This window comes from Nomascus leucogenys, chromosome 11 (genome assembly GCF_006542625.1).
Source record: "Nomascus leucogenys isolate Asia chromosome 11, Asia_NLE_v1, whole genome shotgun sequence".
In the NCBI taxonomy this organism is placed as follows: domain Eukaryota; kingdom Metazoa; phylum Chordata; class Mammalia; order Primates; family Hylobatidae; genus Nomascus; species Nomascus leucogenys.
In genome coordinates, this window is record NC_044391.1 from 20,127,400 (window position 1) to 20,271,578 (window position 144,179).

A 144,179-nucleotide genomic window follows, 5' to 3' on the forward strand; every position below is an offset into this window, starting at 1 on the left:
TGTACTTTTAAATTTAGTAATCATTGTTTTAATTTCCCCAAAATCTGGTTTTCTTAATATTTGGAACATTCTGATCTTATTTTACATTATTTAAATACTATTCTCATTATTTAATAGAATATTTGTAAGCCTTCTTCTTTAAAGTTATTTGATTTGAGTCCTCTAATGACCACACTATTGAATTTCAGGGTAAATTCCAATCCATTGTAACTCATTTAATAGTGGTAATCTCTGGGTCTGTCAGTAGTTGTTTTCACATGTCAATTTTGTCAGTCTCAAAAAAAAAATAGACAATAAAATATGAAAGCAACACAAAAAGTAAAAACAAAATATAAATATAAAAAGATTCAAACTTATTTTCTTATGATGTTTTGACATTTCAATATCTAGTGTGAATGCCATAGTAGATAGATAGGGGTTTAGGCAAAGAAATACATGTGCAATTTCAGAGAAATTTATCTTTGTGAGTCAAAAGCCAACATTGCAATGTGTCTTAGTTATTTTCAGCAATTTTCACAGTCTCCTGGATGCCTCTGTGCAAAGTCTATATGACCTCTATGGGATTCTTTACTTTGAAGGTTCTGGCACTTAGCTAAAACCCTGCCATTCATCTCCCCAAACCCCTGCCACTGCTCCGAAGTCCATCCTTTTATTCACAGTTCACTCTGAATTAGCAGATGTTATAGGGATCCTACAGAAGTTGAGATGGGAAAAATTGAGGAATTTCTTTACCCGTTCTGCTGGGGCTCCCTTTCATAGTATGTATTCTCTCGTCTGTAACATTTATTGACAATAAGCTTGAAAGTGTCATGTAAATGAATGGAATACCTCTCTATTTATTGGTGTTATAGAATGGCTTCACCCTTAGTAAATGCATTAATGCCTTTAGTGGGAAATAAAGAGACTTTTAAAATATTTATGGCTTCAGGATATCAGCTCGTTCTGTGTATTCAAATTCCAGGCTATATTTTCTAAACTGAAAACGTACCATACAATTTTTGGTATAAAATTCTTCCATGCCACCCAACATAAAGAGAAAACTCCTTGATAACATGGTTTCTATCTTTTCAGAGTCATCTCTCAGAATACAACAAATGCTCACTAAGCTCTATTTTTGTATTTATTTATTTTTATTTTATTTTATATTTTCGAGACCGAGTCTCACTCTGTCACCCAGGCTGGAGTGCGGTGGCACAATCTTGGCTCACTACAACTTCCATCTCCTGGGCTCAAGCAATTCTCCTGCCTCAGCCTCCCAAGTAGCTGGGACTACAATCGTGCACCACCACACCTGGCTAATTTTTGTATGTTTAGTAGAGAGGAGGTTTCACGATGTTGGCCAGGCTGGTCTCGAACTCCTGACCTCAAGTGATCCAGCTTCCTTGGCCTCCCAAAGTGCTGAGATTAAAGGCATGAGCCACTGTTCCAGACCTAAATTCTACTTTTAACAGTTTATTGTAGTTGAACCTACTGTGATGAACTAGATCTACTATGATCTTTCATACTCCTATATTTGGCTTATTCAGCGTGAAATCTATTTCTCCATTTTTTGCCTAAGAAGTATATTTCTGTTCATCTTTCTAGATTCAGCTCAAATATCATTTACTCTGTGACATCTCTTCTGGCCCTTCTACCAGATTTGGACTCCCATACGCCTTTTCTTATAAAACTCCTTTAATAGTCCTCTAATATTTTTGTATGTATATTTGTTCCACATGTTTCAATTTTCACCCTGCATAAAACGTCATACGGTGGTCAAACAGGGGGGTCAGAAATCCTAATATTTCCTTCATCGTAATCTTTCCAGCCTATTTTATGAACTACATAGAACCCTAGAAGTATTCTGAGTTCTGCTTATGGCACTCCTCAGAGCTCTATTTTTGTCATTATACAATTAACTAATACAAATACTGGATGTTAAAAACAAAAGGTGCACATTTTAAATAAGAATAAATGAATAAATAAAACATTTTGAACGCAGAGCTTATCCAAAACAGTGTTTTCCAACTTGAGAGTTATCATCAAAATATTTATTTGACCACCTCATTTCACCTCTTCTAGAGTCTTCTTCCCATTTCTGTGTACATCCTTTTCCCAAATTCCAAATCAATTACTTAGAGCTCTTAGTTCATTATTTAGTTACTTTATTACTGTTATTCCTAACTCTACTATGTGCCTCACACCTTCTAAGTATTTTATGTACATTAATCTATTTAATTGGATCTGAAAACAGTCTTTCAATGTTGGTGCTACTATTATTCACAGTATAAAAATAAGGAAACAGAGGACAAAAGGGGAGATATTTTGCCCTTATAAGTCTTTCCAGATTCCCTCAAATCATATTATTATAATATTACTCTAGTATTTACCATTATTATTACAGTAAAATATTATCAATGTTTTATTATTATATAATTCTAGAATTTATTCTAATGTTGTCTTATATTACATAGTGCTTTATCACTTAGAAAACACTTTTACACACTTGCTTATCTAATTCTCACAATGACATGGTAATACAAGGAACATCATATCCACGTGAAGGATGAAGGATGAATAAACTGAGGCCTGGAGAGGTTAAGATAGAGCAAATTTGCAAATTTATATCAAAGCCTTTTTTTAATTTTTATTTTTTGAGGTGGAGTCTCGCTCTGTCACTCAAGCTGGAGTGCAGTTGCCTGATCTCGGCTCACTGCAATCTCCGCCTCCTGGGTTCAAGCGATTCTCCTCATCCTCCCCAATAGCTGGGACTACAGGTGCCTGCCACAATACCTGGCTAATTTTTCATTTTTAGTAGAGATGGAGTTTCACTATGTTGGCCAGGCTGGTCCCAAACTCCTGATCTCAGGTGATCCACCCACCTCGGCCTCCCAAAGTGCTGGAATTACAGGCGTGAGCCACCTTGCCTGACCCAAAGTCTTTATTTTATGCCAGGACACCATCTTATGCTTAAATCTGGCACTGTAGTAAGCTAGATAATGGCTCCCAATTATTACCACTCTCTTGTACCTGGAAAAGTAAAGTTTACCTTATTTGGAAAAAGGGACTTTGCAGGTATGATTAAATTAAAGATCTTGAGATAAGGAGATTATCCTTGATTTACCTGGTATGTTCTAACTACTGTTGCATATATCCTTATAAGAGGGAGACAGGGATTTTTATATACACAATGAAAAGGTGATGTGAAGATAAAGAAGGCAGACATTTAAATATTCTGGCTTTGAGGATTGGAGTTATACACAGCCACAAGCCAAAAACTGCTGGCAGCCCCAGAAGCTGAAAGAAGCAAGGAACAAATTCTCCTACAGAGCCTTCAGAGGGAGTGTGGCCCAACCAACACTTTGATTTCAGCCAATGAAATGGATTCAAACATCAGACCTCCAGAAGCTTAAGAAAATAATTTATGTTATTTAAAGCCTCTAAATGTGTGGTAATTTTTCACAGTGCCATAAGAAATCAATACAGGCATTTACTGAAATTAGTACAGATCTAAACTGATTAGCCTCATGATGCTAATTTAATCAGCAGAGTTTTCTCTTAGTTTGGGCTAAAGTCAAAAGAGTTAAAATAAATATAACAGACTAAAATTTATATGAATTTAAAATAAATCTCTTATTTTTCCCTTGATTTCACAAGAAACAACGTTAACAACAGGCAACTTGTTGCTATTATTCTGACCCAATTTCCTGCTGTACCAATATTCACCCAGTCATAATGTACATGAGATGCATATATAATTGGCACCTCTCTTTTACAGTGTCTTGCTGGCTTTTTTTTTTTAGCTTTCTCCTTCTCTATATAATTTCTATGTCATTCTACCATTCACCTCTCTTGTAATTTAGTCCTCAAGCTTCCTAAGACATTAACCTCTGCTTCCAAACTTGCATACTATGTGATTCCCATCTTTTCCATACTTTTATATCACATGATACTTTAAATACTTCCATTCCCATTGCCTTATTTCTTGTTTGCTGGAATTTGCATGGGGTCTTAGATTTTACAGTTTACTTTCTTCGCTGAGTTTTACTTATCAAGGTTTCATAGCTATTGCTACGAACTCTTTCAAATAGCTTATCATTATAAAAAATTCCATCATATTTCCAACAGAGTTGTACAGCATAATTTTTCTAATACTGTTTACATTTCTGAAAATGTGAGAGAGATACAGTGCTTTTATTTGTAACAATCATCACTCTGCTGATGTACCACATTCTGTGAGTCTGTACCAGCATACTTGTATCTAAATTGAGCTGACACAGCTTCTGAAGTAATTTTTGAAGGAACTTAATTTCTCACAACTCTCTTTTTACATCCTTTGCATTCAATTACTTCCTAAGTTAAAGAAAGGAGACATGAGAGTGGAATCTGTATTAGCAGGACCAAATCATACTCTTTATAATGCAGTGTCTGGGCCTGCCCATTGGGATCTGTTGGCAGTAGTGTAACAGTCAAGCCAATGATTTAGTGTTCCAGTTCACTTCAGTTTAGGGGATTGATAGCTAAGCAGCAGGAAATCATATTTTGGAGCTCCCTGCATATCTGCAAATTCAGAAGTGGCTCCTGTAAAGCACCTGCCTACATTTTAGTCATATATTTGTTTATTTATATCCCGACTAGTTTTAAAAAGAATTTAAGACAGCTTGTAGATATAAAATACATCAAAAGATGATGAAACCTAAAAAAAAAAAAAAGAAAAAACAGATTGATCATTAAGTTAGGCACATTATGGGTGCACCACAAGTTTGGCACTAAGATGTCTAAGCAGGTCAAAGGGAAGATAAACGTAGCTCAGTTCAGTGAGCTCAGCTCTTTTTCATCTGAAAACTAGAAAGAAATCTCTCCCAAAGGTCTTCAAGAAAAAAGATTCTGTGTAAGAAATGGACAAGCTCCTTACATGAAACACCAAAATCTTCTAGAGCGCCATTTACTGAGTTTGTAAATAAGTCCTTGATATCAAAATAAAGTATCAACCAACAAAATGCTATTCCAAGGGAAGTTGAAAATTGGGTTGGTATAATTCAGCTATACCACCAAGAATATTACAGTTCAAACAACATATCTGACTCTTCACCAACCCTTTGCCTATGTTTTTCCTGCTGTTTTTGTTAGTTGCAGGTAATTTTTTTTTTATATAACTACCTATAGGTTCAAGCTGTGTACTTAATATTAGTATATTTTATAGATTTTCTGTGTTTAACTTATACTGTAATTTTTATAAATGCTCTTGAGGTAACAGATTGATGGTAATCACAGTATTATTTTAATGGAAAATACAATTTCTATTATGCTTGATTTGCAATAAACTCAAACAAATTTGACAGAAAATGAAATGGGTATGTACCAAGTTTTCCAGAGTGAAAGTGACAGTAGCAGTTGCACTATACTTTCAAAAATAGCAAGATAACTCATTTTAAAATGACATGATAATATGAGACTCCTGGGAGAGGGTTTCAGGACTTAAGCTTTTCAGGTGACACTTTTCAGGTAAATGGCTTCAGAATAGACCTTTCTAAAACAAAGAACATTTTTTTAAAAAAGTAAAACCAAAATTATAAAAGTAATTCATTTGGTCCTATTTCATGACCTACATGTTCCTATATTGAAAGCATTTGAATTTTACCAGCATTTAAAAAAATGAAACCACATATTTAAATGGTCTTCATGAATTGTTTAACTCTGATAAGAAAAATGAAAGACATGATATTCTTGGAACATCAGAGCAAATGGTAAAAATAGCAAAGGGGCATGTGCTTACGAGACTCTTTCTTGAAACCACATTGAACTCTCATTGGCAGTGTCAGTAGGTTAATTAAGAAATCTCTTACGCATGGCACAAGTTCAATACAGATTGACATTACTTGGGACATGGCTATAGCAAATGCTTGTTCATCAATACTCACCCAACTGATTGACCTGAGTTAAAATTAGAAAAGTGCCACTTGCTTCAAGGATTAAATGCCTGCAAAATCATTGCATGGAAGAATGAGAGGCAACAATTTGAGGAATACAGGAAGATAAACAGCATTCAGTGTCAGACTATTGAAATGGTCTATTCACTTCAGTGAGTCTAAAGGATGTTTTAGAAAGCAGCAGAGTAGGTATTTTCATGACTTCAGTCTCAGGAAATAAGGAAAGCCCTTCTTTTATCCTTAACTTTCAGACTTACTCTCAGAGCTTCGAGGGATTTAAGACATCACCAAATCCAAGCTCCTCTATTTGTAGGGGGAAAAAAAAACAGCACAGATATATTAAACTGCAGGAAGAAGAGAGGATTAATAAGAGGCTTGTATTATATTAAAATAAAAATAATGGTTGTATTAAGGAAAATATAACAGCATGATAATTAATTTTCAGAATTATAAAATAATACTATTGTATGGAAAATCTTATTAAAATTTTTAAAAAACTATTTTCAGTTCTCCTTTGAGGTAATAAAATATGTTCTGGTCACTGAGAAATCTCTGGTTTAATAAAATACAGAAGACAAAGAGTAAATGCATTGTCACTGCATAATTTGTGACCAAAAGAGAGACAGCAGCAAAGAACATATGTAGAGTCTGAGCAGGTTTAACCATACATTTAACTGCTCCTGTCCTATCCTCTGGCTCCCTGAAAACAGACATTACTTCTTGTGTCAATAAGAAAGTCACTCTACATAAATGAAGTTAGTGATAGTAGGAGACTGAGAACCTGCAATTAAGAAGCCATCTTTGGAAAGACCTGCAGAGAAATTTAAGTGTTCATGCTGCAAAGTACTAGATCATGAAAGGAAAAAAAATCAGACATAAAAGGCATTAAACTGATTCTAAGTGATTGGTCACTCCTTACTGCTGCATGTATCTATTGTTTCTTCCTCTAGGTTGGACATAGTCAATGTCAACATCTTGATTGTTCACAAATCTACGAGGCCTGCATAAATCCACCTGTTGGCATGGTTACCAGAAGGTAATTTAATCTGCAGTGCCACTGATTTTAATAAGAAAGTTAACTACATAGATTGGCTGAAAATTGGAACAATTTAGCCACTTACTACTTAGATTGCTCTCTCTACTGCTTGGATAGGCCAAGGAGTGTCAAGTTTTCCTAGAGGATAGTTGGCACAGAAGCAGATGTCACCATAAGTGTCTTTCCTGACACCGTGGCACAAGCTAGTAGAAAAGCTAGGATCCAAGCAAGGCCTTGGGATCCCTTACCCAGGGCTCCTTCTACCTTGTCAGTTATTTACTCACTCTGTCAAATTCACTGCCACAGTGTATAATTTCAGAATATATGTATCTAACAGTATAAATGCATGCCAGAGGCAGATCAAGTATAATCATTTGCTTCTTCCAGAGCCCAGCTCCTGCTCTATTTCATAGCAGCTCAGTCTAAGCAACATTGTCTTTTATTTTCCATCACACCACCAATTCCCAGTTAGAGACTAATTTACATGAGGATACAATTCCCTTATTTTCAATATTACCCCAAATCTGAGAATCCTGAAGAAAAGTCTCTAGTTGCTACCATCCAGTCTGATACAAGCATCTACATTCGATGTCCCAAACCTTATTGCCCTTGACTTGTCAGCAATTTGCCTGCCCTTTGTCATGTTAACACCCATGAAACATGCTCCTTGATAAACAGTAGCTAATAAATGATCTCAAGCAATTGTGTTCTCATGATTTTGCCTTACTGAGAGCCAGAGAAACCAAGGCAGTCTAGCTCAAGCTTTTTATTATATAAATAAGGAAATTTTAGCCCAAGAATTTTACTCTTCATCTAACATCCTAAAAACAGTAGAATTAGGAACTACAACTTAAGATTCTGGACACCTAACAGAATGGGTATTTTTTCTACCTCGAATCATGTTAATTAAGCTGTCATTATGAAGAACTGGCCAAAAACACACAAATTCTGACATGATGTCAGCTAATATGATTCTTTGAATCTTCAAGGGGAAATAAAATTAATCCACAGGACTATAGCACATTAATGTGTAAATTATGCACTGTTGTGAAGTGTGTAACATAATAAAGAACTAAAACAATGTTTGACTCCCTAAGCACTGCACATATTTCAAAAAAAGAATATTTGATTTCACACAAAGTTGAAAACCATTTCAATTTGCCACAAAATTGAACTACAATGTTCAGAGTGTACTTGGGAAAACTAGAATGTTCACATAATAAGTTAAACCTGGGTTATTTCTTTGCAACCCCTTTTTCAGGAAAATTATTTTCTAGCTAAAAAGGAAATAATTGTGTTGACAATTTCCACCAGATTCACTGACAGATAAAATTTCTTTGGTCTTTGTTTTGATCTTTAATATTTAATAATTATTGGGAAAGTGTTTAATTTCTTCATTAAAAGTGGTTATCTAAGAAATCAGTAGACAGTGAAATAACAAGATAAAACTGTTATAAAAATACTGAAGAAAATTTCTGGATGAATGTAAAAGCTATTGGCTTAATACAATGTTATGGCAAACTCATCTTTTTTTTCTTAATCTGATAAGCTACTGCTATTCTTATTTATCACTTGTAATGGCATTAACTTTGTCCCAGTCATTCACTAAAAAATTTAGTCTTATTCAAGTTTTCTGTTTCTGACCATCTCCTATCCAAAGAGCAACCAGTTTCTATTGCGTCTACATTTTCAATGTTTTATAAATGCACATTGTACTTTCCCTTCCCTTTATTACAGTCTCAGTGCAAGTATAGCTGATATTTGCTTCCCTCTAGAATAAGTCAGTAGGAATCATCTGGTACCTGGCTGGAAGAGTGATGTTCTGTGAACAAAGTCTAGCCTTTATCATTGTTCTTTCCTTAAAAAATATTTATCATTCTCCCATGATACTAGGGTATGGCTCAAGTTCCTTACTATTGCATTTAAGAGTTTCTAGGATCTGAGCTAAAGCTTTCTTTCTGTCCTTGATAGTATCTCATTGAGGTCTCCATGCTCTAAAGTAATGATATCTAATGATGTAAATGTTTATATCTACTCTATCCAATATGGTGGCTACTAGCTCCATATGTCTCCTGAGCACTCAGTAGACATACTGAACATATGTGGCTAATGTAACTGAGGAATTGAAATCTTGATTTAATATAAATTGTATAGCAATATGTAGCTAGTGGCTATTATATTGGATAGTTCAGCTCTAAAGTAGTGGTTCTCAAACTTTAGAGTGCATTAGAATCACATAAAGGGCTTGTGAAAACACAGATTGATTGCCAGACTCCATTCCAGATTCTTTGAGCTTACAGATAAAACCTATGAATTTGAATTTCTAAAAAAGTTCTCAAATTGTGCGGCTGGTTGGTCTGGAATGCAAATTGAAGAATCACTTTCCTAGACAAGTTTAAATCCTTGTTGTCTCTTGAACAAATCCAATACACGGATTTATATCTGCATAGGTTTCTGTCTGTAAAGCTGCATTATTCCTTGCTTTAAATTTACTTACATGCCTGCTTCATAAAATAATAAATTACTTGAAAACAAAGATTATGTCTTTGTCATATTTGCAAGACCTAAAATGTCTTGCACAGTTATACTAACGTAAACATAGAAAAGGGATTTTTTGATTGAAATATAAACCAGTTGGTTTTCAAAATACTAAACAGTAAAACTGACTTTTTTCATTCTAAATTTAAATTGTGATTAAGTAAAGAAATTAGTTATAAAACCATATAAAACACTCTAAAGTTAACTTTAAAATTTGGATTACATAAATTTGAGAAGACATTTATTTCCATTAAGACACCTATATAATAATACTTCAATTGCATAAGTAATTATATTTCTGAAGTAAAAATGTCAAATATCACAGAGATATTAGAAAAAGTAGTTAATTTTAAAAAGTATGAAAAGCTGTTTAAAAATAAGGCAAATCTACCTCTCTTAATGGATATTTCAAACATATGAGAAATACTTCTTAGCAATTTTCAACTTTGTCTACATAACTCAGTTCTTTAAAAAGTAAAACTAGCTCACATTTTCTGTTGAAATGAGACTCAATACCAAAGAGAGCGAGGTATCATTAAAATGAAGCTCAAGGTGATACAAGCATCAGGAGAAGAAATGTTTCCAAGATCTTGCAGCAGTGTGCCTAGTTAAGGCCAGACAATTAGTTCCTTGCTGTGATAAGCCACCTTCAAACCTGCAATTCGAAAGAAGCCACCTATAGAGAAGTAACTTTTACTTCTTTTTAAATTATAGTAAGTCACCAACAAATTATTTTTCTTCAAGCCATCAAAGAAGTTTGCTCAGCACATTTTTCAAACAAATTCACTCTATAGTATTAGAAACTCAAAAATGAGTGACTGTTTTATTAACCAAATCACAGTTTTCCCATTTTCACACTAATAGAGGCCATTACATAGACACTAAGGAATGTGGTTAATGAATAAACACTCAAAATCATAGCACAGGGAAGAGCCTTGATGGCATCATCTGGCCTAAACTGAACATTATCTGTTGCTAGGTAACCAAAGATAATAAAAGGTGTCTGAAGCAAGCCAGCAAATGAAAACCAGCCTCAGCCAATCTTTAATATCAGTCCTGCTGCCACCAGTACCATTAAGTTTGTAGGAGGTCCAAAATCAAAATGCAGCAGCAAACTTGAAGAGGCAAAGTTTCTCTTACCCCATGATCTAATGTCCACCTTTCTATACCAATGAAAGGTAAGGCTGACAATAAATTCTCTAAGAAAAAAAAATCCATGCTCCTTGGACTCTGAGAAAGTAATTTCTAATATTTTATGACAGCCATTCTAATGTTCATTCAGCAAATATCTAAAAGCTTTAAATTCGGTAAGTTTTCTAGACAGATGGCTTGTTTTGATTGATAGTATTTTTGTTTTGTTTTGTTTTCTGTTGTTTTTGTTACTTTGATTTTTGTTAATGTAATTTATGTTCCCTTTTTCACACCATAATCCCAGCACTTTGGGAGGCCAACACAGGATGATTGTTTGGACCCAGGAGTTCAGGACCAGCCTGGGTGACCAGCCCACCTCTACAAATAATAATAATAAATTAGCTGGGTATGGTGCTGTGCAGGTGTGGTACTAGCTACTCAGGAGTCTGAGGTGAAAGGATGGCTTGACCCCAGGAGGTGGAGGCTGCACTGAGCCATGATCATGCCACTGCACTCCAGCCTGGGTGACAGAGCGAGACCCTGTCTTAATAAAATAAAATAAAATAAAATAAAATAAAATAAAATAAAATAAAATCTCTTTAGGAATAAAATATCTACCTATGCAAATCAACAACCTAAACAGGTTGCTAATTTTAATGTTGAAGTTTCTGGGATCTTAAATATGTGTGACATGCAAGCCTTATGAGGCTTTTATTTTATTTATTCCACTTGTTCATGCCTTTAATCAATTGGTACTTCATTAGAGGCTATATAGGAATTCAACTGGTAGAAAATGTTAAGTACCTTGCTTTACTATTTCAGAACTATTTCCAGTCCTCCATGGCTCCCTGGGTAAAAACTAGGAGTTCTGTTAATTCTAGTTTTTACTTCCTTTCTACTTATGTTCTACTGCCTGTAGTTTCCACAGCATAAGCCTCTTGCAGAATTGCTAATAGAAAGACCGACACATACTTCCGATTGCCAGTTCAGTTTGCTCAGGCAGAGTCTTCTCATCACCAAGAAACATCAGGTTTTATAGTGGGCAGCATTGGTGGGAGGCAATTCAATATTTCAGGAATAGGGGTGTGTAACATTTTTCATGCTCATCAAAGAAGTAATAAGTTAAAAGCAATTCAGAAACAGTTCTATCAATATTAAACATTTGTGTGTCTACCTTAGCTGGTTTGGCAATTACTTTTTTTCTGTTTGCAACCTCCTTCCCTATTTTCTCATGACTAATGTCTGTATGTCTTTTAAGACCAAACTTAGGTAACATTTTCTCCAAAAGCCTACCTATGAACATTAGACTGGATTTATGTGACCAGTCTCTCACTTAGATTGTAAAGTCCTTCAGTAGAAATTGCTCATTATTCCTCTTGGGATCATAGATATCTAGGAATATTCTCATCAAATAAGAGATGTTCAAATAATGTCAGATGAACTGCAATGAACTGGACTTTCAATCTAAGTAAGTGATCCTACCTCTTATCTTACTGAGAAGCATGAAAAAGAAAAATGTCCCCCCCTTCAATGATACATATCTATTGCATCACACTCTGTTCTTTTGCAAAGCCTTGTTCTACAGCCTATACTTACTCTGTCCTTTTCTTCTCTCAGAGAGAAACAAGTCTGTCCTCTTTTCCAAAAATAATACCTATGCTCCTTGCGAACTCATTCTATAAATGAACTGCATAGCTTTTTTCTAAAAAAGCCTCACTCTTCTCCTGAACCGTTTCATTGGCCTACAAACACATTCAGTTTACTTAGTCTAAAATCTTCTTGAGAGACCTTATTATATCCTTAAATTATAATTCTCTTTTTTCATTTCACTCACACATTTTCCCAAATAAATCTCCTGATCAGTAAATAATCAAAATTATTTGTCAATAAATGAGGATAGAAAGAGGGGAGATACAGAGAAGCTGATTTGTAACTATAAAAGAATAGATTTGCTGGTAGAAGGCAATAAGATATACTATTTATATAAAGACTAGCATGGCACTTAAGCTCTACTTTCTCATCAAACCATCGCTCATTGAATACTTGATTTGTTGCAGCTCAATAGGCACTAACTCTACATGAGAATTTACCAAAAATACCTAAATTCTGACTTTTTGTGGGAATCTTAATTTCATGTTAGAAATCTTAATTCTGAACACATATGGTATATGTAAACTTCCTCTGAAAATACTTTTCTGCTATGTTAAAAAGTTTTGATAATTTTAATTTGTTGTTGTTATTGTTTGGTTTGGTTTGATTTGGTTTAGTTTGTTGTGTGGAGTTCATTTTATGTTAAAATAGGCATGATTTAATTGTTTGAAGGGTTAGTGAAGATGGATGGTGGATGGTAGGGATGGAGAAAAGGAAGAAGATTCAAACTTTCTCTGTACAAACAATAGTGAGCCATATCTGTCACTAGGAAATGCTTATTGCTACAGAAGCAGTTACCAAACAAATAAATTCTTGTGTCATCAAGCAATTAAATTCAAGTTGAAAGAAATTATATTTATATTTGACATTTTAACTGTCTTTTTGTGAAGTGAGAGATTACTTAAATTACCTCCTAAGACCTCACTGTGTTAGATTATTCAATCCAAACTTACGTATGACACGCTGTGTCCTCACCTTTGGTTAACATTTTACCGCACAGACTAATAGGCTTGGTCATGTGACTTGCTTTGGCTAATAGAATATAACAAACAAATATAATGCAGAGATTTTTTAAAATGCTCTACCTTGGTGGTTGTGTTCTTGCTGTTCTTGGAATGAATTTCCATGTGAACAAGACTGGGCTAGCCGGAAGGAGTGAGCAGTTGAGTTAAAGCCTTAGATCAACCAGCTCCCACATGATTATAAATATATGAAGGCACCCAGGCAAAACCAGAACTCTTCAGCTAAGTGCAGCCCAAATCACTAGCCAATAACTGAGTACTTTCGTCTGAAATTTTTATCTTATAATAATTGTCACTTTGGGGTAATCACAGGATTCTGTCAGAGACAAATTAATTGTGCTAATGCACTGGTAGTAAACACAATGTTTAGTAGTAATATATTAGCTGTGCATACTTAAGCAAAGCAATGAAGGATTAAATTTCATAAAGTGCAAGTACTCATAATATACTCATTTATCCTGGAAGTTCTTCAATAACATTGAATTTATAAATAAGACAAATTCTAGAATATAAATATGATCCTCTATAGTAACCATTCTTTATTTTTAAGTGTGGATATCATATATTCCATTACCTCTACCCTGTTGCATAAGTATTTAATATATAAAAATACAGCATTATTGAATTTGCCATATTTTTCTCATTGTCAGATTTTAAATGCATACTGTGTTTAAATGCCCAATATTCTTGACTATTTGAGGCTGTATGCAATATTTGCAGTAAGTAAATGCAAACTAATAGTTGACAAAAATCACAATTTCTTAATCCAGATAATCCTTGGATATGCATGAAACAATGAAAACCTAGAATGATTTATGAGCTATAAAGTACTGTAAGCTACAACATTCTGTAAAGATTCTTACAGTACTTTATAAATCCCATCTGCCTTAAAGAACATCTATTTAATATTCAGGTTTCTTCATCTAGTAGTTTACTGTATATATTACATATTTATTCATTTATAAAATATAATATTTATCTAAAATAGAGTTCATGTCTAAAGATTTTAGTTTACACAATGACTACAAAGCTGCATGAACTAGGACATGTATTTGTACTAAATTTAAAGTTCTAAATACTGTCAAGCTCTACCTGGCTAAGTCATTATTGCTCTTCTACCAAAAATAAAGGTGAGATATGCCAACATAAACGCGAAGATACTGCAACATATTCAGTTAGTATCATCTCTTGAACAGCAAATAATTTTTGCAAAAAAAAAAAAAAAACCCAGAAACTTTTACGAAGCTGGCATAAGGGTTGTTAAAATACTATTTATATATACAGAAGGCAGATTTCATCAGATCTTCAAGTTATTAAAACATCTTCATGCAGAATAATTTGATCTTGTTTGTTTTTCTTAAGTTTGTGTTAATGTTTTTTATGTTTTCTCTGCTCTTCGGACGATTGTATAAGATGAAGTTGTGACAACTGGATAGCCATGGAGCTGAGTGCTAAAAGACAAAACAAAACAAATAGAGCCAAGACAAGAAGTGCAGATGAATTCCAGGAGTTGGAATATGGCCAAGAATCAAAATGTATGTTAGTATTAGGGTTTATATAATCAGCAATATCATGGGAAACAATGAGCCACGGTCAAATAACATCCTAGAATCAGTTACGAAGAAAATAAAGAACTTTGAGGGTTTTTGAATTTTTTGCTGAGTGATTTATAGGTTCTGAATAGTACGTTCATACTTAGCCTAGATTATGTCATTTAATCCTCACCACACTCTTGTGAAGTAGGTATTGTTGTTTTCATTTTATCAATGAGGAAACAGGCACAGATAAATTATGTGACTTGCCTAAAGATCACTAAATTTAAATGGTTGAAACATAATAAAATCCCAGTCATGTAAGAGTTGAAAGCCTGTCCTTTAAATTTGGTGTTGTGGCGAGACAAGAGAAGCCTAATTGCTGAGCTAAACTTTTGCCTCTGCCCCAGAATTATTTTATTAGCATTCCCCATATGTTAATGTGTTTTTGCATTTTTATAAAGGAATACCTGAGACTGGGTAATTTTTAAAGAAAGATATTTTATTGGCTCATGATTCCACAGGTACAAACATAGCATTGGCATTTGCTCAGCTTCTGGCGAGGCCTCAGGGCAAAAGGTGAAGCAGGAGCAGACATATCATATGGCAAAACAAAAAGCAAGAGAGCAAGAAAGAGAGGGGGGAGGTTCTAAACTCTTTTTAACAATAAGAACTTACTGCAACTCCCATGGGGAGGGCACCAAACCATTCATGAGAAGTCCACCTCCATGACCCAAACATCTCCCGTTAGGCCCACCTCAAATGTTGAGTGTCACATTTCAAAATGAGATTTGAAGGGGACAAACATCCAAACCATATCACCCAGTCTCACTAGCACTTTATTAATGAATCAGTCTTTAAAATGGCCACTGCCACTATCCCTGGCACTGGTTTGTAAATTACAAATAGAGTGGTGGCTTCTCTGTGTAATGTAACTCTCTAGGAAGCTTGAATTATTTTAATCTGTCTATCTATCTATCCATCTATCTATCTATCTATCTATCATCTATCTATCATCCATCTATCTATCTATCTGCCATCACAAAATGAACAAATCATGAAATAAATGTTTATTTATTTGCAATGCTTTGGCCACCACCACCCATCAGAGTGTAGTGACCAGCAGTCCAGGAATACATTGGTCCTTCCAGCGCAGTGGACTCTAAACCTTGGAGAGCCAGAGAACAAAGTTGGGGCTACATACAAGTTTACCATTGCTAAAGCTTGCAGTCCAGGAGTTGGGAACTGAGAACTGGCCCCCTAAAATCCAGAAATGAAGCCAGTCTACTGAATCTACCTTAGACTGCAATCAAACCCTCAAGGTCATCAAATAGGATAAAAGAAAAATAATCCAAAGAATAGGAACCTCAAAGATCGAAGAAACATCAGCCCACAAAGCTGGGAAAGAACCAGCACAAGAATTGTGAAAACTCAAAAGCCAGAGTGCCTTCTTTTCTCCAAACAACCACACCACCTCCCCAGCAAGAGTTCAAAAATGGGCTGAGATAGCTAAAGTGCCAGAAATAGAATTTAGAATATGAAATAAAGGCCATTGAGATGAAGGAGTACATTGAACTCAATGCAAGAAAGCTAAGAATCACAATAAAACAATACAGGAGCTTATAGACAAAATAGCCAGTATAGAAAAAAAAATTGTAACTTACCTGATACAGCTGAAAAAACACACTACAAGAATTTCATAAGGAAATCACAAGTAGTAATAGCAGAATAGATGAAGCAGAGGAAAGAATCTCAAAGCTGGAACACTGGGTTTCTGAAATAAGACAGGCAAGAATAACAAAAAAAGAATGAAAAGGAATGAACGAAACGTCGAAGAAATAGGAGATTACATAAAGTGACCAAATAATATGACTCATTGGTGTCCTTGAAAAACACAAAGAGGGTATAAGCAACTTGGAAAACATAGTTCACAATATTATCCATGAGACCTTCCCCAACCTAGCTAGAGAGGCCAAGATTCAAATCCAGAAAATGCAGAGAACCCCAGTAAGTTACTTCACAAAAAGAACATCCTCAAGAGAAATAATTTTCAGATTCTCCAAGGTCTAAATGAAAGAAAAATGTTAAATGAAGCTGGAAGAAGAATCAAGTCACCTACAAAGGAAAGCCCATCAGACTAACAGCCAACTTCTCAGCAGAAATCCTACAAGCTAGAAGAGATTCAGGGCCAATATTCAACATTCTTAAAGAAAAGAAATTCCAACCCAGAATTTCATATCTGGCCAAACTAAACTTCAAAAATGAAGGAGAAATAAGACTCTTTTAAGCCAAGCAAATGCTAAGGGAATTTGTTACCACCAGACCTGCCTTACAAGCACTTATAAAGAAAGCAACAATATGGAAAGAAGAGACTATTAACAGCACTACAAAAACACTCTTGTTGTTGTTGTTTTTGTTTTATCATACTTTAAGTTCTAGGATACATGTGCAGAACACGCAGTTTTGTTACATAGGTATACACGTGCCATGGTGGTTTGCTGCACCCATCAACTCGTCATCTACATTAGGTATTTCTCCTAATGCTGTCCCTTGCCTAGCCCCCCAACCTCTGTCAGACCCTGGTGTGTGATGTTCCCCTCCCTGTGTCCACGTGTTCTCAAGGTTCAACTCCCGTTTATGAGTGAGAACATGTGGTATTTGGATTTCTGTTCCTGTGTTAGTTTGCTAAGAATTATGGTTTCCAGCTTCACTGATGCACCTGCAAAGCATATGAACTCATTCTTTCTTATGGCTGCATACTATTCCATGGTGTATACGTGCCACCTTTTCTTTAGCCAGTCTAACACTGATGGCCATTTGAGTTGGTTCCAACTCTTTGCTATTGTGCTGCAATAAACATACATGTACATGAATCTTTATAGTAGCATGATTTATAATCCTTTAGGTATATACCCAGTAATGGGATTGCTGGGTCAAATGATAATTCTAGTTCCAGATCCTTGAGGAATTGCCACACTGTCTTCCACAATGGTTGAACTAATTTACATTCCCACCAACAGTGTAAAAGTGTTCCTAATTCTCCACATCCTCTCCATTATCTGTTGTTTCCTGACTTTTTAATAATCACCATTCTAACTGGCTTGAGATAGTATCTCACTGTAGTTTCGATTTGCGTTTCTCTAATGACCCATGAAAATGAGCTTTTTTTCTTATGTTTGTTAGTCACATCCATGTCTTCTTTGGAAAAGTGTTCATATCCTTCACCCACTTTTTGATGGGTTTTTTTTTTCTTGTAAATGTGTTTAAGTTCCTTGCGGATTCTGGATATTAGCTCTTTGTCAGATGGATAGATTGCAAAAATTTTCTCCCATTCTGTAGATTGCCTATTCACTCTGATGATAGTTTCTATTGCTGTGCAGAAGCTCCTTAGTTTAAATAGATCCCATTTGTCAATTTTGGCTTTTGTTGCCATTGCTTTTGGTGTTTTAGTCATGAAGTCTTTGCCATGCCTATGTCCTGAATGGTATTGCCTAGGTTTTCTTTTAGGGTTTTTATGGTTTTAGGTCTTACATTTAAGTCTTTCATCCATCTTGAGTTTATTTTTGTATAAGATGTAAGCAAGGGGTCCAGTTTCAGTTTTCTGCATATGGCCAGCCAGTTTTCCCAACACCATTTATTAAATAGGGAATCCTTTCCCAACTGCTTGTTTTTGTCAGGTTTGTCAAAAATCAGATGGTTGTAGGATGTGTGGTGTTATTTATGAGGCCTCTGTTCTGTTCCATTGGTCTATATGTCTGTTTTGGTACCAGTACAATGCTGTTTTGGTTACTGTAGCTTTGTAGTATAGTTTGAAGTCAGGTAGCATGATGCCTCCAGCTTTATTCCTTTTGCTTAGGATTGTCTTGGCTCTACAGGCTCTTTTTTGGTTCCATATGAAATTTAAAGTACTTTTTTCCAGTTCCATGAAGAAAGTCAATGGTAGCTTGATAGGGATAGCATTGAATCTATAAATTATTTTGGGCAATATGGCCATTTTCATAATATTCTTTCTTCCTATCCATGAGCATGGAATATTTTTCCATTTTTTTGTGTCCTCTCTTATTACCTTGAGCAGTGGTTTGTGATTCTCCTTGAAGAGGTCCTTCACATCCCTTGTAAGTTGGATTCCTAGGTATTTTATTCTCTTTGTAGTAATTGTGAATGGGAGTTCACTCATTATTTGGCTCTCTGTTTGTCTATTATTAGTGTATAGGAATGCTTGTGATTTTTTGAACATTGATTTTGTATCCTGAGACTTTGCTGAAGTTGCTTATCAGCTTAAGGAGATTTTGGGCTGAGATGATGGGGTTTTCTAAATATACAATCATGTCATCTGAAAACACACACAATTTGACTTTTCTTTGAATACCCTTTATTTCTTTCTCTTGCCTGATTGCCCTGGCCAAAACTTACAATACTATATTGAATAGGAGTGGTGAAAGAGGGCATCCTTGTCTTGTGCTGGTTTTCAAAGGCAATGCTTCCATCTTTTGCCCATTCAGTGTGATATTGGCTGTGGGTTTGTCATAAATAGCTCTTATTATTTTGAGATATGTTCCATCAATGCCTAGTTTATTGAGTTTTTAGCAGGAAGGGCTGTGGAATTTTGTTGAAGGCCTTTTCTGCATCTATTGAGATAATCATGTGTTTTTTGTCATTGGTTCTGTTTATATGATGGATTACGTTTATTGATTTGCATGTGTTGAAACAGGCTTGCATCCCAGGGATGAAGCTGACTTGATTGTGGTGGGTAAGCTTTTTGATGTGCTGCTGAATTCAGTTTGCCAGTACTTTATTGAGGACTTTGCATTGATGTTCATCAGGGATATTGGCCTGAAATTTTCTTTTTTTGTTTTGTCTCTGCCAGGTTTTTGTATCAGGAAGAGGCTGGCCTCATAAAATGAGTTAGGGAGGAGACCCTCTTTTTCTACTGTTTGGAATAGTTTCAGAAGGAATGGTACCAGCTCCTCTTTGTACCTCTGGTAGAATTCAGCTGTGACTCTGCCTGGTCCTGGACTTTTTTGGTTGGTAGGCTATTCATTACTGCCTCAGTTTTAGAACTTGTTATTGGTCTATTCAGGGATTTGACTTCTTCTTGGTTTAGTCTTGGGAGGGCGTATGTGTCCAGGAATTTATCAGTTTCTTCCAGATTTTCTAGTTTATTTGCATAGAGGTGTTTATAGTATTTTCTGATAGTTGTTCATATTTCTGTGGGATGAGGGGTGCTATCCCCTTTATCATTTTTTATTGTGTCTATTTGATTCTTCTCTCTCTTGTCTTCTTTATTAGTCTGGCTAGCAGTCTATCTATTTTGTTAATATTTTCAAAAAACCAGCTCCTGGACTCATTGATTTTTTTGAAGGGTATATTGTTCTGGTCTTTGTTGGTTTAAACTCTGTTTTATTAGAGACTAGGATTGCAACCCCTGCTTTTTTTGCTTTCCTTTTGCTTGGTAAATATTCCTCCATCCCTTTATTTTGAGCCTATGTGTGTCTTTGTACATGAGATGGGTCTCCTGAATATAGCCCACTGATGGGTCTTGACTCTTTATCCAATTTGCCAGTCTGTGTCTTTTAATTGGCAGCATTTAGCCCATTTACATTTAAGGTTAATATTGTTATGTGTGAATTTGATCCTGTCATTATGATGCTAGCTGGTTATTTTGCCCATTAGTTGATGCAGTTTCTTCAGAGTTTTGACGGTCTTTACAATTTGGTATGTTTTTGCAGTGACTGGTACCAGTTTTTAATTTCCATATTTAGTGCTTCCTTCAGGAGCTCTTGTAGAGCAGGCCTGGTGTTGACAAAATCTCTCAGCATTTGCTTGTCTGTGAAGGATTTTATTTTTCCCTCACTTATGAAGCTTAGTTTGGCTGGATATGAAATTCTGGGTTGAAAATTCTTTCCCTTAAGAATGTTGAGGCCGGGCATAGTGGCTCACGCCTGTAATCCTACCATGTTGGGAATTCGAGACAGGCAGATCACGAGGTCAGGAGATCAAGACCATCCCGGCTAACACGGTGAAAACCCATCCCTACTAAAAATATAAAAATTAGCTGGGCATGGTGGCATGTGCCTGTAGTCCCAGCTACTCAAGAGGCAGAGGCAGAAGAATCACTTGAACCAGGGAGGCAGAGGTTGTGGCGAGTCGAGATCACGCCACTGCACTCCAGCCTGGGCGACAGAATGAGATTCCACCTCAATAATTAAAAAAAAAAAGGTTGAATATTGACCGCCACTCTTTTCTGGCTTGTAGGGTTTCTTCAGAGAGATCCACTGTTAGTCTGACGGACTTCCTTTTGTGGGTAACCCGACCTTTCTCTCTGGCTGCCCTTAACATTTTTTCCTTCATTTCATCCTTGGTGAATCTGAAGATTATATGTCTTGGGTTACTCTTCTTGAGGAGTATCTTTGTGATGTTCTCTGTATTTCCCAAATTTGAATGTTGGCCTGTCTTGCTAGATTGGGGAAGTTCTTCTGGATAATATCCTGAAAACACTTCAAACTTGGTTCCATTCTCCCCATCACTTCCAGGTAAACCAATCAAAGGTAGGTTTGGTCATTTCACATAGTCCCATATTTCTTGGAGGCTTTGTTCATTCCTTTTCATTCTTTTTTCTCCAATCTTGACTTCATACTTTATTTCATTAAGTTTGTCTTCAATCTCTGATATCCTTTCTTTAGCTTGATTGATTCAGCAGGGGCTTATAGATAAAACTCCCATCTCCCTGGGACAGAGCACCTGGGGGAAGGAAGGGGTGGCTGTGGGCACAGCTTCAGCAAACTTAAACATTTCTGACTCCTGGCTCTGAAAAAGCAGGGAATCTCCCAGCACAACACTCGAGCTCTGGTAAGGGACAGACTGCCTCCTCAAGTGGGTCCCTGACCCCTGTGCCTCCTGACTGGGAGACACCTCCCAGCAGGGGTCCACAGATACCTCATACAGGAGAGCTCTGGCTGGCATCTGTCGAGTGCCCCTATGGGATGAAGCTTCCAGAGGAAGGAACAGGCAGCAATCTTTGCTGTTCTGCAGCCTCCACTGGTGATACCCAGGCAAACAGGGTCTGGATGGACCTCTAGAAAACTCCAGCAGACCTACAGCAGAGAGGCCTGTTAGAAGGAAAACTAACAAACAGAAAGGAATATCATCAACATCAACAAAAAGGACGTCCACACAGAAACCCTATCCGGAGGTCGCCAACATCAAAAACCAAAGGTAGATAAATCCACAAAGATGAGGAAAACCCAGCACAACACGGCTGAAAATTCCAAAAACCAGAACGCTTCTTCGCCTTCAAAGGATCACAGCTCCTCGCCAACAAGGAAACAAAACTGGACAGATAATTAATTTGACAAATTGACAGAAGTAGGCTTCAGAAGGTGGGTAATAACAAACTCCTCCAAGCTAAAGGAGCATGTTCTAACACAATGCAATGAAGCTAAGAACCTTGAGAAAAGGTTAGAGGAATTGCTAACTAGAATAACCAGTTTCGAGAAGAACATAAATACCTGATGGAGCTGAAAAACACAGCATGAGAACTTCATGAAGCATACACAAGTATCAAAAACACTCTTAAGTACAGACCGGTGATACTATGAAGCAACCACATTACCAATTTTGCATAATAACCAGCTAACATCATGATGACAGCATCAAAAACACACATATAAACACTCACCTTGAATGTAAATGGGCTAAATGCCCCAATTAAAAGGAACAGAATGACAAGCTGGATAAAGAACCAAACCCATGGGTATGCTATCTTCAAGAGAACTGTCTCGCATGCAATGACACCCATAGGTTCAAAATAAAGGGATGGAGAAAAATCTACCACGCAAAAGAATAAACAAACAAAAAATGACCGAAAACAAACAAACAGAAAACAGAAAAATGCAGGGATTGCCATCCTAAGTTCAGATAAAACAGACTTTAAACAAAGATTTTAAAAAGACAAAGAAGAACATTATATAATGGTAAAGAGTGCAATTGCAAAAAAAGACCTAGTCATTCTAAATACATATGCACTCAACATGGGAGCACCCAGATTCATAAAGCAAGTTCCTAGAAATCTTCCGAGACTTAGACTCACACACAATAATGGTGGGAGACAGCAACACCCCACTGACAGTATTAGATAGACCACTGAGGCACAAAATTAACAAAGATATTTAGGACCTGAATTCAACACTAGATCAAATGGACCTGATAGACCTCTAAAGAACTCTCCACTCAAAAACAACAGAATATACATCCTTCTCATCACCACATGCCACTTAGTCTAAAATTGATCATATAATCAGAAGTAAAACACTTCTCAGCAAATGCAAAAGAACTGAAATGAAAACAACTGCTCTCTCAGACCACAACACAATCAAATTAGAAATCAAGACTAAAAAATTCACTTAAAACCATACAATTACATGGAAATGGGATAACCTGCTCCTGAACAACATTTGGGAAAATAATGAAATTAAGGCAGAAATCAAGAAGTTCTTTGAAACCATAGAGAATAAAGGTATAATGTATCAGAATATCTGGGACACAGCTAAGGCAATGTTAAGAGGGAAATTTATAGCACTAAATGCCCACATCAAAAAGTTAGAAAGATCTCAATTTAACAACTTAACATCACAACTAAAAGAACTAGAGAAACAAGAGCAAAACAACCTGAAAGCTACAAGAAGATGATAAATAACCAAAATCGGAGCTGAGCTGAAGGAGATTGAGACACGAAAAACCAATGAAAAGATCAGCAAGCTCAGGAACTTCTTTGGAAAAAAATTAATAAAATATACTGCTAGCTAGACTACGAAAGAAGAAAAGAGAGAAGACCCAAATAAACACAATTAGAAATGACAAAGGGGATATACCACTGACCCCACAGAAATACAAACAACCAGCCAAGAATATTATGAACATCTCTAAGCACATAAACTAGAAAATCTAGAAGAAATGTATAAATTCCTGGACTCATACATCCTTGCAAGGCTGAGCCAAGAAGAAATTGAATGCCTGAACAGACCAGTAATGAGCTTTGAAGTTGAATCAATAATAAATAGCCTACCAACAAGAAAAGCCCAGGACCAGAGAGATTCACAGCCAAATTCCACCAGAGGTACAAAGAAGAGCTAGTCCCGTTGCTATTAGAACTATTCAGAAAAATTGAGGAGGAGGGGTTCTGCCCTAATGTATTCTATGAGGCCAACATTATTCTGATACCAAAACCTGGCAGAGACACAACAATACAGGAAAACTTCAGGCCAATATGCCTGACGAACAGTGATGCAAAAATCCTCAGTAAAATACTGACAAACTGAATCCAGTAGCACATCAAAAACTTATCCACCATGATTAGGTAGGCTTCATCTCTGGGAGGCAAGGTTAGTTCAGTGTATGCAAATCAATAAATGTGATTCACTGCATGTAAAGAACTAAAGACAAAAACCACATTATGATCTCAATAGATTCAAAAAATGCTGTTGATAAAATTCAAACCCCTTTGTGTTAAAAACCGTCAATAAACTAGGTAATGAAGGAATATACCTCAAAATAACAAGAGCCATGTATGACAAACCCACAGACAACATCATATTTAATGGGCAAAAGCTGGAAGCACTCCCCTTAAAAATTGGCACAAAGACAAGAATGCCCTTTTCAACATTCTTATTCAACATAGTATTGGAAGTCCTGGACAGAGCAATCAGGTAAAAGAATGAAATACGTGCATTGAAATAGGAAGAGAGAAAGTCAAACTATCCCTGTTTGCAGATGACATCATCCTATATCTAGAAAATCTCACAGTCTTGACAAAAAAGCTCCTTAGGCTGATGAATAACTTCCACAAAGTCTCAGGATGGAGAATCAATATACAAGAATCACTAGCATTCCTATACACCAACAAGAGACAAGCTGAGAGCCAAATCAGAAAGGCAATCCCATTCACAATTGCCACACAAAGGAAAACATACCTAGGATAGAGCTAACCAGGGAGGTGAAAGATCTCTACAAGGAGAACAACAGAGCACTGCTCAAAAAGAATCAGAGATGATATGAACAAATGAAAAAACATGCCATGCTTATGAATAGGAAAAATCAATGTCATTAAAATGGCCCTACTATCCAAAGCAATTTATAGATTCAATGACATTTCTATTAAACTACGAATGACACTCTTCATAGAACTAGAAAAAAAACTATTTTAAAATTCATATGGAACCTAAAAGAGCTTGAATAGCCAAAGCAATCCTAAGCAAAAAGAACAAAGCAGGAGGCATCATACTACCAAACCTTAAACTATATTATGGGACTAAAGAAACCAAAACAGCAGGGTACTTGTAGAAAAACAACACACAGACCAATGGAACAGAATAGAGCAGAAACAAGACCACACACCTACAACCATCTGATCCTCAACAAACCTGACAAAATAAGCAATGGGGGAACAATTCCCTATTCAATAAATACTGCTTGGATAATTGGCTAGCCATAGGCAGAAGATTAAAACTGGACCTCTTCCTTACGCCATGTATAAAAATTAACTCAAGATGGATGAAAGACTTAAATGTGAAACCAAAATCTATAAAAAACCTGGAAGACAACCTAGTCAATACCATCTGGACATAGGAACAGGCAAAGATTTCATGACAAAGATGCCTAAAGCAATTGCAACAAATGCAAAAAATTCAACAAATTGGGTCTAGTTAAACAAAAGAGCTTCTTCATGGCAAAAGAAATTATCAACAAAGTGGACAACCTACAGAATGGAAAACAATTTGCAAACTATTCATCTAACAAAGGTCTAATATTTAGCATTATAAGGAATTTAAATTCAGAAGAAAAAAACATTAAAAATTAAACAAAGGACATGAACAGACTTTTTTCAGTAGAAACATACATGTGGCCAACAAGCATATCAAAAAACCTCAATAGCACTGATCATTAGAAAAATGCAAATCAAAACCACAATGAGATACCATCTCACACCAGTCAGAATGACTACTATGAAAATATCAAAAAAATAACAGATGTTGGCAAGGTTGCCAAGAAAAGACAATGCTTATACACTGCTGGGGGGTGTGTAAATTCGTTCATCCATTGTAGAAAACGGTGCAGCGATTCCTCAAAGACGTAAAAACAGAAATACCATTCAACCCAGCAACCTCATTACTGGGATATACCCACAGAAATATAAATTGTTCTATCATAAAGCTACACACACATGTAGGTTCATTGTAACACTATTCAAAATAGCAAAGACATGGAATCAACCTAAATGTCCATCAGTGGTAGATGAGATAAAGAAAATGTGGTACATATATACCATGGAATACTATGCAGCTGTAAAAAAGAATGAGATCATCTCCTTTGCTGGAACATGGTTGGAGCTGGAGGCAATTATCCTAAACTAATATACAAACAGAAAGCCAAATACCGCAGGTTCTCAATTATAAGTGGTAGCTAAATGATGAGAACACATGGACACATAAAGGGGAACAACACACACTGGGGGCTATTACAGGGTGAAGGATGGGAGGAGGGAGAGGATCAGGAAAAGTAACTGATGGGTACTAGGCTTAATACCTGGGTGACAAAATACTCTGTTAAACAAACACCCATGACATAAGTTTACCAATATAACAACCCGCATATGTACCCTTGAACTTAAAGTTAAAAAAAAGATATGACACAATCTATTACTTGTAAGAAGTTAATGATATATACAAATGGCTTAAGAATATGTAGTTCTCTAAGACGAATCAAATATTCTAAAATCCATATCCCAGTATATATGAACCAAATATATTTTCATATTAGTAATAGCAGGACCACTTAATAACCAGGTTTACACATGTTAGAAGCAGAGCTAAGCCATGACTGAGAAAATATGGTGAAATACAATTTTTGGGTTTAGCATAAAGCCTCAATACAGCAATGGTTCAATAAACATTCACTATTTTAGTGTTTTATTTGGCCACTAATTAGTAAAGATCCCAAGGAAAGAAGTATTTCCCAATGGAGGGTGTATTAGTCTATTCTCATGCTGCTAATAAAAACATACCCAAGGCTGGGTAATTTATAAATAAAAGAGGTTTAACAGACTCACAGTTCCACATGGCTGGGGAAGCCTCACAATCATGGCAGAAGGCAAAGGAGAAGCAAAGGCATGTCTTACATGGCGGCAGTCAAGAGGGCTTCAGCAGGGGAACTCCCATTTATAAAACCATCAGATCTCATAAGACTTATTCACTACCTTGAGAGCAGTATGAGGGAAACTGCCCCCATGATTCAATTATCTCCACCTGGCCTCACCCATGACACATGGGGATTATTACAATTCAAGGTGAGATTTGGGTGGGGACATACCCAAACCATATCAGAGGGGAACTTTACACCTCTTATGTGAAAGAAAAATAATTAGGCATGCCTTTTTTGTTTTCAGAAGAGATCAAGAAAAGAGCAATCTAACTAAGCCATGGCAAGTATTTATTATAAAAGAGTGATGAATATAATGTGATGCAGAAAATAAAGATAAAGTGCTTCTATGAGAATCCAAAAAAGAAGCAGTTATTTCAGGATGTGAAATATTAATTTATTTTATCTTAGTTATATCTATGGCTGCCAAATTCACTGTTCATTTCTGAATATATTTTAAGATCAGCCCAATAAGACTGATCCATTTAATTAGAAAGGTCCTTAAGTTACATGGACTGCAGTACTGTTGGTTTCAGATCCTACTGAATGGAAGCAACTCCCCAAGACTCTTGACATTAGTTCCAAAGAAGGCTATCACCTACAAAGTCCTATATGATTTAGTGCCCTATAGGTTATCTTGGTCTGCTTGAATACTTGGACCCTTACATTCCAGTTATTCCTTTGCAGAATACTACTTCACAGAACCCAGATGCTGTACTGTGAGAAGCCCAAGCCATATAGAGAAGCTGTGTGTAGGCACTCCAGTAGGTAGTCTTAGCTGAACCCATCCTTTGAGTAATCACAGGGCAGCTGCCAGACATGAGTGAAGAAGACTACAGATTACGATAGCCCAGAACTATTTTAATCTTCCCAGCAGAAGCCCCAAATATTACTCTATATTCACAGTGTCCTGTCTAAATTCCCAGCCATCAAATTCATAAGCATAATAAATTGCTGTGGCTTTATGCCACAAAGTGTAAGTGGTTTGCAACACAGAAATAGACAGCCAGCATACCAAGGATGTCAAAGTGGCTTGTAAAGGGACATCCTATTACTATATGAAAACTAAAATACTGCAAATGCCCTAGGCAGGCATACATTTTCATTGTGGCATTATCGATAACAAGGAATAGATACATTTGTAAGATTAAATGAGGCAGAAATGATGTATACATTAATAAAAGAGAAAACTATACAGCCATTAAAATAGCATAAAATGAAGATAGCAATCAAGAACATGTGTATGTTCTTAGGTTAAGCTAAAATAGAAACATCAAATAATGTACAATTAGGTGTGCATTTGTTAAAACATATATAATATTTATGAAGAGTACTAAAAGTCTTTGTGCAAAAGAGAAAATTTCTGCTGACATTACATATTAAAAGTTTGAATGATGTTGTATGAGATTTTTAAAACATTTTATACAGTTATGTTTTCTATAAAAGTGTATATAATATACACGTAGTTCCACATTTCATAAAGAGTTTGGTAATTAATTCTTCCAAACTGGGTGTAGCCACAGCAGAAAAAAATTGAAGAAATGTTTGCTCTTTTGGACTCTGAAGGGCAGTATTGCCTCTACTAGATATGAAAGAGAGAGAGGGTTATTTCAGCATAGTTCTACAACACACACAGATTCCTTCAGTGGTTGGATTTGGGTCATTGACAGAATCTTGAGTAAAGGTCAGAAACTGACTGTCATATCATGCAAACACAGAAACATCTATGTACTCTTCCATTTTAGATCCCTCCAGTGTCTTGCGTTTTCTATGATAGTAGGCACATCCTTTATTGAAGGAAGTCTACATTCTGCGGGAAAATTTATGAGTTCTGTGATTTAATGAGTTTGTCTTTTCTAGTAATGTTTACAAAGCTGAAGTTCCTGCTTTGCTTCCTGCTGGGAGACAACAGCTTTTCATTTTTACCACTGTCTGCAAGTTCTGCTTGTATCTGTCAGTTTAAACCTATTTAATAATCATTTTCAGAATTTATATTGAACTAAATTTAAATATCAGAATTTATGAGGCTGAGACCATATAGTCCATTTCTCAGAGGCTAGAAGCTGCTGACAGTAACAGAGTTTTGCAAGTAAATACCAGCAGTCTGATTCAACCTCAAATTTGCCAGGAAAACATTTCAGATAGAGTCTTCTGTTAGCTCTTTGAATATCATCATCTGGCAAGACCTGGAGATAAACCCTTGAGACACAAACATGGGATAGGATAGTCCCTGAAGTAGGTCCAGATTATGTCTGATCCTAATCTGTGCCAAAACAAAACAACTGCTCCTGCCTTCTTAACCCCTTAAGGTCTGACCTAACGATGCCAGGTGGAAAAGAATGCCAGTCTTGAGAGAGGGTAGCAGGTTCAAACAGGGGCATGGCATCCTACACATGTATAACAGAGCAGCCATGAGAAACTGCACATGACTGGTTGTTCCTTTCCCATGGTGCCCTGAGAGTTTATGAGCTAAAACAGGCACTTAGAATTGAATTATTAGGTAATAAATTCTATCTAAGATTTCATAGTGTCATGTGCCACACTTAACTTTATAAAAATTAGGGATTTTATTTTCATTACCACCTCTTTGTTCATATTCGAGAGTGAATTTCTTCATTTTGTTACAGTACCAAAGCCTTGAAGGTCATCAAAAAGAAGTTAAGATGAAAAGTGAAAACAAATTAAGGAACAGAAATATTAAAAAGAATTGTTATAAACCAAAAACAATATTATTTTATGCCAATTGCATTGCCAATCAAATAACATCTCTAGGGCGGCATCATATTCTCTTCATTTTGTCTATTAAATTTCATATATAAAGTCCACTTAATTTGCTGCATCTTATCCAAAATATTTAATGTATAAATATAAGTAGGAAAATCTCATATGTGTGTTAAGTGTAAGTAGTTGTGATTAAGCTTTACAATTAAACTTTACACACTTGAATAATATTCACCTTTTTCTTTCAATTCCAGAATTTCTATATGAAATTCAAAGAGTCTTAAAGGAAAAAAGGAGAAATACATGACTTTTTTTCTTATTTCCCCCTTACAGCATTTACAAGCAATGCTGTTTCCTTATCATTACTCTATAATCAGTAAATTTTAAAAATTAAATTGTTTCTATGATAACTTCAGTAACCTAATTAGTTATAAAACCAATAGCAATGTAAAGGATTTGTTACATAAAAGTCTCATAATTCTATGGGTGCAAATTATATTGAAAACACGTAATCATTTGGCACCTTTTCCTCATCAATTTTTGGCAGTTGGGAGGGAAAATCATGTACCATACTGTTAGCCTGCTCTGACTGATCTGAGCAGTGATGACCTATTATGGTGCTAATCTTTCTCCTTATTTCTCAATCTGATAGTTTAGGAACACATCTCGAACTGAGTCCTGCTCTAGTTATGTCAAAGAAATAAAAACACCAGATTCAAGTTAAATTAGCTTGTAATTGTTTCTGGTTTGTAAATGACAATAGACTGTGGCCTTTGATTAGCTTTAGATAATTTAGAAAACTCTTTTATATGAATTACTCTATTTTCTCCTTATATCCTTTGAGTGATAGGTTTTCCATAACAGCCAAAAGCTCAGGAGAGTTAATTTCTCAGAATCAAATAATTTAAAAGCAGTTGAGCTGATGGAATAGATTTTATAGAATGCAATTGCCCTTTGTATGTTAAACACCATGGTTATTGTGGTGACCTCTGCCTCTAACGCTGCAACAGTGAATCCTAAAAACAAGGTTTTCCAATTCCATGGATGACATAATTCTCATCTTACCCTAACAGCTGACACTTAAGTTAAAAAACAGTAACAAAGTATTTAAAAAGGATTAACATTAGTGACTGTCAAGAAATCTAACAATATTATAATACAAATTTCACCAAAGTTAAAAAAAAAATCTAAAACTCAGACTAAGAGTTAATATAGCTTTATTTGCTTTATTTTCATGGACAGAGGAAAATCCATAAAAAGTTATGATAAAATGCTGACTTTGGCTTACTTGTAAAAATCAATAAAAACATTTAATTTTCAAGAGTAGGGGATATTTTGATGATATAAGCTTCCTTACTTCCACAGATTTAAATGTGCAAGACTTTTAGGACAAAATGACATTTCATTATGACATAGTTCCCTTACTCTCCAACAGTATGCTGAATGCCATGCTATATAAACATTGAATGCTAATGAAGGTTACAAACAACGCCTTTAAAGGAAAATCTCATTTCCAGTAAAGGGAGACATTACTTATTTAAATAAAGGCTTTCTATATGAGGCTTGTTAGTCCTGTTTTAATCTACACTATTCTGGTTAAAATATCCAATTTACTCTTTTTGTGTGTGATTATCATCCCTTCTACAGTGTCATTCAGCTGTGGTAATAGCAGTTAGGGGCAGCACTTGAAAACTCACAGCAATTTCAGTTTTAACCATCTAGGCTTCATGCTTAATGGCTAAACATAACAGGGAAGATGTAAAACAGAAAACGTGAAACATAATAAAGATATTTGACTACTCATAAATATAGACACACAAACACAAACACATAAAAAGTCAGGAATCGTTGGAACAGGTTAGTTTGAAATTTGTTAGTCATTTAACTCCAAGTGTTCTGATGCAGATTGCTATAGCATATTCTTCAAGAGCCTGATTTAAATAGTAATTAGCTGTTTGCAATTAGTTCACTGATGAGCTTACAAACCTGAGTATTTTCCTTATTTTCATTTAGTAATAATGTCATAATAGCACATGCATGCAAAAGGAGTAAAAGAAGATATTGCTTACATTATTAAACAATTCAAATGAAGAGTAGTGGTTCAGTCTTGACAGTTGAGAACTGCTCTGGGTCAGGAAAAAGATACAGGTGCAAGTTATATTGAAAAAACATAATCATTTGGCACCTTTTCCTCAATCATTTTTTGGCAGTTGGGAGGGAAAATCATGTACCATACTGTTTGCCTGCTCCGACTGATCTGAGCAGTGATGACCTATTACGGTGCTAATCTTTCTCTTTATTTCTCAATCTGATACCACCAATAGTTGACCATTAAAGAAAGTTATTCCTTTGTTTCATGAACTACCAGATGTTTTACAAGTTTTCCTGTATTTGAGATATGGCATGTTCCAGACACGTAGTATGAAAAACTGGAAGTACTGGAGCAAGAATCAATAACAGAGTCAGACTCAAATTTTCTATCAGTGGGCTTGGCTTGAGACAACATCCACAGGCAATTTCTGTGATAATAGCAAGAGCAAAAGAGCTCCTTGAAGCTGCATAAAGTTAGGTTTATTTCTTACCCCAGCTGGTTTCTATGGCCAGAGGCAGAGACAACTATTTGATATTTAGATTCAAACCTTTTCTGATACCCCCATTTCTGTGATAGGCCAGAAGGAAGTTAAACAACTGCATTAATTATTTAAAGACAGGCCCCAGATATTCTCACTTGTATCAATGCCACTGCTTCCAAGGAGCTCTGCAGCCATTATTGAGAAACTTAGCCGGGGTATTTTTTTTTTTTCTTAATGACACATCTGGAAGATGTTGAAGGCATAGTTAAATAGCTTAGATAAATCTCAAGTTCATTCCTGATATTAATTGCTCAATGAGCAGCTGATTCCCAATAGGTATGCACATCCTATATAACATAATCAAGTGCTGTGTAGAGAACAAAACTCTTTCTCTTATCACAATGACTGCTTATTTCCTCAACTGGGAGCTACATGAGTTTAAAACCTTTAAAGGTTTTGTAGTGTGCTCATCAATAGCTAATAATTAGTGTTTTATTAGGTCTGTGCAGATTTCAATTTGCAAAAATCAACTAAATTAGCTTGTAGTAAAAGAAAGAAAATATTTTTTAGAATGCAAAATTGTCTTATAAATCCGAAGAATCCAGAAGCCGAAGAATCCAGATTTAGTCAGGCCTGGAAAAGAAACTGTAACCAAGAACACAAATCCCAACAGCACCTTCCTGTCTCTCATGTCTGCCTTTCCTTAAGACTGCATCAAAATTCTAGCTCACAGAATACCACTTTTCCTTATTACACGTCCATGTGATAGACAGAACAAAGCTGACTATATCTTTGGGGTTTATAGCTCCTCTGTTGAAAAGACCAGCTATACTTCATTCTGATTCCATGTGCCTGCAAGGAAATTCTGACTGCCCATATTTAGTTTAGTCTTACTCAACCCTAAGTAAACCAAGAATGGGGTGAGGTTATTTAATTACAGCTACTTGTGGGGTATGGTTCCTAACATGGTAGTAGAGCAACTGGGAAAATTATTATAATGGCAACTGTTACTTGACAAATGCTCTTAGCCTTTAAAAGAAAAAATATAGACCATGATTTCTAATTACAAATTCATCAGTTGAGTCATATAGTACAGCACTGAAGAAGTGGTTGAAGCTCTGTGTTACGTGACTTTTAATACTTTCTTTAGAAATGGTTGAGTTACCTTATTTTAAAAAATTACACAGTTAATAAAATCAAAATGATAAGGAGACTATGCTTCACTGTTCATTTATTCAAACATTGATATGTCCTGGAGGTCACAAAATAACTAAGTATTATTAAAAAGAATAAGAGGAAAACCTGAATTTAGCTAGAGATGGAGATTGTAGTTACCAGGAAAGGCCTTTTTGAGAAAATAACATTCAAGCTAAGATCTGAGAATAAGGTGGAATTAATTGAATGAAGAGTAGAGGAAAGAGAAATGCAAGCAAAGGGAATATTAAATGTAAAATTCAACAAACTAGAACAAACAATAGCAAAAGCTGTTAACATTAAATCTAAGTTAAAACAGTCAACAAGAGAGCATATTGAAGTACATAACTGAGGAGGAAATATGATATATCACCCTGTGCCAAATGGTTGTTTAATTTTTAATTACATTAAATTACCACAAATATTTAATTAGACACAGGTGGTAACATAGCATCCTTTTTTGTTCTCACTTCTGAAATATTATACCGTGAGTTTTTTGTCTGCCATCTATATAGATATATACATATTCATGGAGCGCTAGTGAGTGTAGATGGAACAGCCTGAAAGAAAGCTTTCCAAGAATAAAAACATTCCAATATTGATAAACAACTGCCTGATTCACAGTTTCCAGTCCTGTGCGCAGACCAGCTGTGCTGTTAGTTATAACTTCTGGCATGAGTATAAATCTTAGCTTTATTTCATCCCCAGAGATTCACTACTTGTCCAGGCAAGTTCAACAATACATGTTTTGAATTACAGGAAGATGACAATGGTGGCAGAGTTTTTGAGTCTCCCTGAATCCCCTCCAAAAGAGAAAAAGCAACTAGAATTTTAAAACCAAAGCCCACAGACAATATTAACAAGAGAAAAGGGTGAAAGTGTAGCCATAACCCCACAACCCCAAATATGAGCAGGTGTAGACAAACCGTGATGATTAAAGGACCTGTGTGATATCTGTATTAATGCGGGAGAAACCAAAGGCCAAAGGACCCCAACTAACGGGTGGTGCTGGGAAAAGAATACAGTGAGTCAGGCTGAGAACCTCTGTGCATATTCCAGCTCAAGAGTAATTGCAAGGTGAAGACGCTTAAGATTTACTCTATTAGCAAATTTCAAGCATATATACAGGATTATTAAGTATAGTCAGCTTGTGGTAACCACTTCTTCACTGTGTGTATGTATATCAAACGGTCATGCTGTATAAATATATACAACTTTTATTTGTCAATTATATTTCAATAAAACTGGAGTAAAACTTAAATGTTTTCAGAAATAAAAGAACAATTGCAAGGGGTCCCTTTGAATGTCTAAAGGGGCTGGATCCATCACAATGCCTTGAGTATTCAAAACTGACCACCTGAAAATTCCCTTTGGATGGTACCCTCACATTAAAGAGAGTCACCTTGAAACAGAATTCAAATTAAGCATGACTTTAAAAGTGTGCATGAAGAGAAGAGAAAGTTCAGAAAAAGTAGCGAAGGGACATACAGTCTGGAGATCTTACAAAGTAAGAGGTTATATTTTTAAGTATATATTTTCTGAACTTGTGGCTCCAACACCTAGCATAATTCCCAACAGATATTGAAATTGCTATAAAAACAAAAATACTTTATAAGAATGACAATTATGATGCCTTTTTTTTCTTATTGAATGCATTTTAGGTCAGTCCCTTAATTTCTGCCCATAAAAGAAATTATCTATTCAAATAGCTGAACATTTTTAAACTTATAAAATATCTTTTTTATAAGGTAGAATTATGATTCTAAAATAATTGAGTATAGCATAGAAAACACCACAGCTTTATTATTTCCTTTGTATTCAGAACTGAACCTGTGTTTGTGGGAAGTTTTAACTAATTAACTAGCTGAACATAATAAAAATATTACTCTAAAACTGATAAAGAACACAGTCTACCAAAAAATATGCATTAATACCCCATGTCTGTGCATGCGACCTAAAGGATATTCCAAACAAAGTATTCTAAAATAACATTTCATACAAAATTCATACCGGAAATGGCTCATTTAACTCATTCTAAAAACAGCCTAATTTGGAGAGGCCCAGTATCCTCTAGATCTTCAGGCAGGTTTCAACAATCCCTCATACATGGTTTAAACTAATAAGTGCAAAGTTGCAGACACCCTTCTGACATACAATTATCTTATCCTGCACTTAGTATTTAAAGAAGTAGAGGCTGAATTGGGAGCAGAAAATTTAATTTCTTGAGTTGCTGTGGCTCTATTGGACTAAAGATAGCAGTGATTGTACTAAATAGATTTTTTAAAAAAGCTCTTTTCTGAGTACCATTCTCATAGTGGCCATGCTATTACATTCATACAATTTTAGTGCAATGCTTGGATTGTAATAGCCTTTGGACACCTGTGAATTGTAGTGCAAGATGTAACACATTATTATTTGTGACACTCCCTCAAATGCCAATTTACTAAACTACAGATTGCTTTCTAGGCCCCATAAATCTTTACAAACCTATCTAAAGTGGATGTACTATACTCTTTTCTCCCTTCCTCCATTCGTTTTGTGCAGTAAATTACATGAAGTGGTTATTATATCATGGTTTTTATTAATCTGAAATTATTGTTCACATTTAATGACATTTGAGGAAAAGTAAGGATATATTCGTTAATCCAGTTGTCATAGTAATTATATTCTCAGAAATGTATTATTATTGTAATCATTATCACTTCTTATTTGGGCAGCAGTTCACACATTTCACATATAACAGTGTGGTTTTGTATTTGTTTAATCCTCTCAAAATCTCTGTGAGATACAGAGAGCAAACGGTATCTATATTTCATAAAAGAACAGTGACTAAAAATTTTCATGATTTACTCACAGTCATGCTGACAGTAAATAGCAGAATCTGAATTTGAATTTATTCCTGCTGATTGCAAGATCAGTGCTTTTTTTACTGTTCCTAACTGCCTCAAAAAAAAAAGCCATACAGATTATTAGATAAGTTCTTTAGTGTGCATATTTCAATTTAGCTCTGGTTTACTTTGCCTCTGGGGAAAGCATAAGATGGAAGAATGGTTAAGAGGTTATTTGCAATAATCCAGGAGAGAAACAATGGTGAGTTGAATGAGAGTAACAGAGTTGGAGGCCATGTCTACAAATGTTTTCAAAATAAAACTAACAAGATTTGCTGATATGGGAATAAAAAACAGAATGACATCATGATTTTGCATCTAAGAAGTTAGAAGAATGCAATTACTATTTGTTTAGATGGGGGACCGTGGGAGATATATGTTTTAGATATCAAGTTTCAGGAGCTTAGGTTTTGAGCTTGTTAAATTTGAGAGGTCTGTTAGACATCCGAGTGGGTACACTGAGTAGATGGATAAGTGGGTAAGTTTGAAGTTTGAATGATATGTTGGGCTGGAGATATGCCTAGCGATTCATAAATGTATAGATACTGTTTATATTTATACATAAATGTATAGATATTGTTTTTAAAAAACTGGATGAAGATTGTGAAGACAACATGGGTTTCTTAAAATCCAAATGAAGAGTATATTTCAAAAACGTAAAAGTTTTTAAATTTTTTTTAATTTTAAAATGAAAACATTAATTTTTTTAAGTTGTAGTGATCATCTGTGTTAAAGAACGCTTATACATGGAGTAAAATTAAGGCCAAGAATTGATTATTGTCTCTTGCAGTAGAGTTCTTTATGTGTTTAACAAGAGCTACTGTTGTGTGTCTGTGTGTGTGTGTGTGTGTGTGTGTGTGACAGAGTTTCACTCTTTTGCCTAGGCTGGAGTGCAAAGGTGTGAGCTCATTGCAACCTCCACTTTCCAGTTTCAAGCGATTTTCCTGCCTCAGCCTCCGAAGTAGCTGGGCCTGCCACTACACCTGGCTATTTTTTTTATTATTATTATTTTTAGTAGAGATGGGGTTTCACCATGTTGGCCAGGCTGGTCTTGAACTCCTGACCTCGTGATCCTCCTGCCTCGGCCTCCCAAAGAACAATAGCTATTTTGATTGAGTGGTAGGTGCCAAAAACTGGAGTGATTCCCAGAGAGAAAAAGAAATGGAATCAGTGATTACAGAATTTTTTAAAAGAATTAAAGTATTTCTTTAAAATTTTCTGTAATTCTTTTTTGTTTTGCTGTAAAGAGGAAGGAGAAACAGGGTAGAAACTGGAAGAGAATAAGGGGTCAAGGAAGTTTTTATTTGCTTCTTTTTTAAGGCAAAATGACAGCATGATTGTATGCTGATGGATAATCCAGTGGAGCAGGAAAAATTGATGCTACAAGGGAGAAAAAAGAATTGTTAAAGCAAGTCTTTGAAGAGGCAAAAAGGGATGGGATTCACTGTAAAGTAGAGGTTGGTATGATATAAAAACATGAACTGTTTCTCAACATTAATGGGAGAGGGGACAAAGAATCTGGTCTGATATAGGCAGGTTGACATGCTTAGTGGTAAGATCATATGGAAATTTCCTTTTAATGACTTCTATTTTATAAATGAACTAGAAAGCAAAAATGTTATCTAAGAGAGAGCATGCAAGAACTATACTATTTCAATTACAATAGTTTCACAGTGTGTTTCTCCAACATTTTTATATTTTCCACAGTGTTTTTGTTCTATTTGCTAGCCACAGTTCATAGCCATTTTCATATATATATATATATTTTTTTTTTTTTTTTTTTTGAGACGGAGTCTCGTTCTGTCGCCAGGCAGGAGTGCAATGGTGTGATCTCGGATCACTGCAACCTCTGCCTCCCGGGTTCAAGCTATTCTCCTGCCTCAGCCTCCTGAGCAGCTGGGACCATAGGCACCCGCCACCATGCCCAGCTAATTTTTGTATTTTTAGTACAGATGGGGTTTCACTATGTTGGCCAGGATGGTCTCAATCTCTTGACCTCATGATCTGCCCTCCCTGGCCTCCCAAAGTGCTGGGATTACAGGTGTGAGCCATAGTGCCCGGCCCATATATTATTCTTTTAAATGGTCTACAGTATCAGCCTTTCAGGTTCAAACAAAGGAAAAATAGAATATTGACTGAAATTAAATGAATTTGAACATAATCAGCAGCTTAACAATATCATGTCTTTCTAGAAAACTGACTTGTCTCTCCACTTATTCCAGTCTTCTTTTATGTCCTCTAATAAAGTTTTATATTTTTCTATTTTCACTTTTGTTCACTTGTTGTCAAATTCAATTCTGAGTATTTTATATGTTTGCTTTTATTTTGGAATGTGAGCTATCCTTCTCTTATCTCATCCTATAGCATGTAAGATTAGACTGGATATTACTTATACAAAGGAAGGTAATTCAATTTCTGCCAACTGGTACTCTTGTGACTTTATCCCCACAAATTTCTCTCTCTGCAGCTGAAAAACACAAACTCAGTGACCTCTGTAATTAAAAAAAAATTAAACATAAAAATATTTACATTATTCCTATTGTACTGACTGGACAATTGAGTCTCAAAGACGATAATTTATCCAACATAATTGTGTGAATAATGACAAAAAAACACCCAGTTTTGGGAAAATTACAAATGCAATTTCTAGCAGACACTGCTTGGTTACCTAGTGTTTTGAAACAAACAACTCCAAAACTTCATGGCTTGAAATAAGAATTTTTATCTTATTACAGTTGTTTGGGTTGATAATTTAGGCAGAGCTTAGCTGGGATGGCTTGACTTTGCTCCATGTTATGCTGACTTGACTCACTCATCTAGTTGCAGTTAACTGGCAGGGCAGCTGGAGTCTGGCTGGTCCCAGATGGCCACACACTTTGTGGCTGGTAGTTGCCTGGCACTCATAAGGTGCCTTCATTTGCCTCCACCTAGCCTATCCAGCAGACTATCTTGGGCATCCTGGGCTTCAAGAAGAAAACCGCGATGTACAAGCACAAGCTGCTGCTTGTGTTCATATGTGCAGATGACCCATTAGACAAATCAAGTCACATGACCAAACCCATAGTGATTAGAGAAGGAACCTATAATGAGAAACATGATTCATTTGGAGTTACTAATATAATCTGTCCTAGCCCTTTGCAGAATATTTCTACATTTTCTAGAACCACAGTATAAAATTTCAACTGGTCAAAGTTTAGGAAGCATGCATAGTAAGCCTAGTGAGGTAATTTGTGGGGATTCTTACTTTCAGTTTTGAGGTATAATTAGTACACAAAAAACTTAAAAAGCAAGAAAAAAGAATGCAACTTTTATAGGTGATTAAATATGATTATTACCTGGGTTATATTTAGTTGTTTTAGTTTAAAATCTTTACTCTCATGTCCCTAATTTTCCTCCTATCAATCTGCTACAGATGTCTGACATTTCGGCATTAGATAGCAAATCATTTGTGTTAAGAATTTATTCCTTATAAAACAACATACATATTTAGGAAATAGACTCAATATAAATTTATCAGAAAATTTCCCATGAGACTGCTAGCCCTCAGTACCTACATTTGGAATAAATAAGGATTTGTGCTCTGCTAAAGGGAAAGAATGGGAGATCATAATTTTCGGGGTAAGATTGCTGCTCTGAGATAATTCTTGGCTGAACGTCACCTTTAGAAGTCCCTGAAAAGTCAACAGGATACAAGGCAAGGGAGCAAACTTTGAAGACTTATTTTATGTTTCAGTGAGTCTCAGAGTTTAAGTTTCAAAGTAGACAATCCTTCAGCAACTTTACCTTTGCTTCACGCAATTCCTATGAACTTGTCTCCTATGCATTTGCTATCAAAAATACCTTAATAAAATTTTTCTCACCAAAAGTGTTTCTCCTTGCCACATTTGGATTTTCAAGTCATGGCAGCTTTTAATGGTGAGAAATACATTCTAAAGAAGGGACATTTCTAATATCGTTTATTTAGATTTTGTGGACTCACAGAAAAATTTGTTTTCATTTCCTCATTTCTACAGAAAGAAAGTAAGATTATTTCTATCCAATTTCAGGTAAAAGGTATAATGATGAAGCTTATATTATTCTAAAACTCCCTCAAGCTTCTTGAAATAGTGACATTGCATAACCATACTATTCTACCTTTAGTCCTGAAGGTGGTCATATGAAATAATGACCCAACAGCAAGAACCAAACAGCAGATTATAAATTAGGGTCAGTCTAACCCTCTAACATTAAGACTTATCATTTATTTCAATTGTTTAAGCCCCCATCATACATATATTAATATGTTTCAGTCTCTATGATTACATTTTATTTTCTTAGTATTGATGCAGATATAGTCAATACTTCCAGAAACAAACACTTATAGTCAATATATTAGGTCTAAAATGAGAGGAGCAAGATGGTGGAATAGAAAGCTTCGCTGATCGTCTCCCCTGCAAGGACACCAAGTTAACAACTATCTACACAGAAAATAACACCTTCATAAGAACCAAAAATCAGTTTACAATTCACAGTACCTGGTTTTACCTTCATATTATTGAAAGAAGTGCAGGATATTTAAGAAAAAAAGAAACAATCCTGAATAACCGACACCACCCCTCTTTGACCCCCTACCTGCCTCCTCCACACCTGTGGCTTGGTGCGGAGAGCATCTCTGGGCACTGTGGGAGGGAAAACACAGAAATTATCAGTCATTGAATTCAGTGCTGTCCTGTTAGAGCAGAAAGGAAAACTGGATCAAACTCAGCAGACCCCTGCCCATGGAGACAACATTTAATCAAGAGAGCACTAGCCACAGAGTCCAAACTTGAGTGCCTACAAACCTTACCACCAAGGGCTACAGCATTCTGTGTCTCTGAGTAAACTTGAAAAGCAATCTTTGGCCATAAGGACTGAAAATTTTAGGTGAGTCCTAGTGCTACACTAGGCCCAGAGACAGTGGACTTTGGGTCCATGGGGGGACATGACATATTTAGACACCAGCTGCGGCAGCCAAGGGAGTGCTTGCATCACCATCCTCATAACCCCAGGCTGCACAGCTTAAGGCTTCAAAAGAGACCCCCTTCCTTTTGCTTGGGGAGAGGAGAGGAGGGGGAAGAGTGGGGAGGACTTTGTCTTGCATTTAGGATACCAGCTCAGCCACAGCAGGATAGGGAATGGTCAAAGTAGTGAGGCTCCTGTTCCAGGCCCTAGTTTTCAGATGACATTTCTAGACACATCTTGGGCCAGAAGGGAACCCACTGCCATGGAGGAACAGACCCAGTCCTGGCAGCATACATCACCTGCTAACCAAAGAACCCTTGGGTCATGAATAGCCAGCAGTGATACCCAGATACTACACTGAGAGCCTTAGGTGAGCCTCTGAGACTAGCTGACTTAAGGTGAGACTCAGCACATAAACAGCTGTGGTAGCTATGGGGCAAAACTGCTTCTCCTTGAGAAAAGCAGAGAGAAAAGTAAAGAGGACTTTGTGTTAACACCTTAGGTACTAGCATGGTCACAGTGATTAGAGCACTAAGTGGGTTCTTGGGTTCCCTGATTCCAGACTTGACACTTAGATAGCATTGCTGAACCAACCCCAGGTCAGAGGGGTTCCCAATGCCCTGAAGGGTAAGTCTCAGGCCAGGCAGCAGAATTCAGGAGAAGCTTACTTAAGAGAACCTTGGGCCTTATGTGAACATTGGTGCTAGTACTCCTTATGGCCTGGGGTGGCAGTGGCTATGCGGTGAGGCTTTTTTCCAAAAACTCCTTTGCTTTTGGAAGGAGGAGGCAAGAGTAGGAAGGAATGCGTTCTGTGGTTTGAGTGACAGCTCAGATGCAGTAAAACAGAACAGCAGGTGGACTTCTAAGGTTTTTTTTATATCTAGTTCCTGACTCCCATATGGCACTTCTAAGCTCACCCAGGGCCTTGGGAACCACATTGCTCTAAAAAGAAGGACACAGGCCTGGCTGGCTTTGACACCTGCTGATTGTAGAGCCCCAGGACCTTGAGTGAATGTAGGCAGTAGCCAGCGAGCAGTTACAGCAGGCCCTGGGCAAGACCTAGCACTGTGCTGGCTTAAGATCTGACCCAGCACAGCCATAGTGGTAGTGGCCACAGGGGTGCTTATGTCACTTCATCCCTAGTTTTAGGTGACTCAGAACAGAAGAGAGAGAGAGAGAGACAGACAGACTGACTCTGTATGTTTAGGAAAAAGTAAGGAAAGAGACTAAGAGTCTCTACCTGGTAATCCAGAGAATTCTCCCAGATCTTGCCCAAAACCATGAAGGCAGTACCTCTACTAGTCTGCAAGTACCACAGAGATATTGAGTTTGGGGTGCTCCTAAAGCAGATACAGCTAAGATCACAACACCCGAGTCCTTTCAAACATCTAGAAAGCTTTCCCAAGAACGATGGCTACAAACAAGCCCAGCCAGTGAAGACTACAATAAATACCTAACTCTTCAATGCCCAGACACTGATGAACATCTACTAGCATCAACACCACCCAGGAAAACATGACCTCAGAAAATGAACTAAATAAGGCCCCAGAAATCAATCCTGAAGAAACAGAGACATGTGACCTTTCAGCCAGAGAACTGAGAAAACTCAAAGAAATTCAAGAGAAGGAATTCAGAATTATGTCAGATAAATTTAACAAAGTGATTGAAATAATAAAAGAATCGGGCAGAAATTATTGAGCTGAAAAATGCAATGAGCTTACTGAAGAATGCATCAGAGTCCTTTAATAAAAGAATGAATCAAACAGAAGAATGAATTAGTGAGCTTGAAGGCAGGCTATTTGAAAAGACACATTCAGAGGAGACAAAACAAAAAAGAATAAAAAACAATGAAGCATGCCTACGAGATCTAGAAAATAGCCTCAAAAGGGTCAATCTAAGAGTTATTGGCCTTAAAGAGAAGGTAGAGAAAGAGATAGGAGTAGAAACTTTATTCAAAGGGATAATAACAGAAAACTTCCTAAACCTGGAGAAAGATATCAATATCCAAGTACAACAAGGTTATAGAACACCAAGCAGATTTAATACAAAGAAGACATTGTCAAGACATTTAATAATCAAACTCCCGCAGGGCAAAGACAAAGAAAGGATTCTAAAAGCAGTAAGATAAAAGAAATAAATAGCATACAATGAAGCACCAATGCATCTGGCAGCAGATTTTTCAGTGGAAACCTTACAGACCAGGAGAGAGTGGCATGACATATTTAAAATGCTGAAGGAAAAAAAGTCTGTCCTAGAATAGTATATCTAGCAAAACTATCCTTCAAACATAGAGAAATAAAAAAAAAAAAGCTGAGGGATTTTATCAATACCAGACTTGTTCTATAAGAAATGCTAAAGACAGTACTTCAACCAGAAAGAAAGGAACATAAATGAGCAATAAATAATCACCTGAAGATACATAATTTACTGGTAATAGTAAGTACAGAGAAAAACACAGAATATTATAACACTGTAACTGTGGTATATAAACTACTTTTATCCTAAGTAGAAAGATGAAATGATGAACCAATAAAAAATAAGTATAACAACTTTTCAAGACATAGTACAATAAAATATAAACTGCAGAAGGTTTAAAAGGGAGGGACAAAGTTAATGCATGGAATTTTTTTAGTTTTCTTTTTGTTCTTTTTTTAAGCAAATAGTGTTAAGCTGTCATCAGGTTAAAATAATGGATTATAAGATACTATTTGCAAGCCTTATGGTAACCTCAAACTAAGAAACATACCATGGATACACAAAAAATAAAAAGCAAAAGCTAAATCATATCACCAGATAAAATCACCTTCACTAGAGGAAGACAGGAAGGAAAAAAGGAAGAAAGAGAAGACCGTTAAACTACCAGAAAACAAATAACAAAATGGCGGGCGTAAGTTCTTACTTATTCCTAAAATAACATTCAATAATAATATTCACTAATAACATTGAATGAAAATTAAATTCTTCAATCAAAATACATAGACTGGATGAATGGATGGAAAAACAAGACCCATTGACCTGTTGCCTACAAGAAACACACTTTGCCTCTAAAGACACACACAGACTGAAAATAAACGGATGGAAAAAAGATATTCCCTGCCAAGAGAAACTAAAAAAGATAACGAGTCATTATACTTATATGAGACAAAATAGATTTCAAGACAAAAACTATAAGAAGAGACAAAAGGTCATTATATAATAAAGAGATCAATTCAGTAAGAGGATATAATATTTTAAATATATATTTATCCAACACTAGAGCACCCAGATATATAAAGGAAGTATCATTAGAACTAAACAGTTAGGCCCCCAATACAATAATAGCTAGAAACTTCAACACTCCACTTTTGGCATCTGACAAATCTTCTAGACAGAAAATCAAAAAAGAAAGATCAGATTTAATCTTCACTATAAACTAAATGGATCTAATACATATTTACAGAACATTTCATCCAAGAACTTAAGAATACATTTTTTTTTCAGCACATGGATCATTCTCAAGGATAAATCATATGTTAGTTCATAAAATAAGTCTTAAAACATTCAAAAATAAAATAATATCAAGCATCTTTTCTGACCAAAGTAAAATAAAATTAGAAATTAATAAAAAGAGAAATTCTGGAATCTATACAAATGCATGAAAATTAAACAATATGTTCCTGAATGACCAATGAGTCAATGAAGAAATCAAGAAGGAAAATGAAAAAATTCTTGAAACAGATAATAATGGAAACACAACATACCAAAACCTATGGAATAGAGTGAAAGCAGCACTAAAGAGGGATATTTATGGCTGTAAATGCCTGCATCAAAAAAGAGAAAAAAATTTCAAACAAATAACTTAATGACACATCTTAAAAATTAGAAAAGCAATAGAAAACTGAACTCAAAATTAGTAGAAGAAAAAATAAGAATCAGAGTAGAAATAAAATAATTTGAAATGAGGAAGACAATACAAAAGTCAACAAAACAAAAGGTTGGCTTTTTGTAAAGATAAAATTGACAAATCTTTAGCCAGGCTGATGAAGAAAAAAAAGGGTGAACACCCAAAGAAATAAAACCAGAGTTGAAAAGGGAGACATTACCATTGATACTGCAGAAATTCAAAAAATCATTAGTGGCTAATATGAGCAACTACATGCCAGTAAATTGGGAAATCTAGAAGAAATGGACAAAGTCCTAGATATATACAATCTATCAAGATTGAACCAGGTAGAAATCCAAAATCTGAACAGACCACTAACAAGTAATGAGATTGAAGTCATAATAAAAAGTCTCCCAGTAAAGAAAAGCCTGGGACCTGATGGCTTCGTTGCTGAATTCTACCAAACATTTAAAGACAAATTAATACTAATCCTACTCAAATGTTCTGAAAAACTGAGGAGGAAAGTGTACTTCCAAACTCATCCTATGAGGTCAGTATTACCCTGATACCAAAAACCAAAGACACATCAAAAAAAGAAAACTACAGGCCAATATTTCTCATGAGGAAAAATGCTCAACAAAATACTAGCAAACCAAATTCAAAAATACATTAAAAAGATTATTCATCATTACCAAGTAGGATTTATCCTAGGGATGTAAGGACAGTTCACCATATGTAAATCAATCTATTTGCTACATTGTATCAACAGAATGAAGGACAAAAATGATATGATCATTTCAACTGATGCTGAAAAAGCATTTGATAAAATTCAACATCTCTTCCTGATAAAAACCCTAAAAAAAAACTGGCTATGGAAGGAACATACCTCAACATAATAAAAGCTATATATGAGAGACCTACAGCAAGTATCATATTAAGTGTGGAAAAATAGAAGGCCTTTCCTCTTAGATCAGAAACATTGCAAGGATGCCTACCATCACCACTGTTATTCAACATAGTACTAGAAGTCCTAGTTGGAGCCATCAGAAAAGAGAAAGAAATAAAGGGCATGTGAGTTGGAAAGGAAGAAGTCAAATTATCCTTATTTGCAGATGATATGATCTTATATTTGGAAAAACCTAAAGACTCCACAGGAAAACTATTCAAATTGATAAATAGATTTAGTAAAGTTGCAGGATACAAAATCAACATGCAAAAATCAGTAGTATTTCTATATACCAACAGTGAACAATGTGAAAAAGAAACAAGTAATCCAATTTACAATAGCCATACATAAAATTAAAAACCTAAGAATTAACTTAAACAAAGAAGTGAAATATATCTATAATAAAAACTGTTAGCACCGATGAAAGAAATCAAAGAGAACAAAAAAAATGGAAAAAGTATTTTATGTTCATGGATTGAAAGAATCCATATTTTTAAAATGTTCATATTACCCAAAGCAATGTACAGATTCAATGCAATCCCTATCAAAATGTCAATGACATTCTTCACATTTTTCACATAGAAAAATAATACCAAGAAGACCCAGACAGCAAAAACTATTCTAAGCAAAAATAGCAAAACTGGAGGAATCACATCACCTGATTTCAGATTATACTACAGAGACATAGTAACCAACACAGAATGGTACTGGCGTAAAAACAGACACATAGACAAATGGAACAGAATAGAGAACGCAGAACCAAATCCACACACATACAGTGAATTCATTTTGACAAAGGAGCCAAAAATATATACTGGGGAAACGATGGTCTTTTCAATAAATGGTGCTGCTAAAGGTAGATCTCCATATGCAAAAGAATGAAACTAGACCTCTATCTACCACCATATACAAAAATCAAATAAAAATGGATTAAAGACTTAAATATAAGACCTCAAACTATGAATCTACTACAAAAAAATGTTGGGAAAAATCTCCAGGATATTTGTCTGGGCAAAGCTTTCTTGAGCAATACCCCACAAACACAAGCAAACAAAGCAAAAATGGACAAGTGGGATCACATCAAGTTAAAAAGCTACTGCACAGCGAAGGATACAACCAACAAAGTGAAGAGACAACCCACAGACTGAGAGATAATATTTGCAAACTATTCATCTGACAAGGATTAATAACCATAATATATAAAGAGCTCAAACAACTCTACAAGAAAAAGTAAAAAAAATGGGCCAAAGGTTTGAATACATATTTCTCAAAAGACATACAAATGGAAAGGGTGCTCAACATCATTGGTTATCAGAGAAATGCAAATCAAGACTACAGCAAGGTATCATCTCTCCCCAGTCAAAAGGCTTTTCTCAAAAAGACAAGCAATAACAAATTCTGTCAAGGATATGGAGAAAAGGGAAACCCTGTACACTTTTGGTGGGGATGTAAATTAGTGTAACCACTGGGGAGAACAGTTTAGAGGTAGGTTCCACAAAAAAGCTAAAAACTGAGCTACCATATGATCTAGCAATCCCACTACTGGGTATATATTCAAAAGAAAGGAAATCAGTATATCTGCCCTCTTATGTTGGTTTCAGCACTGCTTACAATAGCTAAGATTTGGAAGCAACCTAAGTGTCCATCAACAGATGTATGGATAAATAAAATATGGTATATATACACATTGTACCATAGGTATCATATGCATATATGTACCATATGGTACAATAATAGTACTCCATATGGAATACTATTCCACTAAAGAAGACTCTAGATTGGGAGAAATGGGGGGGTGGTGATGCCTTCAAAGTGAAACTTGGTCTCACCCTTCTTACGCTGTTTTTGTTTAGTTCTTTGGTCCACAGTTCCACTATTATGGTAGTATTAGTACCACCATAATAGTACTCCATATGGAGTACCATTCAGCCATAAAAAAGGATAAGATTCAGTTATTTGCAACAACATGAAAGAATGGAGGATCTTTATGTTAAGTGAAATAAGCCAGGCACAGACAGACAAACATTGTGTGTTCTCACTTATTTGTTGGATCTAAAAATCAAAACAATTGAAATCGTGGACACAGAGAGTAGAAGGGTGGTTACCAGAAGCTGGGAAGGGTAGTAGGAGGCTGGGATCAGGGGAAGATGGGGATAGTTAATGGGTAAAATATACTAGAAAAAAGTATGAAACCTACTATCTAGTAGCACCATTGGATGACTATAGTCAATAATAACTAATTGCATATCATAAAATAAAGAGTGTAATTGGATTGTTTATAACTCAAAGGATAAATGCTTGAGGGTATAGATACCCCATTCTCCATTATGTGCTTATTTCACATTGCATGCCTATAGAAACATTTCTCATTTATCACATAAATATGTACACCTACTATGTACCCACAATTTTTTTTTAATTTCTACAAACAAAAAATAGATATATTAGTTCTTACAATTACCCATTAGTAAAAATAAAGGCTAGAAAACTAAACAAATATTTATTTAATTATTTGTATTTCCTTTGATAAGCATTAGTAAATGGATTTAGCTATATTCTGTAGGGAAGAGAGAGAAATAAATATTTGGAAAGCAGCCAAATTATTGATACGGTATCATTTTTTTTATGTGTCTTTCTTCCTTCTTTCCATTCTTCTGTTCTTTTTAAATTGTGATGCATTTACTAAGTTGAGTAAAGGAAGGCAATGGGAAATTAATTATTTGATTAAGTCAGAAAAGCAGTCATTTCAATGCCCAAAAGCAATTAGTGAAAGTTGCCAGAACTGGAAGACCATCTTCCTTGGTATGATTGACTTTAAAAGCCAGTATGGGATGGCAAAGGTCAATTACCAGAGTAGTGAGAAAAGAAACAATTAAAGATAGGTAGGCAAGAGAAAGTACCAAGGAAAGCTGGCTGAACTGAGCTATGCCCAAGATGGAAACGTTTTAGGTAAGCATGTGAAATGGGAAAAAGTTGGAAAGCTAGATGGGTACATGGTATTGCAGGGTTTGGGGGAAGACTAATGAGGATTTAGGCCTGATTGTTTGGCTTTAGTTGTTTTAATGGATGTGCCTGCTGATGAGCCCAAGCCTCCAGATAATCATTCCAGCCAGAAGGAAGCTGAAGAGCTATAAGAAAACATTGAACGACCCATGATCTTGGGTTCACCTGAGACAGATTTTGGAGAAAGAAGGGAGCACAGAAAGCGTATGTTACTTTCAAAACTACTACAACAATTCGAAAGCGATTTTTTTTAATTGCCAAGAAGAAAATAGCCTGCCAGCTGTTTCTCCCCGTAGGAATTGACACAAGCCAACTCTCAGGAGTGATTTTCCAAAGAAAAGAACTGGCCCAGCATAATCAGAAGTTTATCAAATATTCAACTTTACTTTTTAAAATATGTATTAGTGCTACAGATGGGCCAAATAAAACAAAACAAAAACCCTGCAATTATTACTTACAGTATTACCCTACTAACAGCTTGATTATTTTAAGATCTAATCTTGAGTTCTTAGAGGCAGCAGATAACGCTGTTTGGAGCAAAAGTTAGAATTAACAAAAAATGAGTTTACACAGAAAAAGATAGTATATTCAAGTCTCTGAAAACCCCCAAATAATCTATAGAAAACACATTTATAAGATATATTTGCATCATCTTTTCTAATGAAGTGTCCCATAATAGAGGTTGAATGGTTGGCAGGACTGTCCTAATGGTGCTTTCATACAGGAGGAACTTGTAAGTAGTCCTTGTTAAAGTCCCTTCAGTACAAGTCTAAAGTGCAGGCATTCTTAGTAATCCAGACAGATCTGTCTCTGTGATGTAGTCCTTCGAACTTACTTTGCACAAGACTAATCTATGTACTTCAGACCATAATACCTTATTGAGCATTCATTAACTCAGAACAGCAGACATCACATTATTCTAATGATTAAGTACTAACACTCCCTTGCATTGCTTCCCTTGTCTCATATCCATACCCATTTCAAAGTAATTAAGAATTCAGACTTGGAATTGTGACTCTCCCAGTGTGACTCCCAGCTCTGTTACTTACTAACAGTTTGGTCATAAGCAAGTTTCTTAGTCTTTCTGTGATCAAGCTCCTTCATTTGTACAATGGGACTAATAATGGCTTCCACTTCAGCATATTGTAAGAATTAAATGAGCTAATGCATATAAAGCACCCAAACAGTGTTGGCAGAGAGTAATGATAGAGAACTTTGAGCTCTCATTAGAAAAATAGTGGGAACCCATGTTGTTTTTTCAACAGAAGGTTGTTTGGTAAGTGTAAAATAGAAGATCCAGGGCAGAAGGTGGTGGGGGTGATGGTGGTCAGTGGTGGTGTTAGTGATGGCATTACACTTAATTTTGGAAAATTAAATTAATAAGTTTGCTTTTATTTTCAAAATATAGGGTCTTCCTTAGTGAAGCAGTACTCACTAAATAATCTGGCAAATCTTCACCTTCTGAATCGAAATTTTCTAGGCTATCCACTTTTCTCTCTGAATCATTCTTTCTTTAGATGTGTTAATATCACTGATTACATGTAACTCAAGTGTGATTTCCTTAGGTCTTACAGACATTATGTATAGGTCGAATTAATCCAACTTTTAGTTGTAGAAGTATCTTTATAGCCTGCATCATATCCTGTAAGACGTCAGATGGGATGCTACAGAAAACCCTGGTGATGTCCTGCTCCCTTTCATCTCTTCTCATGTGTAGGCAATTCCTGGTACTTTGGATGAATTCCACCTTAAGTGCTTTTATTGCTCTTATCCTTATGCCTAAAGGCTTAAAATAATTACGTATTAAAGTTATTGTTGGAACTCTGCCATTAAGTATGTCGCTGTGTCCAATCAGAGTAATCTCATAGGCAAAACCCTATTTGTCACCTGCAACCTTATAAATCTCCCTTTTAGCCATGTCTTTCTCACTCTCCTAAATACCTATCCCAACCCCAAGACATCGGCCCATTTTTGTGGGCTGAAAGGATTTGTATGGGCAGAAAGGATTTTAGATGCTAATTATTTAAAACATTTTTCTCCAAACATTAACAGGATGTATCCAGCCATTAAAAAAATCAACCATACATCCCCAATCTATATGTTTTACATACTAATGATATACATATACTATTATACATGTATATACATCATTTACTTTAAAAATGAACAGTAGACCCTAGACATTTAAAAGAATGAAATAACCAAATATTAATAGAAGTCTTAACATTTTAATTATACATGCCAATGAATCATATTGCACATCCCCCAAGGTGAACATGCCCCAATTTAGAAAGCATTGCTTAAAGAATATGGTACACACCATACTGAAACTCCTAATTTTAAAAGCTAAAAAGAATTGAAGATGGAATTTGATATAAATCATGGTAGGGGACGACGAGGCACTATTTCATTACTGCCCAAAGGAGTAGAAGTCTAGTTTCCCCCATTTGACCTCTGTTGACACTCCTCATTACTGCTATGTGAGTGTAGGAGTCCAGCTCCCCACAAAGCCTCCAATGACTCCTTGCTGGATGGAAAAGATAGCAATGTCTTGTATTGCTCCCTACATAGCTTCCATTGACACCACCTGGGTGGGGGTTGGTCTCATTATTGCTATGTGGTGGTAAAAGACCTGACTCTTCACTGGGCCTTCTCTTCTACAACCCCAGTGGCAAGACAGTGGGATGCCTCATTATTATCAGATGCGGTAAAAGTCTGTTTCACTACTCAGCATTATCTGACACCAGCCTGGTGGGGAGACAGGAGCACCTCATTACAGCAGGGTAACAGTTGAAGTCTAGGATTCTCACTCAGCCTTTGCAGACATGGGTGGGGATGAAATTAAGTTTTTTTTTTCCTGTGGTGCTTGTTATTATCTAAAATTGTTCTGTCTTGCTTGTCTACCCCTTTCTTGGTCCTTTGACTTTAAAGCACAAATTTTTGTTCAGGCTATTTTTGTCTGCATGTGGTGGCATTTACCAATTGCCTGCATCTTCAACTCCAAGTCTGAGATATCTGGACCAACAGAAAATCCCTGGAAATTTACCACCATGCTGGTTCTTGAGTTCCAAAGTTCAGAGTGGTCTGCCTTCTTCCTGTCACCTTTCAGAGCCTTCTTAGATTATTTCATTATATAATGGTGAGCGTTTTACTTGTAATTGAGGAGAAAAAAGTACAGCTCTTCATATTTCCAAAATTAGTAATAGGATTTGTTTTACGTAAGATATTTAACTTCCCTGATTATCAGTAGCCTCATTAACACAATGACAATATTACATCTATCTTGCAGAGTGGTTGAAATAATTGCAGAAAACTTTTAAAAATATTATCCTGCCATGTTATATAATTGCTAACGAAAAATGTGTAAAAGATGTTCCTAACAATGCTAGTTTTGTGAATCAATATAGTGTCATTTCTGTGAAATACTGTGTTTGCCTTTCTGGACTGCCATTCTAGCACCAAAAAAAAGTGTTAATTGCTTGAATGAATCAGGCAGTATTAAAGAAAAAAGGTGGCAGCCTGGAGCATGGTATATTCTAGCTATGAAAGAAAGAAAGGAAGAAAAACAAAGAAAGGAGGTATTCTTCAAAGGGAACAGTGTGCAGATCTTTGTGGTATTCCTTTATTACTGCCAGCAATGGTGCCCAAAGGTACAAGTAGCATAGCTCATATGCAAAGCTGAGTTGGCCACTCCCAGAAGCACAGTGGAAAGTTCAGTCTAGCTTGAGTCCCTAGAAGGCCAACCTCCACGCCCAGACTTAGACCCCACCCTAAGGCTCTGTTCAGATAGGGAGAAACACATCACAGTGCCTTTCAGCAAATGCAAAGGTGAGAGTTACATCACCCAGATGTTCAAAAAGCAACCTGGCTCTGCCTCAAAGCCCATTCCATCTCTCTACCCAAGCGGGGAGGCAAACCTCAATCATGCATTTCTACCAAGCCCAGCAGCTGGGTTTGGCCATTCCAAGCAGCAATTCCATCTAATCTTGCAACCCAACCTGCAGCCCTGCCAAAATTACAGAACTCAAATAGTGGTGCTGGCCAGCTAGAGAATATATCCTGTGCCCCAGCTCACCAGCGGTAATTACAACACCCAGTCAGTGGATCCAATGAACAGCAGAGCCCAGCCAGCAGCCCCATCCAACCCCAGAGCAAAGGCAGCCTCCCAGAGAGCTAGAGAACCTAACAGCAAGCACTACCTGCCTAGTGTTATTTCCAGCTGACCCATCCAGAATAACAGTCTCAACTTAATAGTAAAGGTCTTTCCCTGCAAAAGAACACCCGTGAAGGATGGAGGACGTGGCTATCTCCCCAAATGTGCAGTTGCAAATGTAAGGTCTCATGGATGACAAATAATCAAAATTATGACACCTCCAAAATAAGCTAATGAAGTTCCAACAATGGACCCTAAATTAATGTAGACCTATGAAATGTCTAATAAAGAATTCAGAATAGTTCTCTTTAGGAAGTTCAATGAACTACAAAAAAATACAGATAGAAAAGTAAATAAAATTTGCAAAACAATACAGAAACAAAACAAGAAGTTTGGCAAAGAAATATAAAAGGTATTCTAAAAGCCAAATAAAAATCATAGACATGAAGAACATAATGACTGAATAAAATAATTAAAAAGACAGTGTCGACGGCAAGCTCAATCAAGTAGAACAAAGAATCAGTGAGATGAAAGACAGGATATTTGAAATTGGCCAGTCAGAGGAGAAAAAAAGAAAAAAAAAATGAAGAAAATCTGAAGAAATTATGGGACACCATCAAGGCACCTAACATTTATATAAGAAAAACAGCCAGAAAGTATATTTATAAAGAGATAATAGCCGAAAATTTCCCAAATCTGGGAAAAGGTGCCAACATCCAGATACATGAAGAACAGAGATATTCAATCAAATTCAACCAAAAAGGAGTTCACCAAGACACATAATAATCAAACTGTTAAAAAGTCAAAGACAAACAAAAATGTCTGAAATCAGCAAGAGATAAACATATGACATGCAAGGGTGTCCCAATACAGTTAGCAGATTTCTCAGCAGAAACCCTGCAGGCCAGGAGTCAGTGGGAATCTAAAACAATTAAACAAAGTAGCAAAAAGCAGAATAGTGGTCATCAGAGGCTGGGAGATGGAGAGAATAGGGAGGTGTTGGCCAAAGGATACACAGTCACAGTTAGAAGGAATAAATGATAAGTATTTCAGGTGATGAATATGTTAATTAACTCCATTCAGTCATTCCTTGCTCTCTCTATATAGCATATCATCACTGTTTACCACATAATTATATATAATTAGAATTTGTCAACAATTATTTTAAAAAATAAATTTTATTTATTTAAAAAATTTTATTGGTGGGGCACGGTGGCTCACGCCTGTAATCCCAGCACTTTGGGAGGCCGAGGTGGGCAGATCACGAGGTCAGGAGATCAAGACCATCTTGGCTAACACAGTGAAACCCCATCTCTACTAAAAATACAAAAAATTAGCCGGTCGTGGTGGCAGGCGCCTGTAATCCCAGCTACTCAGGAGGCTGAAGCAGGAGAATGGCGTGAACCCAGGAGATGGAGCTTGCAGTGAGCCGAGATGGCGCCACTGCAATCCGGCCTGGGTGAAAGAGCGAGACTCCGTCTCAAAAAAAAAAAATAAAAAAAAAAGAAAAAAAATTTATTTAAAAACTCTATTTAAAAAATAAATAAATAAAAGAGATAACTACTAAAAGAGCAAAAGAGCATTGATGAAGTGGAATAATATTAACAATACAGGGTTTCTGTGAAGACTAAATAAGAAATGTTAACATATGAGTTAAACTAAATTTTAGATAAAAGCTGTGTGATTATATTTAATACTAGCAGTAGTAATATTTTAAAATATTTGTAAAACACATTATTAGGCCTTCCTTTTATCGCTTTAGAGCTGGTTACATCCAAAACTGAAGAGTTTCTCAGTTTGGTTTCTCAGTTATCTCAGTCTGGTTTCTAGAAGTAATTTAGAAATCATTTAAATCTTTAATGTAATCTCAAGAAAATGTTAAAAAATGGAATCACATTCATAACGTGGAAAACAAAAAAAAATTTTTTAATTCTCCTTCCCCTCTTTCACATGCCTCAGCAATCTCTGGAGTCTCCTGTTCATTCCCCAACACTTGTTATATATTGATTTATTTTTCTACACAAAGAATACTATACTTTCATTGTATTCTTCTCCAATTCCCTTCAGGAGAGACTTTATAAGGTAAAGGAGAGGCAGTATGTTCTCTTCTGCTCATTTAGTATTGCCTCTTGCATCATCCACCTCATCCAAATCCCACAGTTTTTTCCATTGCTGGAGTTATGAAACGAGATATAATGCAAATTTCATCTTACAATGAGGCAAAAATCTTACTGCAGTTGAACAGATTTTTAGAGAGGGAAAAGGAAGATGTTGGTGTAGTGTAACGTATATAAGCATAAACTTTAGAACATGATAAGCTGAGTACAAATTTTGGCTTTACTACTTTTTAGCTTTGTGCCTTGGGCAATTTACATAAATGTATTTTTTCTAAGCAACGTCTTCTGTAAAATAAGGGGAATAATAGAGTTGTTAAAAGATTAAATGAATTAGTATAAATAAATACCCCAATACCTGTCAGAGAAAGTGCTAATAAATATATATATTATAATGTTTATTAAATTGTTGATTCCTTTAAATCACATTGACCTAGTTGTGCACTTTTTCTTCATTTACCCCGACCAAGCAAATCAAACACATCAATGACTGTGTATGAAAAACTTGTTTTTTTTTCCTATGAACTTATGCATACATTGTATTGAAGGCAATACAGTATATAGTAGTAATTGTGCGCAATATCTTATGTGATAGAATAGCCACTGACAAATTAAAAAAAAAATAAGGCCATCACAGGATAACCGGCCAAGAAGAAGTTGGGCTATCAATAAGGGAAGATGAGAGCTTGTCCTGATGCCTCCCCTGCTCCTCCACATTGGAAAAGGGTAAACACTGCTATCGCCCAGAGTACTGGTGATCAAGGTTACCAGATATGATTTAAGGGCATTTCTGTACAACAAAAAATAAAATTGTATTTTCTTATCAATGTGATAGTGTGAGATAATAATTTAATTTCAATCCATTTATTAATTATCTAGAGTCAGAAATAACCTCCATCACAAAAAGCCATTCTCAACAAAGTCAGCAGGCAGAAAATTGCTCACAGTTGTTCTCAGTGATGCTCAGATTACTCAAGTGAATTACTGGAAACAATGGATACTGACAAGAAAAGGAAAATGATTGGAGAGAGTAGAAGTTGATAGCATTGAAATAAAAACCTTCCAATGGGGCAGGCGTATGTGGAAGTGCATGTCTTTGCATATTTCCCCAAGGAGAGGAGTAAAGAATGGCTTAAAATGTGAGATGCATTTTAAAACTGTAAAATAAGAGGATCATGTATCAAACCAAATTGTGTTGGCTTGGAAACATATTACATCTTTGCATGATTTTGCATTCCCTACCATTATTTTCATATATATTCATTTACTTTAATAGTCCTCCTATAACATTTATCCCCTTAATAGATATATGATGATGAAGATGGACGATAGGCAGACAGAGAGGAGGGGGAAACTAGTTTTCAAATTGTTTGTTGGTGCTGACTCAAAAGCACATACATCCAAACTCCTCATCACTTAAAATCTGTAACAAATCCTGGAAATAAATGTGAATATTTTCTCTCATAATCATAATTTCTGAAATCTTTTGTAATTTACATTGTGTCACATCATTCTAGGACCATTCATTCATGACATCTATTGCCTAACCACTCAGCCTTTCCATAAGTCCATTTGTTACTGTCAGGGCACAAATGAAAGCCTTGTATTGGCACAAGAAACACCCATGCCAAGAGAATGTTATTGCCTCTGTTGCCAGCACATGGCTACTAGATAGGACTACTTAAGCATAGAACACTGAAATAGCAAATATAAAATGCCATTGTAAAATGAGCTCTATTTATGTGTGCATATAGAAGGGAGAGAATAACATATTGTTAGATGAATGAGATGAAAGAATAAAATTAAAGAATTAGTAAATAAGGAAGCAAGACATTTAAAAAATAATTTTAAATTAAATCCTTGGCTTACAAGAAAATATAAGTTGTTTTTAATCACAGGAAAATACTTGTATTTGAGAATACTTTTTGATCCAGATTTTTATTACATTCTGACAAGGCAAGCTCAAATGTTTAAAACCTACTGTTACTTCTCATAGCTGACTGATGCACGAACCACATCAGGTTACAGAAAATGAGTTTCACTATTTGGAGCAGATGTATCTCTCTCACCCTAGTTTCCAGGTTGCTGTCATTTTCTAAATTACCACATTATGCCCTAGATTTAAATGCGTTATGAAAAATCTGCCATAAGTATAAAATGTAAGCTAATTTTTGCAATTATAAATGTTATTTCATTAGCTGAGATACATTATTGGACAGGAAAATTATCTTACTGTTTTTTTGTTTTCTAGAGCACAATTCACTTAGCAATTTAGGAAATAATCTCCTTTAGAATAGAATCCATTATGGTAAATAATTGGCATCATTTCAATAGGAGAAAGTAATGCTATCGAAGATGTATAGATTTTCTATATTGACTAAGAAAAAGTACTCTAACCAATGTCATGTAACAACTGCATTACTTCTGCTCAATTGTTTGAAATGAAAATGTCACTCTGGGATCCCAGCATATTTTAAGAATAAGCAGCTCTGCATCTGAGATCAGCTGCATACTTAAAAATGCACTGTCCAAGAATAGCCTGCAGTCTATGCCAATTGCAACTAAACAGACCTGGACGTGTCACCGTTACTGATGTGACACCTGCCTCACTGCCTCTGTTTCTGCATTCCTTCACAGCACTTGCATCCAGGAAGATTCAAGCTCTTCTCTCATTCTGATTTATTTTGCTGCAGGATTAATAACAACAAACACATATGGAATACTTATTTTTATGACAGGCACTATCTAAATGCTTTGTATATGTGAACTCACATAATCCTCACTTAATCCCTTTGAGGTAAAAACTATTATTTTTCTCATATTACAGATGAGAAAACTGAGGCACAGAAAACTAAATGCATTGCTAAAAGTCACTCAGCCAAGGAGAAATGGAGCCAATATTTGAAGTTAGGCAGCCGCTGTTCAGAGTCCACTCTCCTAAGCATTACTCTCTGCTGCTTTAGACATAGCATGGCCAGAGAAAACATGGGACATTCAGTTAACTATCAGTAAAATATAAACAACCAGGGATAGGTTACTTTTATCATAAATATGTCCCAAATATTACACAGTGAACACTTATACCAAAAAAATTTTATCTGAAGTTCAAATGTAACTGAGTGCCCTGTATTTTATTTGCTGAATCTGGCAACCCTAGGAAGACTGTCACTTACCCTGACTTTTCTGAATAATGTTCCTTATTCCACATGGTCTACACAACCTTCACTAGTGGCTTGGCAATTACCAAGGCTATCTCCTAATCCATCACCCTAGGTTGCTTTAGCTGCCTGCAAAAATAGCAACACTTTAGAGTAAGTTCTCAATATTGTAGATCAGTGGTTGGCAAACTTTCTCTGAAAAGAGCCAGACAGTAAATGTTTTAGGCTTTGTGGGTCATACAATCTCTGTTGCAACTATTAAACTCTGCCAATGTAGCAGGAAATTCATAGACAATATATGAACAAATGAGTGTGGCTTTCTTCCAATAAAACTTTATTTACAAAAATAGGCAGCAGGCTAGATTTGGCCCATGAGCACTAATTTGCTGATTCCTGCTATAGACTCTTCTGGCAGATTCTGTAAGGTGAGTTCCCTGTCTGAAAACAATCAACCCAACCTAAAGACACCACAGGAACATAAGATCTCTCTGCAAGTCGTCTTCTGTTTAGTGAAAGAAGTCTTTAGTGAGAAATTGCTCTTCAGTATCTTCCAAAACAGGGCCTCTTCTTTTCACTGTCTATGGTAGTTTATCCTCAATGATGGCCACCAAGAATTTTTTTCTTGTATCTGCATACTATTCCTCCCTTCAGAAAATGGAGCCTATTTCCCTTCCCCTAGAATGTGTGCTGACCCTGTAATTTTCATCAACCGATGAAATAAAGCAGAAGTGGCACTGTATCAGTTCAAGGCATAGCCATTCAGAGGCCTAACGGCCTCCACTTTCACTCTCTGAGAGCCCTGAGCTACCATGACTGCTGCAAGAGATGCTAAGATGCCATATTGTCTTAAAAAGTACAGCAATCTCACAACTTCCTGTATGGGCTGAAATGTGGCCCCCTGACTTCAAACTTATATGTTGAAGCCCTAACCCTCAGTACCCCAGAACTTGACTGTGTTTGGAGATAAGGGCTTTAAATATGTGAAGTTAAAATGAGGCTATTAGGGTGAGCACTAATCCAATCTAACTGGTGTCCCAATAAGAAGAGAAAATGTCAACACACAAAGAAACACCAGGGACTCCATGCAAAGAGAAAACGCTATGTGAGGACACAGTGAAAAGACGGCTATCTGTATGCCAAGGAGAGAGGCAAGAAACTAAACTTGCTGATATTTTGATCTTGGACTTTCAGCCTCCAGAACTGTGAGAAAATAAATTTATGTTGTTTAAGCCATCTAGTCTGTGCTATTTTGTTATGGCATTCCAGCAAACTAACACATAGGCCAAACCTTCCCAACTACAATAGTACAACTTAATTTGGAACCTGCTTCTCCTGTGATACTATTTACAGCAGTAGTACATAGGACTCTGGCCTTATATTTTGCTTCTATCTGTTGTCCATTTAAAATCCAGCCACTATAATATCCTTGTAGCATACACAAATAAAAATTCTGACGGGAAGGCAGATGGAACATAAAGACCATAAGATGCAAAATAACAAGAGTAACAAAGACCATGAATGGAGAAGTTTATTATGATATTAAAAAACAATGACTTTTCACCAAAATGTGACCTAAAGGTAGAAGGCATAGGCCAAAGCACCTGTGAACAAACAATTTTGATTTTAATAGACATGTTAATTGCAAACTATTATTTCAAACACACGCACAGAGACATGCAAATTTACTGAGCTCAGTATAGGTAGTTTCTAGTTATCATAGGCACTGGTGTTAGGGAGCTTGGTGTTATAGTATGAAATACCCCAAAATAGAGAGCAAGAACCATAGTTGCTTCTTGTGCAGGATGCTTTCCTCTGCTGCTCGCAGATACCCAGGAGCCAAGATGAATTTTCTTCTTTGGCCAACCTGAATATTCAAAATTGTCTTGTGAATGCCCCCTCAAATCAGCTCCCACATACTTTTCATTAGTTTATTCAATTTTTTAAGGCAACTTACATTTTGTCCACTTCTCCTTGCTTTTTCTTTCATAGGTATTTTTGTGACCTTTCTTTGTCTTATTCCAAAATGTTAACTCTAGTTCCTACAATAAGCTCTCTGAGTTCTGAAGCTCCACAGAACTTGTTCATAATCTCAGATCATGCATTCATTATAGCAGTTATGTCTTTATATACACGTTTGATCTCTCTTTCTGGACGACAGAATCCTCTCCTTCCCCCTGCATATCCTCAATGATCCAGCATTTCTCAAAGTGCCACCCTGACCACATGCATTGAAATAACCTGAGGGTATTTTTCATAAAACATATTTTTAGCATCCTTTCCAGAATCTCCAGGTCCAGAATCTCAACTTTGCATATTAACAAGTAATCTAGAAGATCGCTATAAAAAACAATGTGCACACAGGATAGAAGGAAATAACTAACCTTTTAAAACTATTTATCTTTGTTCCAAGGGTTTTCTACATTTTAGCAGATTTAATGAAAAAGGTATTACTATCCTGAATTTATAGATGAGAAGTTGAGAATTAGAAAATGTGAAATATAGTCTTTGGAGGACTGCCAGGGTTTAAATCTCAAATTAATTACTCAACAGCTATGTGATTTAGGGTCAAGTTACCAACATTTCTGTGCTTCAGTTTCTTCTTTCAAAGTAGGAATAAAAATGGCAGCTATCTTTTGCAAGTGTTAGGAGGGCTAAATGAGATGAGAAAGCTGTGAGAAAAATGCCGAACACATGATAGTCCTCAACAAATCTTAGCTTGTGAGATTACTGAATCCCACACTGAGCAATAGTGGAATTGGGGTTTATCTTGGACCAGGACTCGGAAACTTATTTTGAAGGACTAGAGAGTAAATGTGTTAGGTTTTGCAGGTTACATAGCCTGTCTTAAGTACTCAACTTCAACTTCAATCCTGTATCAGGAAAGCAGCCATTGACAAAATGTAAAAAAAAAAAAAAAAAAAAAAAAAAAAAAAAAAAAAAAAAAGAAAGAAAATCAATGTGGATATGTCCCCATAAACTTCATTTATGGTGAGAAATTTATGCATTGATGTACTCTTCTTAGGAGTTATTAGCCCCTTAAAGCCATGAGTTTGTAATCATCCTTCTTTTTATAATCATGCAATTTATTACCTATTTCCTGTTAGGTATTACAAAATTCTGAGCTAGCCACAGGCACTTTGCTTAATCAAATATTCATAAACTAAAAAAAACTTTATTTATGGACACTAAAATTTGAATTTCATATAATATTCACATCATTAAATATTGCCATGATTTTTTAAATCATTAAATAATGTAATAAAAGTATTCTTAGCTCCCAGGCCATTCAAAAACAAGTAGTTGGCCATATTTGGACAGAAGACTATAGTTTGCAGAACCCCTACCTTCACATATCAGATTTGAAAGCTTTTGATACATCATAGTTATCTACCAAACCTTGAATGCAATGGCTATTCAGTTATTTAATTGCTTAATACAAGATGATTTCCAAGGTTTCTGCTCAGTATCTGAATGCTAGAAAGAAATTATTAAAGTGGAATCCCTTATCACTTCTTGGTTTTGTATCCTTTGAAACTACTTAAATTCTATCTCAACTTTTAATTTGTTAATCCCCTCTTCTCTTCCTACCTGCATCAGCCCCTTTTCCTGTTATGCTCAAATCCACATCCAAAAATCAAGATGATCATGCATTATAATTACCTGTATAACCTTGTCAATCACTTTTTCTTGCCTTCAATTAATCCACAAAAGAGAACTTTTAGAGACTAAGTCTGGCATTGTCTAATCAGACTGGAGATTTGCTTCTTTTAGGAATATTGATTGTACAGCTTGCCCCACTTTTTCAGATATCCTTCCATTAAATTCTAGTCAAGACATTAAAAGCAGGATCTGCTGGCAACAATTACTGGTGAAACCAGCATAATATAATAAAAAGCTTATACGTAGGATGAACAAGTATAAAGATCCAATGTATAACATAAAGACTAAAGTTAATAAAGTTGTATTTTATTAGGGATTGTTGTTAATCAAGTAGATTTTAGCTGCTCTTGTCACCATAAAACAACTGTGAAACAACATATATGATAATCTGCTTCATTACTACAACCATTTTGCCATCTATATGTATCCTATAACATCATGTTGTAAGCCTCAAACGTATACAATAAAATTTATGTTTTCAAAAAAGTCTTATGAATTAATTTAGTACTATGTAACCCATACTGGGGAATGGACAGAGGGATAGAACATTAACAAGACATATGGTTGCCAGAACATCATTTGGCTATTGTTAGTCCATTTAAATAATATTTGGATAATTCTAGGTTAACTATTAAATACAGATGTGATTGAGACACTTAAATGTAACAGTACACAAAAGATTACAATTAGTTCTGAGGCAGAAAAAAATGCAGCAATACCTTAACAAGTCAGATATGACACACATTTTAAAAATAAACTTCAGAACTAGACATTGGGGCACTCTTGACGTCCCCACAGCCCTGTGCCCCTCGTCCCTTTTCATGTCTCCTGGAGGTCGGCAAGCTGCAGTTGCAGCAATCTCATTTAAATTTAGGTAGTTGAATTTTTTAGAATTAAGTTTTATATGTTTTGAGCAATAAATTGTCTTAAGATATATAATTTAGGTCACTTCCAAGATGGCTGAACAGGAACAGCTCCAGTCTACAGCTCCCAGCGAGATCGACACAGAAGATGGGTGATTTCTGCATTTCCAACTGAGGTACCTGGTTCATCTCATTGGGACTGGTTGGACAGTGGGTGCAGCCCACAGAGGGTGAGCCGAAGCAGGGAGGGGTGTTGCCTCACCTGGGAAGTGCAAGGGGTAGGGGGATTTCCCTTTCCTAGCCAAGGGAAGCCGTGAGTGACTTACCTGGAGGGACGGTACGCTCCTGCCCAAATACTGCACTTTTCCCATGGTCTTCGCAACTGGCAGACCAGCAGATTTCCTCCCATGCCTGGCTTGGCAGGTCCCACACCCACAGAGCCTTGCTCACTGCTATGTCAGCAGTCTGAGATCAACCTGGGAAGCTGGAGCTTGGCAGGGGGAGGGGCATCCGCCATTGCTGAGGTTGAGTAGGCGGTTCTATGCTCACAGTGTAAACAAAGCCACAGGGAAGCCCAAACTGGGTGGAGCCCACTGCAGCTCAGCAAGGCCTACTACCTCTCTAGATTCCACCTCTGGGGGTAGGGCATATCTGAACAAAAGGCAGCAGACAGCTTCTGCAGACTTAAACATCCCCCCTGCCTGACAGCTCTGAAGAGAACAGTGGTTCTCCCAGCATGGCGTTTGAGCTCCAATAATGGACAAACTGCCTCCTCCAGTGGGTCCCTCACCCCTGTGTAGCCTGACTGGGAGACACCTCCCAGTAGGGGCTGGCAGACACCTCATACAGGCAGGTGCCCCTCTTGGACAAAGCTTCCAGAGGAAGGGTCAGGCAACAATATTTGCCATTCTGCAGCCTCCGCTGGTGATACCCAGGCAAACAGGGTCTGGAGTGGACCTCCAGCAAACTCCAACAGACCTACAGCCGAGGGGCCTGTTAGAGGGAAAACTAACAAACAGAAAGGAATAGCATCAACATCAACAAAAAGGACATCCAGACCAAAACCCCATCCGCAGGTCACCAACGTCAAAGACCAAAGGTAGATAAAACCACAAAGATGGGGAGAAACCAGAGCAGAAAGACTGAAAATTCCAAAAACCAGAGCTCCTCTTCTCCTCCAAAGGAACACAACTCCTCACCAGCAAGGGAAAAAAACTGGAGAATGAGTTTGATGAATTGACAGAAGTGGGCTTCAGAAGGTCAGTAATAACAAACTTCTCCGAGCTAAAGGAGCATGTTCTAACCCATGGCAAGCAAGCTAAAAACCTGGAAAAAAGGTTAGATGACTGGCTAACTAGAATAACCAGTGTGGAGAAGTGTTTAAATGACCTGATGGAGCTGAAAACCAGTTCGAGAACTTTGTGAAGCATACACAAGCTTCAATAGCTGATTCAATCAAGTGGAAGAAAGGATATCGGTGATTGAAGATCAAATTAATGAAATAAAGTGAGAAGACAAGATTAGAGAAAAAAGAGTGAAAATAACTAGACATTTTTTAAGTTGAATGTCAGCTTTTCCTCTTATTTTAGAGAAAAGATGAGGGTACACTTTTCCATGAACAATCTGAATCTCTGCTTCTCTGGGGGTATTGTGCTGTCATTTCAGCAGTGCCATTACCAACCCATTAATAGGTCTTTTGATTAAACTTCTGTCCCTGAAAATTCCCAGTGCATCATCCAAAAATCAAAAGCCAGGATGATTTTATACCTCCGAAATATCTGGATTTTGTTAGCACAGAATATTTAAAAAAGGCCTCTGCCTGTCTCATTAGACATAGCCTTAAATGAGTAGTTTTTATATGATAATCATAATGAATACTAAAACCTCAGCAAGGAATTATTGTAAATACACCTATGTCTTTTTCTTCACATTTTCATCCAATGTAATAGAAGGATTACCAAGAAAAACACTGAAATCAACATTTAAAAATTTCCTTTTCATGGCATTCCTTCTGTAGTCTAAAAATCACTGGGCTAGGACTCAAGGTCTAAATTCAAATCATTGTTCCATCTCCTGTTGGGCCCTCATTTACTATTTTTTTAATATAAATGGGGGTGACCAACTTTAAGTGTTATTATTGATATCCTAGAATATTTTGTGATACCTTCATTAAGCACCTCATCTTAACACATGGAGTAATAATTCCTCTACTCATTTTCCCTAGTCATGTTACTTACCTATGAATAATCTTCTGTACTCAACTGACTTTCTGTCCTTCTGTCTAATTAAAGAGCAGGGAAAGGAAGAGTTCCTGAATGATACTAGGCAGAAATGATGCCAGACTCAACATTTAGGCTGATAGATGCAAAAAAAAAAAAAAAAAAAAAATTAGAGGTGAAGTTTGTTATTCTCAGTCCTGACTGAATGCCATCTGGGCATTCAGAATAGAAACAATAAATAGGCCAATAAATATTCCAAATCCTAACGTCCTCTGCAGAACTTTTTCCTGAATTAACTTTATTTTGACCAGAAGTGTCTTATCCTCTAGACACATGGCCACAGCTCCTCAATTCATCCTGCTCAATTAACCAAGCATCTGCCTACAATAAGCACAATACAGATGACATTTACTTCAATCCCTTGAATTATAGTTGAATCAACCATAATCTCTGAATCTTTAGGGGCAAAAATTATGTTTATTTCATCTTTGTATTCATGGCCTATTGATTGACATATCATTGATCATCAAAAAAATTTTGTTGGCTGAATGAATAAACATATCAGCTCACCCATTCAGACCAATAAGAACTATTTGACTGACTAATTCATGATTTGACTGAACTGCCTAGCTGGCTTGATTGTTTTTCCCAAGTCAGACAGAGTGTTTTGATCTGGTGTGCGTATTTAGACAAAGACCCAGAAGATCTGAGCTAGTCTCTGGCCCATCCTAATGAGTATTGGATCATGCCTAACACTGTGTCTGTTTCTCTCAAATTCATATTCCTTACCATTATTACAAAGTTAATAATGGGAATACAAAACAGATCATTACATTTCTTGCAGGCATAATAAAGGTGCCTATTTTCATGCCTGTAGGCAGGTATCTAATTACTATTTCATTTTTCTTTTGAGTTCTTCAAAATATACCATAGGCTTTACTTTATTGGTTTTTGGTTTCCTTGTTACAGACAAAGTGTTTCAATAGCATGGATGGAATGAAATTTGCCCAAGGACAGGCATTAGAACTCAGGCGTCCTGGTTTTCAATTCAATGTTTCTTCCTACTTAAAAAAAAAAAAAAGGAAAATTCTGCTTTTTCTACAACCAGAGATGCCTGAAATAAAACAGTGGATTTTTTAAAATTTTATTTAAACAATTGTGCTAAGCTGAGAAATTATTATACATGGAGGCTCATGATTCCTTTAAATTTCAAAATGATTTCAGGTTTCTCAGTATTTATAAAACTGATATTATTATTCTCCTCTTGCTTTTTAAATAACAGGCCAAACAAATCATAAGATTATCTCTCTCCATCGACAGATTATATGACCCTTTCTAGGAAACATAAGTCCATAATAATCAATTAATGCTAATATTGTAACTTTGCATAGAGCTTTGTGTGTTATAAGTAATACAAAAGTATTAAACATAAGGGTATAGTCACCATGGTTTATTTATACATATGGAGAAAGAGAACCATATACATATAAATAAACCCCTGTGACCAAGACATAGCTGACATATCATAGCTAAACCAAACCGCGATTTTGAGCCTTGTCTTTTTCTGACATAATCCAGGTTTGACAAATGACCAGATTTATTCACAGGACTTAGTTTTGTTTCAGAAAAGAAAAACATCTTCAAAATGATATATTGGCATGTTTTCAGAAACTACAGACTAAAATTGAAATTTATAAATTAATAAATTACTGTTTTATAAATGTTATATTTTCCAAGAAATGATTTACCAGGATGTTGAGGATCTGGAATCCCTCATACAATGGCACTTTCATTGTCATCATTTAATCTCCAAAAACACATCCTGTTTCAGCTATGCAGATTTGAAGATGGTCTCTTAGTATTCTGCCTTACTCTATAGATAAGTTTCAGTAAGTTTCTTCAGGAATGCTAGCCAAAAATATATACTTCAAAGTCACTGGTATTGATTAAGAAATGTAATGTCTTATCAGAAAGAATAGTATGAGGCTGTCATCCAAGAAGAACTTCTCACGAGCTAACATTCCACAAACATTGGAGCCAAACTGTGAACCAACCACCTGAATCCAGGTGGATCCAGCTTACAAAGTCACTGTTTGGCTCTTGCTACCTTCTCAGCACTGTCTGCTTTCTGTTTCCTCCATATGGAGTTCATAAGTGCTAGTTAGTAAATTCTGGATGCAAATCAGAGTAAGAAGAGATTATTTTTCACCTTGAGCAGAAGCATCTTCAGTAGGAAGCCAGTAGGTATTCTGACACACCAAGATATTATAACTTGTCCAACCTTTATTAGGGCACCCAGAGCATCCAGCTCTGACTGGAATTAGCTGTGAGACCTTGGATTGGTCACATAATTTATCTGAACAGTTTATCCATCTTTTTCTATGCATAATAATGCCTACTTCCTCACAGAATTGTGTTATTAATGCAGTGAGCTAATGCAGATGTGATCTGAGATATCCCCTTATCAACTAAGACAGATCCGAAAGTTAGGGAAACAAAACTTACAGGTGGGGAGTTCAGGGCTCAGCTGGTGTGGTAAATTTCTAAATTCCTAAGGCTATAAGAAAAGTCACACTCTTGCTAAACTCCCCACAAATACGAGCTATCAGACCCCTCCTAGCTGTGATATACAACCCAGACTGCTATAATTATGATGCTTTGACAGAGAACTGGCCTTACAAACAGTCCTTTCTGATACGCAACTAAAGATCTTAAGACAGTTTCAGCCAACTTATTGAGGCTCTCCACAAACTGCACATTTTAGTGCTAAAACCCTGCCCCAAAGTGAACATAGGACGTGCATTACATATATGTTTACCCACTGCACATGCACTTGGCTGCCCTCATGAATATGTATAGCTTTTCCCCCAAATCTACTAAATATATATGATTGTATTGTGTGATACAGGCCCTGTGAGGCATGAAAACCCAAACTGCCCCTTCCCTCCTTGAAGAGAAATCACCTTCCAGCACCTGCTGGAGATTGTCTCTTCCCAGTTTGCAAACAGTTATTGCCAAATAAAGCTCTCTTTTCTACTGTTTAGCCATCCTGGTGGTCTTTTGGACGACACAGGTAAAACTGCTGTACAAGGTTAAAGGTGTTATGCAAACATCTAGGTGATAGTTTCCTACAGAATACTGGGTTCAGTTTCCACATATACCCCTCAAAAGAAAGTGAAAGAATACAGAAATTGAAAGCTCTGTGATAACTTTGACATTTTCTAATGTAATATATTTATTTCATAAATAAAGAAACAGAGACCCAGAGTGATTAAATTCTTTATCTAAAAATCACAGAACTCTACAGTGGTATAACTGACACTAAAATGCAAATCCTTTGATGCCCACATCAATGCTTGGTTAAGTTAGCTCATCCTAGCCTCATAGTCCAGCATGCTTTGTTTCCAAAATATTGACATATTTTTGTAACAATAAACTATCCTTCATATAGCTTCTCTGACATTTGATAGGAATAAAGTCAACTTCATAAGCAAATTAAAATCAAGAAATGTGTTGTACATAATAAATACAATTTTATTTGTCAATCAAAAATTAATTTTAAAAGAGAAATGATGGAATTCGGGCATCAAAAGAAAAGGGAGAGGTTAAAAAAGGGGAGTTAAAAGTTTATCAGAATACAAGTACTACTGCATCACTTTTCAGAAACACAACAAAATACAAGATCAGTACAAAGAAATGCTCTTCTCTAAGTTGTAGCCAACAGATGACTTACAGAATTTGTTTTTCTTATACCTTTGTGGATCATGATAAAAATTTATGTATTCAGGCTGTAAAAAGAGAGATACCTAAAGTATATGAGGAAGGCAGTCATTATCTTTTTAATTCTGTGAGTTTCTGCCCAGAGGTACTTCCCACTCCTACATGTATACATAGGAGTATAGTGAGGGGACTAAATATATGGGGAGATTTTCGGTACAGCTATCCTGTTAGTCTCCTTCTGTCTCTCCCACAGTAAATAAAACACAAATGCTATTATGTTTCTTTATCAACACAAATATATCTAGAGCAACTAACAAAAATAGTCTATAATACTGGAGATATTTTTTCCTTTGGTAGCATGAGATCGTTTTTAAATGTTTTTTTTTCCTCACTTTTTCTTTTCCCTAGATAATACCTTCTGTTCAAGTATGTGATTCCATGTCTTAAAATAGATTATACCATGTGATTCTTTAATTATTAATTTGTTTGTTATAGTGTTAATAATACCCAGGCCAGAGATGTTCAAACAATTCTATGCTGCCAGTATAAGCATAGGAAGTGAAACATTCTCTAAATTGATTTATACCCAGAAACATAATGTGAGCAATTCAGTAAATCCCACTGGGAGTTCTGAAGCTAAGCTTTTGATTGTCAATATGTCTTAGAAACAAGAGTTTTCATATCATCTATTAAAATATCGTGTAAATGTCAATGAAAGTAAATATTATACAGTCTAAATTTGTCCAAACAATAGAATGAGAGAATATTTTTGTAGACCTTTAAGTCATACTTCAATATTTTAGATAAGATTAAAATAGTCTATTTTAGCCAGAAATTTAAGCCACATAATTACAACTTTAGCACTTGCATATTAAACAAAGGAAGTGGTTAATATATTTGCTGTTTTATATTAAACATGCAACTTAATTCAAGTAAATTGAAAAATGTACATTTTAATGTCATCAATTTTCCAGGTCATTTCATTTCTAACATCTTTCTTAGTGACATTTGTGTTACTCTGTCTTGTTTGTCATCTACACATTTATCTCAAAGGTGATATTCTGGCATAGAAGAGAGTGTGCAGACTGTGGGAGGAAACATATTTGAGTTTAAATCACAGACCTAACACTTAGTAATGCTGTTACCTTGAAATACAATGTTTCATAGGTGTTACCTATGAAATACAATGTTACTGTATTTCATTGAGCTTCAGTTTCACATCTTGAAATGAGGATAAACTACTAATTTCCCAGATTTGTTGTGATAATTACATGACATGAAACACTGACCACAGCATCTGACAAAATCTACATAAAGGTGCTCAGTAGGGGGAACCATAATTGTTACCTCCTTCACTGTGTCATGTCATGGGCGTTAAAGGATGATACCTTGTTCCGTGTTGCACCAGCTAAACTCATAGCATATCACCTTTCTAAATAATGGTTAAATTGAATACAATTAAGCTTCTCAGCTGAGAGAGTTAAAGTACTCTAGAGTTACATTGGTTAAGAAGAAAAATGTTAGAACAAAATAGAGAAACACAAAAACACGGAAGAGAAAACACTACTTACCAATAATACCAAAAGTAAAAGTACAAACTTGCTAAAAGCAAAAGAAAGTAAAATATATAAACTCAGGTATATCATTTTCGCCTATACATTTAACAGAAATTTTCTAAAATTATAAAACACAAAATAAATGAAACTATGACAAAGTAGACACACACAGTGCTATGGACATATGGTCAAGCCTTCTAAAAAACAAGTTGAAGGTTATATACATATATATATATATTATATATATATATGGAGAGAGAGAGAGAATGTGTGTGTATATATGTGTATATATAGAATGTGTGTATATATGTGTATATATAGAGAGAGGATGTGTGTGTATATATGTGTATATATAGAATGTGTGTGTATATATGTATACATATATACACACACATATATATACATATATCACACACACAATATGACATAAATGCTCTGCTAGCAAATTTTATGTGTACTGTTTGAATCATGGGATGCCCAGATATCTGGTTAAACATTATTTCTGGGTTTGTCTGTGAGGATATTTCTGGGAGATTAGCATTGAATTGGCAGACTAAATAAATTGTCCTCCCCAATGTGGGCAGGCACTATCCAGTCCACTGCAGACCTGAATGGAACAACAAGATAGAGGAAGGGAAGATTCTCTAGTTTTCTGCCTGACTACTTGAGCTTCAGCTGCCGCCAGTGCTTGTAGTTTGCAGGCCCTCAGATTCAGACTGGAATTTACACCATTGACTCTCGGGCTCTCATGCTTTCAAAGTACAACACTGGCTTTTCTGTGTTTCCAGCTAGCAGATGGCAGATTGTGGCACTTCTCAGCTTCCGTAATCATGTGAACCAATATCTTATAATAAATCTCTCTCTCTCTCTCACTCTCTGTGTGTGTGTGTGTGTGTGTGTGTGTCCCGTTGGTTGTGTTTCTCTGGAGAACCCTGACTGATATAAATATCTTCAGATTTTGACCTATTATCTAACATTTTGAATTATTCTCTAAGCTTTTCTAACATTTTATTTCTAAAATTTGAAAACTGTTATATTAATGGAAAATCTCCCTCCATGCATAAATTATCACACAAAGGTGATAATAACTTATGCCCAACAATGGAAGAATGGTACAGTAAATTTTTCATTATTCATTATATATTTATTGAAACTTACATTTTTCAGAAGCCATTTTAAGAGCTAGGAATATAATAGTAAATAAGGCAGAGAAGCCACTGCTGTCATGGAACTTATATTTTCAAAGGGAAAAGATAGAAATTATATAAGCAAAATTATTTACTATAGGACTAATTACTGTGAATGTAATTATTTTTAGAAGGATAATATGATAGAAAGTTGGGGACAAGGAGGTAGACTAATATAGATTAAATGATTTAGGAAGGTTATGTTTGATTTGAGACTTGAACAACAGTCAACTAGGTTGCTCTGTGAAGTTCTCTAGAATACAACACGATCATCGAAAATCATAGAAAATATACAGAAAATGGCATAAGCACTTTTTAGAACTATAAAAAATTCATTCTTATGTAGAAAAAATGCATTTAAATGCCTAAAGTAGTGGTATCAATATGATGAAGGTATGGGTATTTTTTCCTTTATTTATATGTTTTAGTCTAAAATTATATTATTTTATGTTAAAAATGGAAAAAATGAAAATATAATTAAACATACCAAAGAAAAAGTCATGAATCTCATCAACAACACTTTCCATACCACAGTACCTGGTATATAGCATTTTAGGCAAATACATATTTATTACACATTGTTTTTAATTATAGTATAGTAATTATAAATACATAAACTGAACAAATAATAAATGGAATCATCAAATATCCTATTAGGCATTATTAATCCTTTTAAGATGTTGTTAGCTGATTTTCCTTCCCTTGCTATTCTACTCCAAATTATCTCCCACAACCATCCTCTAAAACACTAACAACAAATACATCACAATTTGCATCCTGTACTTGTTAATATTTCATCAACATCACCTTCTGGAAAGTAGGCATCTTGCAAGAAAGCAATAAGTGCACTTTCAAAATGATCTCTCCACACATATGTCATCTCACATCTACTCCCTATTCCTCTCTTGCTGCTACACCAAAAATATTGGAAATAAAAATATCAGATTCTTACGAACATTCATAAACCTACAGGGCATGTCTATCAGAATATCCTCACATATAGGTTACAGTCTGTCTAATGTATGTTCAAAAAAACAAATGCAATTAGTTTCTGGAGGTCCAAAGTCAAATACATTGTCTTAGAAAGTAGTTTTAGAGCAAGCCACAAAGCTCTCTACTTGGTAATTTAAATGACTCACCGCTCAATTTATGAGCATTCCCAGCAATAAAATTCAGCCTGAACTTACTAATAGCACATTTTATGTGACAACGATGACAATTACAATCTATAGTTACTGCAGTCGCCCTTTGGTCTAGGGAAAAATGACAGTATTAATTATACACACTTGCCATTTATCAGACTTAACTTGGCAGGCGATTGAGCTCAGCACCATCTCTAACTTGACTTCTACATTTACCATTTTCTAATCCACTGAAACGAAGATAATTAGAATAGAGAAAAATGAGTGGCTCCTTCTTTCACTGCCTTTATCTCTGATTTCTTATACAGTATAGTTCTTGAATCATATTAAATTTATGCCACTTGGTTTAAAATCTTGCTATTGTTTACTTTCTAAACTCCATAGCAAAAGGTGTAATATTTCATACTGTAGCAAGGTGCGCTGTAGCACACAAAATTTTGGCTGCATGCAACTTTCACATTTTTATTTTATAACTTAATTTTATGTTTGGTCTATTTGGGGATCTTGGGTCCTTGTCACTTGATTTTCACTTCTACTTTATGTCACCAGTATATTGAGAACTAAAATTATTTTAAAACACAGAAAGCTATCTAAAAGGTTTGCTGTCTGTTTTAGGACATAAAAATGTCTCTTAAACAGTTGCATTTTTATTCAAGCACGTTTTTATAATTTTTATTTAAATCAGGTATCTGTCTTATTCAAGCTTCCTTTTTTTGGCCTCTATGGGCTTTTCAGATACACAGTATGCCATTTAAGATTTATGATGATTATAAAATCATGCTCCTGTGTTCAGGGCTCTACAACTTCTTCTCAGAAGGCTTCAAGAATTCCTACGTACTGAACTCCTACTGTAGTTTTAGATGCATTCCTTCATGAATCTTCAGAAAACTCTAAGAAATATTATCCCTATTTTTGAATAAGAAAAAATTGGGGCTTAGAAAGTTTAAAGCAACAGTGACACCTGAAATTAGTCTAGAATAAGCAACCAAAAGGTGTGGTTAGAGGTGTCATAAAGGTATAGACAAGTAGGGACCCTCAACCACTGCTATTTCTTTCTGACCCTGTAATTACCAGTCCAAAGCACCTGACAGGGTAATCCCAATCCAGAGAAAACCAAATAGGTAGACCTTACAGGAGATTTCCCATTTATAAAGGCAGTATGTTATACTGAAAAATTAATTATAAGTATAATGGAGAGTATGGTCTGACTTATACGTGGAATCTAAAAAAGTTGAATGCAGAAACAGAGAATAGAATGCTGGTTTCCATGGGCTAGGCGGTGGGAAGAAATGAGGAGATGTTTGTCAAAGGACACTAACTTTCAGTTATGAGATGAATAAGCTCTAGGGATCTAATGTACAGCATGGTGACTACAGTTAATAACACTGTATTGGGTACTTGAAATTTGCTAAAAATGTTTAAATATTCTTAAATATTCTTACCACAAAAAAAAAAAGGGTAACCATGTGAGGTGATAGATGTGTTAACTTACTTGATTGTGGTAATACTTTTACTGTATATATATATATACGTATATATATATACACATATATATACACATATACGTATATATATATACACGTATGTATACACATATATACGTATATATATACACATATATATACGTATATATATACACACATATATAAACATATATATACGTATATATATGCATATATACATATATATACACCAAGTCATCACATTGTACACCTGACATACCATATTATTTGTCAATTATGCCTCAATAAAGCTGGAAGTTTTTTTAAAAATACATATATTCAAGAAAACTGGGACCAGAACTAATTCTATAGTTGCTTCCCACAAAATCTTTGGAAAGATTAACTTAATTTCCTTGTACCTCAGTTTCTTCATTCACAAAAGTGATAGGATTGAATTATACATCCTATAAAGTCTCTTTATTTCTTCAGTTCTTAATGTGACTGCGAAATCCTATACTGAAGTATGCAGAAAGGGGATATTTTCTAAAAAGTGTAATCAGTAGGAGCCCTACTCCTATGTTAAAGTTGCCAGTGGCAGAGTTTTCACAATGTAAGCACCAGGACTTGATCTTAAATTTTTAATAGTGTGAAAACTGGCATGGGAGACAGAGGTGTGCTCCTAAACCACTCCTGCATTGTTGAGGTAGGTTGAATCTGTTTAGGGGACTTGTCTTGTCCTTTTTCTGAGAAGGACTAATTAGTTGAGCATTTTGGTTAGGCATATGTAAGAAATTCCTTATACAATTTTTTGAGGAAAATTTAAACCAGGGAATGTGGCAGACTGCCACAGTTACTACTTGAGACTGTCACTACGACAGTTACTAGTGTTACTACTTGAGACCATCATTACAAGACTGAACGAAGGGGGACTAACGCACAAATGAAAACTTAACACAAAAGAAATGGTTTTAAAAAGGGGGGCCAGGGGAAGAAGAAGACAGCTCCCTGCTTCTAGTGAGCAAAGGCAGCCACCTGAGCCTCTACAGCCCCTTGTATTTATTGGGTAGAAAGAGCAGGGAGGAGGAAGTAACTACTGATCAGCTGCTTGATTGATCACAGGTTCACATTATTGCTAACAGGCTTCAGATTTGCCTAATCACAAGAAACACTTGCGCCTGGGTCGTGACTACCCTCAGCATTCCTTCTGGGCAGGAGATGCAGTTTGTCAGTTTGCCAGCACCCTGCTTTCATGAAAACAGTTTGCTGTTTATTCATATAGCCTCCAGTGGTAACTGAGTTGATCACAACCCTCACTCTTTTGGCCTGCAACAAGTGAAGTGGCTAACTGTAGATGCTTCAGATTAAGATTTTAGGTATGTTCTGTTTAATGTAAACTCTGTACATGCAAATATTCTCTTTTGTATGACTGTGACTTTAGATAAAATTATCCCTGAAAAATATCGTTTGTTCTGGGAACAGACATGCATGTACAGAAGGCATGCATGTTGACTCCCACGTTCTGTGCATACATAAACAGACACACATGAACAGAAGGCATCTTTACAGAAGAACATACCTTCTTTGAACATATGGACTTTCAAGGAGTTGTGAGACCAGAGTCTGAAGGGACTTCAAGGCTTTTTTTTCTCTTCACTTCACATCAAAGGTAGAATAAAAGGTCAAGTTAATGTGCTCTGTTTAGTAGATTTTGAGTGAAGAGCACAACTTTTTAGAAAGTCCTATTGATTTTGCCTAGAACTTGGAGAACAGTCTAATATCTCTATAATCCCTATGATAGGCAGAATAATGCCCCCCACAAAGATGTCTACTTCATAACTCCTGAAAGCTGTGACTGTTACATGGCAAAAGGGATTTAGCAGATATGATTAAGCTAAAAATCTTGAGTAGGAGAGATTATTCTTGCTCTGAGATCAAAAATAGCAGAGCATAGGTACCGAAGTGAGAAACTTCAAAATTAAGGGTTCCCCGTCCTGGGAAAGATTCCAACCACATGGCACCCGGCCAGAGGTTAAGTCACTTTTTTTTTTCTGTCCCACCAAGACTACAGTAAAGTTTTGGGAAACACCAGAGGGAACTGAGAGAGCAACAAATGCTGTAAATACATTGTGAGGTATACGAGAGTTATCCAGAGAAACAAAGACAATGGGATATATAGACATTGATATTGATACAGATAAAATGAGAAATTGGTTGGCATAATTATGAAGGTTGAGGAGCCCCACCATCTGGTTGTTTGAAAGCTGGAGACCCAGGAAAGTTTGGTGGTGTAGTTCAGTCCCAGTCCAAAGGCGTGAGAATGAGGAGAGTTGATGGCATAAATCTGAGTTCAAGGAAGGAGAAGACCAATATCCCAACTCAAAAAAGTCAGTCACAAAAGGAAAAATTTTCCCTTCCTCTGTCTTTTGGCTCTTGGCAAACTTTTAATAGATCGGATGATGCCCACCCATGCTGGAGCAGATTCAATTCAATAGTTATTGTGTCACCTGGTGGAAGCATTCCTCCCTATGGAACCAAAACCTCTAGGCCAACAGAGCATGTAACAACGTCATGAGAAAACAGAAAGCAAAAACTTTGCTAGTGGGTAACTAGGAATAATAGTGGTGCCACTCTCATTTGTACCCCTTGATTCCCGGTTCAGTGAATTCTAGTTAGGGGAGAAATTGTACCATACATTGGACCTTGATTCAGAGCATATACAGCCTACTGGAGAAGCTTGCCCCAGTCCTGCAAAATAACGTCACCCAGTGGGTGCTGTGAGTCTTCAAAAGGCTTTCTACTGCTCTGTCAAATCAGCTGCTTTAGGATGGTGGGGAACAGGTAAAGACCAGTGAATTCCAATAACAAATATATGGACTCAACATAGACGTCCACCAACAGTGAACTGGATAAAGAAAATGTGCTAATATGTTAGGGGTAGAAGGTATCCAAGTCACATGGCACCAAAATGTTAGACGTGGTGAATATCAGAATGACTGATGGGTCTGAAGCAACCTCAATTCTTGCCTCCTCTGAAGAAACACTTCAATAAGGGGCATAAGGCAGAAAAAGAGACTGAGGCAAGTTTCAGAGCAGGAGTGGAAGTTTATTCAAAAGCTTCAGAGAAGGAAAGTACACTTGGAAGAGACCCAAGTGGGTGACTTGAAGGACAAGTGCCCCATTTAACCTTGATCTTAGGACTTTATATGCTGGCCCACTTCTGGCATCTCACACCCCTTTCCCTTCATTCTTCTCTAAGAGTGAGCCACCCACAATGAGCTTGGGAGGTGAGCATGCACAGTGTATTTAGGAAGCTGTACACATACCCACTGAGGCTTTCTTCCCTTTTCTGGTAGAATGCCTCCAGTAGGTCATACTCTACCATTTTGTCTCTTAATGTGCAAGCCCGAGCTCACTTGTCAAATTACTGAGATTTTTATTGAAAGTTGATTACCAATTTCAAGTGTTTTTATCTGTTTCGGAAATTGCTTCTCCCTGGTGCCTGCAATTAATTATCACTTTAGTGTGACAACTGTGGACCATCAGGAAATTGCATCTCCCTGGTGCTGGCTGACTATTATCATTTTTAGAGAGGCAGTGTGATAATTGTTGAAACATCATTGGTCGCCTGACATTGATGGTCACCTGACGTTCCTGTTGGGTGTGCGGGGTGCCCTCTGCTCACGCCTGACTAACTACCTGTAACACATATACACCATGGAATACTACCCAGTCATAAAAAAAATGAGATCATATCCTTTGCAACAACGATGGAGTTAGAGGCCATTATTGTAAGTGAAAAAATGCAAGAACAGAAAACCAAATACCAAATGTTATTACTTATAAGTGGGAGATAAACACTGAAGACACAAAACACAATGAAGGGAACATAAACAGTAGTGCCTATTTGAGGGTAGAGAGTTGGGGGAAGGTAAGGATGGAAAAACTACCTTTCAGGTACCATGCTCACTACCTGGTTGATGAAATAATCTCTACACCAAATCCCCATAACACATGATTTACCCATGTTACAAACCTGCACATGTGCCCCCTGAACCTAAAAGTTGAAAAGAAAAAAAAAAAAAGACCAGTGAATTCCATAAGTATGGGCCCATTACCACACTTCTTTTGCTGTGAAGTTCCTTGATCAGAAGTAATGCGATGTGAAATACCATGGAGGTAGATAAGGAATTTTTTTAAGTTCACAGATGGTGGTTCTGTTAGAAACATTTCATGCAAAAAAGGCAAGTCCATACCCAGAGTAAGTGTCTATTCCAGTAAGAACAAAAGTCTGCCCCTTCCATGAATAGAAGCAGTCCAATATAATCAATTCATCATGAGATATCTGGCTGATCACTGTGGAAATTGATGCCATACTGGAGACTCATTGTTGGTCTCTGCTTCTGGCAGATTCAGCACCCAGCCATGGTCATAGCCAAGTCAACCTTGGTTAGTGGAAGTCCAGGTTGCTGAGGCCATGCATAACCTCTATCTCTGCCATCAGGACCACTTGCTTCATAAGCTCATTGGGTAATGACAGGGTGGCTTGGGAAAGAGAGCAAAACCAATTGTCCTACACAAATGAAGGGAAAGGGGCATGAGATGCCAGAAGTGGGCCAGCATATAAAGTCCTAGGATCAAGGTTAAATGGGGCACTTGTCCTTCAAGTCACCCACTTGGGTCTCTTCCAAGTGTACTTTCCTTCTCTGAAGCTTTTGAATAAACTTCCACTCCTGCTCTGAAACTTGCCTCAGTCTCTTTTTCTGCCTTATGCCCCTTATTGAAGTGTTTCTTCAGAGGAGGCAAGAATTGAGGTTGCTTCAGACCCATCAGTCATTCTGATATTCACCACGTCTAACATTTTGGTGCCATGTGACTTGGATACCTTCTACCCCTAACATATTAGCACATTTTCTTTATCCAGTTCACTGTTGGTGGACGTCTATGTTGAGTCCATATATTTGTTATTGGAATTCACTGGTCTTTACATGTTCCCCACCATCCTAAAGCAGCTGATTTGACAGAGGTGAAAGAAGAGAAAAATTATTATTACTTCTTTTTTTGCATAAAAGAGAAAGAGACAGTTGTCTCCTTCTCCATAATGGCTTCCTTAAAAATATAATGAGCCTGAGTCTTTACCTCCGCCCTTTGGTATGCAAATAAAATCTCTCTAGGGGCCAGATACTCCCATTTGTCTCAGGTTTTGTGACCTGACAATGTCTCCAAGATCTGAAAGTTCATTTTTTTCTGAAATACAAATACCCATAAAGATAGCTTTTTAGTCCCTCAGGCACCCTGAGGATTAACCTAGGGACCAGTCCCAGCTGTAACTATTTAGCCTGCATAGAAGATATTAAAGGTATTATAATTTTTTGAGATCAGAGCAGTTAACTAGACAAATGGCTACAATCTAATTATTATGGTATATGAAAAGTAAAATACTTCTGAGGGACATGAACACAAATACTCCCTACTTATTTTATACACATTTCCATGTCTCATGTAGCTAGGGTTTTTTGCAGAAGCACTGAGAAATCCAAGCAATTTTTATTTTTCCACCATTTTCTACCCCTAGCCTGCATCTGTTTGTTTTTAATTTTAGGTTTGGGGGTACCTGTGAAGATTTGTCACATACATAAACACATGTCAGCAGGGGGGAGTTGTTGTACATATCATTACATCACCCAGGTATTAAGCTCAGTACCCAATAGTTATTTTTTCTGCCAGTCTCCTTCCTCCCACCCCCCACCCCAAGTAGACCCCAGTGTCTGTCATTTTCTTCTTTGTGATCTTAAGTTCTTATCATTTAGTTCTCACTTATAAGTGAGAACATGCAGTATTTGGTTTTCTGTTACTGTGTTAGTTTGCCAAGGATGCTAGCTTCCAGCTCCACCCCTGTTTCCACAAAAGACATGATCTCATTCTTTTTCATGGCTACATAATATACCATGATGGATATGCACCATATTTTCTTTATCCAATCTGTCACTGATGGGCATTTAGGTTGATTCCATGTCTTTGCTATTGTGAACAGTGCTGCAATGAACATTCACATGCATGTCTTTATGGCAGAATCCTAGGCTGCATCTGAATCACCTGAAGGTCCTGTGAAAATTCAGACTGCTGTTCCCTCCTGACCCCCAAGCACAAATTACCAATTCAGCAATTCAGAGGTGGTGCCTGAGAACCTGTATTTCCACCAAGCTCCCAGGTCATGCTGATGCTGCTTGTCAAGGACCACACTTTGAAAACTACTTGTTTACACCAGTCATAAGTGGCTTCAGGTTTCATGGAGACTGAAATTTATAAAAACTTAAGAGCCATATTTTGTTTATAAATGGAAGGCTAGATTTACGAACTGAAACGGGCCTTTGCAAATCAGGGACCATAAAGCTTTGACTCCATTACTCCACAGTAAATGTTCTGACAATGATGAAATATAATAGAGGCTTTAAAAATTACCTAATTTATATACATTTTGTAGATATACCTGAGATTCATTTTGACAACATAAATAGGAAATAATAACATGCATGAAATAACCACTTGTTTCCTTGAAGAATTTTAAAGAAATGATTAATGAGAATCATCTTGCTCTTTAGTAAACAAATAAGAGACAGATCTTTATCTTTGGTCAATGGAATTTTCCTGATTTTACAGTGTCTAAAAATATTTACACATCATTGGTTGGAAAACTATTACACTGGCATCGAAGAATGATATGTACAGCAGCTAGTGGCTCAATTGAGGGCACTTGAATCTTATTCACAGTATGACCATGCCCAAAATATTGACCTTTTATGAAGCTATATTTCTTTTCACTACAACCAGGCTCAAATACTATTTTAGAATAACAACATTAAACAAGCAGTTCTGAGCTTTCAGTTTACCAGTGTGAGCTTCTAACATACCCCCATTTTCTAAAAATGAAAGACGAAGAAAAGCTGTATGTCATTTTCCCCAAAATGGTCTCTCTTATATAAGAAGAACATAGAAATCATTCCTTAAATCATTTATGTTTTTAATTTTAGAGGCCAGTTAAAACAGAAAGAAAAATGTATTGAAATATGTACTGGTATTTATATTATTTTTAAAAGCATATTTAACATGTCTTCTAATAAATCCCAACCATTCTACAGAAGGTCTCAAAATGTCTTTATACTTGTAAAAATATCAGCTGAAAAACCAGCTTTTATTTTTCCTGCCCAGGTCTCAGAAAAATGTCTTGCAAAAAACAAGCTAACCTCACCTCTTCAAATGTTTCCTGCCAACCCCATTGATTTCAGGGAAGGCCCCTGGGTTTGGAGAATAAAAAGCAACCCAGATGGTTTTAAAAAGTATGGGATCTGACTTTAAAGTGTCTAAATTAGATGAGTGAGATGCATCCTACCCTCTACACTGAACAAAGAACAAATCAACACAACCATTTCATGAAACTTCAAAAGGCTGCAGCTTTCACTCAAGCTACAGGTTTTCCCACTGCAGAATGAAAGCTACATGTGTCCAGTTATGGCAGAGTTCTAGAATAAGAAATGGACAGAAAAATCAATTTATTGAACACTCTGACCCAACTTTGAAGTGCAATGCAGAAAAAGCATTTTAGTACAAACCTATAACAAAGGTCTCTGATCAGCCTACAGACTGTCTTTGGGTGTAATAAGGAGCAAAAAGGAAAACGATCAGGAATTCGTGATTATCTGACTGGTTTGACCTATACAGATGTCCCAGATTTTAATCCAAGTCACAGTTAAGCTGTTTGGGTTTTTATTTTTTATCTGAAAAATTTTCCCCCATGAAAACAGAGGCAGATATATTCTTGTGATTTTTTTCTGCCCACTAAGATTATGTGGTTTTAAAGTCCTTTCAAACAGTAATTGAACTGGTTGTCCCTGTAAAGACACTCAGACTGTGAGCATCCCCATCAGACTTGAACTTCCTCAGAGGTTAGGATTATATTTTATTAATTTATCTAAAGGACTTCATATTACCTGGCACAGAAATGGGGGAGAGTAATTATTTAAAACATAAATAAGTAAATACATAAAATATTGACTAAATTAGAATGGAAGAGTAACTTATGCATATAAAATTTTAAAATTCCAGGAATAGGTGTTTTTCAGAATGGTAGACAAATAAATGTTATATCTATACACAACAGAATATTATTCAGCCATTAAAAGAATGAAATCCTGTCATTTGCAACTACAGATATGGAACTGGAAGATATTATGTTAAATAAGCCAGGCACAGAAAAACAAATTTTGCATTTTCCCACTCATATGTAGGAGATGAGCTTTTTTATAAAATTTGAACTCAAGGAGGTGGAGAGTAGAATGATGGTTACCTGGGGCTGGGAAGGAAGGCAGGGAGAAAGGGATAAAGTGGGGATACTTAATAGGTACAAAAATATAGTTAGATAGAATGAAAAAAATCTAGCATTCAATTGCACAATACAGTGGCTATAGTTGATAACAATTTATTTTATATTTTAAAGTAACTAAAAGAGTGGAACCAGAATGTTCCTAACATGAAGAAATAATAGATGCTTGAGGCTTGAGGTGATGAATACCTCAATTACCTACCCTTATTTGATCGTTAAACATTATATGCCTGTGTCAAAACATCACATGTAGCCCATATATACATGTGTGTGTGTATATATATGTGTATATATATATATATATATTTATATATATATTACATGCCGGAATAATTAAAAAGTAAAATTTTTAAAAAATGAAACATAAGTTCCAGAACAGTGGAGGATGATCAGGATAAATTCTCTAGTCTCTGATTTTTATTATTCTAATAATCAATCTGAGGCCCCTTCAATTGCAGTCATAGGCCCGGGAAAACGAAAAAGGGAGTAAGAGTTGATATGCAATTGGGATGTAACAAAACAAGTTCATTTGTTTGCAAGTTGGTTAAAATCCTTGTAAGCATTTCTCAACCCCAGACATTTCTATGGAATTATCTTAAAGTGAGTTTGCTGTATACTTTTTACCTCAGTATCTTGAACCGAAAAATATTCTTAAAATGTCCTGGTTGGGACTGACAAACTCATTTTCCATTCAAAAGGTCTGAAGTTTTTATGTGTGCATGCATGTATTTGCACATACATACATACACATACATACATACATATACACGCATACACACACATACATACATACATGCATAGTTGGGGTTACGGAACAAATGAGAGAGGAAAGGGAATCAACAAATAAATAGAATTTTAAAACAAGGGAATTTTGAAAGACTCATGGAGAAAAGTTTCCATTATTACGTCTTAGGTTAATAATGATAATAATAATAATAATAATAAGGTAGTTTATTCCAGGGTTTATAACATTATAAATTTCAAAAAAACCTGGGGCTCTATAGTTGGATCCTAAAAAGCATCCTTACTATAAAAAGCATAATCAGTGTTCACTGGAGTAATCTGTTATTAAAAACAATCTAAGACTTGTGTTTCTATGATCATTATGAAAAACAGATTAAAAACAAATATTAAGAAATACTTTATTGGTCTGACCTCAACTGATTTTCTTAATTGGTATTTCTGAGAATATTTATTTATTTAGCTATTTATTGCTATGTATATTTGAACAAGGTGTCTCCAAATATTTACGAAGGAAAGCAATTTAGATTTGTTTTGTTTTGTTCTTTGGTAAATATAGATGTATCTTCATAATGAAGTATTAGAATATTAGTTGGCATAAAGAAATGTAATCAGCATTAACTAAGGATTTGATATTCTCATTGCTACCTAACCAAATGTTTACTGTCTGACTTTGCACGTCTTGGTGTGTGTTGATTCAGCAAGATTCTAGTGCCTTGGCAAGTAGAGAACTGTTGTCTGTATGTCAGTCTTTTACAATTGATACCAATAGGGCCTTCCTTGCACAAGAGAAAATTTAAGTATCCTTTGTGATACTTTATGATGTTCTCATAATATGCATGCAGTACTTTAATGGGATTAATTTAAGGGATTTGTTTTTAGTTTTACACTTCAGTTGTGTTATAAAGTATGCATTTTCAGAGAGATAATCATAATTAAAAGTTTAAGGCATAATCATGATCAAAAACACTTTTGGTATAAGAAGAATACTGGATACAAATTAAGAGAAAAACTATGCAACAGAAAAAGTCTTTGTTTTCATAAACCCATACAGCTTTCTAAGGAGAGTTGGCCTTAGTAATGAAAAGATTATTTGTTTGTTGAACACGGAGCTGGATAAGAACATTTCGTAGGTGGGATAAATTGTTCTCTATAATAAGAAAGCAGAATTTCCAATGCCCTGGAGAAATCCAGGAGGCAAAGATGCTGAAGCTCAGGGAGCCGAGATACCCTTCTCCCACATACTCTATCCCATCTCCTCCCCTAACACACCTCCCATATGATGCCTGGGAGTTAAAAGAGATTTTGAAGAGCAAAAGGATTTTAAGCCATTTTTTATGTGATACATGATATAAGCCTCCTTGTCTATATCATCATCAGAAAATAACAAATTTTGCAATTAATGTTCCCATTTTATTGGTTTCTCTGGGGGTATCCCAGAGTGGAATGAGCTGGCCTTTGACTTCTAAGTTTTATGTGTATTACAGAAACTCTTACTTGATTTTTTATTAAAAGAAACTGGTTATAAATTACTAATAGCTATGTAACAGATGTAAACATGCTTGAGCCTTACCTGACATTTAATTGAATATTGTGAACATGTATTAACATACTCAAGTGTACACATACCAAACTTTTTCAAAGACCAATGCAAAGTGACAAACTTAATAATTCATGTCACCATATACAAGTTCAATTATATGCATGGGAAGGGCAGGAGAAATTTCATTCCAAGGTCTGGGCAATGTCGAAGTAACCTGTCAGAACTTCTTAATGCATTGATAGTTTCCAATGTGTAAAACCGTGATATATCAATTTTAGGTCTCTCTGTTTTAAAATAATTTTTGAGACAATTCAGCTATATTTGAAAATGAAACCAAGACTTTTGTGGAGTCCCTCAAACATGGACTTCCTAAGACCAGAATTTGAAACAACTTTGCTCAGTGATGCAGGCAATGAAGGGTATTGCAAGACATGCTACCTTCTCAGAGGGTATAACCCACTGTGCTGTGGAAATCAGTCTTGGTTAAAAGCACGAACTCTGAAGCCAAACTGCCTGTATTTAAGTCTCAGTTCTGTCTCTTGCTAAACATGTGATCTTAGGCAAGTTTCTCAACTTCTTAGTGCTTCATTTTCCCCCTCTTTAAAATGAGGATAAAAATAGTACTTATGGCATAGGGTTGAAAGGATTCAATGAATTAACATGTGTAACACATTTGGAGAAGAGCCTGGCACATTTTAAACACGAGATACACATTCTTACTTGATTAATAAGCCATAATCACTAGCTTCAAGCTCTACAGGGACACTTACTCCCCTTCCTCTCTCCTTGGCCTAGGACTAGGGTCTCCAGGGTAAACTCTTAATGTTTTTCAGTGCCATGGAGAGACAGCAGTTATAGGGACTGCTACCACAAAAAGCAGAGGGCAAAGACACTTTCAGAGAACTCATCAATCTTAATCTTATGTAATTTACATTTAAACGATCATTTAGAGATAAAACTGTTTAATTTTAAAAGACAAGCAAATGAAATTACAATTTCGTTCACAAAGCTACTCCAGAGTCAATTCATCCTACTAGACAATTACTAAGTGCAGAACATCTTATTAGTATATCTCTCTAGTTTAATATGCATACAAAATTACATATTTTCTGCCTCTTTGGAAATAAGCTATCTTCCACCCAGAATTTATTTGGGGTGAGCATGGGACCCAGACCTGACTAGTCAATAGTACAATCCCCCAGCCACGAAGGTAAGTTCGGAGTTGGGCATATGACACAAGACCTTTCAGAATCCTTTCTGGGGCCTTTGCAACCAGGGCTATCAAGAAATCTCATCTATCTCCGAATTGTCTACCTCTGTCCTAACTGTAGACTGGAAGGACTTGAAGCAACCAATCACCATATTTTCCAGAAACCTGGAAAATGTTTCTTCAAAAGCCGAAATTATTTTTTAAAAATTCATTGATACATAAACAAGATGAAAATTATGATTGAGAATATGTGAAAATTTTATAGCATTTATGCAGAGGAATTGTGATAAATGTTAGCAGTTTTCTCCACTCACAATACAGTTTTAAAACTACGAATACAATATTCGGTCCAAAGCAAGCATCAAGAAATAGAAAATCACCATAGGCAGATTTTTGATGAACATATAACACATTTAATATCCATTATATTGTGATGTGATGAGTTCATTATGTATTAGTGGGAAAGAAACTGTAGCTAGAGACAAAAAATGGATCTCTTCAGTGAGTTGGAAATCTTACGAAAATGTACACTGAAACCTTGTTCTACCCTCCTGAAATTCATAAAATTAGCACCACAGAAAGGAAAGTACTGTGTAAATTTGTACCAATTCAAATAAAAGAGTAGATTTCATAAAACAATCAGGGCAATTGACCTAGACTTTATAAAATAGTAACACTAAGGTCACTAAATATAAGAAACTTTATCTACATCTTTTTATTAGAAGCATTCTAGAGTTCTCTATTTCATCACTTTGTGCTTTTTTAAAAGATATTCTTCATCTGAAACTATTCCAATGTATATAATATTTTAAATATTCAAAGTAAAAATGATAATGCATATATATATCAAAAAATAATGGGCTCAAGATGTATAAATGTATAGACATAATATTAGAGAATGTATTTTATTCTCTCATTGAAAAAAAAGCTTTCAAAATGTATCATAGATTATTACAGTTTGAGCCCTATTTTCTACAGTTTTTATAATATAATTTTCTCTCATAATCTAAAGTTGCTCTAAGATAACAGTATATTTAGTCAGGCAAAGACCGTTGGTACATCTTAGTCTGATAATTGAGACTCTGTATTCAACGGCATATTCTTCCATTAAACTAGAACTTGCATCTCAAATCAAGAGATATGTACTGTAATTGCTAACAGAGTCATCAACATTCCAGGATTTTGGAATTTTAGTACATTAGCTTTCACAGTGAATCTTCTTTGTATTATAGTATAATCATAACAATAACTAAATGAACTTTTTGAGATTTTAAAAATCAAACATTTTCCAAACAAGTAGATGTGACGAATACAACTAGCGTAAAACTCAATAACTTGGCTACCAGTTACATCTTTTCCACTTATGAGCTTTATGAGCTCTGTGACTTTGGAGAAGTACTTTAAATTCTCAGAACTTCCATTTGCTTCCATGTAAAATGGGGCACCAAAAATTACCCAGACAAACTCACAAAGTGGCTGAGGAAAACGCAGTGAGAAATTATATACATGAAAATACTTAGTACATCCAGTATTTCATATATGTGAGGCACCCACACAGTACTTGACACATAAGGAAGTTTCCACAAATGGGAACATTTGTGGAATGTGGAAATGACAATTGTGTCATTACACAGATGTAAGAGAGAAGCAGGCAGTGGAGGATGAGAGTTCCCAAAATTGCTATGGTCTTATACACTCTGTTTCACAAGTTGTAGTCTGTCCTGCCTCATGAAATTGGTCAAGGTTTCCCATATCATTACTGATAATCCTCTATGGGAAAAGGTAGGAATATACCAGATGAAAAATACAATGTATACATATCTTTGTTATTTCCTATATGCTTCATTTGAGTTTCAGTATTGTAGCTTTTAAAAGCTTATAAAAATGCCTTTTATTCCCCTTTTGCAGTGATAACATGAATAGTTTTAAGAGCTATAAAAAGTTTTAAATAAAACATGTAGGCAAAAATAAAAGGCATATTAGTTGAAAATTATTTCATCATATATATTAAATATCATTACAAAATATTTCCATAATAGAAAAACAAGGTTATGTGGAACAGTGTTTTGTCCATCTAATTGTTACATTTTCATAGTCTCTTTTTTTAATCCCTATGATATATTAAATCTCAATCCATGCGCCATCAGAAATTCCTTCAAATCCAAAGAACCTGAAGAGTAAAGGGAAATAACATGGTTAAATATTTGCAGCCTCATATCATTTTCTCATGGTTGAATGTTCTTGTCTAACAAACAGAAGCTCACTGAGGGCAACCTTGGTATCTAAGCCTAGCACAAAACCTTGCAAATAGAAAGTGTTCATATTTGTTGATAAACAGAGAAAAGTTTATGGTTATTTTTGTTTTCATGGAGGTTTTATTGCTTTGTTTTATTTTTAATTTATACAGCTGAGAATACAACTCATTACTGAACAGGAAAATCATGTTTCTCCTAGAAAACCACACCGGTACTACGGTGAGGCAAATGTGTGTCAAGTAATGGAAAGAATACTAACTGGTGTCCAAAAATCTGGCTTTTTGTGCTCATTCGCAATTGATGTGGATCCTCAGGCAAGTCATTTAGCTTCTGCATAGATCTCTATTTTATCACCTATAAAATGAGGTTAAAGCCTTCCTTATCTACCCCACAGGGCTGCTGCATGTGGGACATAATCGAGATCATGTATATTAAAGGACGTTATAAACTACAAAGTGCAGTGACAAGTGGAAATGAGTCTAAATCTTCATCTGCTCCCTGAATTAGAACAAATATGATTTGTCACAAGCAAAGGTCTATTATCAGGCAAAATACATTTTATAGATTGGGAAACACCTCCGTGTTTTGAGTCAGTGGAGTAGAGGCTATACAGATTTTCTTCCCATATCCTAAGACACTGTAGCACCCAGAAACTTGATTTATAATTCTATGTAGTAATGGAGTTACATGATCTCATATTACTCAGAACTGCAATGAGAGTTTAGGGTGCATCATTTCCTGATATCCTCTCAAGTTATATTTATGTCCTCTTCTTTGTAAACAGAGAAATGCCAGCCAAGTTAAAGTAAATTGGGGCCCAGCACGGTGGCTCATGCCTGTAATCCCAGCATTTTGGGAGGCTGAGGTGCCCAGATCACCTGAGGTCAGGAGTTCAAGACCAGCATGGCCAACATGGCAAAAACCCAGCTCTACTAAAAGTATAAAAATAAGCCATGCATGGTGGCAGGCGCCTGTAATCCCAGCTACTCAGGAGGCTGAGGCAGGAGAATCGCTTGAACCCGGGAGGTGGGGGTTGCAGTGAGCTGAGATCGCACCACTGCACTCCAGCCTGGGGGACAGAGTGAGATTCTGTCTCTAAATAAATAAATAAATAAAAATAAAGTAAATTGGAACCATAAGCAAATGTTGGTCTGAATATGCTGCTACAATGTTGAGGGAGAAGAGTTCCAGGGAGCTGATTTTGTTGGCTTTTTAATGCAGCACCCATCACCCTGCTTCTCTGTACCCTCTCGTTCTTATGGCTTTCCCCTCAAACATCCGGGAAGCAGCAAGTAACAGTGCCACCGACAGTAACTTTGAGTTCATGGAGCTCTCTCAAGGACCTGCTTGCTCATGTAAGAGTTCTCAGGCAGTTCCCCTGGAAATTTCCCAAGAAGATATGCATTTCACATCTACTTATTGTCTATCTACTAGATGTCAAGCACTGTACTAAATGTGAGAAGATGGACATAGAATGTGACATGGCATATGCTCAACTGACCAGTTTACTATAATGTGAAATAATAATCAGGGTTAATACTTACTACGCACCTATTAAGCCAGTCATTTTGTTAAAGGTAGTTAGGCATGAGCAGGGCAGGAGAGGGCTCTCCCCAAACCAATAAAAATGTCAGGCGATGGTTTGGCAATGTTCGCATTGCCTCTCTAAAAATAATAATTCGTCGGCCGGGCGTGGTGGCTCATGCCTGTAATACCAGCACTTTGGGAGGCCGAGGAGGGCGGATCACAAAGTCAGGAGATCGAGACCACAGTGAAACCCCCTCTCTACTAAATATACAAAAAAAAAAAAAAAAAAAATTAGCCGGACATGGTGGCGGGTGCCTGTAGTCCCAGCTACTTGGGAGGCTGAGGCAGGAGAATGGCGTGAACCCGGGAGGCGGAGCTTGCAGTGAGCCGAGATCGCGCCACTGCACTCCAGCCTGGGCGACAGAGCAAGACTCCGTCTCAAAAAATAATAATAATAATTCGGCACCCAGGGAGAGACAAGCTCCTGACGGTCCACAACTGTTAACATTAGAAGTGTTAATTGAATACAGGCCCCCCAGGGAAGAAGCTGCTTCTTGGGCGTGCATGTTAAGAGACATAATGACGAAGTATGACGTTCCAGGGCCACGCGCCACTGGAAAAAGGAAAAAAAGCCTCAGGTGGGCATGCCTGTAACTCCCTAAACACACACGTGCTCAATTCCAAAGGGTAAAGAAAGCACTGCCCATGCGGGAAGCCCACCCTAAGGGAAGAATCATGGGAAAGAGGCGGCCTATAAAGTCCTAGGATCAAGGTTAAAGGCTCTCTTTTTCTTTGCCCTTTTTTGCTATATTTTTTCTCTCTTTGATCTTCAGGGCGCCCACTTGGACCTCTTATAAGGGCTCTTTTCTTTCTTTCCTGTTCTGAAGTATTTTTAAATAAACTTCCCCTCCTGCTCTGAAACTTGCCTCTGTCTGAAACTTGCCTCAGTCTCTTTTTCTGCTGAATGTTCCTCAGTTGAATTATTTCTTCTTGAGGAGGCAAGAACTGAAGTTGCTACAGACTCATACAAATAGGCCACCAGTAACTCTGGGTAACTTGGATCTCTTCCACCAGTAACAATTTTACCAAGATCTTTACATGCATTAACTTTTTCAATCCTTGCAATAATCTGATGAAGTAGATACTGTTATGATTCCCATCTTACAAATGAGAAAAACAAGGAGCAGAGGTGTAACCTACAAAGTTTTCCATATTTAGAAGGGGTTGGAGCTGTAATTTAAACCAGAGTATATACATTCTTAAACTCAGAAGCCTATGGAGTGTAACTCTCTCTCCTTTCGGGCAATGTCCAACCTTGGTCCTCCAGGGAATCTGGCTACAGAATACAATTCATCTACGTGACCTCCACGGAACACAAGGGGATATATGCCAATCAAAAGAAAGGGAAGTAACATTTTGAGTACCTATTGAGAACTGTAGGTAAAACAACGGTCCAGGTTTGATATCATTTTCTCTATTTTACAAATCAATGAGCAGGGGCTCAGACAAATTGGCCAATCTAATTCTAACAATCAGGTCCCTTACATCACAATGTGATGACAACTCTTCAAAACCCCACATCAGTTATAAACAATGATGTAAATAAAACTCTAATGAGAAAACTCCCGTTACCCATAGAAAAGAATTAATTATATTCCTCAAATTGCCGCTTTTACAGCAGAGCTAAAAGTATGTTTTAGAAATGAGTTGAGTAGACATGCACTTGCTCCTTGGCACTTGAGGAACAAAATATGTCACAAATGAGGGGGAAGTGAAACTTTGATTTTGGTCATTTCTATAGCTTTTCTATTTTCTGAGTGTAAAGCTTCCCGAGGACTCTGGATATGCTTAAATAAGTCTACTAGACTCTGGTACTGCCACTTGCTCATTCTCTGTGTATTCTCGGTATTCTCAGGAGTGTGCCAAGCTTCAGCAAAGAAGCAGCCAAGCTTCCAAGACAAACTACCTCATACCAAAGATACTAATGCCCAATCTCTACAGGCTCTATACCACTCAGAGTAACAGAAAGAGGCAGAATCCTACCCAAATTGTTCTATTAAAAAGGTTTTAATGAAGGATATTTACAAAAGTGTGGCCAAGATTAAAGAAATCCACAAGAGAAACCCAGAAACTTGTAGCAAAAGAAAGATAGCAATACCGTCCATTCCTGAGCCTAAAGGAGCAAGAATAAGAAATCATTTTATATTAATAGGATCCCAGTGAGAGCTGGATCATGGAGGAAGGGCCCCAGTCAGACTGATAGAAGGACACAACCACTGCCAGAGACATAGAACCAAAGAGAAAGAGAGCAAGGAAAAATACATTTCTTCTCTCCCTTCCAGTCCTCTCACCTGCCATTGCCTTCCATTGGCTGCACAATAGCCAGCTGGCAATAGAACCTGAGGAGAACATAAAATGTATAGGGCGGGAGAGCTGATGGGGGTAAACAGCATGGCTCCCTAAAAAGAGCCTGGTTATTAGAACACTCATAACCCAAATCCTGTCCCTTTAGTCTCAGGGAAATTAATCTCACCCTCTGTAGTCTTCAGCTCCAGGCTGAAAATTCCATCTTTCTGACCTACAGGGCGAAGCTAGCCTCTACCTTTAGGGTCAATGTCTCTCTTCACCAAGAAGACTACCTCCTCGGTGGCTCTCAAAACAAAAATAAGTTGTAAATTCCCTGCGGTACAAGGAATCCCAGAACAGAAATACCTATTCTTTTATCTTAGTGAGTAAGTATACAAGTGTGAGTGTGTTTAGATTGAGATGTGAATTAAAATTTTTTAAAATTTTCCTAGAGAAGTGAGAAAACAAATTGATATCTCTCAATATGTTAAAATTGTCCTGCAGAAGAAGTTTCACAGAGGACCCTATTTATGTAAGGATAAACAGTTAAACCTATACATGAAGTTAGAAACCCATGTGGTAGAATATAAAGAAACACACAAGGGAATGACTATGCAGTTCATATTCTCCACGAGCTTCCTGAAGTTGTTAAAACATGAAAAGCCGATTCCTAGCACTCTCAGGCAAATGCCTTACATGAAGAGTTTTGTTGATTGACTTTTTTGAAATACTCACATTGTCCTGCAGAGTTGGTAACAACTTATCATTTTATGTGTTTTATTGTTTGATCAATTGGCTTTTACCAGTATTTTGAAAAGTATCAAACTCTGATCCAAGGAATTTTAAAATGTTTTTTCCTTCTTATTCTCTATAAAAATACACACAGAGCTGAGATACTATGGTCAAAGCATAATTGGCATTTATGACTAAAGTACTGAATCCAAATCAGGAATGAGTGCAAGAGAAAAAAACAAAGTTTCCATAGGCTGTCACCAATACCAGGGCTGAATTCTCCAGAATTTGAAGAATTAATGACCTTGAACCATTGCAAGAGTTTTATTTTCAAATAGATACTTAAGACTTAAAATTATAGATCATGTTTCTATGAATAAAAAGTGACCTTTTATGGCTTCTTTTCCAAAACTTCACTACTTTATTATTCCAGTGGTCTCTCACCCCATGAGTAAAAAGTCTTTAACTGCGTGCTGGCATTATATTTATAAATGATTTATGAGTGATTAACATGCATAATCATTTGCTAATAATATACAAAGGAAAAATATTAATTTAAGGTGGGAGCTATCATACACAAATTCTAGTGATTTTAAATCTACATATAAAATAATGTTTCTTACTAATTTTAATTAGGAGGGAGGCAAGTATGTCAAATCCTATGAGATTGCTATTTATTTATCTCTTAATAAGAAGCTGCCCAATAGCTTATACCACAATTGAATTTGTGAGCTCTGCCTTTTTTCTTTCACATTTTTGTTTACTTATGTTTCATTGCATTCTTTTTTTTTTTCTGTATGGGAATATTTTCAAGTCATTTGCCCATACCTGTGAGGGTTAATTTAGTTAGTGATATACAATGATTTGTAAGTCCACTCAATCAGGCACACATGGGATTCAATAGATCACCAAATATTCACTGACATGAATATCACTACCTACCACCAACTCCCAAGCACACAAGCCAAAAAAAAAAAAGAAAGCTTTTGTCATATTTCAAATATTAACATATTTTAAGTATATATAGAGTTGATTCTTATTATTTATGGTAATTATGTCTTGTAAAGTCTGAATACTGCATTAATAAATACTGAGCCATTGTCCTTATGGGAAATGAAAGGTTAAGTTCCTGTAAGTCTCTGTTTACAGTTTCCCCAACTAATTAATACATAACCTTGTTTTATGTGTGTTTCATTTAAAGACACCTTCTTTACTATATATTGTGGATTCATTAACAATTGAATTCATGGCCAACTCATTGAATCCATGACAACACACCTGAAAGAAGCTTATCTAACAAACAACAAATATTTTCTCTGTAAGGCACACCACAGCCTACTTACACTTAGGAACAACACACAGAACTTCATCTTTTACATTCAGGGGCCATTTTAAACAGCAATAACCAATAAAAAGCACAAAAATACAAAAACATGGCACCAAAAAGACTGCATAAAGTACACTTGCTGATAGTATGAGAGCTGAAATGAGAAGGCTGAGCATTGCATTGTTTGACTTTAGCTGGGAATGGACACGTCAGGCAACTCAAAATTTTTGTGACTCTGTACATGTCTGTGAATAACCACAAAAGCACTTCAAGTGTTGATTGTGGGGTTACAAATAAGAAGATATGATTCTATACCTAGAAAATCCTATAGTCTCTGCCCAAAAGCTCCTAGACCTGATAAATGAATTCAGCTAAGTCTCAGGATACAAAATCAATGTAAAAAATCAGTAGCATTTCTATACACCAACAACATCCAAGCTGACAGCTAAATCAGGAACACAATGCCATTCACAATATCCACAAAAAGAATAAAATACCTAGGAATAAACTTAACCAGGGAGGTGAAATAGAGTGAGAATTACAAAACACTGCTCAAAGAAATCAGAGATGACACAAACAAATGAAAAAACATTCCATGCTCATGGAAAGGAAAAATTAATATTCTTAAAATGGCCATATCACCCAAAGCAACTTACAGATTCAATGCTATTCCTATCAATCTACCAGTGCCATTCTTCACAGAATTAGAAAAAAACTATTTTAAAATTCATATAGAACCAAAAAAGAGCTTGAACAGACAAGGCAGCAATCCTCAGCAAAAAGAACAAAGCTGGAGGCATCACATTACCTGACTTCAAACTATACTACAATGCTACAGTATCCAAAACAGCATGGCATTTGTACAAAAACAGAGACACATAGGCCAATGGAACAGAATAGACAGCCCAGAAATAAAGCTACACACCTACAACCATCTGATCTTTGACAAAGTAAAAAAAAAGAAAAATGAGCAATGGGGAAAAGGACTCCCTATTTGATAAATGGTGCTGGAATAACTGGCTAGCCATAAGCAGAAAGTTGAAACTGGATCCTTTCCCTACACCATATGCAAACTCAACTCACCATGAATTAAAGACTTAAATACAAAACCTAAAACTATATAAACCCTAGAAGATAACCTAGGAAATGTCATTCTGTCATAGGACCTGACAACGATTTAATGACAAACACACCAAAAACAATTGAAACAAAATTTGATAAATGGGACCTAATTAAACTAATGAACGAACTTCTACACAGCAAAAGAAACTAACAACAGAGTAAACACACAACTTACAGAATAGGAGAAAATATTTGTAAACTATGCATATGACAAAGGTCTAATATCCAGAATCTATAAGGAACTTAGTCAATTCAACAAGCAAAAAACAAACAACTTCATTAAAAAGTGGACAAATGACAAGAATAGACGCTTTTCAAAAGAACACATATATGTAGCCAACATGCATTAAAAAATTCTCAGTATCACTAATCATTACAGAAACACAAATCAAAACCACAATGAGAAACCATCTCATACAAGTCAGAATGGTCATCATTAAAAAGTCAAAAAATTACAGATGCTGGTTAGGTTGCAGAGAAAAGGGAATGATTATATACTGCTGATTGGAATGTAAATTAGTTCAGCCATTGTGGGAAGCAGTTTGGTGATTTCTCAAAGAATTCCAAGCAGAATTACCATTCGACCCATCAATCCTATTATTGGGTATATAGCCAAAGGAATATAAATCATTCTACCCTAAAGACACACACATGTATGTTTATTGCAGCACTATTCACAAGAGTAAAAATATGGAATCAACCTAAATGCCATCACTGATATACTAAATAAAGAAAATGTGGTACATATACACCACAGAATACTATGCATCCATAAAAAAAAAAGAAATGAGATCATGTCCTTTGCAACAAACAGATAGAGCTGGAGACCATTATCCTAAGTGAACTAACATGAACAGAAACCAAATATTGCATGTCCTTACTTATAAGTGGGAACTAAACGTTGAGTACATATTAAAACAAAGAAGGGAATAATAGACCCAGGTCCTACTTGAGGGTGGAGGGAGGGAAGAGGGAAAGGATGGAAATACTACCAATCAGGTACTATGCTTATTACTTGGGCGGTGAAATAATCTGTATGCCAAACCTCTGTGATACGCAATTTCACATATATGTAGCCAACAAGCAACAAGTTCCATTGGTCTATGTGTCTCTGTTTTTGTACCAGTGCCTTCACGTGTACCGCTGAACCTAATGTAAAAGTTTTTTTTTATTTTTTTCATTTAGCTAGTAGGTAAATTCCCAAATACAGAACCCATAAATAATGACAATTGACTATATATATTGAATTTTTATCAAGCTAATATAATTGAAGTTTACTTTGAAAACCCCTATACTACTCTATTAGTCTTCAACAGGTGTGCATGAAAAAAAAAAAAAAAAACCTGGATAGTTGCTGCAAAACGTAACTCCCTCTCTCTTTCCCCTTCGTATATCATCTGATTACTCACATTACTGTGCATAGTAGGGTTTGTTATTTCACTTAGAAAAAAAAAAAAGCAAATTTGGTTAATAGGGGACTGCAGAAGGGATCATGGATAGAGGTTCAATGGATTATATAAAATTGTTTTCACGTAGTTTTCCCGTGTTTAGAAGAGAGTGATTTCTGAGAGTGATGGCAAAAGTATTTGCTAGGACGGACTGTGCAATGAGACATGCTGGGCAAAGAATGAAGGCTGGAAGCAGAGAGGAGCTTTCCAGAGAGATTTTGTCAACTCTGCATACAGAGCCAAGTAATAAAAATGGTGTAACATCGCCAGGTGCAGTGGCTCACGCCTGTAATCCCAACACTTTGGGAGGCAGAGGCAGGCAGATAATGAGATCAGGAGATAGAGACCATGCTGGCTGAAGTGGTGAAACCCCACCTCCACTGAAAATGCAAAAAATTACCCGGGCATGGTGGCACATACCTGTAATCCCAGCTACTCGGGAGCCTGAGGCAAGGAGAATCGCTTGAACCTGGGAGGCGGAGGTTGCAGTGAGTGGAGATCAAGATGGTGCCACTGCACTCCAGCCTGGGCCACAGAGTGAGACTCCGTCTCAAAAAGAAAAGAAAAGAAAAAAAAAGGTGTAACATTGGAGAAAAGGTCCTTTTTGCCTGTTCCATCTATTTCTGCTGAAACTCAGCAGAACTTCCACACTCTGAGGACTGGATGTTTGGGAGCATCTGGAATAAGCACCTTGGAATGAACATTGGCTTTGTCAATGCAGACAGGGAGAGCAGGGAAGCTACCCTGAGTCTTCAGTGAGACGAGTGGGAGATAGAACAAGAGCAGAAAAGCAGGTAGGAGGCAAAGTGGTAAATCTTGGTTTTCCAAATTCATACCTAGACAGGTAATCCTTTGAGGACACCCGTAAATAATTGCAAACACATTGAAGTTGATTATTTTTTGACAACCAGGGCAGTGGGAGTTTGTGCTATCATTATTTGGTCCTTCAAGTAAATATAGGGTTTGTTGTATTTAGAATACACGGAGAAGGTTGTCTCTGATTTGTGATGGAGTTGGATCAGGACTGAGAACAGGTCTTTAGAGTTGTCAAAGAGAATCTCATGTTAAATATTGAAAAAGTTCTTTTGACGGATGTTAGATCAGGCAGTAAAAGTCACACTGCTGAGAAAAATGAAGCTTGCAAATGACATCATTTCAAGAAATTTGGTAAAGCCAAGAAAGACATCTATTGACTAACAAGAATTCGTACTCAGAAGGAAAACTGTACAAATTAAAATTAAGACATTCTAACTATGTCTCTGAATGACAAACAGCAAGTTGTTGATAGATAAGCTGAGGTTAAAAATGTTAGGAAAAGGAAATAAAGGAAATAATTAACAGATTGCCTTATATTTTAAGTATAAGTGTGTGTGTATTATATATATTTATATTTTTGCCATGTTATTTGTTTTTTCCTTCCCCTCCCCCACAGCTTTACAGAGGTATAATTGACAAATAAAGATTGTATATATTTACATATACAAAGTGATATTTTGATTTACATGTATACATTGTGAAATGATTAAAATAAGTGAATTAATATATTCATTTTCTCTCATATTTATCAATTTTTTGCAGTGAGACCACTTAAGATCTACTCTTTTACCAATTTTCAAGTATATAATTAATACATTAATACTAATTATAGTTACCATGCTATACAATAGATCTCCAGAATTTATTTAAGAAATGGAACGCTTCACAAATTTGAATGTCATCCTTGTTCAGAGGCCATGCTAATCTTCTCTGTATCATTCCACTTTTAGTATATGTGCTACCAAGGCAAGCATAAGTATATATATTTTAAACTTGGTAAAATTTCACAAGGATGGATCATTTCATTTATGTATTCACTCATTCAAACAACATTCACAGGGCACTAATCTGTACTAGACATAGTGATACCAAAGGGAATGAAACAGACAGAATCCCCACCCCATTAGAGTTAACAGGTCACAGAGCAATAAAGAGCTATGTGCAAAGCAGCGTAAAAAGTGTTGGGATGTGGAAAATACCAGGCCTTAAAGCAAATAGGAAACATGCCTATCTCACCCTGGAGAATCAGGGAAAGCATCATGTAGGAAGAAATGTGACTGGACAAAGGTAGGGCTGATCCAGGCATGAAGAAGGGAGAAGAGGACTCTGGATAGCAAACATACAGTAGCTTGGAGGGGTGAAGCCAATGTATACAAGAATAGCAGGACAGTTGTTGTTTCTGAGAGGAAGAGCTCTAGGATTGAATGGTAAGAGATGAGTTGGACAAGAAGCAGAGGGCATGCAAGGCCTTATAAACTATATTAAGGAATCTGGACATCATTCAAAATGCAATGAGGAGCTCCCAATAGCTTTTAAGTAGGGAAATAACATAATCAGATTTGGGTTTTAGAAACATCACTGTCTGCAACTTCATCACTGAAGTTTTCCATTTAGGAATCTTTGTTGAAAGTGATCCTTCATTTGAAAGCTGTACATGTCAGAAGCATATTCTGGCTCAGTTTGTATTTTGCTTAGGGACTCCTCATCATCAACCCATTAAGGGTGGACTAAAGAAACAAAGCCAAGGAGACACTAGTGATTAACAAAAGAGTCACACTTAAATTTCCAAGGTCCCTACACACTACAGGAGAATCAAATGTGAATAAATTTTCCTGATAGATTGCTACAGTAAAGCATTTCTTTTCTTACATTCTCACAGCAGCATGATGCCAAGTTTTGCAAATTTCCATTATATTACCCTGATCACAAAGTCAAGTCCTTGAGAATGAAACAATACAGAAAAGGGAAAATTTTATGATATGTTAGCCATAAATGGATCTTAAAAAGAAAAATAACAATGTCTTTTTTGAGTTTAAGTCTTTAGGACATTTTCTAATCCTGGGGCACTGATCGAGATCCTTGGATGTAGTTTCCTATTGTCTTGACTATGTAGTCCTCCATGTCCTGCTAATTTTTTTTTCTTATTAACTGTTTGATACATGGAAATCAATATGGGCAACTCACAGACCTTCAGAAAGCCAAAACTACTTGCTGGGATTTTTTGTAACTATTCAAAGTTTTTCATTATTCCTACAGTCCTCCTCTAGAAGGTTGCTTGAAAGGTCTTGTTACGTAGGGAGCAGTGTATGGACAGGCGCATTTTATGAGACTTTGTTATCTCATTTACATCGCAATTATCTCCCTGGTATATTCTCTTGTCCCTCCCTTTCCCCACTTTGTCCCCTCCAACACACACACAAAAACCAGTTTTACAGAGAACTCACAAAAAGCTTAGAAGTATTTCTGTTACATTTCATTTTAAATCAGCCGATTGAAACAGAGAAAAGGAATGAAGTTATCCTTATAAAACATAATATTTCTTCTACTTCTGTATTGAAGGTTGAGAGCCACAGATATATATGTAACCAATAAAAATTTGGACAGGAAAACGATGGGTTAGCAACTTCCTTAGGCTGTGTTCTGGAAATGTTTACATATATACACATATACATACATACACATATACATATAAATATACATACACAAACATACATATACACACATAACAAACACATGTACTACATATATTACATATACATATCACATATATGTGTATATATGTATGTATAAGTGTATATGTATGTATGTGTGTATACATATATACACACATCTACTTTTTCTAATATCCTGACCATTCCATTGAATGTTTCACATGTTCTTACCTTAATATTTAGGCCTAATTTTCATAATTGTCACATTATGAATATATGTATTTTTTTGCTGTAGGCCTGGAGACTTTTAGTTATATGTATCATCTATAGAGAGATTGACCTAATTGTACTTCAACTTCAATAACCATTGCATTTCCCTAAGTAGATGTAAGCAACATTTTAAAAGGGCCCCTTTATCTTAAAGAAGTAGATGAAAGGCTGGTAACTGTGTAATAAAATTTAAATAACCTCTATGGAGGCATTATTTTGTTACATACCAGTTTGTGTTTTAATTGAAGAAAACAGCTAACTAAATTGTTGCCAAAAACATTAATGGGACTATTGCTGTTTGATGAAATTTCATTCGTGTGTGTGTGTGTGTGTGTGTGTGTTACCTACAATGTACTTATTTTCTTCTTTTTCTTCTGTAAAACATGACTGAGAACACATAAAATCAGATTGGAATAATAATATTAATAACAGTAATAATAGTTACCATATATTTGATGCTAACCATGTGTCAATTAATTCCCCACCTAATTTTCATAAAAATCCAAACTCCTTTTCATAACCTTCAGGGTCACACCTAATCCGACCCTAACACCCTCACTTTTTGACATACTCTCAGGCCTTGAAGATTCTGTTTTCCGGGTAAAGGACACCAATTTTTTAAGGGGCTAAAGGCAGAGGTTAAAGGTGAAAAGCTGTTTCTAATCTGTTAGGTCTCGACTTAAAGGATGGCTAATCTAATCATCCCACCTGACGTAGGGCTTTATAGTTGCCATTTATCTCAAGACCCTGTGTTTTTCTTTTAATTTATAGCTATTTAAAAATTAATTATTGTGATATTTGCACCTTTACTTTTTTTTTTCCTGTTTCCAGCCAGACTCTAAGCTCCACTGCAGTATCACAGTGCCCAGCTTCATGTGTGGCACATTAGTTTAGGGCTCAATTACCTCTGCTGAGTGTATAAAAGGGCCCTGTTCTGGGCACCTTTCACATGGTACACTGTCTGCAGATGAGAAAACTGAAGCACAGAGGAGTACATTATATGCATTATATTCTGGTTAATGGGCAACAGAGATGGTATGAGGGGACCACAGGTCTCTGCCCCAAGGCCTTTGCTCCTCTGACTCCACCCGACCACCTCCAAGAATCAAGGACTGATAATGACAGCCAGTGGAAATGTGGTTTGGCAAGAATATTCTATAATTAGATTCTGAACTCTGCTATCTTGCCAATCATTATTGTGTACTGAGAATCTTCACTGCTCTTTCATTGTACATCCTGATCTATAATCAGACATGGAAAGAGAAGGGTTCTTGAGCATCTCTTTACCCAGTTTTGAGCTAGGAAAATTCCTGACCCTTATTGACCTCCCTTGGATTTTTTGTTCTGTACTAAGACAGAGGCAGCTATGAGGACAGCCAAGCCTTTGATTTGAGTCATACCCAGCTATCAGGAAGCAGATGGATAGGGAACACATCCAAACTGCTATGCTTTGTCATGGCTTGATTTAAGCAATAACTACTGGCTTATTTACCAATTTCCAAAGTGTTTATTCAAGGAACTAAATTTTCTCATATTCTTTCTCAACTTCACATTTCTTCCTTCCCTAATACTTAATGCGTGGTCCATGACCATTGTCAAAAGCAAATACAGCCCTGTAAGTACAACGTGACAAGGCAGGATTCAAATTGGCTTACTAATAATACTTAATTCTATGTATTAAAGACATAATGAAATGATATTTGACAAACATGTATTGAGTTATTCTCAAGGTTACCTATGTCAAAGGAAACAAGAGCTGGACAGTAGTTAAGGGCTGCATTCAGGAACAACTGCAATGGGGTGAGGGAGACCTTAGCAAAGAACTAGGCTCCATTCCAAACACAGCAAAGACAAGTGGGGCTTTATAGTCAAGGAGCAGGCTGAGGATCAGTGGATAGAAAATTACTAAGAGAAAATATCACAGGCCAGGGGTATTTTTGGCTAAACCTACTTGACGAGATTCTTGCTGAAGGTAGGCCTGGGTGATAAGATATTAAGCATGGGGAATGAGGACGTTGATCAGATATTGAGGATAGGCAATTATTGCTAAAATGACTTAGCAACATTCTTGCTAGAACTGGGCAATGCAAAGATGAAAATGGACACCCTATAAGGCCTAGTTGAGAAGAAAGTTCAGAGGAGTCTGACTAAAGGTAGGTTAAGGAGAGAGTCTTTATCACCTAGTTTGTCTGCACACCATCTAATACAACTTGCCACAGCAATAGGGGAGTTCTTCTCTTCCTAGTGTCTAATAGTCTTAATTTTATAATTTGCCTTTATTACTTCATATAAAAAGATAAAACTTTTAGTGTTTACATATGCTTGGGCACTATGGTAGCTATTTTAGACATTGTAAACCTAGCTCAATGGCCATTTAGAATTGACTTTAAAATATTGAGTGCTATGATCCAAATATTTTTAAAAGATAAGTTGTAAATTTTAAGCATAAATAATGATTGAAGTCAGGCTTCGTAATGAACCCATGTGATCCTAAATTGCCAACATAGATACTCTTTTCTTCAAAAGGATTTTTATTTCTGGAAACTCATGGCTAGTCTCTCTGCCCCTGGGCCTTTGTCAGGGACATGGGATGTACCCTGGCTCATATCCCTAGGCACAAATACTAGGGAGAAAGTTAGAATATTTGTTCCTTCCATTTCAGAAGACTCCAAAGTTGTTTAATTTGAACTCTCTCTTCCCAGAGTTCAACATATTTGAGCAAGAGGAATTATTATCAAACCCCATAAGATAAAATATCCAATTATTCTTTCTTTCCTGACAAAGGATGGCTACGCAGCTGAAATGTGCACACTCAGTAAAACCACACTTGAGGTCTTTCAAAGGGCAAAGACTCTCTTCTCTAAGATGGAAATGACAATACTCCTTTAAGCTAGTTCTATATTTTATAAGATAAATTTTTGTTGAATCTAGAAGGAAGGAATGCTTATTCCTCTGATAATGACCAGGATAATTCCTTTGTGGGAAAAATACTCATTTTAAAAGGAACAATCACCTTCAAATTTTTATATTCAATACAAGTTGAAAGTTCTCTTTAAAATAAGGTAAAGCATAGCAGTAGCCAACTAGAAAGCAAAGAACTAAATGCAAAACTTATCAGTTGTATAAAGTTACCCCTTATCATAAAAAGAATCCTCATAAAAAATCAGACCTAGTTCCTAGGTCAATATTCAAGTCTTACAAATTTAGATATACTACCAACTGGAGTATGACAAAACCCCATCTTAATATTTGAATCCACATTCACCTTAAAGCCCAACAGTTACAAATGGGTTCATAGCACATTATGACTAAGAAGTAATAAAGGACCCAAACTTCTGATTGTTACCTTAAATACACTAATAAACAGGAAAAAACAAAGCTTTTTTCTTAGTAGAAATTAAAAATATTTTTTCAATGAAGTTCTTCTAATAGCTAACACCTTCAATATTGCGGGGAAAAAAATTTAATTCTATCAAAAGTACAGCTTCTATATACAAGTAAATATTCTCGATACAAGTAAATATTTAACTCTCAGGGGAGGCTTCAAGATGGCAGTCTAGGGGCATTTTGTATTCACTTCTTCCACACACACACACACACAAAACCAAAATAGCAAGTAGATAATCACACTTTGGAAAAAGCATCCAAGAGAGAACACTGTAATTTAACAGAAAAGTGATAGGCAATATCTAAAGCAAGAAAGGAGAAGGAAGTGAGGCAGCCTGCTCAGCCACGATCTGCTAGGAGCCAAGAGAGGCTCTCTAATACGGGGAAAATGTAAGTGAGAGACCCTCAGCAGTCCACATTCCCACCATGGACTCCTGCAATCCTGCTCATGGGACAGCCCCTTGACTCTCTTGGGCCCTGAAACTAACATAGGGAGCTACAGAGAGATCATACAACCATGGCTCTGTCCTATGGAGGAAGCTCATGCTGGATCTCTCACATTCCCTGAGACCTTAGCAGCTACAGCAAGGTGCCCTTTTAGAACTCCACCCCTAACACACAGCACACTGTCCTGGAGCCCAGTGGTGCTGCAGCTGAGGTGCAAGACAAGCATCGGCTGCTGCCCAAAGGGCTGAAGCACGAGTACCATAGGCTACTGCACATGGGGCAGAGGTGCAACAGAGGTCTGGGATACTGTCTTTAGAACTGAGGTGCAAGTGAAACACAATTCTAGAAAGCCCTGCACCCGTATACTGAGCACTGTCTTGGAACCCAGCAGTGCTGGGGCGGAAGGCCCAGAGAAATGACAGCTGCTGCCCCCAGGACCTAGGCATGAGCAACTGTGGGCTGCTATACATGTGGAAGTGTCACCAAGGTGAAGGCTACCACCAGGGCTGAGCAAGGTGCCATTCAGAGTCCCACCCCCAACAGACTGAGGACTACTCTGTAGCCCTGCAGTGCTTGGACTGAGACTCAAAAGATCTGACTGCTGACTTCAGGGCTGAGGTGCATACAGTTGCAGGCTACCACATCCAGGCTGAAGGATGAGTGCTCCTAGGAATGAAGTATAAGTGACATGCATGCTCCCCACCCGACAGCCCAGCCACTGGTGTCTCCCACCTTAGTCTAGGGCCTGAGGATTGCCCCACCCCTGCCTATCATGGCTAGTACCTATACATATCATCAGGGAAGCTGAGGGCAAGCCTGCCTGGCACAGCTTCACCCCTTCCCACTGTGCCAAAGCACACAGTCTAGGGGGCCACACTCACTCAGCCCAGTACACCACTGCTGGCACTGGAACACTCCTCCCATGGGCCTACCCATGCAGCCACTACCACCACAGCTGGGACCTACCTGCATACACCACATGCAGGCCTGGAGACTTGGCCACTAAGCCCATTGCAGCCACTGCCAACACCAGCCTGCACCACTCAGGAACCAGAGGGTTGTCTTGCCACTGGCACAGCCACTGCCCATGCCACATAGGATGCCCAAGGGCCCCAAAACCTGCCCACTTCCCAGCCCACACCTGCCATACTGGGATCTGAGTAAGCCACCTGGAGTCCCAAGAATCAGCCCACTAGGACCCTCAAACTCTAGTGCTACCTAAGCCATTCTGGGGCCCACAAACAGGCAAGCTCAGTCCACTGGTGCCACCACTAAGGTCTGAAGCCTGGTCTACCTGGCATCCAAATATCCAGCAAAACTGTACCATAGCCTCCACTAATAATTGCACCCTAAGCAATTGAGGAAACCTCAGATTCTACTGATGCTATTTACAGCCAAAGAGATCATACAGAGTCTACACTACTACACTCATCTAGCATCAAAACCAAAGTGCCCTACCCTATCAACACCATAGATTCAAAGGAAGTGGAGGGTATGGGAGATGAAAAAAGTAGATTAATGAGTGCTAACATATTGTTAGGTAAAGGTATAATTTCTGCCATTCAAAAGCAGGGTAGAGTAATAACATGTTATATATTTCAAAGTAGCGAGAAGAGAGAATTCAAATTGTTCCCAGCACATGCAAATGGCAAATACTCAATGTGATGGATACTCCAAATACCCGACTGGATCATTACACATTCTATGTATGTAACAAAATATCATGTCTATCATATAAATATGTAAAATACTATGCATTAATTTAAAAAGTAAACAAAATGAAAAAATATTTCATTTATATACCTTTGAAAAATAGTAAGACAAATTAGACAAATAGTTCATCTTAAATCTTTGAGTATTTTTCTATAAGAAAAAGAAGTGCTTAAACTAAGCAAAAACAACACTGGATTTGACTTTTATAGAATATTCCCTATAAAGAGTTATCCTACCTGGAAAAAAATGTTAAATTGTAGGTGGTCCCCCAAAATATTTCACAATATTTCTGTTACTGATAGAGGAAGAAGATTCTTAGTGTTTGTTGGCATTTAAAAGTTTTAAATTAGACTTTAGAAATATCAACTAACATACCACTCCATCAAATTGGTTTCTGGGTAGCTGGTGATTTTATGCTACAAATTCCATGCTGAATCCTACTAATTTTATGTCTCTTTCAAAGATCAGAGAAGCTTTCATAGACCTCCCCAGGGATGTATTTTGAAAACAAAATGAGAAAATGCTCCTGAGAAATTTTTTTAAAAAGAATATTGGGGCCCAGTATAGACCAAAGTTGAAGAGGAACATTACATAGCAAATCCACTGAAGCTTCCTCTCAACTATAATACAGTCAATAAGATGGATTTGTCAAATCATCTTATCAGTGAGCTTATTTTGCTTATCAGTGAGCTTCTGGACTGTGTTCAGTCCTCAGGATATACTCCTTTGCAAGACACAAAATTAATCACTACAGACATTAAAACACTGTATCATGTTTACATAGCATACACTATATGCCAAGTGTTGTAAATCTTCATGTATATTAATTCATATGATCCTCATCACAATTCTGTGATATGAGGTTAATAGTAAGCCTATTTTATAGATGAGTAAACTAGGCACTGAGAAGTTCTAGCAACTTTCTCAAACTCACACAGCTAATAGGTAGCACAGTGGGTATTTTTTTTCCCAGGTAATTTGGCTCCAGGACCCATGCTTTTAACCAGTATATCAATACAGAGTGTCTTTTCTGATCTTGCCTTTTTAATCCTTGTTCCCTTCCTCTGTTCCCATAGTCATCTTCTGGTTCCACACTTGCTGCTCCTGGTTTGACTTTTCCATTTTGCCTCATTTACATTTGAAAATCCATCTGTTGCCAATCATTATGACTAGGGTGATGATACATCCTAGTTTCTCCAGTATACTCAGGGTTTATGCTTGTTGTATTGATATAATAATTCATAACACACATCCCCTCCCTCATTAACTCTCAAAATTTTCAGTGTGATGATAAATTTTATGGCCACCCTAGTCACGACTGACTCAAAAATTTCATTGAAATGTTTTGGCTGGAAGCTCCCATCAGGCTGTAGACTTTATAACTGGGGCCACACACCACCACCTATTGCCAGGACTCTCCAATATTGCCAACAGTGTCCCTGAAAATGGGCATGCAAATGATAGTTACTTCTCTTGTCTATAAAAATGAGATAATAAATCAGGAGAGGACAGTGTAAGGTATAACATATTATTCAATCTAACTCTTATACCTAAAAAGCCAAAATTAGATAAAGCAGATTGAGTTTGTTTGAAAAAAAGGCAGCTGAGGAATAGGGAAAAACTAAGAGATGGAACTATTATAACACTCAAAGCCTTAGATTCCCACAAAAACCCATTATAATAGAATGAATAAACAATTTCATATATATATATATATATACACATTTTTTTTGAGATGGAATCTTGCTCTATTGCCCAGGCTGGTGTGCAATGGCACAATTTCAGTGCACTGCAACCTCTGCCTCCCGGATGCAATCAATTCTCCTGCCTCAGCCTCCGGGTAGCTGAGATTTTAGGCACCCACCACCACGCCTGGCTAACTTTGTATTTTTAGTAGAGACGGGGGTTTCACCATGTTGGTCAGGCTGGTCTCGAACCCCTGACCTCAGGTGATCCACCTGCCTCATCCTCCCAAAGCACTGGGATTACAGGCATGAGCCACTGCGCCTGACCTACAATTTCAACAACATTGAAGGACATGAGGTCAGTTCTCAAAAATCAGTTGTATTTTGATGCACTGTCAATAAACAATCTAAAAATGAAATCAATAAACAATCGCACTTACAATAGCATCAAAAAGAACAGAATTCTTAGAAATAAGTAATCGAGGAAGTGTAAGACTTGGACATTGAAAACGATAAAACATTGAGAAAAATTTTAAAAATGAACAATCATTTATTAGTGTTTGTGAATTGGAAGACTTAATATTGTTAAGATAGCAATAATTCCCAAATTGATCTACAGATTCAATGTAAACTTTATCAAAATCACTGCAACCTCTGCCTCCTAGGTTCAAGCTCTTCTCCTTCCTCAGCCTCCTGAGTAGTTGGGACTACAAACCACCCAGCTAATTTTTGTATTTTTAGTAGAGACGGGGTTTCACCATGTTGGCCAGGACAGTCTCGATCTCTTGACCTCGTGATCCACCCACCTTGGCCTCCCAAAGTGCTGGGATTACAGGCGTGAGCCACCGCACCTGGCCGAAAGCTGATTCTAAAATTCATATGGAGTTAGAAGAATCCAGAATAGGGAAAGCAATTTGAAAAAAAGGGACAAATTTGGAGAACTCACCCTTCCCAATTTTGTAACCTAGCTATAAAACTACAACAATCAAAACAATATGATATTGACATAAAGACAGAAATAGATATGAATGAAATGGAATTGAGAATACAAAAATGAATCCTTAAGTTTATGATTGATTTTTGACAAGGGTGCCAAGATAATTCAACACAGAAAGAAGAGTCTTTTTAACACATGGTGCTGGGACAAATGGATATTGATATATAAAAGAAAAAAATTGGAAAATCTCCCTCACACCATAAACAAAAATGAACTCAAAGTAGATTGTAGACTTACATGCAACTTCTAAAACTGTAAAACTCACAAATGAAAATAGGTAAATATTCATGACCTTGATTTGTCAACAATTTCTTAGACATAACACCAAAATCACAAGCAACAACAAAAAAAAAGTGAATTGTGCTTCAATAAAATTAAAATATTTTGTGATTCAAACATCACTATCAAGAAAGTGAAAAGACAGCCCATATAAGGGAATAAAATATTTGAAAAGTACATATCTGGTAAGAAACTAGTACCCAGGATATATTAGCAACTCTTGCATCTCAACAATAAAGACAAATATCTCAAACAAAATTGGATTTGAATAGAGGTTTTTTTTGAAAAGGATTTGAACAGAGGTTTTTCCAAAGAAAATACGGAAATGGCCAATAAGCACCTGAAAAGATGCTTTAACATCATTAGTCATTAGGGAAATGCAAATAAAAATCACAACGAGGTATTAACCACTTATCAGATATATGGTTTGTAAATATTTTCTTCCATTGCTTTTTCACTATATTGTTTCCTTTGCTGTGCAAAAGCATTTAAGTTTGATATAATCCCACTTGCTTATTTTTGCTTTTATTGCCTGTGCTTTTGGTATAGACCCAAGAAATCATTGCCAAGACAATGTCAAGAAGATTTTCCTCTATGTTTTCTATTAGCGGTTTTATAATTTCAGGCCTTATATTTAAATCTTTATTTTGAGTTAATTTTTTTGTATAATGTAAGACAAGGATCAAATTTTACTCCTTTGTAGGTGGATATTCAGTTTTTCTAATACCATTTGTTGAAAAAAAAGTCCTATCCCAATCATGTATTCTTAGCACACTTGTTGCAGAATAGTTGGCTATATATGTGTGGGTCTATTTCTGAACTAGCTATTCTGTTCCATTTGTCTACATATTGTCTTTATGCCAGTACCATACTGTTTTAATTACAGTGGTTTTATAATATATTTTGCAAACCATATTTCTGAAAAGGGGTTAATATCCAAAATACATAAAACTCTCATAGCTCAATAGCACAAAACAAATGGACAAAGAACTTGGATAGACATTTCTCCAAAGAAGACATACAAATGGCCAACAGGTATATGAAAAGGCAATCAACATCACCAATCAATTATCAGAGAATTGCAAATTAAACCCATAATGACATACTACCCCATACCTGTTAGTATGACTATTTTTTTAAGAAAAAAGTAGGCTGGGTGTGGTGGCTCACACCTGTAATCCCAGCACTTTAGGAGGCTGAGGTGAGTGGATCACGAGGTCAGGAGATCGAGACCATCCTGGCTAACATGGTGAAACCCCGTCTCTACTAAAAATATTTAAAAAATTAGCCGGGCGTGGTGGCAGGCACCTGTAGTCCCAGCTACTCAGGAGGCTGAGGCAGGAGAATGGCGTGAACCCACGAGGCAGAGCTTGCAGTGAGTGAAGATCGCGCCACTGTACTCCAGCCTGGGTGACAGAGCGAGACTCCGTCTCAAAAATAAAAAAAAAAAGAAAAAAGTAAGTGTTGGTGAGGATGTTGTGAAATTGGCCCCTCGCACATTGCTGGTAATAGTGTAAAATAGAGCAGCCAATACGCAAAATTGTATGGAGGTTTTTCAAAAAATTCAAACCAGATATACCATGTAATTCAGCAATTTCACTTCTAGATATAAATTAAAAATAATTGAAATCAGAATCTTGAAAAGATCTGCACTCCCATATTTATTACATCATCATTCGCAATAGCCAAAATATCGAAACAATGTAAAACATCCATTGACAGATAAGTAAAAAAAATGTGATACAAACATACAATAGAATATTATTCAGCCTTAAAAAATAAGAAAATCCTGTCATATGTAAAAACTTGATGAGCTTAGAGGACATTATACTAAGTGAAGTAAGCCTTTCACAAAGGACAAATACAGATGTATCTCATTTTATTTGTGCTTCACTTTTTTTCACTTCACAAATATTGCATTTTTTTTGTTTACAAATTGAAGGTTTGTGGCAACCCTACTTGAAGCAAATCTGTTAGCTCCATTTCTCCAAATATATGCTCATTTCCTATCTCTAAGTCATGTTTTACTAATTCTTACAAAACTTCAAACTGTTTCTTCATTATTATTATATCTGTTATGGTAATCTGTGACCAGCGATGTTTGATGCTACTATTGTAATTGTTTGAGGACACCATGAGCTGTGCCCAAATAAGATGGTGAACTTAAAAACATTGTGTGTGTTCTCACTGCTCCACTAACAAGCCATTAATCCATCTCTCTCCCTCTTTTCAGTCTTTCCTATTCCCCGAGACACAATATTGAAATTAGGCCATTTAATAACCCTGCAATGGCCTCTAAGTGCTTGGGGCAGCGCCAAATGGGGAATTGTTTAATAGGTGTAAAGTTTAGTTCTGTAAGATAAGCAAGTTCTAGAGATTTGTGTACCAACCTAGTGCCCATACCTAATAATATTGTAATGTGAATGTAAAATTTTGTTAAGAAAGTAGATATTATGTTAAGTGTTCTTACCACAAAAAGATGGGGCCATAAGAAAGTGTTAGAGGTGATGGGTATGTCTATTACCTTGATTGCTGGGATGCTTTCAAGAAATGTGTGCATATGTCCAAACTCATCAATTGCATAATATTAAACATGTGCAGTTTTGTGTATATCGATTATACCCCAATAAAGCTATTAAAATCACAATGAGATACCACCAACAATAAGAGTTGTTGAGAATATAGAGAAATTGAAGCCCTCATATATTGTTACTGTAAATGTAAAGTGGTGCAGCTACTCTGGAAAATAGTTTGGCAATCCTTGAAAAGTTAAACATAGAATTACCATATGACCTACTGAGAGCAGTTCCACTTCTAGGTATATACTTAAAAGAACTGAAAACATAAGTCCAAAAAACACCTGTAAATGAATGTTCATAACAGCATTATTCATAATATCCTCAAAGTGGAAACAACCCAAATGTTCATCACTTAATGAATGGATAAACAAAATTTGGTACATCTGAAGAGTGGAATATCATTTGGTCATAAATAGGCATGAAGTAATGATTCCATACTAAAATATGGTTGAACCTTGAAAACATCATGCTAAATGTAAATTTCATTTATATGAAACTTCAGAATTGTCAAATCTATAGTGGCAACAAAGATTAATGGTTGCTAGGGGCTGGAGTGAGAGGGGAATGGGAAATGACTACTAAGGGATATGGGGTTTCCTTTTGGGGTAATGAACATGTTCTGCGATTAGATAATGGTGATGGTTGTACAACTTTGTAAATATACTAAAAGCCACCGAATTGTACACATCGAAAATAAAATGTAAACAGAAAAATCTAAAACATTATGTAAATAAAAATAAGCTTTAACATAAACAGCAAACTACCAATTAGGATCCAGGAAGACCAAATTAGAACCGGTGACAAAGTGTTTGAGTTTGTCGTGTACTTCTGTGGACCTCACAAAAACTCTGGAAGAGGTCGTTTTTCCCAAGATGATGGTAAGGAGAATAGTCTATGCAGAACAATGTATCCCAGTGGCTCCTGGGGTTCAACTATTTCAAATGAAAGCACCCTCCCCTGCTTCAAGCATTAGGCTTCAGTAGACCTCTCTCCTACACATGGCCCTTAGGAATACCATCTTTGTCTTTCAATTCAGAATCCTACTAATTCAGGAGACCATTCTTTTATTGTCAGGAGAATCATGTTTCTTAAAGTCTAAAATCTTATTATATCACAGATTTCAGTGAGAATCTGAATATTAAAGAGAAATAAATGGATTTCTAGAAGAATAAAATCGTGATCATTTCTTTAACTACATTTTTGGCTATGAAAACATCTTAGTTCTCTCTTTTTAACAGAATTACCTGACAATATATTTATGGTGAATGAGTCACCACAACCAAGTTATCCAGCCATTCCTAATTAATTTTTCATACACCCACATTTGAATTTATAGAACTTTTCTATAAAAGGTGGAAAAAGTAGTACGGGGGAAAAAATCTCTCTTTGACTTCTGTTCTTCAGCTCTTCAGCTCCCAACACTGGAGGCATAAAGTATTTTTAGATAATTTCTTGAGAGCAAAACTATTTTCAACTTTAGTCTAGGGTTTGGAAACCTAAATATACAGAATATCTGCAAAAAAAAAATCTTATGAGGTGACTAATAGGAAAAAGTAATGTGTGTGTGTGTTTACATTTACCTTAAATGACATGATTTGGCCAGCTAGTAGAGTCATTAAGAAGCTGCTAACAGTCTCCTAGGTAGTCAAGTGAATCATGGTGCTGGCAAAGCAGCCCAGATCCTACAATCTTGTAAATTGCTCTTGGCTGGGAAGCTACATGCATAGAGATATTCGACTTCATCTTCAGGAGCATTTACTTCAAGATACTTAATTAAATTTCAAAATCATTCCTTTGTTAGTTTTATAGATCAATAAAAGTTCGTTCATGTGAAAACTGGCTAACTATAAGGATGGAGGATGCTCCTGAACCATGCATATACTTTGACCTAGATTGTACTTTGAGACTGAGCAGAAGATTCAAATACTTATTTATAAACACCCTCTAGTAATCACTGATGGTGACTGGTAGAAATATTAGGTCTTGGGTCTGCTGCAAAATTGAAATACAGAAAATACTTAAGCTGCCGTAATTAGTTAAACTCAAGGAGAATTATCTATTTAAAACATTCTTAATGTTATAGTTTGAAAACATTTAGAACTATCCCACTCAGAGTTTCAGAAGCTGAGCTTTCCCAATTTCTACGTTAAAAATTCTCAAATGACTAGGTAAATTATACAAGTTTCTATCCCATTTTAAATGAGAATGTCATTTCCAGTGGTACCATGGCATATGAAAATTAATTTGGCAAACATTAAATTACTCAGAAGTCACTGTATGACAACTCTTTAATAAGATGGCAATATAATCACTATGTTTCTCTAGAAGATTAAGAAATTGTTCATCACATTCAGTGATGTCCTTCATCCCAGTGTAGGTATCAATAAATTTATGAAATTGAACACATTTTGTTTTTGAAACAAAAGCTAATAATTCCTACAGAAGCAATATTATTTGAATGATTAGGATTTGAGTTAGACAATGACATCAAATCAGCAGTCTAGAAAAGAAACCAAAGAAATCTTAAAAGCATGCAGGTAAAAGGACCTTAGCAAATATTTCATTTCACATATAAGGAATTGAAGTCAAGGAAGTTGAATGATTTACTCAAGGTCAACAAGCTGCTTCGTGACTAAACCAGATTATTTAAACAAATCAACTGAAGTGAACAAAGCAACTCTATAAACCCCAGGTGGTTTTTAGGGTGTGGTGGATACACAAGAGCTGCGATTATTTTGATTCTACTTTTTCAGCAAGTTGTTTCTTTTTCCATTCTTAATGAAAACATACATTGTAAAAGTTCACTTCAGTACAGTACAAATGACATTTAATATCAGAGGAAAATTATTCCATTGCCCTTTTAGGCTTGGCTCAGTTTTGAATATTGCCTGGTACGCAGTGGATGCAATAAAAATTCATTGAATGAAGAAATGCAATATTTTAAGCAATCAAATCTTCTTGATTCTGATTGTAACCTATTTTCAATACCATGAAAGAATGTAAGAAATGCAATTCAACATAATTACTTTTGTTAGTTTAATGTGAGATTATCACAACAGACAAAATCTCTATATTCAGCCTTTTCTAAAATTACAATTTCATATGAATGTGGTCTTTAAAGACTACACAATTTGAACTGCAATATAAATGTGCCAAGGGGATCAGCAATGGGGAAGGAAAACATTTTTTAAGTGTGCTCAATAGTAAACAAATTATACATTTTGCACCTGCGAAATACATAACGGCCAAAAGTTACATTTTCTCTGTACTTCCAAGTAAGCCATGCTGTAAAAAACGGGAGTCCAGGCTTTGAACTTCGTTCATTTGTCTTTGTTCTTTCTTGTATCAGATTGTACTATATACGAAGATCCATCAAGTTAGTAGTTATTTAAGTAGCAAAATACTTCTTTATTGAAATGGCAATTTTTTTATTTTTATTTTTATTTATTTATTTATTTATTTATTTGAGGTAGGGTTTCACTCTGTCATCCAGGCTGGAGTGCAGTGGCATGATCTTGGCTCACTGCAACCTCTGCCTCCCAAGTTCAAGCGATTTTCCTGCCTCAGTCTTCCTAGTAATAGGGATTACAGGTGCCCTCCACTGCGCCTGGCTAATTTTTGTATTTTTAGTAGAGAAAGGGTTTCACCATGTTGGCCAGGCTGGTCTCGAACACCTGACCTCAGGTGAAACGGCAATATTTTTGTTAAACTATACAATGGATGTGTGAAAAAATTTGAACATGGAAAAACTTAGCAGTAGTTTGTATTCCTTTTCTAGTCAAGTCTAATTTAGTATGGTGACTTCTAAACCTCAAGATCCTGTGGCTTCCAAAGAAGTGGAAAGAAAAAAATAAAATTGAGAGGCAAAGCATCTTTCCTGAGGCCTGTCAAATTAGCATAATTGTATGCTCTCCTTATTTTTTTTGACAAGGATACTTATGTTTCACAGGCATACCATATAATGGAATGTCTATCACTAAAAATCCAGTGGTGACATAAGTTTCAGAAACATTTTCATCATGAGTCATTAGACTCATCGGACATCTTTCAGAGAATAGGCTTGTCTCTCTCTTCCTTGGGAGCAAGCTCCTTAGAGGATTCTCTGAAAGGCCAACTACCTTTGCATGCTGGATGCTGGCAGCAAGTCCCAAAAGATATAAAGCAAACATTGCCAATATTCAGTTCATGTTTTTTGTCAGTCAAATTATTTTCAAATGCTACAGTTCTACCTCTCAGTGAGCAGTGTAATAATGACATTAAGAAATATTAAGGATATGAATCGGGAAATGTACCAGCAAAAATAATTCATTTCAGATTTTAATAAATGAAATATTTAGGATTTTATTCTTTTCTATGTAATTGATTATAATTAAAATCTCAAGACTAGTTAAGATCAGCTATCTCTGATTACCTTGGCTGTTATGAATTGCATTTCTTTTTTTAAAAAAAAACACACCTTATCTAATAGTTTGCACATGTATATTTTTAGGTAATGCAGAAAATCTTGCTTAACGATTTTGTTTTTTAAGAAATTAAATTTTCTTAATTTATTAGAAGTGATTTTATACAATTGAAGAGATAAGGAAATGTATTATCTGTAATAATTCTCAACTTGAAAACAATTGTATTGTAGAGTTTTAAGAAAATTTGTATTTTCCCACAGGAGAATTACATTAAAACTTAAAATATCCCAGGGTATTACTTAAAGTATTTGAAAAAGCACCCCAGTGGATATTAGAAGACGTAATGAAGACATATTAGCCATATCAACTTTAGACTCCGATTCTATCACCGTAACTAATTACACAAATTCTTCAGTATCCTCAGGTAACATTCAGAATGGAAGAAAAGTAGAGAATGACAAGCCACACTTTATTGATCTCGTATCACTTTTCAGGCTTTAAATATTGCAATGAGAAACCATTTTAACGACTTTCATCTGGAAATTACTTATCACCTTTCGAGGACATAATGTAAAATTCAGTGGAAGTTAATATTGTTAACAGGGCAAGAGTTTCACGAACATAAGTTTTTAAATGACCAAAGACAAGGTTGAGATCTTGCTATAGAAACTTCAATAACACAGAAAAGAAGAATGTGGAAATTGATTAGGGAATTTTTGTTGTTGTTTTACTTGCTGTTTTATTTTGAAAGATTTCAAACTTACAAGTTCAAAGAACAAAATAATGAACTCCTATATACTTCTGACCAACTGTTTACATCACACCACACCCCCACATTCTATCTCTATGTGTTTGTGTGTATACACACACGTTTGTGTCAATAGGTATGTATGTGTATACATGTATTACATATATATTTATATGTGTTTTATATATACCCATATATAATATATATAAAGCATATACATATGTGTATATACACACACAGAAAGAGACAGAGAGAGAACGTGAGAGAGAAAGAGAGAGTTCTTTTTATTTTTTCAAATCATCCTTAAGTGGATTATGGGCATCATGACTTTTCAGCTTCAAATACTTAAGCATAGACTCTGAAGAGCAATGACATTTTCTATGTAACCAGAAAACCATTATCACATCTAAGAAAATCGACATCAATGCAATATAATCCAAGGAAAAAATCTATAATAAAATTCCTGTATTGTTTCAAAAATGTTCTTTATACTTTAATTTTTTTCCATCTGGAATCCAATCAATATTACAAAATACTTTGGATTTAACTTTTATTTTTCATTTGTCTCCTTACATTTAGAACAATTCCCTGTACTCCCTTTGTTCTTTATGCCACTGAATCCTTTCAAGAGTTCAGGTCAGTTGTCCTGCAGAAAGCTCACATTATTGATTCATCTTGTGTTGAAATTCAGGTCAAAGTTTTCTAGCAAGAATTATATATTGGTGGCATTGTGTATCATTGAATCACATCAGAGTCCTCATTTCAAGCTATGTTCCTACTGGCAATAAAAAGCTTGATTACTTGTTTAAGGTTTCCATCATAAAGGAAAAATTACCCTTTGTAATTGAGGAATATTTTGTGAGGTGAACAAATTGATTATCTAGGTTTGAATCAAATCAGGAGTTACAAAATGGTGATTTTCTAATTGCATCATCTTTTCTATTTTAATTAGCTGGCATTCTTCTGTAAAGAAGAGTTTTTCACCTTTCTCTGTCTTCCTTTCTCTCTGTCTCTCCTGTTTTCATTTCTTGTTTTTCTTTAATATCAATATGGAGTTATGTTTTTAAAAATTTATTCAATGTGTTATAATTCATTACCATCATAATTTTGCAAAATTTAGACTGCTTCAAGCTGGCTCCTGTATCCTTTTAGCCTTTCCTCATCCTTGTGTATTTCTTCAGGCTTTCTGTTACAAGACGTTTCAGGCTCAATTTGTACTATCCTTTGCCCAGATGTGAAAGCAGCTATTTTTCCAAGGAGTCAAAATTCCTTTGGGTAGGATATTATATTTAGAAATCTAGATGTATCACTATGTTATACTGCTAGCTGCTCATTGCCACTAGGGTGTCATTGCTTCTAGACACTTTCAGGGACAGATCTAGGAAACCACACATACATACCCACAAATACACAGTTGAATTATAGATGTATATTATGGATGTATTATTCAACACATAGGTGAACTTTTATATATATAGAAGTATTGCATTTTATTTATAATTGCTGCAATAGGAATATATATGAATATATATATATTTTTTTCAATAACATAAAATTATTTTCAACCTTTTACCACTCCATATTGGCATCTCCCTTTACCCACAGAAAAAGTTTAACAATGTCTTTATTTTATACATTTGCTTTTTCCTAAAACACATAAATAATGCTTTTAGAAATATAATGCCAATATCACTACTAACAGCAACCATACTAAGTAAAGTCTAATATTCTTTATAGTGATTGGGAAGTTTTGTGTGTCCCAGAATATATTCCATTAAAAGCATAGAGCAAGAATATTATATTCAATAGTTATTTGAATTAATTATTTACTCTGGTTTCATTGTCCATTTGAAAATATTATTTTTGTGTATTTCTTGTGTGTTTTTATTCTAATTTTTTAATTTATTTTTGTCTATGGCCATATCACCCTGAATGTGCCTGATCTCATTTTTTTATGTGAATCATTTTTACATGATTCATAATGTAAAGTTATATACATAGGCATAGTCAGAGAACCCTCAATTCTCTTCCTACATCTTCTACATTCTGACATTCCTACGCATTACTTCCTGAGCTTCCCTATGCAAAAAGAAGCAAACATGCATATGTCAATTATCCTTTTTAATTAAAAAAGGTAGCATTTTATATATAATCTTGCATACCTTGCTGTTTTGACTTATCACTATATACTGAAGTTTATGCCACATCAGCATATAAATGGCATCCTCATTTCTTGTTACTGCTGCCTCACTTTCAATTTTGAATGCAAATTCATAACAGACATGTGTCTAAGTTGTCATCAATATTTTTCAATTGACAAAAAACATTGTATGTTTTTATTATGTGCAACATGATGTTTTGAAGAGTATACACATTGTGGAATAGTTAAATCTAGCTAACTAATAACCCTTTGCATATATTGTTGCATATTTGTGCAGATGACCACCAGCATAAATAACCAGAGGTAGATTTGCTTGTCAAAGGATGTGCATATGTAGATTTGTTAGATATTTGCAAATTTACTACCATAAATTTGTACTATTTTGCAGTTCCATTTGCAATGAGTGAAAATTACATACTTTGTTAAGATTTCCTTAGTTTTAGTTTTTATTTAATGTACCTTTTTCTCCAAGGTCCCATCAAGATACATGTTTAACTGTCATGTCCTCTTAAGTTCCTATTGTTAGCAATTTGTTCCAAATTGTTAGCAATTTGTTCCTTACTTTTCCTTGTTTCTGATGACATTGACAGTTTTGCAGAATACTAGCCAAATACTGTTGTCTGAGATTCACCTGGTGCTTTTTTCATGGTTAGATTGAGATTATAGGTTTTTAGGAAGGAAGACCATAAAAGTATATATGCCAATTTCATAAAATATAACATCATATAAAGGGAACATTATCAGTATGACTTATTATTGTTGATGTCAACCTTGTTCACTTGGCTAAAGTAATGTTTACCAGATTTTTCCACTATAAGTTTACTTTCCTGCTTCTTTATCATTCTTATTGGAAAGAAGTTGCTATGGAAAGCCCACACTTAAGGAGTAGGGAGTTATGCTTCATCTCTTTGAGGGCAAACTACATAAACATTATGTCTTTATCCTATACTTTTAATTATAATCCAATACCACTTCGTATCTCATTGCTCAAATTGTTCCACTTTTGGCCATTGGGAGCTCTTTCATTTGGCTCCTGTGTCCCTTCTAACACACCCTCATCCTTGTGTTTTTTTGCATGCTTTCTTACTTTCTGGTTCTACAATATGCTCCAGACTCACCTTGTACATTCTTGGCTCCAGTCATTTTTCCAAGAAACCCAGGCTCTTTTTTTATGGAAAATCTTATTAGAAACCAAGATCTGGATTCTAGGCATGTTCACTGCTATGAGTATCACTTTTTCTGGGTCCTCTCAGATGAAAAAGTAAGGAAATATACATGTATACTACTCTGTTTACATTTGCCTATCTATAAATATTTTACAAGTATCTATCTATATCTGTCTTAATCTAAAGATGAGTTCACATGAATGCCTTCAACTCAAATCCATTACCACATAGATAAATCTAGCTTTCTGCATTTGCTTATCTGTTTTCTACTGTACCAACAGTGAGAAACCTGGCTCCCTTGATCCATTTATGTAATTTTTCAATTTGTATACATGAAGTGTTAACCTATATTTCTGTGGGATTATGACTATTATCAACTAGAGTACAGTGCTTATTTAGAGCTCTTTTTACCTTTAGGCTCACAGACTTCACTTATTTCCAAAATTCCTTATGTCACTACTCTTTTCCTCCACACCTTTCAATGAGGTTGTTTCATGTCCTTGTAATACAGTTAGATTCTTGCACCATACTTTGCTTTCCATTCTGGGATCTCCTACTATCTTAAATGAATTCATTTTAACTTGCATATATTAAGATTCACTTTTTGTGCTGTAAAGTTCTATGCATTTTTTTTTTTTTTTTTGAAATGGAGTTTCCCTCTGTTGCCCAGGCTGGAGTGAAGTGGTGTGAATTTAATATGAATTAAATTGCTATAAGCATTTGCATGCAGTTTTGAAATGTGGAATATGGATATAAGTTTTTAAGTAAGTTGAATAAATATATAGGTGGACAATTGCTAAATTGCATGGTAACAGTATTGATAGGGACAGGAAGCAGAAAACGGCGGGTCCTCGGCAAAACTCCACCCTCCAGCTGAAAAAGACTGAAACTGCGGCCCAAAGTAAGAACTTACATCCCTGTTTTCGCACTGGAATGTTACCTTTTCCTAAACCACTCATGGCCCTGCCATGCCCTGCCATGCCCCATCCTGTGCCTATAAAAACCCTAGACTCAGCTGGTAGACAGGATTATGGCTGGACATCAGAGAGAAGTAGCTTCCCTTCAGAGGCACAACTTGTTGGCATAACTTCAAAGAAGAATCCATCTGGAGACAGCCGGACTTCAGGGGAAGATTACCCTACCAACTTCATCCCGTTTTCATCCCCCCTTCCCACTGAAAGCCACTATCATCAGCTATAAAATCCCTTGCATTTACCATTGTTCTATTCATTAGTGTGACCTTATTTTTCCTGGATGCTGGACAAGAGCTCAGGAGCGATGAGTACAGATACAAAATGTCACACTGGCCCTTTACTCTTGCTGGCAGAAAGAAGCTGCCTCACATGAAAAGGCAAAGGTCCACTGAGCTGTTAATACTTAAGCCATCCATGAATGGCAGAGCTAAATGAGCATGTAACACACCCTCTGGGGCTTTGGGAGTAGCAGGCACCCCCGCCTGGATGCTGCCACAGGGACTGCACAGAGTTCACTGCAGCTGGCGCCCAAAAGTGCTCAGCCAGAGCCTGTACTCATTCGCCTACTTATTCCCTCCCACAAGGGGATGAGCATGAGGGGCTGAGTAAATGGAGTTTGTTCCTGCCAGCAGTCAAAAGCACTCGCTCTGTTTCCTGCACTCATTTGCCCTCATGTTACCTCCAGTGAGTGGTAGACAGGGGCAAGCTAAGCAAGTGAGGCACTCCTGTTGTGAGTCCCATGAAGAGGTCAAGAAAATATTCTGATTCACTATGTTTAACTTTATAAGAAACTGCTTCAGTTGTCTTCCAATGTGGCTGTATTATTTTGCATTCTCACTAGCAAGAATGAGAGGTCCAGTTGTTCCACATCCTCACCAGCAATCACTATCGTCTGTTCTTTGGCTTTTAGCCACTCTAATAGGTGTATAATCATATCTCATTGGTGTTTTAATTTGCATTTTTCTAATGAAAAAATGATGCTGAGCATGTTTTCATATGATTATTTGTCATTTCATGGGTGAGATGTCTTTCAGGTCTTCTGACCACTTTTTAATTGGGCTGTTCTTTCTTACAGTTGAGTTTTAAGAATTTTTAAAGTTTCTTTGATACAAGTTCTTTATCAGATATGTGATTTCCAACATTTTCTCCAAGTCTGTGGCTTCTCTTTTAATTCTCTTAACAGTGTTATTTTGTGGAGCAGAAGTTTTAAACTTTTATTCAGTCCAACTTATCATTATTTTATGAATTGTTCTTTTGATGTCTTATCTAAAAATTCATCAGCAAACCAAAGCTCATACAGATTTTCTTCTATATTTTCTTCTAAAAATGTTATAGTTTTCCATTATACATTTAAGTCTATGATTCATTTAAGCTTATTTTTGTATAAGGTCTCTGTCTAAATATACAGATGCACAATATTTTCAGCACAATTCCTAAAGAGAGTATCTTTTCAGCACTGAATTGTCTTCATGCCTATTGACTATATTTATGTGGGTTTAATTCTGGGCTCTCTATCATCTTTCACTCATCTATTTGTCTACTCTTTTACCAGTATACCACATCATCTTAAATGTTGTAGCTTTAGTTTAAATCTTGAAATCAAGTAGTGTGAGTCTTTCAACATTGTTTTTCTTCTTCGGTTTTATATTCTAAATCTTTCACCTTTCCATATAAACTTTAGAATCAATTTATTAATTTCTACAAAATAGCATGCTGAGCTTTTGATGGGTATTGTGTTGAATCTAGAAATCAGGTAGGAAAGAATCAATATATTGAGCCTTCCAATACATGAACATAAAATATCTTTTCATTTAATTAAATGTCTGATTATTTTTTGATGAATGATTTGCAAGTTTTGACATAAACAGCCTGTATATATTTTGTTACATTTATGTCTATGGTTGTTTTTTGTTTGCTTGCTTTGGTGCTATTGTAAATTGTAATAATTTTAAATTTCAAAACCCAATTTTTCATTACTGATATACCATAAAAGCAATTAATTTTGTGCAATGACTTGGTGTCTTATAGTCTTATTATACTAGCAAGATCCTGAGTTTTTTGTAGAGTAATTGATATTTTCTACATCTGTCATCTGCTAATAAAGACAATTTTATTTTTTCTTTACAATATGTATATCATTTAATCTTTTCTTTCTTTTATTTCATGAACTAGGACTTTCAGAACAATGCTGAATAAGAGTGATGGAAGAAGACATATTTGCTTGTTCCCAATCTAAGAGGAAAAGGATCCAATGTCTCACCATTAGTTACTATTTTTAATGTGCTTTGGATTTTGTTAATATTTTATTGAAAATTATTGCATTGATATTCAGTTCATTTTTTAGACAATTTTTGTCAGTTTAGGAAAAGTGTCATACTTTACTAATAGCAAGTAATTTAGAAGTTTTATATCTTTTTAAATTAAAATAATTTAGGTAGAATTGGGATCTATTTCTAGATCTATAATCATTTCATCTGCAAACAGGGGTAGTTTTACTCTCTTCCTATTTGGATGCCATTTATTTTTTTCTCTTGCCTGGTTGCTCTGGCTAGGACTTCCAATACTATGCTGAATAGAAGTGGTGAAAGAAGGCTTGTCTTGTATCACCTTTCAAGCGGAATGCTTCCAGCTTTTGCCCATTCAGCCTGATGTTGTCTGTAGGTTTGTCATAGACAGCTCATATTATTTTGAGGTACATTCCTACAATATCTAGTCAATTAGGAATTTTTAACGTGAGGGACGTTGAAATTTATCAAAAAACTTTTCTGAATCTTTTGAAATAATCATGGTTTTTGTCTTTAGTTCTCCTTATGTGAGGAATCACATTTCTTGATTTGCATACCAAACTTGCACCCTGGGATAAAGTCTACTTGATCATGGTATATTAGTTTTTTGCTGTTCTGCTGGATTCAGTTTACAAGTACTTTGTTGAGGACTTTTTATCAATGTTCATCATGGATATTGGCATGAAGTTTTCTTTTGTTGTCATGTCTCTGCCAGATTTTAGACACAGGATGATGCTGGCCTCATGGAATGAGTTGAGAAGGAGTCCCTCCTATTGAATTTTTGAGAATAGTTTCAGTTGAAATGGTACCAACACTTATTTGTACATCTGATAGAATTTGGCTGTGAATCCATCTGGTCCTGGGCTTTTTTATTGTTAGGCTGTTTATTACAGATTCAATTTTGGAGCTCATTATTAGTCTGTTCAGGGAATCAATTTCTTCCTGGTTCAGTCTTGGGAAGGTATATGTGTCCAGGAATTTATCTATCTCTTCTCAGTTTTCTAGTTTGTGTGAATAGAGGTATTCACAGTAGTTTCTGATGGTTATTTTTATTTTTGTGGGACAGTGGTAACATCCTGTTCATAATTTCTAATTGTGTTTATTTGAACTGTCTCTCTTTCCTTTTTTATTATTCTAGCTAGTGGCCTATCTTATTAATTCTTTCAAAAAACAAATTCCTGGGTTTTTTGATCTTTTGAATGGTTTTTTGTGTCTCAATTTCCTTCACTTCTGCTCTGACTTTGGTTTTTTCTTGTCTTCTGCTACTTTTGGGGTTGATTTGTTCTTGCTTCTCTATTCTTTTGGTTGTGTTGTTTGGTTGGTAATTAGAGACCTTTCTTACTTTTTGATGTGGACATTTAGTGTTATGAATTTTCCCTTTAACACTGCCTAAGCTGTGTCCCAAAGATTCTGAGATGTTGTATCTTTGTTCTCATTAGTTTCAAAGAACTTCTTGATTTCTGCCTTAATTTCATTATTTACCCAAAAATCATTCAGGAGCATGTTGTTTAATTTCTATGTAATTGCATGGTTTTGACTGATTTTCTTAGTCTTGATTTTTATTTTTCTTGTGCTATGATCTGAGAGTGTGTTTGATGTAATTTACGTTCTTTTGCATTGGGTGAAAATATTTTCTGTCCAATTATGTGGTTGATTTTAGAGTACGTGCCATATGGTGATGAGAAGAATGTATATTCTGTTGTTGTGGAGTGGAGAGTTCTGTAAAGGTCTATGAGCTCCATTTGGTTTAATGATGAGTTCAAATACTAAATATGTTTGCTAATTTTCTGCCTAGATTATCTGTTTAATATTGTCCGTAGAGTGTTTACTCTCCCACTATTATTGTGTGGGAGTCTACATCTCTTTGTAAGTGTCTAAGAACTTGCTTTATGAATCTGGGCGTCCCTGTATTGGGTACATTTTTCTTTTGTTTTCTAGTTGTTTTTGAGTCAGTTATATATCTTATGTTATTCTTTTCATTCTTATTGATAAAAGAGGCAAGAACTAAGAATTTATATATTTAAGATATTTAGGTTTTCTTGTTGAATTGAACCCTTTACCATTATGTAGTGCCCTTCTTTGTCTTTGAAATTAGGATTGCAACCCTGCGTTTTTCTTTTTTCCATTTGCTTGGTAGGTTTTCTTTCAGCTCATTACTTTGAGACCGTGGAGGTCATTACATGTGAGATGTGACTCTTGAAGACAGCATACCATTGAGTTATCTAGAACACCCCATACTCTCAGCCCAAAAGGTCCATCAGCTGATAAACAACTCCAGCAAAGTTTCAGGATACAAAATACATGTACAAAACTCCCCACCATTCTTATAAAGCAACAACAGACAAGCCAAGGGCCAAACCAGGTAGGCCATTCTATTCACAACTGCCACAAAAAGAATAATATACCTAGGAATACAGCTAACCAGGAAGGTGAAAGATCTCTACAATGAGAATTACAAAATACTGGTCAAAGAAATCAGAGATGGCACAAACAAATGGAAAAACATCCTATGCTCACAGATAGGAAGAATCAATACCATTAAAAAGGTCATACAGCCAAAAGCAATTTATAGATTCAGTACTACTTCTATCAAATGACCAACTACATTCTTCAAAGAACTAGAAAAAAACTATTTTAAAATTCACATAGAACCAAAAATAGCTTGACTAACCAAGGCAACCCTAAGCAAAAAGAACAAAGCTGGAGGTATTACGTTACCTGACTTCAAACTATACTACAGGGCTACAGCAACCAAAACAGAATGACACTTGTACAAAAACAGACACATAGATCAATGGAACAGAATAAAGAGCACAGAATTTTGGCCTTACACCAATGACCATCTGATCTTCAGCAAAGGAGACAAAAACAAACAATGGGGAAACAACTGCTTATTCAATAAATGGTACTGGGATAACTGGATAACCATATGCAGAAGATGGAAGCTAGACCCCTTCTTTATACTACATACAAAAATCAACTCAAGGTGGATTGAAGGCTTAAAAGTAAAACCCCGAAATATAGTAACCCTGGAAGTCAATCTCAGTAATGCAATCCTGGACATAGGAATGGGCAAATATTTTATGACAAAGATGCCAAAACAATCGCAACAAAAGCAAAAATTGACGAGTGGGATCTAATTAAACTTAAGAGCTTCTGCACAGCAACAGACAACCTACAGAATGGGATGAAATATTTGCAAACTATGCATATAACAAAGGTCTCATATCCATAATCTGTAAGGAACTTAAATTTACAAGAGAAAAACAAACAACCCCATTAAAAAGTGGGCAAAGATCATGAACACATGCTTTTCAAAAGAAGACATATATGGGGCCAACAAGCATATGAAAGAAAGCTCAATGTCACTGATCATTAGAGAAATGCAAATCAAAACCAGAATGAAATATCATGTCACATCCATAGAATGGCTATATTAAAAAGTCAAAAAATAACAGATGCTGAGAAAAGGGAACACATACTCTGTTGGTGGGAGTGTAAATTAGTTCCACCATTGTAGAAGACAGTTTGTTGATTCCTCAAAGACCTAAAGACTGAAATATCATTTGACCCAGTCATCCCATTGCTGGGTGTGTAGCCAGAGGAATGTAAATCATTCTACCATGAAGACTGTAGCTTTTTTGGATAGTTCTTTATTACTTCATTCCATAGAGTTTGATCTGTTTAAACCTTCAATTTCATTTGGAGTCAATTTTGAAGATTCTGTTTTCCTAGTAAATTGTAAATTTTATATAGAATCTCAAATATATTTTGAAAGAGGTGTTTTAAATTTCCTCTGCTTTAATAATATTTTCCCTTATATTTTCTTTTAGGTATTTGCCTTTACCTGCTTTTTCTTTTTGATTAGGCTAATTAGGGCTTTGTCTATACTGTTGAATTTTTATTGCAAAGCCACCATTTTGATTTACTTATAGTTCTAATAAGATTTTTTCTATTTTCTACTTTATTATATTTTTATGTTTACTTTTCATTTTTCTTTTGTTTTCTAGTTGTTTTTGAGTTAGGTATATATCTTATGTTATTCTTTTCATTCTTACTGATAAAAGAGGCAAGAACTAAGAATTTCCCTCTGATTACTGCTTTAAATTGTGTCCAGTAGAATCTAATATAGTTTTAAAAATTATTTTTGCTTAGAAATTCTGCAAATTTAGTTTTTTATTTCCGTTTTAACTATATTCAATAGAAAGTTTTTAAATTTTCAAGTTAAAGGGAATTTTTGGTCTTGATATTGTTATTAATTTCTGATTTATTGTATTGTGAGATAAGAATGTTATTTTTACTTCTGTTTTACAGAATTTGTTGTGATCAATTTTTGTAAATGATCCATATGCTTATAGGAAGTTTTATGCACATCTATAATGTCTACATTATTGGTGTGTTGCTTTTGTCTATTGCACTAAGAATGTTATTTTAAACTCCCCATAATACTGCTTTATTGTTGTCTATTTTTTTCTGCATTATGAAGTTTTTGCTGCCTGTTTGGTGCAAAAAGATCCATATTGTTCTGTCTTTGATGTAAATTTTAACTTTTACTTTATAAAGTTTCCCTTTTCCTTTCATTGTTGCCTTTGGCCTGCTTTCTGCTTTGCCTGATATCAGTATTACAACCTCCACTTTTCTATTGTTTGTGTTTGTCTCTGAACAGTTGCCCATAACTTAACTTGAAGCCATCCTGAATCACTTAATTTTAGTTTAACTGTATTTTGTGCACCACTCCAAAAATTCTTTGATTTGTTGAGTGAGCTAAGCCCATGTATATGTGTTAATATAATTGATACATTTGGCATCAAAGTTTTATTTTTTTGCTACATTTAATGTGTGCACTTTGTTATATTTACTGTTTCTAATTTCTGGATTTTTTTCTTTGCTGTTTAATTGTATTCCTTTTGCTATTTAGAAAGTTAATATTATTGCAGTAGTAGCTACCTTTAACACATTTCATAATGACTTAGTTCCTCCTTTTTAAAATTAGCTTTTTAATATTAGAATTGGTAGCTTTAGATATATTTATTTAGAAGTTATATATTTAGATATCTATATTTAGAATTGGTAGGCTTAGATATTCTGTCATTTCCTTTTATCGTCTATGTGGCAATCAAGGAGCCTGTTGTACTTTTCTCCTTCTATATACCTCCCATTTTTTTCAGTTATGTTTTCTTCTCATTTATTACAATTTAGAACACTGACATACTAACCTTCAACACTTGTACTCACCTGAATTTTATTCTTAGAGCTTCACTGAAATACATGAAGTAAATACTACCTGTCTTTTTCCCAAAGTTCCCCCATCATGTGTTAATCAAATGAAATTTTTTATCTCTAGATGCCTCAAAAAGTGCTCATGAGTAAAATATTTCCAGATTATTTGAATGCTTACAGCATTTGCATGGTTACAGCATATTATATAACCTTAACACATTAAGGATACTGCGATAGAAAATAATCCTTACCTCCAATTTTCTTTCCTTTTTTTAAAACTTCTATTTTAGGTGCAGAGGTATATGTGCAGGTTTGTTATATAGGTAAATTACATGTCACAGGAGTTTGCAGTACAGATTATTTTGCTACCAAGATAATAAGCATACTACCTGATAAGCAGCATTTTAATTGCCACCCTCCTACCTCCCTCCACCCTCAAGTAGGCACCAGTGTCTGATTTCCTTCTTCAAGGTACTATATATTCAATGTTTAACTCCCACTTATAAGTGAAAACATGTGGTATTTGTTTTTGTGTTCCTATGTTACTTCGCTTAGGATAATGACTTCCAGCTCTATCTATGTTGCTGCAAAGGACATGATGTCCTTCTTTTTTAGGGCTGTATTCCATGGTGTATATGTACCACATTTTCTTTATCCAGTCTAGTCTTGATAGGGATTTAGGTTGAATTCATGACTTTGCTACTGTGATAAGTGCTTCACTGAACATACATGTGCGTGTGTCTCTATGATAGAAGGTTTATATTCCTTTGGGTATATACCCAATAATGGGATCACTGGGTTGAATGGTAATTCTACTTGGAGTTCTTCAAGAAATCACCAAACTGATTTCCACAATGGCTACACTAATTTACATTCCCAGTAGCAGTGTATACACATTCCCTTCTCTCTGCAACCTCACCAGTATGTGCTATTTGTTGACTTTCTAATGATAGTTATTCTGACTGGTATAAGTTGGTATCTCATCGTGGTGTTGATTTGCATTTTTCTAATGATTAGTGATGTTGAACATTTTTTATATGCTTGTTGACCATGCATATGTCTTCTTTTAAAATTGTCTGTTTATGTCCTTTGCTCACTTTTTTAAATTTAGTTTTTATTACTTTAAGTTCTAAGATACATGTTCAGAACATGCAGGTTTGTTATACAGGTATACATGTGCCATGGTGGTTTGCTGCACCCATCAACCCGTCATCTACATTAGGTATTTCTCCTAATGCTATCCTTCCCTTTGTCCCACCCCCCCGGGCCTGGGTGTGTGATGTTCTCCTCCCTGTGCCCATATGTTCTAATTGTTCAACTCCCATTTATGAATGAGAACAATGGTGTTTGGTTTTCTGTTCCTTTATTAGATTACTGAGAATGATGGTTTCCAGCTTCATCCATGTCCTTGCAAAGGACATGAACTCACTATTTTTTATAGCTGCATAGTATTCTATGGTGTATATGACTTTGCCCACTTTTTAATGGAGTTGTTTTTTGCTTTTTGATTTCTTAAAGTTCCTTATAGATTCTGGATAATATTAGACCTTTGTCATATGCATAATTTTCAAATATTTTCTCCCATTCTATAAGTGGTGTATTTACTCTGTTGTTAGTTTCTTTTACTGTACAGAAGCTATTGAGATTAATTAGGTCCCATATGTCAATTTTTATTTGGTTGCAACTGCTTTTGTTGTCTTCATCATAAAATCTTTGCCGGGTCCTATGTCCAGGATGGTACTTCCTAGGTTATATTCCGGAGTTTTTACACTTTCAGGTTTTGTATTTAAGTCTTTAATCCATCTTCAGATAATTTTGAATATGGTGTAAAGAACAGGTCCAGATTCAATATTCTGCATGGGGCTAGCCAGTTATTGCAACAGGGAGTTGCAATATTTATTAAACAGGGAGTCCTTTTCTCATGGCTTATTTTTGTCAACTTTGTCAGGGATCAGATGGTTGTGAAACAGGAGAGTTCTCTTATCCCTCTTGCAGGGTGTTCAACAGGGGTGTGGCTCACTTCTTTGGTGCCCCAGTGCTCAAACCTCTAGGAGAACCATGCAGACAAGCAGGTGGAGGTTGTGGGGAGCATTTTTGGGCTTCAACCCCATGGCAGTAACTAGGGGTGAGTGTTTACAACGCTTGAAGCCCAAATAGGCATGCGTTACAGTGTGCTCTTTCAGCTTTGCTGTCTACAGGCAGCCTGTGTTAATCAGCTCGATCAGACTCTATGCCTTATCATAAGGACAGATGGCTTTCTGTATCCCAGGTTCTTGCCCTAGTGTACCAGAAAAATTGAACCACACATGGGCTTGCAGGATGAGTGCAAGGTTTTATTAAGTGATGGAGGTAGCTCTCAGAGAAATGGAGATAGATGGGGAGCCAAAGGGGGATGGATTAGGAAGGTGGTCTTCCTCTGGAATTGGATTGCCCAGCAGCCAGACTCTCCTCTGACATCCCCAAGCTGAATTCCCCTTGGCATCCACAGCATTTCACCATTGCTGGTCTGCTGGTGTCTGCTGATGTCTGTCAGTGTGTTCTGCTGCTCTCAACATCCAGCTGCTTGTGTCTGTGCCCACTGTGGTATTGAGTTTTTATGGGCACAGGATGGTGGCATGGTGGGCCACACTGGTCTTAGAAAATGCAACATTTGGGTGTAAAAACAGGAGTGCCTGTTCTCACTTAGGTCGGTGGGCACAGGCCTGAGGGTAGAGCCCTCACAAAGGACCCCATCCCTTCTCTATCCAGCACTTCCCTGCCCCCCTCCCATGTCAGTTGCAGGTATGCAGCATTATTTCTGAGCTCTCTATTCTGTTTCATTGGTCTATATTTCTGTTTCTGTAACAGTACCATGTATTTTGGTTACTGTAGCCTCAGTATGATTTGAAGTTGGGTGATGTAATGCCTTCAGCTTTGTTCTTTTTGCTTAGAATTGCCTTGACAATTCAAGGTTTTTTGGGTTCCATATGAATTTTCAATTTTTTTTCTTTTTTGTAATTCTGTAAAGAATGTCATTGGTAGTTTGATAGGAATAGCATTTAATCTGTAAATTGCTTTAGATAGGATGGCCATTTACCATACTGCCCAAGGTAATTTATAGATTCAATGCCATCCCCATCAAGCTACCAATGACTTTCTTCACAGAATTGGAAAAAACTACTTTAAAGTTCATATGGAACCAAAAAAGAGCCCGCATCACCAAGTCAATCCTAAGCCAAAAGAACAAAGCTGGAGGCATCACGCTACCTGACTTCAAATTATACTATAAGGCTACAGTAACCAAAACAGCATGGTACTGCTACCAAAACAGAAATATAGACCAATGGAACAGAACAGAGGCCTCAGAAATAATGCTGCATATCTACAACTATTTGATCTTTGACCAACCTGACTAAAACAAGCAATGGGGAAAGGATTCCCTATTTAATAAATGGTGCTGGGAAAACTGGCTAGCCATATGGAGAAAGATGAAACTGGACCCCTTCCTTACACCTTATACAAAAATTAATTCAAGATGCATTAAAGACTTACATGTTAGACCTAAAACCATAAAAACCCTAGAAGAAAACCTAGGCATTACCATTCAAGACATAGGCATGGGCAAGGACTTCATGTCTAAAACACCAAAAGCAATGGCAACAAAAGCCAAAATTGGCAAATGAGATCTAATTAAACTAAAGAGTTTAGGCACAGCAAAAGAAACACCATCAGAGTGAACAGGCAATCTACAGAATGGGAGACAATTTTTACAACCTACTCATCTGACAAAGGGCTAATATCCAGAATCTACAATGAACTCCGACAAGAAAAAAAAAAACCCATCAAAAAGTGGGTGAAGGACATGAACAGACACTTCTCAAAAGAAGACATTTATGCAGCCAAAAAACACATGAAAAAATGCTCATCATCACTGGCCATCAGAGAAATGCAAATCAAAACCATAATGAGATACGATCTCACACCAGTTAGAATGGCCATCATTAAAAAGTCAGGAAACAACAGGTGCTGGAGAGGATGTGGAGAAATAGGAACACTTTTACACTGTTGGTGGGACTGTAAACTAGTTCAACCATTGTGGAAGTCAGTGTGGCGATTCCTCAGGGATCTAGAACTAGAATTACCATTTGACCCAGCAATCCCATTACTGGGTATATACCCAAAGGATTATAAATCATGCTGCTATAAAGACACATGCACACGTATGTTTATTGCAGCACTATTCACAATAACAAAGACTTGGAACCAACCCAAATGTCCAACAACGATAGACTGGATTAAGAAAATGTGGCACATATACACCATGGAATACTATATAGCCATAAAGGATGATGAGTTCATGTCCTTTGTAGGGACATGGATGAAACTGGAAACCATCATTCTCAGCAAACTATCGCAGGGACAAAAAACCAAACACCGCATGTTCTCACTCATAGGTGGGAATTGAACAATTTGAACACATGGACACAGGAAGGGGAACATCACACACCGGGGACTGTTGTGGGGTTGGGGGAGCGGGGAGGGATAGCATTAGGAGATATACCTAATGCTAAATGACGAGTTAATGGGTGCAGCACACCAACATGGCACATGGATACATATGTAACAAACCTGCACGTTGTGCACGTGTACCCTAAAACTTAAAGTATAATAATAAAATTTAAAAAAGGTCTGTTACAAAATATCTAAAATGTACCAATTTATTGCTCATTATTCTTTGAAATGCTGTTGAATTCACAGAAATTATTAATAAATGTAATAATTGTGAGATGTCAATATAAAAAAAAGATAGGATGGCCATTTAATAACAATTATTCTTCCTATCCATGAGCATGAAATGTTTTTACATTTGTGACATCTCTGATTTCTTTGAGCAGTGTTTTGTAATTCTCATTGTAGAGATCTTTCACCTCCCTGGTTAGCTGCATTCTAGGTATTTTATTCTTTTTATGGCTATTGTGAATGGGATTGTGTTAGTGATTTGGTTGTCAACCTGAATGTTGTTGTTGAATACGAATGCTATTGATTTTTGTACATTGATTTTGTATCCTAAAACTTTGCCAAAGTTGATTATCAGATAAAGGAGTTTTGGGGCATAGACTATGGGGTTTTCTAGGTGTAGATTCATATCATCTGCAAATAAGGATAGTTTGACTTACTCTCTTCCTATTTAGATACCTTTTATTTCTTTCCCTTGTTCAATTGCTCTGGCCAGGATTTACAGTTCTATATTGTATAGGAGTGGTGAGAAAGAACATCCAGGTCTTGCTCTGGTTTTCATGGGGAATGCTTCAAGCTATTGCCCATTCAGTATGATTCTGGCTGTGGGATTGTCATAGATGGCTCTTATTTTTTTGAGGTTTGTTCGTTCAATGCCTACTTGTTGAGGGTTTTTAACGTGAAGCAACATTCAATTTCATCAAAGCCTTTTCTGCAGCTATTGAGATTATCACATGGTTTTTGTTTTTAAGTCTCTTTATGTGATGAATCACATTTATTGATTTGCATATGTTGAATCAACTTTGCATCCCATTGATAAAGCCTCCTTGATCATACTGCATTAGCTTTTTGATGTGCTGCTGGATTCAATTTGCTAGTATTTTGTTTAGGATTTTTGCATGTCTATCAAAGTTAATGGCCTGAACTTTTCCTTTTTTGTTGTGTCTCTGCCAGGTGTTGGTATCATGATAATGCTGGCCTCCTAGAACAAACTGGAGAGGAATCCCTCCTCTTCAATTTTTTTGGAATAATTTTCATATAAATGCTACCAGTTCTTAACATATCTTATAGAATTAAGCTGTGGATCTATCTGGTCATAGGCTCTTTTGGGTTGGCAGGCTTTTATTACTGATTTAAACTTGGAACTTTTTATTAGTCAGTTCAGGAATTCAATCTCTTCCGAGTTCAATCTTGGGAAATCATATCATTCCAGGAATGTATACATTTCTAGGTTTTCTAAATTCTGTCATAGAGCTGCTTGCAGTAGTCTGAAGGTTTTTGTATTTCTCTGGGGTCAGTGGTTATGTCCCCTTTGTTATATTCAATTGTTTTTATTTTTATATTCTCTCCTTTAAGTCCAGCTAGTGGTCTATCTATCTTATTAATTCTTTCAAAGAAGAAACTCCTGGAATTGTTGATCTCTTGTTTTTTTTTTTTTTTTTTTTTTTTTTTTTTTTTTTTTTTTTTTTTTTTGCATCTCAATCTTCTTCAATTCAGCTCTCATTTTGGTTATTTCTTCTCTTCTGCTGGCTTTGGGGTTGGTTGCCTCTTGTTTCTCTACTTCCTTTAGTTGTGATGTTAGATTTTTAATCTGAGATCTTTCTAACATTTTGATGTGGGTGTTTAATGCCATAAACTTTCCTCTTAACACTGCTTTAGCTGTGTCCCAGAGATCCTCTTACGTTGTATCTTTGTTTTCATTAGTTTCAAATAATTTATTGATTTCTATTTTAATTTCATTAGTTACCCACTAGTCATTTAGGAGAAAGTTGTTTAATTTCCATGAAATTGTATGGTTATGAGTGATTTTCTTAGTATTGATTTCAATTTTTTTTTTGCATTGTGGTCCAAAAGAAAGTGGTTGGTATGATTTTGTTTTATTGCTGTTGCTTTTTGAATTTGTTAAGAATTGTTCTTTGGCCAATCGTGTGGTCAGTTTTTAAGTATGTGCCATGTGCAGGTGAGAAGAATGTACATTCCACTGTTTCTGGTTGGAGAGTTCTGTAGATGTCTATTAAGTCCATTTGGTCAAGTGTTGAGTTAAAGGCCTGAATATCTTTGTTATTTTTCTGCCTTGATGATCTGTCTAATATTGTCAGTGAGGTGTTAAAGTCCCTCACTGTTATTGTGTGGTTATCTAAGTCTCTTTGTAGGTCTATAAAAATTTGCTTTATGAATCTAGGTGCTCCTGTGTTTGGTGCATATATATTTAGAATAGTTAAGTCTTGTTGAATTGAGCCCTCTACTATTATGTAACTCACTTCTTTGTGTTTTTTTATCTTAGTTGGTTTAAGTCTGTTTTGTCTGAAATTAGAATAGCAACCCATGCTTCTTTCTGTTTTCCATTTGCTTGGTAGACTTTTCTTCATGCTTTTGAGCCTATGGGTATCACTGCGTGTAAGATGGGTATCTTGAAGACAGTATACAGTTGGGTCTTGCTTCTTTATTCAACTTGCCAATCTGTGCCTTTTAATTGGGGCATGTAGTCCATTTACATTCAAGGTTAGTATTGATACGTGTGGATTTGATCCTGTCTTTGTATTGTTACCTTGTTATTATGCAGACTTGTTAGTGTGGTTTCTTTGTTATGTCACTGGTCTCTGCAATTAAGTGTGATTCTTTTGTGGTGAGCATTGATTTTTTCTTTCCATAAGCCCTCCCTTCAGGACCTCTTGAAAGGTACATGTGGTGATAACGAATGCCCTTAGCATTTGCATGTCCGAAAATAATCTTATTTCTCCTTCACCTATAAAGCTTAGTTTGGCTGAGTATGAAATTCTTGGTTGGAAATTCTTTTATTCAAGAATGTTGAATATAGGCTTCCAATCTTTTCTGCCTTTTAGAGTTTCTGCTGAAATGTCCACTGTGAGCCTGATAGGGTTCCCTTTGTAGGTGATTTGGCACTTCTCTCTAGCTGCCTTTAACACTTTTTCCTTCATTCTGACCTTAGAGAATCTGATAACTGTGTGTCTTGGGGATGGTCTTCTTGTGTAGTATTTTGCAGGGGTTCTCCACATTTCCTGAATTATTACATTGGCATCTGTATTGAGGTTGGGGAAATTTTCATGGATGATATCCTGAAACATGTTTTCCAAGTTGCTTGCTTCCTCTCCTTCTCTTAGGGACACCAATGAGTAGTAGATTTGGTCTCTTTACATAAGACCACATTTCTCAGAGGTTTCATTCTTCCTTATTGTTTATTTATTTATTATTTTTGTCTGACTGAGTTATTTTGGAGAGCTATCTTCAAAAGTTCTAAGTTTCTTTTCTCTGCTTGGTTGATTTTGCTGTTAATACTTGTGATTGCATTCTAAAATTCTTGAAGTAAGTTTTTCATTTCTATCAGATCAGTTTGGCTATTTCTTAAAATGGCCATTTCTTCTTTTATCTCCTGTATCATTTTACTGCATTCCTTAGAGTCCTCACATTGAGTTTTGACTTTCTGCTGAACATTGGTGCTCTTCATTCCTATCCATAGTCTGAATTCTATTTCTGTCATTTCAGCCTGGTTAAGAACCATCGCTGGGGAAATATTATTGTTTTTGGAGGTAAGAAGACACTCTGGCTATTTGAATTTCCAGAGTGCTTGTGCTGATTCTTTCTCATCTTTGTGGGCTTTGAAGTTACTATTCTTGGATTTTTTTATCTTCTTTGATGCCCTTGGGGGTTTGACTGTGGTATAAGATGGGTTCTGTTGACTTGCTTCTTTTCTGGAAGATTTTTAGGGGGCCAAAGCTCTCCTTAGGACTCCTGGACTTCATACTGTCATTTTAAGGGGCTGGTATCAGGCTCCTGCCTTTGTTCTCTGGCCTTTTGAGGTTAGAATCCTGCTGTGCTGGAGGGGCCAATATGTTCCTGGACTGCTGGTTACAACACTCGATGGGTGGTGGCAGCCAAAGCACTTCATTGGGTGCTGGCAGTGGGATCTATGCATATTCACATATGCCAGCAGCAGTGGCAATGTGGCAGATTACATGCTCATAGGCTGGGGTGGGGCATTTGAAGGCATGGGTCTGATGTCTTCCCTGTGCACAATCATGCTGGCAGCAGTTGCAGCTCAGGGAGGGGGGTGGGGCTGCTGGTTTCTATGCACACCTTTGCATTGGCAATGGTGCAGCAAAGGGGTGATATGCTCATGCCAGCAGCAGTGGCACGATAGTGTGCATGTGCACACACATGCCAGTGGCAAAGGGGAGGCAAGGTCCACCCCTGTGCACCTGCCCTGGCAAAGCAATGTGATGGGTGACTGTAGGCAAGTGTATTCCTGAAAAGTGGCATGAGGGAGACAGTGGTAGGGTGTGGCAGGTGGGCTAGTGAGCACCGGCAGGTGCTGCCCTGCTGGAACTCTCTTATGGTCAGATGTGGTCTGTTACTGCAGAAGCTATGATAAGGGACCTCAAGAGACACTCCACCTGGGCATCCAAGGCTGCACTGCAAGTAGGCATGGCTAGGCTGGAGCTCCAGGAGAAGCTAGCACACAGGGGGGCGGGGAGGGGGGGCTCTCAGATCAGACCAGCCCCAACTCATGCAGAGGACTGCTCTACTCTGTCCAAGCACCACAGTTCCCCTGTGACTGAAGTCACATAAGGAAGTAAGGCAATCCTTGGAGTGTGGGGATCCCTGGCCATGCTCCACTGAAGATGTTCCTATACCAAACCCTCTGGGCTCTGTACCAGCTGGACTTCTGCCAGTACCACCTCACTAAGCAGCTCTCCCTGCCAGCTCAAGTGTCCATAGGGTCATGGCGTCTCCTGCTACCAAGATTTCAGAGGTCCATGGTGAGAGCCGGTTGCTCCTCACCTGCTCAACTCATCCCTTCCCCAGGAGTTGTTGGGAACCAGGGACTAGTCGTTGTGTGTAGTAGCCCTTTGCAGAGTTCCCAGTTTCCTCTCCATTCAGCCTAGCTTATTTAACCTCCCTCCATCTACTCTCAATGCCATCCCTCTGAATATGTGATCAGAATGCACCAGTCTTCTGGATGCCCCATTCCTCTGTGGCAGATTTTCCTCCTTCCTTCATCTAGTCAGCCATATTGTCTCTCAAGAAATCCTTTAATGTCTTAAAAATGTTTTACCATTGTTACCTATCAATAACTGAAGGATCTGAGATTGAGGTATTATTTACTGGGGAGCTAATAAGGAAGCCAGCTACTGCTTTTATGGATGATGGGAAAAGACATAAGACTCCTGGCCCAGAGACAAAGGGCTCTATTACTCATGCACTGTAAGAAGCATGAACATCAGCATATTTTCATTATTTCCTCTTGTCTGCAAGTCCTACAGCAATGACGCAGGTAGGACCTGAATGTCTGAATATAGAGTAGCTAGAGTAGCTTGTGTTATAGGAAAGAAATCCTGAGCTTAGTAAAACTATATCATTTACAATAGGTGGTAACCATACTTACCCTTTGTTCCAGAGGGAGATACTATATCTTCCAAGACTATTCACTATACAAAAATCCTGGAAAAGATAGTCTCGAACAAAAGACAGTCAGTGCCTCTGCTTGCAAGGCATGTAGAATCACAAGAGATCCGTAGGTAATTGTCTCCCCAGATTACCTTGATTTATATAATGACAACCTAATTTTGTTGGTACAAAGAATCTTCAGAGATTTTACTGGTGTCAAGTTTCTCAGTTAGTCATGAATATAAGGAAGGGTATGATTTTGTAGTGTAGGTTAAAGAAGACTATTAAAAAAAAGGTGCATATGATTACTAAACCCCTTCTACTCAGTCATGCCATGCATGACCCCAAGTCTTAGGTTTTCTATCTCTTTTGACACCATAAGGCTTGGGGTAATAATGTATGGCATGACAGAATATTATCATGAAGGTCAGAGGGGTTACCTAGAACCTGCATCTTAGCTTCCACTTATAAGCACTCAGCCAATGCTGAGGACACATCTCGGAACAATGAATTCTGAAACTCTGAATCTGGGATCCAGATGGCAGGACATTTTAAAGCTTCCCAGGTGATTCCAGTGTGCAGCCAAAGGTGAGATTGAGCTCTGATTTCAATGCAAAGATAAAACCTGATTACTAGCCAGGCACCGTGGCTCATGCCTGTAATCCCAGCACTTTGGGAGGCCGAGGCGGGTGGATCACCTGAGGTCAGGTATTCAAGACCAGCATGGCCAACATGGTAAAACCCATAGCTACTAAAAAAAAAAAAAAACTTGCTGGCTGTGGGGATGGGTGTCTGTAATTCCAGCTACTCGGGAGGCTGAGGCAGGAGACTCACTTGAAACTAGGAGGCAGAGGTTGCAGTGAGCCAAGATGGCATCATTGCACTCCAGCCTGGGCAACAAGAGCAAAACTCTGTCAAAACAAACAAACAAACAAACACCCTAAAGGGCTATAGGAGATAGCACTTATTTTAGGAGAGTTTTTAATGCCATTTTTCTTTCTCTATGAGGTACAGACTTTGAATACTTGTCTTCAAATGCACAACAAAAACTTGAGGACAGATGACTATTTTCTTAAGACAGTTTGTGATATTGCAGGCAAATTCTTCAGTAGTTTAGCTAATAACAGAGATAACAGTATTTAAATGTTCAAACCAAAGTTTCCTGTGGGAGGGAAAAAGAGATATTTTAAACTTCAAAGTGAATATGATTTGCCCTGGAAGTCACAGCTACTGCAAAGCACTTAAAATTATTTCAGACAGCTAGTCTGTCGGATCACTGCTGTAGCTAGGCATTCCTCACCCTATAATTTGGGGAAAGTGGGTACTGAAAGATAGAGAATTCACAGAGCTTAGCTTTTAGCTTTAGATGAAGAGTTACACTGTTGACTTTATACAGAAAATTCTATGTGCTTAAAGCATATCTTACAGAATGCTAGCCAACTCACTTTGGCAGAGATACATGCAGCTAAAATTGCTTCCCTTCTGACTAATACTATATATTCAGCATTTTCCTGATAGGCACACTCTTGGAAGATTCTTAGTCCTCAGATATACACTGAATTACTCTGTGAATAAAATATTTAGTCTCTTTGGAGCCCTTAAACAGAGCCTTGACTTATCGACTCCAAAGCTGCTGACTTTCCACAGTTCAAATCAGTAGACTTCCCACGTGACCTTATCGTTAATGATAAGTAAAGCACTTAGCTACCCCTAGAAGACTATTATAAACTACCATAAAATGTATAAAATGTCTTTTAGGAAGCATAAGTGAAAATGCTGCAAAATCCACTGAAGAAGTGTATCCATACAATCAAATTTCATTATAAGGTATGAGCAAAGACTGATAGAATGCTTACAAAATAAAATGCACAAGTCCCATTTAGGATTTAGCATGTTTAAAAACTATACCAAGGCATATTAACCAAATTAACATGATGGCAAATGTAAAGATGATCTCAAATTGTATTCATATGCTATTTTTTTCCCAAATAATTCAAAACATTTTAAAGATCATCAAACTATTAAATCAAAAGAGGTAGATTCTTACTAACCCCCCCCCCCTTTTTTTTTTTTTTTTGAGAAAGAAGATCACGAGAAATCAATTCATGGTCCAAATGAACTACTACTTGGAACCAGTCAAATGTTTTTTTATACACTGAGGCCAGGTGATTTGGAAAAGGCAATTAAGTAAGTGTACAGTAAAACTATGGAATATATACAGTATATGTAGTTGTCAGTGAAAATCTGCAAACTCATTACCATCAAAAACACAAGAAAAGTTTGGTTATAAGAGTTAATCTTCTGGTAAATATTTAGTTAATCCTTTTTTAAAAAAAATTATCTTGCTTGCCCTTGGATTAAGAAAGACCATCAGAGAGCTACTCATAGAAATGCTGTTACAGGACAATACTTTGCTTTTTATCATTTTACTGACAATGCAAATATTACTGACAAATGTTCTCTGATGACTGTATCTCCAATACACTGTGTTCACTCTATAAAAATGTTCTCTAAAGCCATTTTTTCTTAATAGATTACTTTGTTTTCATTTTAAAGATAGTTGTCAATGATAATTTATTCTTCTGCATTTGCTTCTTGAAAGTAGAATCAGTGAGCAATCTTTATAATATGCATACAGTCTACCTCTGGATCCATGTTATGATTACAAACCTTTTTCTCATTTGTCTTGATTTACTATAGTCATACAAAAATTTTTCTAGTTTAAAAGTAACAAAGTAAAACTTTGAAAGTGGAAAAAGAAAAATATGTAAAATTCATGTTTTTTCTGTTTTTTTGAGTCTAGATAATTTATAATGATACGTCTTCGTATTTGCTTTTAGGTAAATGTACGTTTATATTACAGGGCAATGTACATTGTAATTTTGTAGATGCACATTTATTTTGTTTCTAGAAGGTTTTTTAAGTTACTGCTTAAATAGTTGTCTATTCCATTATTTTTCTCCTCTTGGTTTTCACTTACTCATATACTGGATCTCCTTTACCTGTATTACAACCCTATCATTTTGCCATTAATCCTCTTTGAAATGTTTACTTCTATTTTCTTTTGCTTGTTGTTTGTACCATTTTTCTTACAATGTTTTTCTCAAATGATTCCTAATTACATTAACTTTTTAATTGACAAATAGAAATGGTATATATTTATGGTGTACAACATAATGTTTTGATATATGTATACATTGTGGAATAGCTAAACCAAGCTAATTAATACATATGTTACCTCACGTATCATTTTTCTGTGGTGAGAACACTTAAAAATCTACCCTCTTAGCAACTCCTAAGACTACAGTATATTGTTGTTAACTATAGTCACCATGATGTACAATAGATCTCTTGAAATATTTATTCCTCTTTTCTAACTGAAATTTTGTTTCCTTTGATCAACATCTCCCAAATCCCTCCAGCTCCTAGGTCTAATAACCACCATTCTACTTTCTGTTTCCTCTTAGTATGTTTTCAATGCATTTATTTTTCCTTGTATTTATTCTGATATGGTCTTTATTTCTATGACATTCAAAATTTTTATTATTTTTTCTTAAAGTCTATTGGCTCACCATTCTTGTATTTCATAAATTTTACTCTTCCCTGTACTCTCACACTTCTACCTTGTGCTATTATTATTTTTCTTTTTTTACAGAGAAAATAGTTGTTCTTTTGGGTTTTTTAAATTCATCTAGAAATATTGAGTTAACAATTTTATTTTGCTCCATGGAAATGGTTTTCTCTGTTTAGTGTTTTTATCTGTCATGGGTTTCTTTTCTCTACTCCTTTCTTAATTTTTCTTTTAGGATATTTTTGGTCCACTTTGCTGATTCCTTTAGATTACAAATTTTAAATAAGGAGAGGTGAGCTTTTTCTGGATCAGCTATTTGTAGAGACTTTGTATAGAGGAATACCAGAGCTTTGCCCTAAGCTAATAGGAAATTTGTTTTATGACACAGTTTGTGCATTTGACCTTTAATCTGCTTTGTTTCTAGAAAAAAGAAATAGCTGTTGTAGGAGTCATTTATAATACAGAATCTCACTCATTCACCTTGCACAGCCAACATACTACTTTCAGTAAATATAATATTTTTTTGGTGTTACTCTTTACTCAATTCAAAAACAACTGTCTCAGCAAGGAAACTGGACCCAAGGATGACCCCACCACCATCTTGATCACTGCACTACAGTCATGGCATATAAGGGATCTGCAGTTTGTTCATCATTCTGTTCCCTTTACACAAGATAAGTATATAAGATATAGTACAACTAAGATATTCAGTGATGGCCTTTTTTTCACTTACTACCCCACATTGTTACATAATCTCACTATTTTTCATAGACCTTTCACCTATTCAGGGTTTCTGATCTCCCATAGTTTCATTGAAGAGGCACTTTATATATTTGATTCTTATTCATTGAGCTAATTATAGAAAATTATCTGAGAAAAGAAAGGGGAATTATCTTGGAGTTTAAATCAGAACGTAAGTTTCAAATGTTATGGTAGTCAAATCCATTAATTTTTAAAATAATTTCTGGTATTTTTGTTGTCTTTAAAAACATCTTCCATATTACCAAGGTAATATACATTTCTATTATATTTTCAGTTAATTTGTTATAGCATGTATCCCATTATCTGTTTCCTTCTTTACCTAAATGCAACAAAAACATTATCTTCTTCCTAAATAGTAAGCCACTTATTTCAACTTCACCTAGACAAATATTCATCTTTGCCTCACTGATTTGAAAAGCCGATTTTATCTTAGAATAAGTAAAAATATCTAATATGTTTATGACCTTTCTTTTTTATATTGATCAGTATTTTAATTTGATAGAATTTGTACATTCTATTAATTATTGGAAAATTCTATATATTTATGGTCGATATTTTGTCACTATTTTATTATTTATTTTTAAATCATTTTCAAGTATTTATTATCACAGATAAACTTTACCTTTCTTAAGGTAATAAAATACCTTCAAGATACTGTTTAGAATTTCACAAGATGTATTAAACATATGTAAGAATTGTTAATGTCCACGCACTATTCAGTCAACATATGTAAGATCAAACATTTACTTATTTACTTTATTAATTTCTGTCTGTCCATCACCCATCATTATTAATAGAATGTAAGCTCCTTGAGGGCAAGAAAAAAGTGCCTGAAATAATGATTTCACATTGTAGATGTTTAATAAATATCTTCTGAATGGATGAATGAATTAATGGTCAAGTTTGGGTTTTGGAAATATTACA

At 36.0% G+C, this 144,179-nt stretch overlaps 1 non-coding gene across 1 annotated transcript; it reads right to left on the reverse strand.

The window, feature by feature from the left end:
• Positions 1-98,702: 98,702 nt before the first annotated feature.
• On the reverse strand, positions 98,703-98,809 carry LOC115837476. The gene has a single exon (XR_004032508.1). It is a non-coding gene; the product is annotated as a U6 spliceosomal RNA (small nuclear RNA).
• Positions 98,810-144,179: the final 45,370 nt, after the last annotated feature.